Source organism: Mustela erminea, chromosome 1, assembly GCF_009829155.1.
Source record: "Mustela erminea isolate mMusErm1 chromosome 1, mMusErm1.Pri, whole genome shotgun sequence".
Classification (NCBI taxonomy): Eukaryota; Metazoa; Chordata; class Mammalia; order Carnivora; family Mustelidae; genus Mustela; species Mustela erminea.
The window spans coordinates 114495416-114639594 of record NC_045614.1 but is presented as its reverse complement, the minus strand read 5'-3'; the positions used below and the strand labels follow the sequence as shown (position 1 = coordinate 114639594).

Genomic DNA, 144179 nt, shown 5'->3' with positions numbered 1-144179 from the left:
CGTAGCGAAAGACTAACCTCGTTCCGCAGAACTCCACAGCCAAAGCCTAAGCAAACGCGAATCGGGTCAGGTTGTTCCTCAACCCATTCTACAACGGGGGACCCTAAGGATCTCTGGTCGCAAGAATGCCACGACCATCACAACTTCTTTTTTCCCCGCAGATTTAAGGCTTTTTTTTTTTTTATTGTGTTGTATTTAATTTATTTGACAGAGAGAGCACAAGCAGGCAGAGAGGCAGGCAGAGAGAGGAGGAAGCAGGCTCCCCGCTGAGCAGAGAGCCCGATGCGGGGCTCGATCCCAGAGATAATGACCTGAGCCAAAGGCAGAGGCTTTAACCCACTGAGCCACCCAGGCACCCCCATTACAACTTCTAAGCCAATGCCAGGAAGCTCAGCTTTCCTCTTTGACATGTAAAAAGCCAGACCCCAAACACTCCGGATCTAATTTCAAATAGAAATTTGAAATTCCTCGGGGGGGGGGGCGAGGACATTTTTATGTTTTCTGTAACAACTGTGAGCTGTGGTTAAGAGACGTTTCTCCACATATAACTTGAGTTTCACGTGGAAAATTACTCTCTCCTCTGAGGTGCGGTCTCCGCACTCTGCCTGCCCAAGTAGAGAAACCATTTTCATAGCAACCACTTGAAGATTCAGGAAACCGTTAAAGACACAAAAAAGTAAGACAACTCTGGGTTGCATTTCCATGGTGGTTTCTCTGCCTGTTCAAGAGTCACAGGTATTTTTGAGGAACCAAAGAAGTGTTTCTTGACGATCATAGTCAGAACCCCAGTGCCCAGAGTCAATTGTGAGTTTCCATCACTAGAAACAAGCACATTGCTAAGGAGGCAGATGATGTGCGGCATTCTGGCCTTTACGGATCTGGTGACCTCCGGCTTCCTAGACAGGCCCTTATGTGTGAAAATTATGAAAAGGAGGGAGAGTGGGAAGGGGGACAGAAGAGGGGGCAGAGGAAACTGATAAATAGGAATGAGATAGAAAAGAAACTGCACTCCTTTCCCACATCTGCACCTTCACAATCTTCAAAGGTTTCCATGGAGATGAATTGGCTGAATTTATGACAAGATGTAGCAGGCAGTGCCTGTCCTCAGAAACCAGTTCTGTCCCTCAACTCTAACATGTGCTCTTCCAGGGCCCCAACTGCTTTATGTGGGCTATGAGGAGGTGGGTCTGTGGTCTCCAAGTTCCCTTTTCCAGTACTGAAATCCTGACATTGTAACTAAGAAGATATGACTGCTCAGTGTGCAACAACCCATACCTTGACTTTTCCCCAAGAAAACAAATGGTCATGGCCTCCATTGTTCTTGTGAATACGGACATTCCTATTGTCTTCTCTTCTTCCTCTACATCCTCCTCCTTTTTGTGCCTCATTTTCTCCTTCCTAATTATGATCTATTTCCTATGTCCGACAAATCACATTGCTCCAATATCTGGCAAAATCAAGGAACAAGCCAGAATAGTCTGCCTCCTTCTCCAGTAAATCACTAAGCAATCAGTCACATCCGTTGCACATCTATCATATGCCCGGGGTTGTGATAGGTAGTGTCAAGTACAGCAACTGCCACCACCATGTAGTAAGTGACTACTCTGCCTGGTGCAATAGTAGGCATTTCACAGATGTCATTTAAGCCTCACAACCACCCTTTAAGGGCTTTAGTCTCATTTTACGATGTTGCTAGTACAAAGACGAGACTGTGTATTACTAGTCTTATGAATCTAGACCTTTTCTCTGCCTTCAAGTAAAGATTTGCCTAAGCTTGGAAAGAGAAACCACCTCCAAGCACTGCCAAGGTATATTTCATCTCTGTTCGTGAACTTTCAGCACAATGAAGAGAAAGAAAGGACCCACTTTGGGTGACACAGATGAGGGTAAGGGATGCCTAGGCATCACGGGTTCATCCAGTAGAGTCTAGATACATGGTTTTCAAAGTAACAGAATCACCTAAAATACAGCTGGTTTGTTTTTAATACAACTTCCTGGCTCCAACCTCCAGAGATCTGACTCAATAGTATGGAATGGAACCCAAGAATTTGCATTTTGAACAAGTCCCCAGGAAAACTGATACTGCTGGTCCTTGAACTACATTTTGAGCATCACTGGCCTAGAGCAGGGTTCTTTAAATTTCTTAGATTGCAAATCACAGTATGATATAAATTTTACCTCAAGACACAGTAGACATACAAACACATAATCAAAACAAAAGTTGTATGAACAATTTCTTTTCCTTCTTTTTCCTACACATGAAGCCCTGAAATACTTTCTATTCAATTTCAGTTTTAAAAAACAATGGCCCAGGGTGCCTGGGTGGCTCAGTTGGTTAGACATCTGCCTTCAGCTCAGGTCATGATCCTGGGGTCCTGGGATCAAGCCCAGCATTGGGCTCCTGCTCAGCAGGGAATCTACTTCTTCTTCTCCCTCTGCTGTTCCCCCCCACAACTTGTTCTGTGTGTGTGCATATGTGTGTGTGTGAATAAATTTGAATGAATTTTAAAATGAAATGAATGAATAAATTTTTAAAATTGAATGAATAAATTTTATTCATTTATTTCATTTATTTAAATTTATTTATTTATTATTATATTTATTTAAATAAATAAATTTATTATTTCATTTATTATAAATGAAAATTTATTTATTTATTTAAATTCATTGTATTTATTATTTATTTAAATAAATAAATTTATTATTTCATCTATTATAAATGAAAATTTATTTATTTATTTAGATTTATTATATTTATTATTTATATTTATTTAAATAAATAAATTTATTATATTTATTATTTATATTTATTTAAATAAATAAATTTATTATTTCATTTATTTAAAATTTATTCATCAAGTGAATAAATTTTAAAATTTTTTTAAATTAAATTAAAATTTTTTAAATGGCCCCAATTGGGGAAATTTGCATTTAGAAAGTAGGGTATTTAGTTATGTAAGAAAATGTCCTTATTCTTTTAGAGATATATACTGAAGTTTTTAGGGATGAAATATCACTGTCTGTAATTTAAGCTACCTTAGCAGGGAGAATAAATGAGATGAATACTAGGAAATGTTCATAATTATTAAATCAAGGTAGTATATGGGTTGTTTAAATATTCTACTTTTATGCATGTTTAAATCTTTTTCATAATAAGACGTTTTTTAGAATGATTGTTTGGATCTACTCAGTTGCTTGTATGACCTGTTGGGAGCTGCTACCAGCAGTTTGAAAAGCTCTGGGCAAGGGCAGAGCAGAGGAAAACAGAAGAGGGAGAGAAATGGTAGAGATAAGGGAAGGAAGGGAGGGAGAAGGTGACAGGAGATGGAGGATAAGGGAGGTAGAAGTGCACTCTGGGAGGGGGGAGGGGTACCACAAATGCCTCAAGATAATGTCCCTCTAAAGGGCCTCATCCTCCACATCCCACTCTATCTTCACTGTCATTCTGCATTGGACCCTGGGCTACTTGGCAACGAAAATACCTTATTCAGTTCTGTAAACCCCACAGTTCCTGGACCAAGCCCAGAATTAGAGAACATACATCAGTCAAAGCTTCTCATTTCACAGAGGCCTTGGAACTGTTTCAAGGTTGCAATGTTGCCTCTTTCCCCCAGTGCTGCCGAGTAAGATAACCCTCTCTGTGCCGGGAGCCCGGCTGTTCTCATGTGTAAGACCACATTCCTGTCTAAAGAGTCACACCATAGGGCATCTAATACACAGCTGACTGGATAGTCACCTCGACTCACACCATCTTGACAGTCATTCCACTGTCACCTTGCGTCTCCTAAAAACAGCTGCCCCTGGCACAGGAGAGCATGTGAGCATGCAAGTGCATGTCCTAGGAGGGGGACAGGACAGCTGCCTGTACCTCTGTACTTTCACTCTCCTCCCCCATATATGTCCTCTCTCATATTTAATCTATGGTCAAAATAATGTATTTTCTTTGCAGAACACATTAGCAAAGTACAAAAAACTGAAAGGAAGAGGTAGGAAAAAAGAGAATTGATCATAATTCCATCACCTGTAGGCCACTTGGAATTTTATTTTTTTAATTATTTTTATTAACATATAATGTATTATTTGCCCCAGGGGTACAGATCTGTGAATCATCAGGCTTACACATTTCACAGCACTCACCATAGCACATACCCTCCCCAATGTCCATAACCCAACCATCCTATCCCTACCCACCTCCCACCAGCAACCCTCAGTTTGTTTTGTGAGATTAAGAGTCTCTTATGGTTTGTCTCCCTCATGATCCCATCTTGCTTCATTTTTTCCTTCCCTACCTCCCACAACCCCCTGACCTGCCTCTCAAATTCCTCGTATTAGAGAGATCCTATGATAGTTGTCTTTCTCTGAATGACTTATTTTGCTTAGCATAATACCCTCTAGTTCCATCCCTGTCATTGCAAATGGCAAGATTTAATTTCTTTTGATGGCTGCCTAGTATTCCAGTGTGTGTGTGTGTGTGTGTGTGTGTACCACATCTTCTTTATCCATTCATCTGTTCATGGACATCTAGGTTCTTTCCATAGTTTGGCTATTGTGGACATTGCTGCTATGAACATTCAGGTACATGTGCCCTTCAGATCACTACATTTGTATCTTTAGGGTAAATACCTAGTAGTGTAATTGCTGGGTCCTGGGGTAGCTCTATTTTCAACTTTTTGAGAAAGCTCCCTACTGTTTTCCAGAGTGGCTGCACCAGCTTGCATTCCCACCAAAAAGGGTTCCCCTTTTTCCGCATCCTCCACTTGGAATTTTAAAGTATATTTGATGTATTATTTTCATTAATAGACTTTTTATTAGGCCTTTTTTAGGTTTGCAAAAAATTGAGCAGAAAATACTAAAAATACCCATAAACCCAGTCTTTCAAAACAGTTTCTCATATTATTAACATCCTTTATTTGTGTGGCATGTGTATTACAATTGATGAACGAATATGGATACATTATTATAGACTAAATATATAATTATACATAATTACAGACTAAAGTCTATACATTAAGGTTCACTGTTAGTATTGTACTATTCTATGTGTTTTGACTAAAGCGTAATGTCTTGTATGTATCCACCATTACAATTATACAGAATAGTTTCACTGCTTTAAAAATCTTCTATGCTCCACTGAGGGGGGGATCATCCTCCCTTCCCCTCAAATTTGGAGCAACCACTAATATTTTTACTGTCTCCATAGTTTCACCTCTTCCAGAATGTCATATAGCTGGAATCATACAGTATGTAGCCTTCTCAAACTGGCTTCCCAAATCACCAATATGTATTTAAGTTTTTCTGTGTCTTTTTATGGTTTGTTAACTTGTTTCTTTTTATCACAGAATAATATTCCTTATATTCTATTGTATAGCGGTATCTGTTTATACATTCCCCTACTGAAGAACATCTAGGTTGTTTCCAGCTGGGGGCAATTATGAATAAAACTGCTGTAAACACTGTACACAGGTTTTTATGTGGGTTTAAAATTTTTTAAAGATCTTATTTATTTATTTGACAGACATAGATCACAAGTAGGCAGAGAGGCAGGCAGAGAGAGGAGGAAGCAGGCTCCCTGCTGAGCAGAGAACCTGATGTGGGGCTCGATCCCAGGACCCTAGGATCATGACCTGAGCTGAAAGCAGAAGTTTTATGTGGGTTTAAAATTTTTAAATCATTTGGGCAAATACCTATAAATGCAATTGCTTGGTTGTGTGGTAAGACTATGTTTACCTTTGTAAGAAACTACAAACTGTCTTATAAAACCATTAACATACCCACCAACAGTGAGTGAGAGTTCTTGTTGGTTCACATCCAAAGTAGAATTTGGTCTTGTCAGGATTTTGGATTTTGGCTATTCTAATAGGTATTAGTGTTATCTCATAGCAGTTTAAATTTGCAACCACCTGATGATATATGACAGTAAGTAACTTTTTGCATGCCTATCAGTATATCTTCTTTGGTGAGGTATCTGCCCACTTCCCGTTCTTTTTTTATTGTTAGGGGATTTTTTTTGAATATTTTATTTACTTATTTGACAGAGAGAGAGAGAGCACAAGTAGGCAGAGAGGCAGGCAGAGAGGTGGGGGGGGGGGCGGTGAAGCAGGCTCCCTGCTGAGCAGAGAGCCCCATTCAGGGCTTGATCCCAGGACCCTGAGATCATGACCTGAGCTGAAGGCAGAGGCTTAATCCACTGAGTCACCCAGGTGCCCCTTATTGTTGAGTGTTTTGGGTTTTTTTTTTTTTTTTTAGATTTTATTTATTTATTTGACAGACAGAGATCACAAGTAGGCAGAGAGGCAGAGAGAGGAGGAAGCCGACTCCCGGCTGAGCAGAGAGCCCAATGCGGGGCTCAATCCCAGGAGCGTGGGATCATGACCCCAGCAGAAGGCAGAAGCTTTAACCCACTGAGCCGCCCAGGCGCCCCTTATTGTTGGGTTTTAACAGTACTTTGTGTATTTTGGACAGAAGCCCATTATCAGATACATGTTTTGCAGATATTGTCCCCCAGTCTCTGGCCTGTCTTTTCATTCTCTACACATTGTCTTTTGCAGAGCAGAGGTTTTTAATTTTAATGAATAATAATTTATCAATTTTTTTTCTTTCATGGATCATACATTTAGTATTATATCTAAAAGTCATTACCAAACCCAAGGTCACCTGGATTTTCTCTTACATTTTCTTCTAGAAGCTCTATAGTTTTGTGTTTTATATCTAGGTCTAGTCCATTTTTAGACAATATCTGTGAAAAATGTAAGGTTAGTGTTTAAATTCATTTTATTACATTAGATTCCTAGCTTTTCCAGCACTACTTGTTGAAAAGACTATCTTTTTCCATTGAATTTTCATTGTTCTTTGTTAAAAATAAGTTGACTATACCTGTGTGGGAATATATCAAGACATTTTATTCTGTTCAACTGATCTATTTGTCTATTCTTTCACCAACATCCTGCCATCTTGATTACTGGATGAGAATGTCTACAGCTGGGGCAGATGGGTGGCTCAGTCAGTTAAGCATCTCCCTTCAGTTTAGGTCATGATCCTGCAGTCCCGGGATCAAGCCCTATGTTGAGCAGGAAGCCTGCTTTTCCCTCTCTCTCTGCCTTTCCCCACTGTTCATGCTTGCTTGCTCTCTGTCTTGTGAGTTCTCTCTCTCTCAAATAAATAAATAAAATCTTTTAAAAAAGACTGTGGTCACTGTGTATATGTACATATCAGATATATGTGCGTTTTATTAAATTTTGCTATCAGTATTATACTCACTTCATAAATAGAATTTGGAAGGTTTCCTTATTTCTGTGCTCAGGATAGAATCAATAGCAACCAACTCATCTGTTCCTTAATGTTTCTCAGTAGAATTTTCCTATGAAATAATATAGTCCTGGTGATTTTGTGGATGGAGTTGTGGGAAAATAAAGTTTTCTGACAACATCTGTTTATTCTATGGTAACTAGCCTATATAGAATTTCTATCTTTTCTGGGATGTTTTGATAAATCATATTTTCTTGAAATTTCATCTGTTTCATCTAGGTTTTCAAATATATTACATAGAGGTGAGTGATGTGATGCCATATAATTCTATTAATTTTTTGCTTCTGTAATTATTTCTCCTTATTTTTATTTTGATTGTACTTCTTCTGTCTACCCAACTGTCTTTTATATTGTTATTTTTTAATATCTTATATCCATGAGTATTCCCATTTCTATTTTCTAATTTATGAATTTCTTCTTTTATCCTTCCAAACAACAACCCACCGCATGGGTGCTTATAGCAGTTATAGTCATAATTGCCAAAACTGGAAGCAATTGGTATGCCCTTCAGCAGGTGAATGAATAAATAAACTGTGGTACATCAAGACAGTGGAATATTATTCAGCACTAGAAAGAAATGAGTTACTAAGCCATGAAAAAACATGGAGGAAACTTAAATGCATATTGCTATGTGAAAGAAGTGATTACTTACTGAAAACGTAAACAGCTACTGTATAATTCCAACTACATGACTTTCTGGAAAAGGCAAAACTACAGACACATTTTTAAAAGATCAGTGGGAGTGCCTGGGTGGCTTGGCGGGTTAAGTGCCTGCCTTCGGCTCAGGTCATGATCCCAGAGTCCTGGGATTGAGTCCCAAGTCGGGCTTCTTGCTCAGAGGGGAGCCTGCTGCTTCTCTTCCCATGCTCCTCCCCTCTGCTCATGCTCTCTGCCTCTCTCTCTCTCTCTGTCAAATAAATAAATAAAATCTTAAAAAAAAATATCTGTGGTTGCCAGGGTTATGGGGGAGAGAGGAATGAATAGACAGAGCACAGAGGATTTTTAGGGCAGTACAACTACTCTTTACAGTATTACAATTGTGGACATATATCGTTAAAAATTCATCTGAACTCATAAAAGTACACCAAGAATGATTTCAAACAAATACAGTCTTTCAGTGATAATGATGTGTCAGTGTAGGTTCATCTGTTGTAACAAATGTATCACTCTGGTGGGAGATGTTGATAATGGGGAAGGCTGTGCATGGGTGGGGGCGGGGAGTGGGTACATGGGAAATCTCAGTATCTTCTGCTCAATTTTGCTATGAACCTAAAACTGCTGTGAAAACGTCTACAGACTTGCAAGTAGAAAATGAAAAAATTCTGGAGATCTAATGCCCAAGATAGTCACTATAGTTAACAACACTGCTTTATACACCTCAAAGCTGCTAAGAGACTAGATCTTAAATACTCTCACTATGCACAAAAATAATTATGTGACTTGATAGAGGTGTTAGCTAGCGTTATGGGGATAATTCTATTGCAATATATAAATGTGTCAAATCAACCCATTGTACACATTAAACAATGCGATATGTCATTTATATCACAATTTTTTAAAAGCAAGTCTATTTAAAAATTGTGTAATTTCTGTTTTGAGATGATTCAGAGGAATTTCTTAATATGTTTCTCACATTCTTGAAAATATAAAATTTTGTATTCTTCTCAGCCCACATCCCTTTATATTCTGACAGTTGTCTTCCATTCTTCCCCTCAGAGCCTCTAAAAATTAAAGATCATGGAGGGTTCCTCGCCCTAGAGCCCGCGACAGAGAAAGAACCCCACGGATCACAGGTGGACACATCTATCCGACCCCAAGGGCCTACCGAGTCTGAGGACCGATCCCACATCACCCAGCAGGAGATGAAGGCGGAGAAAACCAATTGACCAATCGCCATCACTGAATTGACCAATCGCCATCCCTGAAGCCCTGCTCTGTTCTTTGATTGGCTTTAATGGTGACGCCCCGTTCCGAATTCCTGGCTCGGATTGGTCTACTTCTTGCTTCTGACCTGGATGGTGGCCAGAGGAGGACAAGAGACTTCCAGACAGAATGGAGGGACGATTTGGGTGACATCTGAGACGCAGTCGCACATCAACATGCAGCCAGGCTCCGGGGACGTGGCGGCGGCCTCTGTGGTCTCGGTGCTGCTGATGGCGACTGCGAGGAGCCGGTGGCAGCGCCTCCCGAGCCCGGCGCTGCGGCGGAGGTAACGGTCGCGCTCTGGGGCGGGCGATGTTTGGCCTGCCAGCGCCCAGAGAGGTGAGGAGGGGGCGGAGGACCAGAGGAAAGAATCCGCGAGACCCGGGGTTCTGCTTTCAGTCCCACCCCGAAAGGTAATCGTTCAGATTACTTCTTTCACGTAGCAATATGCATTTGAGTTTCCTCCAGCGTTCCGTCCCCACCCCGCCCCACCCCAGTTCACCCGTCAGCCCGCTGCCTGCCTCAGTTTCTCTACTGGGGCACGGGGGAGATGGAGGACGGTGGAGCTGGGCTTGCCATTCTCCATGCTCCCCTCGCCGTAGAGATACCAGATTTGGCAATAAAAATTCCAGAGGAGGGGGACGTGGGTGGCTCAGTCGTTAAGCGTCTGCCTTTTGCTCAGGTCCCGGTCCCGGTCTGGGGGTGGAGCCCCCGGTGGGGCTCCCTTCTCGGCCGGGAGTCTGCTTCTCCCTCTGCCCTTCCCGCAGCTCATGCTCTCTGTCTCTCTCAAATAAATAAATAAGGTCTTTTTTAAAAAATACAAGATGGTAGTTAAACTTAAAATTTCAGATAAACAATTATTTTTCAGTATAAATATGTCCCCAGCATAAAGAGAAATTTAAATATAAAACATTATTTATTTGTTATTTGTCTGAAATCGAACTGGGTGTGTTGTTTTTTATCTGGCAACCCCAGACTAGAATAACACTTGTACACCTCCTAAGCATTTACAGCCTAGTTCCCCAGCAGAACCTATGTGGGGAGTGTTGTTGTAATCCATGTTCTGATGAAACCCGGAGAGACTTGTCCAAGGTTATGCAACTAGTGGGTGATGAGGCCAGGACACCTTAAAAATTTCAGTTCTGCTGTCCTTCATTAGGAGAAGACTCCTCAGGAGTTCTTATTGTTGGAATAAATCGGGTTAACAAAAGCAAACTTACCTCTCAGAGGGCTGGAGAGTTAGTTCTCCTCTGTAACGCTTACTTTATATTTTAGGGAAGAAGTAACTGTATTACACTGTCGAGGAGTACAGCTCTGTGATGATGAAAGTGTATTTTATAATTAATAAACAGTGTCATATCATTTGGCTCTGATGTCAGCATACAAGGTTATATTCATATGTATTGCAGGGATCCACACATCACTATGAAGGTAGGGATTAAGGCAGTATATCCTACAGAGGCTAAGGGCTCAAATTCTGGAATGAAACATACCTGGGTTCAAAGCCTAGTTCCCCCACTTTGATGGCAGAGGCAAGTTACATAATCTCTTTGGGTCTCAGTTTCCTCTCCTTTAAACATGATAATAATTATATCCACTTCATAGGATTGTCAAGTGCCTGGAACATCAGAAACAATTATTTTAGCTATTATTAGCTATTACATTTGACCTTTAGTAAGTGTGAATCTCTGGCATACCAAATTATTCTACAATTAATTTTTAATTTATAAACTTTTATTTTAAATTTAAAAAGCCAAGCAATTAAAAATATTATGGATATCTGAATTTCAGTGAAAAAAAAAATGTACTGTTCAATAATGGTTAAAACAAGTATTTTTTATTGTAATACAGCAATTTTACCAAATGAAATATCCATAAGCTGGGCTAATAAAATATTTATTTATCAGTCTTGTTCATTTTCCCCATGCATAATTTTTTATATTGTTTTTATTTGCATTGTGTTTTAAACAGAAGAAACTAAAACACCATGAGAAAGAAAATAACTAAAAGGTGACAGGTAAAACTAGAAAATGGGCTTATAGTCAGTGTTTATTTATAGTAAGGTAGACATAATATGCTTTAAAAAACCAGAACTCGGGAGACAAACCATAAGTGACTCTTAATCTCACAAAACAAACTGAGGGTTGCGGGGGGGGCGGGGGTTTGGGAGAAGGGGGTGGTATTATGGACATTGGGGAGGGTATGTGCTTTGGTGAGTGCTGTGAAGTGTGTAAACCTGGTGATTCACAGACCTGTACCCCTGGGGATAAAAACATATGTTTATAAAAAATAAAAAATTTAAAAAAAACAGAACTCAAGCCTTGTAGAATTTTATATTTTTTGCAAATTGTTTTATTTCCTTAGTGTTTACAGTATTAAAATAGGTTACTTTCAGCAGCATCTGGGTAACTCAGTTGGTTAAGATCTGACTCTTGATTTCTGCTCAGGTTGTGATCTCAGGGTTGTGAGATCGAGCCCTGAGTAGGGCTTTGCCTCTGGGCCCTGCCTAAGATTCTCTCTCCTTCTCCCTCTAATCCTCCTCCCTCTCCCTCCATACACCTGCGCTCGCTCTCTCTCTCTCTCTCTGTCAAACAAAACAAAACAGTTTACTTGCAGACTATTTGCTAAAATTCCTCTTGGGAATTTTTTGCAATTTTTCTGCATAAAACAACAAAACTTTTCCACCCCCTATGGAGGAATGTGGAATTATGAGGATTGAAGTTTTACTCTTAGCAACTACTCTTTATTATAACCCAGGTGATTGTAAACAAGTCACTTATCATATCTGATCCTTAATTATTTGTAAAATCATAACAAAAACCTGATTCTGGCTCCCCCAAGGTTTGTAAATGCTGTCAGTTATTACTAGCTATTTGTCTACCAAAGAAAACTGCGACCATGAATGAATCTAACTATTTATCTTCTTTGTGCCTGCATCAAGCTTCTAGAAGAGCTGGAGAAACTTGTCTGCTGAAGGCTTGGTACTAAAAGAAATTTGTGGTAGGCAATTTCACCTGAGCATTGAGCACCCCATTCTTTCAATTTATGCAACTGCTGTATCAGATTCTCTTCAGTCTTTTCAAACATCTGACATTCCTTACCAGCCATTCTCAGGAAGTGATCTCAATGTTACAGAGGAAAGAGAATACCTGAGTTCTGAGGTTCCTCCCAGCAAACATTAGTGTTTCTATCCCCCTATCAAGGTCGTCCATGTCATATCAAGGTTCAGTTTGGAGTCCCATAGTCCCATAGTAGTTTAATAGAGCACAGGCTCTAAAGCATTTTTCCTGAAAATGCTATTCTCCCTTTCATTAGGGACTGTGTTGTGCTTCCTCGCTGCACAACACACTGGGCTAGATTGGGGCCTGCACATCACACTGGCTTCTTACTCCACCTGTTAGACCACACAGAGTTTAAGGCTGGAAATCAGACACACATCATTCAGCAATGCAATGATCAATTTTCCCTCTGACAGCTTCAGCTGGAGAAATTTTCTGCTGGGAAGCTCATCCTCAAAGAGAAAGCTGAGACCACTGCGTTCAGAATTCAGACGTGACATAAGGTATAGAACGCTTTTCTATTTACTTGATTATCATGTTTTTGTGAAACTTCATTTAAACCTGCTTTTCTTTCTTAGACAGCATTTTCTGCAGATATGTTTTATTACCAAGTAGAGCTTTGCACTCATAAAGGCTAAATATACCTTAACCATTCCCCTAATGTTATAGAAATGGGTCTCTCACTGATGACCACACACTAGGTCTTCCTACACCCTGTGCTGGTCCCTGGTGTATTTTGCTCACTCCTCCACATGTGGCTGTGTCTTCCGTATCTGCAGCCACTTCTTTGGACACTGGGGATAGAGATAGAGTCGTGCTCCAGTGGACCCCGGCTGGCTGGCTCATGGTTTCTCCTTCTAAATCACACCCTGGAGGCTCAGATGCCCTTGAGTTCCCATGATTTATTGTTGAGTTGCTTCATCTTCTCTTCACCATCCTATGACAGAAGTGTTGGTTTACCTGGGGACTTAACCACCCCTGTAGAATCATGAATCTGAGCATAGGAAGGACCATGACAAGAACTCCTGGCTGCTGCATACATGAGTTGGCCTCCCGCCCCCCAACAAACACCCCGCTTAGCATCCTCACTAAATTGTGGCCCAAACTCTTTCTAACACTTCAGGAAGCTGGAAATCCATCACCTCTTGAAAGTAGCTTAGTACAGTTTCAGTCAGCCATTAGAACGTTCTTCCCTCTAAATGGAGTCAAAACACGCGCTTTCCCAATTAACCCTCATAATTTTTCCCCAGGTTAATTTTGATCTTCAGAGCATGAGAAAAAAAGAATCTCATCTAGTCATCCATTTTATATTTAAAATTTTTAATTTCCAGATTCATTTAACTAATTCTCATTGAGTGCTTTTTGTGTGATCTTTCGTCTTCTAGTAAATGAAAACACAACTACATATTTCTCACAAGAGATTCTTGGGCTTGAACAAACTTTTCACTTTTCCTTCCTCTTTTTAAAATTAGTAATTGGCACAGATAGAAGTTACAGATTAAATTACTTAAAGTTAGCAGAGCTGGAGCTCCTGGATAAATCAAAGACCTCACACTCAAATGTCTGCAGGGAGCTGGCCCAGCGACATAAGTGAGTAAAAAAGCCAGTTTTTTAAGAAAAACAAGGGCAGGTAGAGATCCAGTGATGTGCAGGGCATATGCCTATCTAAAGAGGGCAGCCACTTGTTAGTTGCCATCAGAGGATAAGGAACAAGATTACAATCTACTGTTTTTTCAGTGAAGGTGGAAATTTGGATTTGCATCTGAAATTTTCTCAGAAAGCATCTAATTCAGATTGAAAACACTGTGCAAAACAAAGAAAACAAAGGAGCTGCCAGATTATAACTTCTGTTGTTTCTCTTCTGTAAATTATAAATGTTAGTAGGGTTGATATTCATATTGTGAATTTTAATTTGATGACTTTTAATTTGAAATGATTTTGGACTTACAGAAAAGCTACAAACGTGGGCAAAGAATTCGTATATTCTTTACCTAGATTTCTCAAGTGTTACTATTTGTAACACATTTATCTTATTCTCTGTATATAAACACAACTGCATACACACACACACACACACACACACACACACACACACATATATGCTTTTTCTGAAGCATTTGGAAGTAAGTTACTGACATTAAGCCTCTTTACCCTTTATTATTTCAGTGTGTGTTACCTAGAAATAAGGGCATTGTCTTACATCATAACACAATTATCAAAATCAAAAAATAACAGATATAATATTGTTTATAGACTTTGTTCAGATTTCATCAATTGTCCAACTTATGAATGTTTTACCAAAAAAAGAGAAGAAAAGTGGTTGTTTACTGGCCCAGAATCTCATATAGCATCACATGTTGAATTTAGTTGTTCTGTCTCTTTGGCCTTCTGCATTCTGAAACAGCTTCTCAGTCTTTGTCTCCATGATTTTGTAGGTTAGGTGATGACGTGATTTTTGGTATTCACAAGTATATCCAGATAGAGATCTCTGCATATACTAAAAATACATGAGTAGTGAATGGTGCCAATCACTGAGAATGGAGGCCAGTTTTTTAAATAGAATATCCCTCCATTGTGGGTTTGTCATTGTTGTCCCCCCCCCCCCCAACACTTCTCACAGATTAAACTCAGGCTATCCAATTGGGAAAGAAATACCACAGAAGTGATGTTGTGTTCATCTCAGTGCACTGTATCAGGAGGCTGGGCAAGCTGAACTCTCAAGCGTGTTGCCCTGAGGTGGCTCAATCCCATAGAACTCTGAGATCAGTGTAGTCAATCCTTGGGCTTGTCCTTCCCAGGGGATCAGTCCTTGTGTGTTAACATCTGTACCCTCCGGCATTGCTTCCTGGCTGCCTGCCAGGGCAACATAAATCCTCAGAGGCTTCAGGTTTCACAAAAGTGAAGAACAGCTTAAGATTTGGTGGTGCGGGCGCCTGGGTGGCTCAGTGGGTTAAAGCCTCTGCTTTTGGCTCAGGTCATGGTCCCAGGGTTCTGGGATCGAGACCCACATTGGGCTCTCTGCTCGGCAGGGAGCCTGCTTCCCCCTCTCTCTGCCTGCCTCTCTGCCTACTTGTGATCTCTCTCTCTCTCTCTCTGTCAAATAAAAAATGAAAAAATTAAAAAAAAAAAGATTTGGTGTGAAGTGGTGGTCCATTCAGAAACTTCTTTTTAATTATTGCCCATCTGCAAGCATAGAGTTTTTGTTTCAAATTAAGCAGGAACTAGTTTGAAGGGCTCTATCTCACCAGACTGAGATTCCAAAACTTTCTTTTCTTCAGGGTAGACAGAATCTTTGACTTTTGTGTTATTGTTAAGTCTAAATGAAATTTTGCAGCATGAAAACTGCAATGATCTGTAATTAGTTGGGAATCTTAGTAGTCTGTGATATATCTGTGGCATGCTGTCTATTTTCAATGTTCACTGCTATTAGCTATGGAATAAAGCTTTTCTTAACAAAGCTGTAGGCTTTATGAAGATCAAGGTTGTATGTCATAGTTTCCTATTGGAAAGATTTCATTTTTGGTTTTTGGTGTTTTTTTAAAAATTAACATATGATATGTTATTTGTTTCAGGGGTACAGGTCTGTGATTCATCAGTCTTATATAATACCCAGTGCTCATTACAACACATACCCTTCCCAGTGTCCATCACCCAGTTACCCCAACCCCCAACCCCTTTAACCTTAAAGTAAGTGATAATCAGTGAATACATAACAGAACAATTTGCCTACTTATAGGCAAAAACAGAACTTGTTTCCCTACTTACATATCCTGCACATAGAAAGAATAATGCAGGAAATGTGTGTTTGGGTTCTCTGGTTCTCTAACTGGTATCTCGAGGAACTGAGGATCCCAAGTTTGTAAAGGCACAAAAGTCTAATTAAAAATGAGATACTGAAAGGGATTTTACCATGAAGCAGTTTGATAATTGTGTGTTTTAAGCTTAGAAGAGACTCTGTGTTCACCTGCTTAAAAGCTGTTTACAAACCAGAATCTGAAACTAAATGTGAGCTGTTCAGCATTTAGCTATGTGCTTCAGAAATTGCTTGCTAGAACTTGTTTTTCTACAACATAATAATTTAAGGTTTGACTTTTAGATCCAAATGGCAATCCTGGCACTTGAGTACTGTGTGGAAACAACTTGTCATGCCTGCATTGTGGAAACGGTGTTCAAAATGAAATGCACAACATACAAGCTGAAATAGCACTTAGAGTTGTTGGTATTTCAGGGAGAACACCCAATACATTAAATAAAAGATATCTTTGTAAGTATCACCGTATTTTTCTGAGGGCATTTTTAAACTAGTGATATTTGCGATATGGGAAGGAAAATAATTAGCCTACCTATTTAAGCCAGTTGCCATGGGTGAATACCTTGACATGAAACTAGGACTTTTCTTTAATAAACTTTATATTTTAGAACAGTTTTAGGCTCACAAAAAAAATTGAGAAGATAGTTTAAAAAGTTTCCATATACCTTGTCACCAGTTTCCCATATTATTAACATCTTATATTAATATGGTACATTTGTTAAAATTAACTAACCAACTGACCTTGATATAGTATTATGAACTGAAGTCCAGAATTTACTCTGATTTCCTTAGTTTATACCTAATGTCCTTTTCCTGTTCCAGGATCCCACCCAGGATACCCCATTACATTTAATTGTCAAGCTCCTCTTGGCTGTGACAGTTTCTTAAATTTTCCCAGTTTTTGATGACCTTGACAGTTTGGGGGAGTCAGATATCGGTCAGATATTTAGTAGGATGTCCTTGTATTGGAATTTGATGTTTTTCTCAAGATTAGACTGGGATTATGGGTTTTTGGGGGGGAAGAACCCAGAGGTAAAATGTCATTTTCATCTCATTATATTAAAGATTACTACTGTTGATGATGAAGCAGATAAAAATTCTGCATCCAGGCATTAAAGGTTAAATCCACAAGACTTACCAGAAAGTAAATACAAGTATTCAGGTGGAGACATGATTTGTCTATTGCTGGCAGGTTGGGTTACTTGTTACAATATAGCTGTAAAGTGCTATATTGTCCTTGCCCCTGCTGAAAGCAACTGTTTCCTACAATCTCTGTCTAGCTCAATTCTATAGTAAGACAGGGACGCTTGGTCTCAAACATTATTCCTTCATTATTATTATGATAACTGTTATATCTGCTTAATTGATATGTCAACATAATTAGCCATCTCTATTTTTTTTAAGGTTGGGTTGCTTTCTGCCTTAATGTCAATCAATATGTTGGAAGTTATCAAGAAGTTCAAATTCTGATGAAGAAGGAAGAATGAACCCATGAAATTGTCAACATTTCATAATATTCTTGAAAAGGGGTAATGTTTTTCTAGTTGATATACATAAAAATTATAGCCAGAATTTTTTTTTACCTTCTTACTTAAGCTCTCTATTAAAATTGCAGAAACTAGTATGATGTCTTTGTATTTGTAATAAAACCAGCAGATTAAGCTCAAGAAGGAAAGTAACTATACCAGATAATAGAAAAACTGAAATGAACCTCTTTCTTAAGTCTGTCATACTTTGTTTTAAGATTTGGGATGAGAATATCTGTATTTAGGCAAAATTAATCAAATGAATTTCTAACTGGTCCCTTCCAATGAAAGGATGAGAGTTAGAAATCAAATGGTTTTTTATTACCATTTTCCTCTCTGAAATACTGGAGGGAAGAAAATTGTGTCCTCCCTGTGTCAAATGACACACGTGCTGTTATTTTTCAGAGCATGTCACAAAGTGTAGACTGGCTTCTGAGAAAATTCATGCTAGGAATTTCAGTATCTGATGTGCTAAGAGTAGTTCCTCCCTAGTATGGGAAGTTAAGACACTGTTAACGTGTAACCATTTCCTTAATGAACTGATGCAGGTCCTAGTTACAATGTAGCTGTAAAGTGCTGCCTTGTCTTTGCCCCCTGCTCAAAATAAAACTGTTACCTTTCTAGCCTTGTCTGCTATGGTACTTAGCAGCCAGGGATGCATGGTCTCAGACATGTTTTGAACATGAACATGTTTGAACATGAACAAGTCAGTTGAACACTGACTTGATGAATGACTCTCAAGAATTAAGGCTTGTTAATATTTTGCGGGTGGTGATAGAAAGAAAGAGACATTATCAAGAAGGAATTCAGATAAGGGACAAGCCACATTTTGATTACTACCAACTTACTGGTATTTCAGTTGTTTATTTAATCGTATTTATCTACCACAGTTGGTTTTGAGGGGAAGATTTTTAACAGTCTTGGTCAGCTCTAGCTGTGTGGGGGAATGAAGACTACACTCCACAGTGAGGTGTATGATTTATATGTGGTTCATTACTATTTTATGGCCTGGAAGATGTGCAGTACTTGCTTTTTAAATCAGAATTTGAATGTCTACTATCATAATCTTGGGCTCTTGATTTTTATGAACAACTAGTATCTTATGGTTATAAACTATGACCTGCCCACTACTTGTGAAAACTATATTCTCAGCTGACTATTTGTCATCTTCATTGAGTATTTGCTTTTATTCCGGTGAAATTAATTTATATATTGTGTGATTTTGTTAGCCAGACAACCTTTAAAATCACGCATGTGAATGAGGAAAATAATCTTATCACCCAGTAACATGATAAGATGTATTTAAATTCTACTTGGGTAGATTTATGGTCGATCAGAACACTGTAGAAAAACAAATGTGAAATGTAGCCTAGACTTTGGGTTTTGTACAATTGATATTCAAAGGAAAAATAAATAATGCTGTTAGATCTGGTTGCCTTCTCTTACACATAAGTCTTTTGTTGTTGTTGTTGTCCTGTTATTCATATCCCATGCTTTCTTGATGATTCTTCTATAATTGGGATTTTGTTAACATTTACAGGTAGAAATTTACATCGACTCTGGCTTAAATACAGTGGTTTTATTACTAAATAAATTGACTATGTCTTGCTACTGAGGTAGGAAGAACTTTGTTTCAAGAAATAATAGGAGGCAGTGTTCCGGAATGGCATTGGTTTGATTTAGGACATGGTTTCATGAGTGAAACAGCATATTGTTTGGATAGAGTGAGTCAGTATTTCCATATTTGTTTTTCTCTTGTCCTGTTTATTGGATCTTTTAAATTGCTCCAGCCAAGACATTTTTGATTGGTCATATTATCTGTTTTAGTAGAGAACTGCAGTGATAAATATATCCCAGCCATTTTTGTTACGTGTGTGAGGTAAACTGAGCAGAAAACTGTGATAAATATAGGTTACCATAACAGATTTTTGGAGCTTCCTTACACACACACACACACATACACACACGTACACACTGTAAAAAGTTTTAAGTCCTACACTATGTCTGTCCAATAGAACTTTCTGCAGTGATAGAAATATTGCACATCTGTGCTGCCCAACAAAGAAGTGACAAACCACAATGTGGCTATTAAAATGTGGTTAATGCAACTGATTAAATGTGTTTTCTGTTTAATTTTAATTTCAATATCCACATGTAGCTAGTGGCTGTTGTTTTGGACAACATAGTCCAAACAATAGCCAACATTCCAGAGTTTATATTTGCAGTTGGTAGTTCCAAAATTGTGTCAAAATGAATTATGTAATTGTTCTTTTTGTTTAGTCCCTCTGCATCCATCCCAGGCCGACAACTGCTCTTGGGTGGCCCTCTTGGGCACTGGCTTTAATTTCACTACCACAAACACAATGCTGCCATCTGCTTTATAAATAACAATACTTAAGATGCCTGATAGAATCTGATTTTGCAGCCAAAGGAATCCTTTTGCACTATCTACAAAAGAAACCTGTTCTTTTTCTCTATCTATTGCAATTAGCATCTAGTTAGAAGCACTTTATGTATAATCCTGGCAGATAAACAGCCACTGATGGTTACAAGTAACTCATACTGTTAGTAGTCCGTATTGTCTTTGATAAGCAATATTCTGATTGATAATTTTTCTTTTGTTCAGAATTGTCAGTGGAAGTTGATTTGGGAGAAAAGCTGTGGCCATAAACATTGAAGAAGATGAGCAGATTCTTTGTGACATTGAGACTTTCTATAGTACCACAGTGGAGGAAATGCCAATGAATGTGGCTCACAGCACTTGCTCTTGTGAACTAAGAGATAACAATGTGCATTGTGTTTTTTTCTTTGGGGATATTTGAAGCTTGTCTCAAAGCTCATAATGGATCAGAAATACAGATTTTGATAGTAATATTACTCTTACTCATGAGCTAATATGGGGAAGGTCATTGGGTTTATCTTCTTTAGAATTAGAATAATGGACTTGGATATTAAAGGTGGGATTATAAAAGTCATTCTTAGAAGTTTATTTCCTAGTTCTGTAAAAATGGTTACCCTGAGCATTCTCTGTCATCTAATACTATATTTGTGGCCTGGACAATATGTGCTGTAGAAAAGAAGCCAATTCTATTAAGCTAGTGTATCTGCTTTTATTGCGTAGTCATTAGACTGAATAGAACAAACTTGAAAACAGACTTGATTTTTTTTAAAGTATTTGAATTCTTTTTGTTTGGTATTGTGTTTTTATTTCATAAAACATTTTATTAGTGGTAAGGGTGCACTGGAGCCCCACCCCCTTTTTAAAAATATTTTATTTATTTGAGAGAGAGAGAACATGAATGGGGGCAGGGGAAGATTCCCCATGGAGTGCAGACCCATGCAGGACCCAATCCCAGAACCCAAGATCATGACATGAACTCAAGTCAGATACTCAACAGACTGAGCCACACAAGCACCCTGCACTGGAGCCTTTTGATAAGCACCAGCAACAGTCATATTCTGGGGATGAACCCCAGAAAATTGCCATATTACATATTGAATACTCAATATACTGTAATAAGAAATATTGTATTGTAATAAGGAATATTGAATTGTAATAAAGAATTTTTTTTAAAGTGGTTTGGTCATTATTCCTTAAAGAATTATACTTTTTGCCACAATTCCACATTTTCCAAGGAAAAAGGTAAAACAGCATTCTGTGATAAAATTTTATTCTAGTTACAAAACTACATTGAATGGATACAACCCATGTGGCTTTTCATAAAAAGTTGTAATAGTTCCAAGTTAGTTGCTGTTTGGCCATGGCCCGAAGACTAGTCAGTCAATTACAAATGTTCGTCAGCAACATCTGCTAAGCATTATCTGCTTCATTGACAAAGAAGAAGTATTAGGCTGTAAGATTTCTCCTTCTGGTGTGGCAAACATGTCCTGGTATATACAAAGTAGCTACTTAACAGCAAGATTTTCTATGTTAATAAACTAATTAATCAGTAAAGTTCTTTTTCCTGGAACAATAACATAGAGTTGCTCTAATAGGTCCTATTGGGGAAGAATTGACACTGAGTATGATCCTTGTTTCTTCTTACTCACAAACTACTTACTGAGCTGTCTTTATGTTGACCACAGTTCATAACTGGTCAAAAGAACCACTGACAGGCAGTGACCATTCCACCAGCTGTTTTGATTGGTATCACACAGAAAGGACTACAGTGGTGAATTTCTAGGTGAAAACAACCCCCACCCTCGCTTGCCACTTTCATAAAACCACTGTTGTGACAAATAAGGCAAATGCTCGAATCCTTGGAGGTATCAGACCAATTAAAAGTCACATCACTGTCTTCAGTAAGTAAATGTACAAAAGGAAATCCTAAATAAGGAGAGGCAAGGGATGACATTTACCCTGATGATCACTCCCTATGAAGACTAGAAGGCAGCGGGAGAGAATGACATAAAGATGAGGCAAAACCAAACAGACATAACTTGCATTTGGAAAAGGTATGACTACAGAATGTACCAGAAGACCTTCCTTTCTCTGTCTCATGATGTGGATTTTATTTAGGATACAGTCACCCATTATCTGCAGCCAAGGACACCTTTGATTACTTCCTTAAACTTAGTACCACAAGGCACCACTTCCTCTTCCACACTCCCTCCATTCCAGGGCCTCACTTCCACTCTTCCTCCTCTGTACCTGGCCCTCTGCTGTCCTCTTCACTGCCTTTTGGCTTATGCTCTTCTAAGCATCAGACCGTCTGCTCCCTGGATGTTTTCAGTCCCACAGCTCTGAAACTTCCATATGTTCAAGACCAAACTTTCCGTCTTGTTCCAGGGTACTTATCCCATTACCTTAAACTTCCTTCTCTTTATCTAGACTTTGTCAGTGATCACCAAACTTGTTTCTCTGCCCTTGGTCTTGCTTTATCCAACCCAGGTGCCACTCAGCCCCCAAGATGATCTCATAAAAATATAAGTTTTTCAGTGGATTTCCTTTCACCTCAGGATAAATTCTAAAGTACAAGGTTCCCCTGCTTTTGGTGTCACATCTAAAACATTATCACCAAGCCTAGGGTCATCTAGATTTTCTCCTATGTTATCTTCTTGGAGTTTTATACTTTTGTGTTTTACATTGTGAGTTAATTTTAATGAAGGGTTTAAGGTCTGTATTTTTTTTTTTTTCCATGTGATGGCCAATTGTTCCAACACATTTGTTGAAAAGACTATAATTTCTCTATTGTATTGCCTTTACTCCTTTGTTAAAGATCAGATGAATACAGTTGACTATGTTTATGAGGGTCTTCTTCTAGACTCTTGTAAGGGAAACTATTTTTTTCTCCTCCACTTTCAAAACTCTACTTTCATAACGTTTCCTTCTGACACTTGCGGTCATCAAATGTTGGGGTTTTTCCCAACTCTGTGACACCAACTGGGTTTCCTAAAATTTAACTCAATCTGGACACTGTCTAACCTAGAGATAAAATCATGTCCCACAGGTTAAGGGTTTGATCCCATAATACTGCCCCTCACCCACACATTTCAGATGCCAAATGTAAATCCAGGTTATTTATGCTTCTGACCTACTGGCTATAAATTAAAGATTCCCGTGACACCCGCGGCCCCTTCTTGGGTTTGATTAATACACTAGAGTGGCTCACAGAACTCATAAAGACATTTTACATACCAGGTTACCAGCTTAAGACAATATAGGTCAGGAACAGCCATATGGAAGCAAGGCATAGAGCAAGGTGTGAGGGAAGGAACACTCTTCCAGCCCATCCATGCATTCACTAACATAGTAGCTCTCTGAACCCTGTCGTTTGGGATTTTCATACAGGCTTTGTTATGTAGGCATGATTGATTAAATCTTTGGTCACTGGTGACTAATTCAACCTCTAGGTCAGAAGGTGGGATTTAAAGTTCTAACCCTGTAATCACAGGGTTTGTTCCCCTGGCAACCAGCTCCCATCTTTAGGGGCTTTCCAAAGATCATCTCATGAATATAAACTCTGGTAGAGTTGAAAGGGCCTATTATGAATAACAAAAGGCATGTTTTCACCTTTATCCTCTGGAGCTATTTCAGAAACTGGGAACAAAATAGTATAACAGAAGATGTCCCTATGACTGTATTGTAGGAAATTATAAGGGTTTGGGGAGCTATGTGCCAGGAAGAGTGGAAGACAAATATATATTTTTTGTTATAAATCACAGTATCACAGGGATGCCCGGGTGGCTCATTCGGTTACAAATCCAACTCTTGATTTCGGCTCAGGTCGCTCTGTGCTGGTTATGGAGCTTGCTTGTGATTCTGTCTCTCCCTCTCCCCGCTCCCGGATCAAGCTCTCTCTCTAAACAAAAAAATAAAATAAAATAAAACACTAAATCGCAATATCACAGTTCTCTATTCTGTTCCGTTGATCGATTCATCTGTTCTTTTACCAATATGACACGATCTTGATTACTGTAGCTTTACAGCATGTCTTTTTTTTTTTAAGATTTTATTTAATTATTTGACAGACAGACAATAGGTAGAGAGGCAAGCAGAGAGAGGGGGAAGCAGGCTTCCTGCCAAGCAGAGAGCCCGATGTGGGGCTCAATTCCAGGACCCTGAGATCACGACCTGAGCCAAAGGCAGAGGCTTTAACCCACTGAGCCACTCAGGTGCCCCTATCTTAAGACTTTTTAAAAGAGCATTTTTAGTTTACAGTAAAATTGAGGGGAAGATGGAGTTTTCCCATATACCCCCTGCTTCCCTCATTATCACCTTTCTTCACTAGAGTATTACAGTTGATGGAACTACCTGGTTGATGGCTTCTCCTGTCCTCAATTTGAGTCTCTTCTCTAAGGGCATTTATTTTATTCATGAGGACTCACCCTCATAACCTAATCACTTCCCAAAAGTCCAGTTTACCGACTGCATTCTACTGGGCATTAGGATTTCAACACACTAATTTGGGGGAGTGGGGAACATAAATATTCAAACCATAGAAATGCCCATCCTGTATTATCTTCTTTCTTTTTTGTTTTTTTGAAGTTTTTATTTAAATTCCAGTTAGTTAACATACAGTGTTACATTAGTTTCAAGTGTACAATATGGTGATTCAACACTTCCAAACAACACCCAGTGCTCATCATGACAAGTGCACCCTTTAATCCCCATCACCCATTCAACCCATCTTCCCACCCACTCCCTTCTGGTAACCATCAGTTAGTTCTCCATAACTAGGGATCTGTTTCTTGATTTGTCTCTCTCTCCTTTTTTCCCTTTGCTCATTTGTTTTATTTCTTAAATTCTACATATGACTGAAATCATATAGTATTTGTCTTTCTTTGGCTTATTTCACTTAGCATTATACTCTCTAGCTCCATCCATGTCATTGCAAATTGCAAGACTGCATTCTTTTTTATGGCTGAATAATATTCCAGTGTGTGTGTGTGTGTGTGTGTGTGTGTGTGTGTGTGTATAATATAATAATATTATATATATATATATATATATATATATATATATATATATATAACCTCTTCTTTATCCATTCATCAGTTTATGGACATTAGGGCTACTTCCATATCTTGACTATTATAAATAATGTTGCTGTAAACATCGGGCTCCATTTATCCCTTTGAATTATGTTCTTGTATTCTTTGGGTAAATAACCAGTAATATGATTGCTGGATAATAAGGTAGTTCTTCTTTTAACTTTTTGAGGAACCTCGTACTGTTTTCCAGAGTGGCTGCCCCAGTTTGCATCCCCACGGACAGTGTTAGAAGGTTGCCCTTTCTCCACATCCTCACCAACACCTGCTGTTTCTTGTGTTGTTGATTTTAGTAATTCTGACAGCTGTGAGGTGATATCTCATTGTAGTTTTGATTTGCATGTCCCTGATGGTAAGTGATGATGAACATCTTTTCACATGTCTGTTGACCATCTGCTTCACTTCCTTGGAGAAATGTGTGTTTATGTGTTCTGCCCATTTTTTAATTGGATTTGATTTTGGGATGTTGAGTTTTATAAGTTCTTTATAGATTTTTAGGTACTAACCCTTTATCAGGTATGTCATTTGCAATTATCTTCTCCCAGTCTGTAGCTTGCCTTTTAGTTTTGTTGATTGTTTCCTATCCAATGCAGAAGCTTTTTATGAAGTCCCAATAGTTTATTTTGCTTTTGTTTCCCTTGCCTTGGGGGACATATCTAGTAAAAAGTTGCTTCGGCTGATGTCAAAGAGGTTATTGCCTGTGTTCTCCTCTAAGATTTTGAGGGATTCCTGTCTCACATTTAGGTCTTTCATCTATTTTGAATTTATCTTTGTGTATGGTATAAGAAAGTGGTCTAGATCCATTCTTCTGCATGTTGCTGTCCAGTTTTCCCAACACCATTTGTTGAAGAGACTGTCTTTTTTTCTCTTGGATATTCTTCCCTGCCTTGTCAGAGATCAGTTGACCATAGAACTAAGGGTCCATTTCTGGGCTCTCTATTCTGTTCCATTGATCTATGTGTCTGTTTTTGTGCCAGTACCATTATACCCTTGTAATATAACGTGAAGTCTGGAATTGTGATGCCTCCAGCTTTGCTTTTCTTTTTCAGAATTACTATTCAGCATTTTTTGTGGTTCCCTACAAATTTTAGGATTGTTTGTTCTAGTTCTGTAAAAAAAAAAAAATGCTATTGATATTTTGATAGAGAGTGCATTAAATGTGTAGGTTGCTTTGGGTAGTATGGGCATTATAACAATATTTGTTGTTCCAATCCATGAGAATGGACTGTCTTTTCATTTCTTTGTGTCATCTTCAATTTCTTTCATCAGAAAGAGAAACTGATCAAATAATCCCATTTAAAACTACACCAAAAATAATAAGATACGTAGGAATAAACCTAACCAAAGTGAAAGGTCTATACTCTGAAAATTATAAAACACTGATGGTTATTAAATTTCTCAATCCAGCTGTAGATATTCTTCCATCTTTCATTAAAATAAAATAGCCAGGGGCACCTGGGTTAAACATTTGCCTTTGGCTCAGGTCATGATCTCAGGGTCCGGGGATGAGCCGTGTGTGTGTGTGTGTGTGTGTGTGTGTGTGTCTGTCTGTCTGTCTGTCTGTCTACTCCCTGCTCAGTGAGGAGCCCTTTTCTCCCTCTCCCTTTGCCCCTCCCCAGTGCTCATGTGTGCTCTCGCGCTCTCTCTCTCTCAAATGAATTTTTTAAAACCTTTAAAAAAATAACATAAAAAAAATGAAACAGTCAGTCACTTAGCCTTGTTTTCAAGTAATGTCTGTGTCATGCTGGCTTTGGTATGGTCATTGTTCTCATTTTCATTATCTGAACTCTTAGCAAATAATGTCACAATATTCACAGCGTTAAAATTAAGCTAGCACCACTACCACGCAAAGCACAGTCAGGCCACGGGCCCAGTCAAAGACAGACACACAGAGGCTGCATACTTCAGTTACTCCACTTAGAGTCCTACACGAATGGATAATGGGGTATTGTGAACTGCAAATCATGACTGCCAACATCAGCAACCCCAGCTCTGGAACACATAATCTAAGCCATATCCATTCGACACTAAAAACAGTGTTACTTCTGGGCCACTCAGGGGCTGCTGTCTGGACTTATTGTCCCCACGCTTTGGCACACCTTGTCTAGAGCTGGGATTTTTTGTGTACGAGAGTAGGAGTTTTCCTAGAATGCAGGACTTTCTATACTGACTCAGCGGTACTGTGCAAATAGGAACAGCTTGTCATAGAAGCAGAAAAAGTTAGGGGTCCCAGAAAAAAAAAGGGGGGGGACACAGCTTTCCTGACACAGGAGAAGTCATTTTAGGCCCCCAGCTATTTTCCATGATCTATGCCCTGCTGGCCCAAGCACACTTCGGGCAGAACTTCCTAGGAGCCATCAGAATTACAGAGAAACACAAAAACCTCAACTGGTAAGGATTTTAAGGGAACCAAGGGAATTCAAAAGCTAACAGGCTACCCTACCAGGAAATAGCCCGACCACATCAGAGACCACAAATCAGTGGTTAAAAACTCCCAGTGATATTTCAAAAGTAAGCAAGGCCCTGGATTCCTTACCCAAAATAAAAAGCTCTCAGAGCCTGGCCTTAACCCCTTTCCCTAGTCTGACAGTTACCTCTGCCGCATTAACATGTTTAGCATTATCATGTTAAAGCCCAAGTTTCATAGCAGACACTTACACACATGTGGAGGCATGTTTTCTAAGGACACTTGTGCAGCCTTGCAGACGATGCGAAAGCTCCCCTTTCTGAATATTCATCCTAAACCCTAAATAATAGGAACCCATTCTCACCGTTGCTCAGGGAGTCATGGTTTTGGAAGTTACTCCCTGTGATCTCCTTATTTGCTGGAAATAAAGTTTCCTTTGTGTGACACTCCTCCCCCGCCCAGCCCAGGTGTAGTCTCCATCTGTAACTTACCAAGGAGCAAACTCACATTAGCTCAGTTGCAGTCACCCTCCTCAGGTCAGTGTAGTCAGGAAGTTTTAAAACTTAAATACACCCCCCTCCGCCATCCTTAGCAGCGTGAATAGTTTAGCCACCATTGACATAAACTAGAACTAAACCCCACTGATAGGACCGACCTAATGAAGAGAATGATGTGGGAAACAAGGGCAGAAGGGAAAATTATTAAATTTCCTTACTACTTGAGCCCACTGACAAGTCCTTGAAACAGGCATAGTGACATTCCTCCAGGGATTCAACTGCCTCAATGTTAATACTTGGCAAAGGGTAAAAGGCAATCCTAGCCTGAGCAGCTCCCTTCCCCCAGGGTCCTGTAAGTCTACTTTAGCATATAAAAATTCCTCTAGAAATTTCCTTTATCTCTAAACCCCCCCAAGATAGGTGTTGGCAATCACCCTCCAAGCATATGACCCACCGATATATATATCTGAAGGGTATCTTGACTAAGGTTTTATTGGACAGTAATAAATGGTCTTTTCGCAACAATAGCTAGCCCTCCCAAGATCCCGGAAACCTTGCTTCCAAAATTCCTTAGAGACTTCTGCTATCTCTAACCCCCTCCTAACCTGAGGGTATATAATGGGCCACTCTTCATGACCCCAGTGCAGCTCTTTCTGCCCACAGGTCCCGTCCCCGTGCTTTAATAAAATCACCTTTTTGCACCAAAGACGTCTCAAGAATTCTTTCTTGGCTGTCGGCTTTGAACCCTAATGTCTTTCCTACATTATGGAAGACTAGGAAAGGTGAACCCTTTCTTGGGATCCAGCTCTGTAACCGAACCAACGTGACTTTGATCTTTGGTGAGCTGAATGGTACCAGGTTGAACTGTGGCACAAAGAAAACTTCATTTGCAGCAAATAAGAAAATCATGAAGAATAGCATCCAAAGCCATGAATCCCTGAACAAGAGTGGATGGGTGCCTTTTATTTAGAGTTAAGATGGATATTTAGGTAGGGATGCCTTGTCACCTTAGGTAGAGGTAGGCCTGAGGTCACGCACAAAACACACCTATGCATACACTGTATGTTATGTAAATAAGCTTGTGCTCCTCCTTGGGTGGAGATTTTAATATTATAATGAAATAAAGGTAGTTATTGGTCAATCTAGAGGTCACTTCACCATCCATCTATGCAGGCACAAGTCAGGGGTTACGCTCAAACTGGTTGGGGTGGTCTGGGCTCACTGGGGGTGTTGTCAGAGCAGTCATTATCCCTGGAGGGCAGTTTCCCTTTCCATTTGCGCTGTTAAGAGATTAGCTAGAAGGAAGAGTTTAAGGATTAACGTGGGACAAAGGTAGGTGAGTGCAAGCAGGCAGGCAGTAAAGGTCAGGTCTTGGGATCTAGCTGGTGACAGCTTCTCTTTTATAACAAAAGAACCCCCAAACTCCTCCAAATCGAACATAGTCCCTAGGCAGCATTGCCCAACCAGAAGCAAAAGGCCCTTCCATGGTCTAAATTCACGAATCAGAACCAAACAGCGATGCCCGCCAGCCCCGGCTTTGCCGGTGGGCACCCCGCACACTCATGGACTCCCCTCTTCCGTTTCACACAGAGCCTTCAGGCTTATAAAGGTGGGGAGGGGACCACAGAGAAACCCACAGGCCTGCCGGAGCTGGAGAGAAAATACTGGGCCTGCCAGGGAACAGAGGAGCCAGATAATGCCTGTGAGCTCAGGAACTAGCCCACCAGAATGCTGTGCCGCAGCTTCCTTTGTGTGCACCAGGCCCCAGGCTTCAAACCCTAGGGCCACCCCTGCTGGGGGTCAAGTTCACTGTGCAACCTTGGTCACCCTCCCTGCACTCTGAGTTCGTGACTGCATCTGCAGACTGGGGGGTGAACGTACTGTTATCTAGGGGATGGAAAAATTACAGATGACTTCAGAGTCTTGCTGGGAAGAGGAAACAGGAAAAGACCATAGGCGAGAACAGGACAAAGAGCAGTTTAGAGGAAATAGGCAGGTATTTGGAATATCACTTGAGTTCATGTTTGCACTAGAGAGAGATTTATGTCCTTTTTTTTTTTTTTTTTTTTAATAGGCAAGAGTAGTCAAAGGGATAAAGAAGAGAAGAGGAGAGTAAAGGGATAGTGGAAAGCAGGGGGCCTCCCCAAGTCTGGGAGCTGTGCTTCCCAACTATTCAAAAAACACTTCTTCTCAAGAGAGGTTTTCAAGAGTTTCTGGACTGAGCTGGTTTACTACAGTCACCTCCCATTCATTCCACCTCATCCCTGCTGGTAACTCATTTCTTTGTTGAGCCTACTTTTTTATCTTAAAATACATGCAAAACCAACCGTATTCACTGAAAGTGTAATGAAAGTAATGAGGCCTGCATTTTGATTGACATTAAACCACCACAGTTTCCAGGATTTCAGTTCCTCCTGTATTCGAGTGCTTTCTATGTACGTGCTCACAATAGTGTCTGGCAATACTGTCTTCCACCTTGGTGCTGTCCCTGGGAGCAGAGATCTGCAGGACTTGGATGAGTCACGGGATTTCAGGAGAGCCGGAGGACCTCAGGAGGAGGTGGAATCATTTTTTCCAGTGTCAAAGATGAAGTGAGACCTTAGTTAAAGCAGTGGAAACAGATTTTATCTAGTAAATATGGTCAGCAGGGGAAAGAGCTGAGCCTATTCTGATCTGTGCAGAGCTGACAGTTTTCATATTCTTTTAATTTTTTTAAATGTATTTGTTTTAGGGCACCTGGGTGGCCCAGTGGGTTAAGCCGCTGCCTTCGGCTCAGGTCATGATCTCAGGGTCCTGGGATCGAGCCCCACATCGGGCTCTCTGCTCAGCGGGGAGCCTGCTTCCTCCTCTCTCTCTGCCTGCCTCTCTGCCTGCTTGTCCTCTCTCTCTGTCAAATAAATAAATAAAATCTTTAAAAAAAAATGTATTTGTTTTAGAAAGAGAGAGTGCAAGTGGGGTTGGGATAGAGGGAGAGAATGAGAATCCTTAAGCAGACTCCTGAGGCTCCGATCCCATGACCCCAGGATCATGACCCGAGCTGAAACCAACAGCCAGCTGCTCAATCCACAGCGCCACCCAGAGCTCCCTGACCAGTGTTTTTAAAGCAAGGGGGAGAGAGCAGGGAGGGGGGGCATGGATGGGGGGGCCCAAGCTGAGGCAGGGAAATGAAAACTTTCATGAAGTGGGTGTACGTGGGTCAGTGTAATGATGATTAGCCCAGCTGCATCTGCTGACTGGCAGTCACGAAGTTAGGATCCTGTCCTCCCACAGGGACCAGCACATAGAGGTCCTGTCCTTCCTGATGACTGCATTTCAGAGGAAAGGCTTTCAGGTCCTTGAGAAAGACACTCCTGGGTTGTAGGAGATAGGTATACATCTCAAAGAAACAGAGGAAAAATTCATAGTTGTAAGCTTATTTTAGTAAAAGCTCTAAGAAAGAGGCCAGTCAGAGATCTATCTTCAGGTCCTGGTTGGAACAAACAATACATTCTTTGAGTTTTTTCGGATGGGAACTCAAAAGGGGGTGGGCTCAACACAAGGATGCAAGTTTGGGCTTCCAGAACCTATGGCAGGGTTAAGTCTTAGTGCGAGGATTTGGACAGGGTCATTATGTGCTGAGCGTTCTCTGCAGTTCTCACAGGAAAAGCAGGAAAAAATTGCAGAATGGCAAATACTTGAGATACAAGCATGTGTTTGAAAGCAGGGAGATCGGGGCCCGCTTATGGGGAACCTTGAAAATGAGGCAGAGGAGTCAGCATGTGCCGAGGGCAGCAAGAAGTCACAGACGTTTCAGTTTTTGTTTGAACGAAAACTGCCTTGTCAGTATGCATGCACTAAGCATCATATGAAGGGACTACTCTGGTGGTGGCACTCGGGATGGATGCGGGGTGCCTGGAGATGGGTCCCCCAGCTCCCTCGGGGCCTCACACTGAAGCAGAGGGAGGTGAGGAGGCCTGGTCTAGGGTGGTGGAAGTGAGGAGGGAAGTCAGGGGGTGAGGAAGACCCTTTGGAGGAAAAAAAAACCCAGCACTCCCTGCTGAGTGGCCTGGGATGGGGGGAGAGGAGGAGGGGGACATCTGGTTTCCAGCATTAGCCACACAGGAGGGCCAGCTGGTTTCCTGAGTTAGGAGTGAGGACAGCGTGTCCGGGTTGTTGGGGTCCGTTATCAAAGGAACGAGACTGAGACGAAGTGAAAGTTATGTAGAGCTTTATTCTATGCCAAGCATTAGAAGTCAGACTGACCGGCCAGGGCCGCCTCCGAAGAGAGCGACCCCCTCCTGATCTCACAGGCTGGTTTTATAGGGCATAACCGCAGACCCAAGGTACGTGGCTTCTATTGTTAAGGCGTTTACTCCTGGAATCGATACCCGGAACCATACCAGGAACTACTGAGGTGTTTATTCCCGGAATGAAGTCTGTGGATGTAAACAACAACATGGCTACCTAGGCAATATGGAGTTGCTCTGGCTAAGCAGGCCCTAACAGTTAAACAGGTTTTAACATTAAATTGGCCCTAACATTCGCCCCTTTTCTTTGGAGATTAGTCAATTCTTTGACTTTTTAGCCAGTTTTATGTTTTCCTGTTGTAAGGTGTTATATCGAGTTTGTAGGACTAACATTTTTATCACCCCAATTTCTTTTTTTGTACAAATGATATTAGGGCATTAATACCCAGAATCAGTATTTCTTTCCTAGGGCTACACAGAGCCCCACCTTTTTTTTTTTTTTTTTTTTTTTTTTTTAGGAATAGTATGTTAAGTCCTCCCTTATTAAAGCTGCGGTTTATTGTTATGGACCTTGTTATCCCTGCCAAAACTAGTGCTGGAATTAGGATGGGAACCGCACACTTCATCCGTTTTATTCCTGCAGTAAGATGTTGGAATCCCTCGGGTCCTCCGTAGGATGACAGTAAACGGTTCCTTCTAACGAGGTTCCAAGTTTTCCACCTGGTGATGGCATATCCAAACCAAGTCTCTGGTTTGGTATGGATATGGTTCCACTTCCGTCTCCGTCTCAGTGTAGGCAGCTTGGATCCCTGCGGGGGCTCTTTTTAAGACAGACTGTAGCGCCTGCAGTGACTGGAGTACAGACTGATCGGTCATTTCTGTTAGGGCAACCTCTTGTAGCCATGGGCAGAGAGGCGGGGGGTCTCCTGGACATTATTTTAAGTGGGGTAATTAAGTAGGGTGTATATCGCGCCCTAAGGAGGGTGAAGGGAAGAAGCTCCACCCCTCCATCGCCAGTCTCCAGAATTAACTTTGTCAAGGTCTCTTCAAGAGTCCGGTTCATTTTTTTATTTGTCCAGAGTTCTGGGGCCGGTAGGCACAGTGTAGTTTCCAGTTAGTGCCCATGGCCTTGGCCAACGCCTGTGAGACTGAACTCACAAATGCAGGACCGTTGTCTGACCCAATCACGAGAGGCAACCCAAACCTAGGAATTATTTCCTCTAGTAGCTTTTTGGCTACCATTCCTGCTGTTTTATGTTTGGCAGAAAAAGCCTCCACCCAAGCGTGAAAAAGTATCCACAAAAACTAACATATACTTGTGTCCATACTTGTTTCATCTCTGTAAAATCTACTTCCCAATAAATTCCTGGTTCCCTTCCTCTTTCTCTCTTTCCTCTTCCCATCCTAGTTCCTCCTGCTTTTTCCGCCTGACATTGAGCACATCTATCAACCACAACCTGAGCCCTACGCCCTAATTTAGAAACCTGGAACTGTTTACCCACGAGCCCCTTAAGCTTACGTGTCCCTAAATGAGTGCCCTGATGTATTTGGCTTACTAATTTTTTTTCCTAGTCTTCGAGGAAGAATTAACTTCCTGCCCTAGTCTTAGCCCGAGCCCCTTTATAGTCTAATTTAGTCCATTTTTCTAAATATTTTAAACCTTCCTCTGAATAATCTGGTTTTTCTGGTAGGGCTGGAGCCGGGAGTGTAACCAGTTCTTGAGCCGTTTCCCTGGCTGTTTCCTTTGCTGTTCGATCTGCTAACTGGTTTCCTTTTGAAACCAGATTAGTCATCCCCTTTTGGTGCCTCAGGCAATGCATAATGGCCACTTCTTTTGGGTCCCAAGTAGCCTGGAGGAGAGCCAATATTTCTTTTCTGATTTTTTTTTAATTTCTTTTCCTTCTCCTATTAATAGGCTCCCCCCCCCTTTTTTTTTTTTTTTATAAATAGCCCCATGTATATGGAGAGTAGCAAAGGCGTACCTGCTGTACCTGCTGTCCGTATAGATGTTGGCGGTCTTACCCTTGGCCATCTGCAGTGCCTTGGTGAGTGCAATCAGCTCCACTTTTTGTGCCAAGGTTCTGTGTGGCAGGGCCGCCTTCCAGAGCTCCTGCTCAGTAGAAACCACCGCAGCCCCCGCATACCTCTTTCCTTCGGCCATGTAGCTACTCCCATCTGTGAACAGAGTCATCTCCACATCCAAGAGGGGAGTGTCTCTGAGGTCAGGCCTTATTTCTGTGATCTGGGTTAGGACCTCCCTGCAGTCGTGTGGGTGGTCAGCTAGCTTTTCTGGCAGCAACGTGGCTGGATTTAGCACTGCCAGGGGCCTGAAAATCACTTTCGATTCGTTGAGGAGGAGGGCTTGATACCCTGTCACTCAGGCGTTTGTCATCCACCAGTCTGGTGGGGTCCGGAGGAGGCCATCGATAGCATGAGTAGTGGTCAAGATGAGATTTTGACCCAAAGTTGATTTACTTGCATCCTTGACCAGGAGGGCCGTGGCAGCAATTATGCGGAGGCAAGGGGGGAACCCAGCAACCTAGTTTTTTTGCTAAGATGGGCTACTGGCCTTTGCTAAGGCCCCAGAGTCTGAGTCAAAACTCCTTTGGCCACCCCTGCCTTTTTATCTACATACAAGTGGAAGGGCTTGGTAACATCTGGGATGGCCAGGTGCTGGGGCACTCAGTAAGGCTGTTTGTAATTTTTGAAATGCTCCTTCTGCCTCAGCTGTCCACTCTACCGTAGTGAGTCCTCCCTTAATCAGTTTGTAGAGGAGTCAGGCAATCTCCGTGAACCATGGTATCCACAGTCTGCAGTAGCCCACTGTCCCAAGAAACTCCCTCACTTGTTGGGGCATGGTGGGGCAGGGGTATCGGGTGATCACCTGTTTCCGTGGAGATCAAAGCCTAAATAAGGGGCGTGGCTCTGACAAAGCTGTGCTTTCTTTGCTGACACCCATACCTTTATTTCCTGCAGAGTCTGTAAGAGAGTTTTCCTCCCCCCTTCCCTACTCATGACTCATAGTCCTCATGACTCATAGTCCTCAGCGGCTATTAGCAAGTCATCAACATATTGTAACAGAGTGACTCCCAGGTTGGCGATTCTGTACTCACGCAAATCCTTATGTAGGGTCTCGTCGAAGATGGTGGGTGAATTTTTGAATCCTTGGGGAAGTCTCGTCCAGGTGAGCTGGCCCTGGAACCCTTCCTGTGTGTCAGACCACTCAAAAGCAAAGAGGGGTTGAGACTCCCTTGCCAAAAGGTATGCAGAAAAATGCCTCCTTGAGATCTAAAACCGTATACACCGTTCTTTTGGGGCCTAGGAGGGAGAGTAGGGTATAGGGGTTGGGCACCGTCGGGTGGATATCTTCAACCCATTTGTTAACTTCCCGCAAGTCCTGAACGGGTCAGTACTCCCCAGTTTCAGCCTTTTTGACCGGCAGGAAAGGTGTGTTCGATGGAGACTTGCAAGGAACTAGGATCCTGTCTCCTCGTGGGCGGTTCATGTGTTTTCTGATCCCTTCCTTTGCTCTACAGGGGAGGGAGTACTGCCCGTCTCGAACGGCCACAGCTGCTTTTAACTGTACCATTACTGGAGGCCGTCCCTTGGCCAGGCCAGAGGGCCTCCCTTCTGCCCAGACTTTGGGAAATTCGAACTGTAGGGTTTGGAGAAGGCTTCCCTCCCTTATCTCCTCTGGTTTTGAGACTGGCTTGTAAAGGAGATGCTCATCTGCTGCTACCACAAGCATCTGCACAGTGAGTTGTCCCAAAGTCACAGTCATGTCTCCTCCCGAGAACTGAATGCCAGCCCGTAGTTTGTGGAGATCTCTTCCCATCAGGTTATACGGGGCATTAGGGAGGACCAAGAATCGATGGTTGACTACTCCTGAGGCCAAATTTAAAGTGCTTTCTGTTGTCCATTTCTGTCTTTCTGTGCCATTTGCCCCTTGTACCCAGACTTCCTCTCCAGATAGTTTTCCCATAAGCTTTAGTAATGATGAAAATTGGGCTCCCGTGTCCACCAAAAATTCAATTGATTTCCCCTCCACTTCAATTTTAACCCGAGGTTCAGGGAGGGGCTCCGAACTATGGCCCCTTCAGTCTTTGGTGGCCAGCATTGCCGTTTTTTTCTTAGGGCACTCTCCTGCCCAGTGTCCTTTTTCCTTGCAGTAAGCACACTGATCTGAATCTAAGCCTTCCCACCTGCTTTCTCTGTGTTTAGGCTTTTCTTTCATTGACCATCTCCTACCTGCCTTTTTCTTTTCCACTGATCTTTTTTTTTTTTTTCCTGTCTCCTTTCTGCCTCATGCAATGCCAAAATTTTAACTATTTTTTTAGTCTGTTTTTCATCTTCTTGTGTATCCCTGTTGTTAAACACCTTTTCTGCTATTCCCACTAACTCAGTCAGATTCTTCCCTTCAAATCCTTCAATTTTCTGAAGTTTCTTCCTTATATCTGGGGCTGACTGACTGGCAAAGGCAAGAATTACTGCCCTCTGATTTTAACATTTACATGAATGGATCACCAATATAGATTGTGCCATGACACAGGGCTTTAGTCTTCCTTCCTTAAATACCATGCCTCATTTGAACAGAAAGATTTTACAGGAAAAGATTTATTAGTCTTTTTTCCCTTCTTGTGAATAAATCAATCAAAACTGATCTAATATGGTCAAATTTTTAACATATTTCATTGTTTCCTTTCAAACCTATAAACCAAGGCAAATAAAAGTCACTTTCCCCAAGCCTTCTACGACTTACTATATACCCTCAAGTTTAGTTTTTATTATCTCCTTTCATGTTCTTGTGCAACCAGATATTTTTACTTTAAGACAAAACTATTTACTCTCTTAGGCCCTCTTTTTTGTGTGTACAGTTTTTTTTAAACTTATTATCAGTCAACTGTCTTTCCTCTGGTTTTTCAGACAACACTAAAACTTTTAATAAAATCTTTATGGCATTTTTCTTTTGGTAGTCTGTCCTGACCATACCTAGATTTTTTTTTTTTTCCTGAAAATTTCCCTTCACAAACCTTTTACAACTTTCTTTTGTATCCAGGTTTTGTCCCAAGCCATTTCTTTTCAAACAACCGTCTCATTTAGGACAAAATTACCTTTTCTTTAACAAAATGTATTCCCATTCCTTATCTTTCAAATGTATCTCCTACTTTTTTACATATAGGGTTATTTCCCTTACTTCCATCGGTCTTAGTTACAGTTAGCAGAATTTTCTATTCTTAGAAACATTTCAGTTTCTAGTGATGGCTAAGTATTAACCAATTGTGAACAGTTGCAACAGAATTGCAGTAAGAAGTCAAAAGCATAAACCTACATCAAGTACTCAATGCTTTAGCATTTTATCCCATTTGGTTAAGACCTAGATGTCCAACAAATTTAATTCCATTTTTCATTCAACCAAAACTTTAAAGTTTCAGGTTACCAAAAACTTTGAAAGTTACTTTAACAATTACCCATTAAAACTTTGAGACAGACAATTAATCATCAGTTCAGTTATTTCTTTGTTAACAGATTTTAACAAATAGTATGAGCTTATTTGACCTTCAGTAAACTTTGATTGAAGTTCCACATTTACTGCTGTAACTTTAAAGACATGTCTATCTTAATCAAACCAACAAACTTAAGTTAGTTTAAATACTGATTTACGGAGGCACCTGGGTGGCTCAGTGGGTTAAAGCCTCTGCCTTCAGCTCAGGTCATGATCCCAGGATCCTGGGATTGAGTCCCGCATCGGGCTCTCTGCTCAGCGGGGAGCCTGCTTCCCCCTCTGTCTCTGCCTGTCTCTCTGCCTACTTGTGATCTCTCTCTCTCTGTCAAATAAGTAAAATGAAGTCTTTAAAAAAAATACTGATTTACATTTCACCTGGACCCGCTCCACTTTTAATGTTTACCTGAGACACAGGTGGGAAGATCTGGAATGAGGGATGTTAGGTCCAGGGGCTGCTCTTCTTGCTCCTTGACTGTGAAGAGGGAAGGAGCCATGGGGCAGGAAGCACCGAGGATGGTCTAGAGGCCAGTTATGCAGCCACACCCAAGTCGGTGCAGAAACAGAGGGGGAGTGCTGCCAGAAGGCAGAGAAAGGATTCCCAGTTTTAGAGAGTTTTCCTGGATAAACCTTGTCACCCAAGTGAGTGGTTTAACTTGAATATCCTTGAAGTGCTGGAGAACAAGACTTAGGGGTGTCATAGGTCCCTTACTCTCCGCTTGCCCCATTTCCTCAAACATAACAAACAACATAACAGACAACAAAAAGACAAGACAAAGACAACTGCAGACCAGACCCAGCAGCCCTTCCTCAACTAGATATCAAGTCTAAGGGTGTGCAAGATATAATCCCAACTCAAAAATACAACCTGCCGCTGGTGGGGATTTTCTTGGTCCCCTGACCACCTAGGGGGATTCGAACCCCTTGGCAATCTTCCCCGCATCCACTCCAGTCCTGGGGAGCAATGCTGCATCCAGCTTCTCCCCGGTAGGCTATACCCTGGAGCTCCGCAACCAGACAGACAAACCAGATCCTGCAGGATAAAATCTCGAGATCTTACCTCCAGAGGCTTTTCACCGAAATTCTGATTTAGTTCTTGTCCTTTAATCCCGGACGAGCCCCCAGAATATTGGGGTCCATTATCAAAGGAACGAGACTGAGACGAAGTGAAAGTTATGTAGAGCTTTATTCTATGCCAAGCATTAGAAGTCAGACTGACCAGTCAGCCTCCAAAGAGAGAGACCACCTCCTGATCTCACAGGCTGGTTTTATAGGGCATAACTGCAGATCCAAGGTACGTGGCTTCTATTGTTAAGGCGTTTACTCCTGGAATCGATACCTGGAACCATACCAGGAACTACTGAGGTGTTTATTCCCAGAATGAAGTCCGTGGATGTAAACAATAATATGGCTACCTAGGCAATATGGAGTTGCTCTAGCTAAGTAGGCCCTAACAGTTAAACAGGTTTTAACATTAAATTGGCCCTAACATGGGTTTGGGCTGGTGTTGAGCAGAGGTGTGAGAGAGACAGCAGGTGGGGCAGTCCAGGGGGTCAGGTGAGACTGGAGGAGCAGCAGGACTGCAGCGGGGGCAGTGCTCTGAGCATAAGGAAGGTGGCTGCTAAGAGGACCAGAGAGGAGCAGAGGGGCCCCGAGGAAGGAAACTCAGGGGAAGAAGGAGCGGGAGGAGGAAGAAAAGGAAGCATACGATTTTACTTTATGAGCACATAAATGCTGTGTGTATTTCACTTTACGCGCCTGTGTGCATGTGTGTGTTTTACTTGATGTGCCCGTGCATGCATGCGTATATTTATGTGGCATCAATTTATCTGCGCAGGTTTGAGTTCAAGGACTAGGTAATATCGTTTGACAAATGAAAGAGAATACTGTACAAATTCCGTAAAACTTCAGGTGGTTATTTCTTCTAAAAAGGAAATATTTACTTTCTTTCTTTCTTTCTTTCTTTCTTTCTTTCTTTCTTTTTTTTTACAGAGAAAGGCAGAGAAAGCACAAGCGGGGGAGGGTCAGAGGGACTCCCCCACTGAGCAGGGAGCCAGATGCAGGGCTCAGGGCTCCATCCCAGGACCTGGAGATCATGACCTAAGCCAAAAGCAGATGCTTAATCATCTGAGCCACTCACATGCCCCTAAAAAGGAACTGTTTTAAAGGGCTAGTTCATAGAAAGTTAAGATGAGGTAAAGAATAGTAGAGGATTACAGTTGGAGGGTAGGAAAAATGAGGCCCCTGATGGTGCTCTGAGCAGAAGGAGAGCCCTGGGGCAAAGAGTAGGGTCTGTGCTGGGAGTCAGGAGGGGAGAGGTGGCTGGAGCAGGGGAGGCAACTTCCAGGAGGAGCAACACTGAATCTGAGATTTGAAGGCTGAGGAACGGGAACTAGAGAAAGCCCATGGGTTTGAATTTAAAATGTATCTGTTTTTGTTTTCAACCGTCTGTTTCTTGACCATTGTTTCTGGCCATTGTTGTCATAGATCACCAACATCTATTCTTAGAGAAACTGTATTTCCAAGTCTTACTTAGTAGACCTGCGACACTCAAGTCTAAGGAGCCCTTATGTTATGAAGGGTATACCATTTTGTTCACATACCCTCCCACACACTCAACTTATTGGCAAGAAAGTCATTTAGGTGGCTTCACCTACAACTGCATTTCCTTTGAAATTTCAGATTCCAGTGCACACTCTGGTCTGATTGCTCTTCAACCACGGCCTCTTAAATAATCCCCCAGAATCCTCTGCCCACCCCTTACCTGCTCCCTAACACTCCCACCCCACCCAGCAATCTCCTGACCTTCCTTCTTCCCCACCTGCCTGTCTCAGATGCAGAATCAGAGTGCATCAGAATCGCACCCTTGCCCTCCTCTCCCTAGTTCATGCCCTTCCACCCCAACAGAGGGCTCAGTGCTCTGTGAGGAGCTTCACTTGTCCCAGACCTCTCTTTCCTGTCCCCTCATCAGCCATGCTCAATCTTCTCCCTCTGTCTGTGCCCCTCACTGTCATCCGTGGCTTCCCCTCCTGCCCATAGAAAAAAGAGAAGACATTACATGCATTGTCCCTTCTCATCCCCACGTGGGCCCCCTCTTCCCAGATCCCCAGGCTGGTCAACCCTCTCCACTCGGTAAAGCACAGTGACTGTCCAGAAGAGGCAAGGGAGGCACTCATTTAGGGCACAAAACTTAAGGGGGCTCCAAAGAGCACAGTAATCAAAATAAATAATATTTAAATGCAATACTTTTTAAAAATAAAAATTAGGGGCTCCTGGGTGGCTCAGTGGGTTAAAGCCTCTGCCTTCAGCTTGGGTCATGATCCCCGGGTCCTGGGATTGAGCCCCATATCAGGATCTCTGCTCCATGGGGAGCCTGCTTCCTCCTCTCTCTCTCTGCCTGCCTCTCTGCCTACTTGTGATCTCTGTCAAATAAATAAATAAAATATTAAAAAATTAAAATTAAAATTAATGCACAAAATCCATGATGAACTAAACTTCAAAACTTTGAGTAGAGATAAGATCCAATCCTGCACTTACTCAGTCCTGCCTTACTCCCCTCACCCTGACCCTGTCCTGGTGGGTGTAGTTCCCTGGGGCTAAATATTGCTAACAGGAAAATCATTTGGATCCTACATCATATATAGATAATGGAAACAAAGTTTCACCAATGAATATTTACAGTTAGTATCTACAGCCAACATTTTCACTTTTTAAAAAACAAATACTTTTTTTAAGATTTTATTTAGTTATTCGACAGAGAGAGACACAGTGAGAGAGGGAACACAAGGCGGGGATGAGAGAGGGAAAAGCAGGCTTCCCGCTGAGCAGGGAGCCTGATGCGGGGCTGGATCCCAGGACCCCAGAATCATGCCCTGAGCCAAAGGCAGGCGCTTAAGGACTGAGCCACCCAGTCGCTCCTAAAAAATAAATTTTTGTGGAACCCACAAAACGAATTCCATGAAGGAGTGGAGGCCTGCAACTTGAAGAATCTACCAGTAGAGGGCACCAAATCTCTCTCCTACTGTAAAAGCTTATTCTCATCCCTTCTGCACATTGCCAAAACAAAAACCAACCCCAAAGTTCTACAAACTTTGTAATGTAATGTAATGTAATCCAAAGGGAAGACTAGAGGAATAGAATTAGGAGGTACTATCAGAAAAAAACAATTGAGGGGCACCTGTGTGGCTCAACATTGGACTCTTGGTCTCATCTCAGGTCTTGATCATGAGTTCAAGCCCCAAGTTAGTCTCTGCATTGGGCATGGAACCTACTTAAAACAAAAACAAAGTCGTTTACTCATTCCATTGTGACTCCAGGTTCCTCTTTGGGGAAATAAAGCATTATAATATAATCTGCCCTCTTAAATGTCCCTATATTCCTTCTATGGAAATGCACTCAAATTTTAGTATGAATAGTTTCATATGAATTAGGAAATGGGACTCATGTTCTTGATGTGGGAAACAAAGGCAGAAGAAAAATTATTACATTTCTTTACTACTTACAACCCACTGACAAGTCCTTGAAACAGGCAGAGTGACCTTCCTCCAGGAGCTCAGCTGTCTGGATGGTAATACTTTGCTAAGGGCAAAGGCAATCTTGGCCAGACCCCCAGGATCCTGTAAGTCTCCTTTAACATATAAAAATTCCTTTGGAAACTTCTTTTATCTCCCCCCCCCCCCCCCCGTACATGTTAGCAAACATCCGCCAAGCATACGACCCACCCATATACATCTGAAGAGTCCCATGACTGAGCTTTCACTCAATGATAATAAATGAGTTTTTCCTAACAATAGCTAGTTCCCTCAGGATCCTGGAAACTTTGTTTCCAAAATACTTAGGAAGCTTGGGCTATCCCTAACCCCCTTGCAATCTGAAAGTATATAATGGGTCACTCCTCATGACCCCAGTGCAGCTCATTCTGCCCACGGGTCCTGTTACCATGCTTTAATAAAACCATCTTTTTGCACCAAAAACATTTCAAGAATTATTTCTTATCTGTGGATCTGTGTTCCCAGCTCTTGAATGTCCTGAGTCCTCTCAAGGGCAGACAGACACCCAATCCCACACACCTCCAGTTCACTTGAAGAACCTCCTGCCATGCCTTGCACAGAGTAAGTGCGGATTAACTGCTGGTCAAGTTGAATTTTTGCTGAACACTTCCCTCATTCATCAGATGTTCAAATTTCCATTCCAAGAAGCTTCGCCCCCAGAACAAAGGTCCCTGTGCACTTCTCCCCTGAAGCCACCAAGGCCCCAAAGCAGGCACTGGAGGCACACCAGCCCCTTTCCCACAGTTCTCACCTCTGCTCCTGTGGTTTGGCACCCTTTGGCACCCTCCCTCAATTCCAGGACCTCAGTGCTTGGGTGAAACCATTGTCAGTCTGCCCAGAACAGGAAACTGAAGGGTACTGAGGGCACTCAGAGGCCCTCACCCGCAGGCCATTCTCAGAAACCACCTTGTTCCTTTCTGTTCTCATCTGCCCTGGGGAGCCCCCCCCCCCACTGGTCAGCTCCTTCCACATCAACATACAAGGCTTCTCTGATGTGTTCATCTTACCCTCATTGGGGGCCCCACAGGAGTGGGGACAGTCTTGGAGACAGGCCTTGTTTGCTGGGATCCTCTTTGGCCCAGCAGAGCTGATGAGGGGAGCCCAACTGGGGAGGCGGTAAGTGGAAGGGAGGCTGGCGTGGGTTTCCCCTCTACGCTGCCAGTGCTCAGACAGCCCCCAACAGTGAACTCAGTACCACTCCCCTCCAAGGGCTTGCTCAGCATTTCTTCTCTCCTTCCCACCTGCAGATCTGGCAAGGCTTCACCGCCCCCACCCCACCCCACCCCTGCCCTGAGCCTGTGGGGTTCTGCGCAAGAGGCCACCTCTCACTCCATCTCCTACTCAGGATGGCACATCTAAACAGAGTGAATGAGTGACATTTGTGTAGGGACAATCTGGAGTGTTGTCTGGTGGTTGCTTATAGTTTAGAAGACAGCCCGCCCCAGTCTTGCAGAGCTCTACAAACTGAGCAGAATGAATGGGTCCTGGGATGGGCTGGGACAGAGGAGAAAACAATACAGAGCATGGGAATGTTCAGAAAATAGTTATTCGCTATGGTGCCGGAGCTACATGCCTGGCCCAGAGGCAGTCATTTGAGTTAGAAACATTGACTTAAGGGCGCCTGGGTGGCTCAGTGAGTAAAGCTTCTGCCTTTGATCAAGTCATGATCACAGGGTCTTGGGATTGAGCCTGCATCAGACTCTCTGCTCAGCAGGGAGCCTGCTTCCCTCTCTCTCTCTCTGCCTGCCTCACTGCCTACTTGTGATCTCTGTCAAATAAATAAATAACAATTGTTTTTAAAAAAAGAAAGAAAGAAAGAAACACTGTACTTAAAATTAAGTTTGGTTGTGCTGATAGAATATGGTTCTCTGTCCCTATTCTTAATAATTACTAAGTGCTCATTGTGGAGTATTTGTGGTTCAAATCCTGCTCAAACCAATTCTGAAATTGAAACTGAAAAGCAGTTTTAAGTCTGTCTGGAACTTACAGTGGATATTTTAGAAAGTGGACTGTTGGTTGAGTATTTTTTCCACATCGAGATATTCTTATACTAACACTTCTTAAAAACCAATAGTTAAAGTCCTTGATACACACAAGTGACCTGAATCTGTATGATTTTTCTAGTCTTGGTTGGTCAAATGGTCTAAATCACAAGGACAACATCTTACTGAGGCTGCAGACTTAGAGCAAAGGAGTGTTAGAAATAGTGGACAGTCTCCCATAGAATTACATCTGCATCACAGTCAATACATTTGTTGGGGAGAAAGGTCCTCCTCGGCCCTATGGTCCTTCTTGCTGGTCTTAGAATTAACTTGACAAGAGACAGATTGACAGGAAGAAACCCAATTTAATCCCATATGTGCGGGGAATCCAGACAGACAAGGGATTCCAAAAACAATGAGGCCACAGGAAGTTTCCTGGAACTACGGAGAGATGGAGGGTCTGAGGACACAGAAGGAAGAAAGCTTATTAGCAAGAAAGCAGAAAGAGATGTTTGGAAAAACCAGGTTGCCCTGTTCTGCAGCTAGGTTCCTTAAGTAGAGAGTCTCCGTTAATAGCTCTCTTCCTGTGGCAGGCTCTGCTTCCAACTTAAATTTAGGCAGTTATGGGGGAGGCAGACAGCTTTTCCTGCATCTGCTGAGTATTTATTACTTTTAACTCAAAATAATCCTTATGCCAAAGTGACCCATCTTGGAGCAGCCTGCCCTCAGCCCCTCCCCATTTTTCCTGGGAATGAAGGGATGGATTAGTAGAATAGAAGACTTCCTTCTGGTTCCATAAAGATGAGAAATGGGTATAGAAAAGGCAGCAGGCCCTTCTGAATATTTCTGGAATATTCACCCATGAGAACGTTTGTACTAACTCCACTTCTGCTTCTGCAAAACCCAGCTGAGAGCACGTTGATCATTTCAGCATGTTTTTCTTCACTGAAGATCAGTGACTTGGATAATCTGCTGGGAATTACTGGCAGCACAAGTCTCTCCCGTGTGTTGAAGCAACGATGGTTTTCCCAGCAGTTCCCATCTGCACAATTCCAGGAAACTCCATGGTGTAAGGGGAACCTCTCTCTCAGTGTCCTGCTGTGTTTGGACGGTAGATGAGTTGCACACTCTGACACTGAGGTTCAAGGTCAGGTTCCTTAAAACCCAGGCTCAAACAGGTGAGGACTTGATGCAGTCTCCTGTCTGGGTCCTTGCCGTGCAGACCTTGTCCCAGAGCTCCGCTGTGGGGCCAGAAACTGGCTCCCCTCTTGTCCTTGACTTGTCCCTTTCCCTAATGTTCTCTCTCATTAGAACATGGAGTTGACCTCTTTTTTTTTTTTTTTTTTCAATTTTAATTCCACTACAGTCAACATACAGTGTTATGTTAGTTTCAGGTGCACAATACTGGCATTGAACTTTCAGCCTTCAGTTTAACCTCAGCTGAGTCATTTTAGGAGCATGAGACGTAATTTCAGAAGTCTGCCAGCAAATGCTTCAAACCTGGCTCTCACGGGTTCGGGGAAGGGCACTGACTTGCGGTATTTTCTGATTTCCTGCCAAGGCCAAGTTCAAGCTATCCACGTGAAGTCATTTGGTGGCCGGGGAGCTGGGAAGAGAAAGGTGCCATTAGCTTTCCTGAGACGGTCCTCCCGCTCCCAGTCCTTTCCTCTCTGGTGACACAAGAGTGAGGATGAGAACATGTTCTTGCTCACACAATGATTTCTGACTTAATTCGATCAGGTTGGAAGAGCTCACTGTGGAGATTGTGACTCAAATAAAATAACGCACATCAAGGAAAATCTCCACTTTTTAAAAAAGATTTTATTTATTTGTCAGAGAAAGAGAGCACAAAGCAGTGGGAGCAGCAACCAGAGAGGAAAAGCAGACTCCACACTGAGTAGGCAGCCCCATGCCGACCTATCCCAGGACCTCAGGATCATGACCCGAGCCAGGGGCAGCCACTCAACCGACTGAGCTGCACTGTTGTCCACTTTTTTGATCCTTAAAATGCTATGCAAATGTAAATTAACTTGAACTAGGTTTAATAACATGGGTTTACCAAGGACTTCTGGTCTTCTGTCCAAAAGGGCTCTATCTGCAAAGATCTATTTTGTAATTATTAATAAAATGAGATACTGAAGAAAATAGATCTAGAGAAACTTTAATAATTTATTTATATCCTACCCACTTCCAAAAAAGCATTTGAAGTAGTTTGGTATGTAAAATAATTAGAAACATAAGACCAAGTCCAACCAACACAGTGACAGGAAGTCAGACACAAAAGGAGAAAGGAAGGAACCAATGAGAGAAGGAGCAAGTGAGCAACACTATCACCTGGGAGCCTCCTAAAACCAGGGAAGAGTTTCTGTTCATCAGACCTTTTCTTAATGCTTGAAATACCATTGGTTTCAAAGGATCATTGTTCGAGTCTGTGCTGTTCACGGTATTACCATTTGCAGTTCTGAGAATTGATTGTGTCATTACAGAACACCTAATCAAAACAGAATAAGGATGTAGAACCAAGAACATCTTAAGTCCGAGCCCGCAGGGCCTGTTTTGTGCTTAAGGAAACTGGCTCCTGGACAGTGGCCTGTCCTTCTGGCCAAAGCGTCTCCTGCCCCTTCCCCTGGGCTCCTGCACTGAGCGGTAGCCTGGCAGGACGAGGATCTCCTCCATCCAGGGTCCCCCCTGCCTCCCTGGCTCCCCATCTAACCCCCTCCCCAGCAGCATGGTTCCTGCCAGGCCCGCATGTGGCCTTCAGAAGTCCCACACCCTGCTCATGTTTGCTTCTTCATGGAACACCCTACTGCCTTCCTGGCCAAGCCCTCACCTCTTCCAGAGGTTGGTTCAGATCGCCCCTGCTCCGGGACATCTCCAGCCCACACTGATTCCCCTCTCCTTGCCATCCAGGTGCCCTCTTCAGTTACACATTAGCTAGTTAGTTCATGGAGGATGTGATGAATACAAAGCCTTAGAAGCTTTGTTGTCATTGCTTGCAGAAGGAAATGAAAAGCCAGGTGTGATTACACCAAAGGCCACATAGTAAGATATTTTAGAAATACATATACAGGGGTGGCTGGGTCGTCAGTTGTTAGGCATCTGCCTTCAGACCAGGTCATGATCCCAGGGTCCTATGATGGAGTCCTGAGTCAGGCTCCCTGATCCCTGGGAGCCTGCTTCTCCCTTGACCTGCTCCCTCTACCTTGTGCTCTTTTTCTTTCTCTGACAAATAAGTAATCTTAAAAAAAGAAAGAAATAGAAATACATTTATAGAATAGTCTTAGAGTGGGAAGGAATACTAGCAACGATCTAGCCCAGCTCGTTTACACATAAAGAACCCGAGACCTGAGACAAGAAGTGACTGGCTGGAGGTTCTGATTCGGTGGTCTACTGAATCTTGGTATTTTATTGCACTAGTTTCATTTTGTGTTTCATTGAATAGCCAGCAAATAGGATTTTACATATTCACCAATACAAGCCCAAAACATCATGATTTAGGGAAAAGAATAATGAAGTCACTGAGAGCCAGGGCATCTCAATTTCCATTCTAAATTTCCAAAGCCTTAGACCTGTAACAAATCGCTTCATGGCTCTGGGCCTTTATTGTTCCATCTGTAGAAGGAGGGGATGAGCTAGATGGCCTTCTATCTGCTTCTGTCTACTTCTATCATTCTATAAACCTACCATAGTTGGCCCAGTTCCACCAGGGAACTCCCACGAGAGCGGACGTCTCCTGCCTCTGCTCCCTCCTCCACTCTGTGCCCTGGACACACCTCCCCCCACCCCATCCCCTCCCTTGCTTTTTTCAAAACTCTGTTCAAACCGTACAGCCTAACCTTGCCAGGGTCTTCCCCCTATCCCTCACTAAGTTAGATGTCCCTCCAGCTAATGTTAAATCTTGTGTAAATATCACTATCACCTTCTTGCTTTATAATATCATAATTTTTTCTCATCTTATCTAGTAGGAAAAGAACTTACCAAAAAGGCTAGGAGTGTGTCTGGTTCGTTGTTCTATCTTAAGTAGCTATGATTATGCGTGGCTTACAGCAGGAGTCAAAAAACATTAGGTCTAAAAGGAAACAAGATCAAGGCTGTGGTACTACTGATTGTGGCTGAATTTGTTAAAGAGGCAGCTTGACTGAAGGCTGGGATGGAAATCAAACATTCAGGGATGGTTAGAATATGAGAGATACGGAAAATGGTGACAGAACACCGGCCTAAGTCAGGGGTCAGCAAACCTTTTCTGTAAAAGGGCTTGTAGTAAATATTTTAAACTTTGCAGGCCATAAAGTGTTATCACAATAGCACAAAACAGCAGAAGATAACAGAAACAAACAGGCATGGCCATCTTCCAGTAAAATGTGACACATAAATAAACTGACTTTGGACATGGACATTTGAATTTCATATAATTTTCATATGTCACAAAATATTCTTCTAGTTTTTTTTCAATTATTTAAAAATATATGGGGTGCCTGGCTGGCTCAACTGGTAAAGCATGTGACTCTTGATCTCAGGGTTGCGAGTTCAAGCCCCACACTGGGTGTAGTGATTACTTATTTTATATATATATTTATATATATATATATATAATTTTATAATATATAATGTAATATATATTATGTAATATAATTATATATAAAAATATAATTTTATATGTATATAATTTTTAGCTCGGGGGCTATACAAACACAGGGAGTAGGTATGCGGGATAAAAGTGTTATATCAATGTAATTTATAAAATCAATACTGCACTGTGATTATTCTAAGGAAATACACACTGAGGTATTTAGGAGCAAAGGGCCCTGAGGAATGTGACTATGCTACAGAACATAATAATTAGAAGCCCAGACTGTTGAGGGTTTTTTCTCATACTTTAGAAAGGGTCATGGGATCCTAGTGTGGGGGATTCTTTCTAGGACTAAACCAGGGAGCAATAATAATACAATACACTATAGAAAATTAAAAGACAAACGAAAAACTGAGGAAAATATTTGCATCATATATGACAAGAGTTTAGTAGCCTCAAAGCCTAATGAGCCCTTGCAGATTAATAAATAAAAGATAAGCAAAGGCAGTTCACAAAGAAGTAGGAATGAATAATAAACATGAAAATATACTTAACCTCTTCAGTTATCAAAGAAATTCAAGTTATAACAATGAGATAGAACGGCTTTGTTTATTCAGTTAACTAAGCTTTATTGTTAAGTGCTAATACCCTACCTAGACCAAGGTGAGAATTTGATCTTGCCCTAAGGACTCTTGGAAATATGCAACAAAACCCTTATTGCATGCAGATAGCTTGAGCAAGCAAGTCCACCTCTATTGAATATTTGGAAATAATGCCCAAAGATGCTTATGCTTATTAAAATAGTAAAAATTTACAAACATCTGAATGTTCACCAGTGGAAGAGGCTAAATCAATTACAGTTTTATTTTGGGGATGAAATATTCCACAACTATTAAAAAACATGTGTTAGAAGAATGACGATACCATGACATGAACGGATCATGATGTGTTGTTGTGTGAGGGGAAAGCAGGCTGCAAAGTAATACTTACAGTGCGATTCTACATATGTGGGGAATCCTCTGCGTTGCATATGCTACGAGCCCTCACCCTTTTACTCAGGAGCAGCAGCCGAATTTACCCACGTTCTCAGTTTAGCCCCGGCTGCAGAGTGTTAGCCCAGGAGACTTACTTGCCATTCTGCCTGTTGATTTTCACTGAGGCTCTGGGGTAAATGCAGGGTCTCTGGATTCTGCTGAAGGTTTGAAGTTAGACCCAGGTGATATAGAAGGAGGTTTGGCTAAGTCACTGGATATCAGATATTAATGTTTATATATAACTATTAATTTGTACTTGACTATCCATGAGATCTATGGCAATTTGAGTTTCCTTGTTTATGCTCTTTGTTGTCTAAATAAGTATATATTCTACAATAACTATATATTCTATAATTTATTATAAAAATTAAACCTTAAAGATAATGTTAAAGTGAAGATTTCTAGTGGAGTGAAAAATACTATTTTCTTCCAGATAAAAATATTGAGTCAGAGGGACATCTGGGTGGCTCAGTCGGTTAAGTGTCTACCTTCAGCTCAGGTCATGATCCCAGGGTCCTGGGATCAAGCCCCACATCAGGCTTCCTGCTCATCAGAGAATCTGCTTCTCCCTCTGCCTGCCACGCCCCCTGCTTGTCCTCTCTCCCTCTCTCTTTCTGACAAATAAATAAATAAAATCTTTTTAAAAATATGTATTTAATGAGAAATCAAATTAAGCTAAGAAAAAATTATGTATGTGTAAGTGTATATATAAAAAAACTGAGGTAAATATGCCAAAAATCTCTAGTGTGGTTACCCCATTAGGATTATTAATGATTCATACTTCCTCTTTGTACTTTATGCTAAATATAATCTTCAGACATAAATGCACACATATTTGTATACATGTATTATTAAATATATAAAACATTTAATATTAGTATTACTTTATTACTATGTATTAGTATTATATTTATTATTATGTACACATTGTATATGTATTATGCATATATATTTATAATATATAACAATGTATTACATTTGATATAATATGTAACCTATTATTATATCAAATATATATTACATAATATACATTATATGTAATATAACTTATTTATTATGATAATATATCCATACATTTTTATTAGAATATATGTATATATATTTTTTAGAATATATATATGTTCTAAGAGACACCACACCAAGTTTCTCTTGGAGAAAATGGTGGTCATTTTAAAATGAGACAGAACCCCAAATTAGATAGAAATGTGTGGTTTAGCAGAAGGGCCTCTTTCTTTCTTTCTCTTTTTCTCTCTTTCTTTCTTTTAAGATTTATTTATTTATTTGACAGAGAGAGACACAGTGAGAGAGAGAACACAAGCAGGTGGAGAGGTGCAGAGGGAGAAGTCAGCTTCCTACGTAGCAGGGAGCCTGATGTGGGGCTTGATCCTAGGGTCCTAGGATCATGACCTGAGCCGAAGGCAGATGCTTAATGACTGAGCCACCCAGGCACCCCTGCTTCTCTCATTGTTCTTATGGAATATACAGGTTTTAGCCAGTGCAAAAACTCAAGACCTATAATAGTATCTTAAAGGGTAGCATCTATGCCCCTCTGTGCTCCAAGTATATGGTGGGGACCTCTTCAAATGGCCTTGGCTGTGTTCAATAACATGTGACACTATCATCTACTGATACCAAAGTCTGAATTTCATATAATTTTATGGTCATAAAATAGCATGCTTCTGATTTTTTTCCAACCATTTACAAATGTTAACACCATTCTTAGCTTGTGAGCCATACAAAAATGGGCTATAGGCTGTATTTGCTAACTCTTGATGTAGAAAACAGAAGGGAGGGATTTCCAAGAGCTGTAAAGAGTAATCTATTCTTAGTTGTAGAACTGATGGGTTCAAAAAGAAAGGAAGAGGGGCACTTGGGTGGCTGTCTGTTAAGCCTCTGTTTTCAGATCAGGTCATAATCTCGGGGTCCTGGGAGGGAGATTCGCCTCGGGAGTCTGCTGCGCTCTCTCTCTCTCTCCTTTCTCTCCCTCCGCCTCTCCCTTGCCCTCATGCTCTCTTTCTCAAATAAATAAATTCTTTAAAAAAAAAAATTAAAAGGCAAGGAAGAAACCAGATGAGGTTAGCAAGAGAAATCTGGAGTAACGAGAGTATGTAGGGCTCTGCAGGCCTTGGGAGAACCTTGGCTCTAGGGAAGTGGGGAGACATTACAGGGTTTTAAGCAGAAAAATGCCATGATCTGACTTTGGTAAAATTATGAAGTCCTAATTTAACCCAGTTTTGTAAAAGAAAGTAGTTGAATTTGGTTTTTTGGTTTTTTGAAGATTTTATTTATTTTTTTGACAGAGAGAGACACAGCTAGAGAGCAAACACAAGCAGGGGGAGTGGGAGAGGGAGAAGTAGACTTCCTCCTGAGCAGGATTCGGTCCCAGGACCCTAGGATCATGACCTGAGCTGAAGGCAGATGCCTGACGATTGAGCCACACAGGCACCCAGGAAGTAGTTGAATTTGAGTAAATAAATTCACAAATAAAACATTTAAAGAAAATTTCCTTTCAAAACTGAATTTCTCTCCCAGTTGTGTGTGCTCAATTTGTTCATGACTTCCATAAATCACGGGGGTTGGGGTAGGGCAGGGAACACTTTCAGACACTGTCATTATGGATCTCAACTGGGATGAATTTGATTTCTCTCCATGTGTCACAAACTTTTCTCTGTTGAATCCAGTGCATGATAGAAATGCATTTGGAGATGCCTGGGTGGCTCAGCTGGTTGAGCCTCCAGCTGTTGGTTCGGCTCAGGTTATGATCTCGGGGTCCTGAGTCCAGCCCCACATTGTCTCTGCACTATGCTGGGAGTCCGCTTGAGATTCTCTCTCTCCTTCTCCCTCTGCCCCTCCCCCTGCTTGTTCTCTCTCTAAATAAAGAAATAAACAAAATCTTTAAAACAAGCAAAAAGAAATGTATGCGGATTCCATTTAGATCCTGGCTGATCACAAACAAGTTCTGAAGTTTGACTACTCATGTTGAAAAAAAGACTTTTCTTTTCAAGGCCTAGTTTGTGTGATCCAACAATGGAAGGATTTTTATTGCAAGTTCTGTAGAGGCAAAGACCTTCATTTTGTAGAGGCTGCTTTTGGGCAACAGGCCTGAGTCATGGAAACCTGAGTAGGGTCAAAGAGCCACAGTGACCATGGAGCTGAATGCACACAAGTTTACTAAGGGACCCACCTCAAAACAGCCATAGGCCCCCACCTCTTGGCAGACAGCCTCACCTTCGCTGCCCAACCAGCTGCTCCCTTGCAACGTATTCAGCAAACCTCTACACCTGAGCCTCTGGCTTCTGCCCAGTGGGGTCCCCCCAAACTTTCCTGATTTCGTTCCTTACTTCCCTAAGCAGAATGTTGGCTGCGGAGGGAAGGTCGAGTAAATAACCTTATTGACTCCATGGTATCGCCTGCGCTTCTTCCCATGCTCCAGACACCTATGTCGAGCAGCTGTGTGGAGTAAATGAGGATTAAGTCATAATAAAAGCACCCAGCACTGTGCCAGGCACCTGGGAAAAGCTGAATAAAGGGCCCCTGGGCTGACTCATTTGGATACATGATCAGATTGGAAAGGAAGGAGCCCTTTTACTTCTAGTGATTATAGTTATAGGTTCCTCTGTCCTACAGCTGCTGCTTTTTGTTTCTGGACTGACCTTGTGCTGATTCACTTGCCCAGATGTTTCCTCCTCCTTTGTGCAAGAAGCATACAGCTCTGCCACACTGCTGTCACCACCAGGAATGAAAACCGGGGCATTCAAATGTGGCCTCTTTCTGGAGGCCAGCTTCCCCAGACATGTTCAGCCAGATCCTTCATTTGGCTGATGTAGTCACGTTTGAAATTCCTGTATTAGAGGCCTTACTTACAAAATATCCATGCAGGGATGCCTGGGTGGCTCAGTGGGTTAAGCACTTCAGTTTAGGTCGTGAGCCCAGGGTCCTGATATCAAACCCTGCATCGAGCTCCCTGGTCTCACTGTATCTCTCTCTGTCAAATAAATAAAATCTTTTTTTAAAAGAATGTCCTTGCAACAAAATGATAATATTTTTTAAACAAAATGGAAGCAACACCTTCTTAGTCTCTCTGTGATGAATAAATGAGATAAAGCTCTTAGCGTAGCATGTGGCTCGGGGTACAGTTTCACTCATTACTAATTGGTACCATCAACTGTTTATTCCTCAGATATAAGAGGAAAACACTGCGCTTAGGGCTTCAGACAGGGAAATGGCATACCTTCCTTTGTGTGTTAGAGAGGGTCCTTAAAAAGTTGTACTTAGGGACGCCTGGGTGGCTCAGTTGGTTGGGCAGCTGCCTTCGGCTCAGGTCATGATCCCAGGGTCCTGGGATCGAGTCCCACGTCGGGCTCCTTGCTCGGCAGGGAGCCTGCTTCTCCCTCTGCTTCTGCCTGCCTCTCTGTCTGCCTGTACTTGCTCGTGCTCTCTCTCCCTCTGTCTCTGACAAATAAATAAAATCTTTAAAAAAAAAAAAAAAGTTGTACTTAAATTGTTTACCTTTCTTTTCTTTCTTAAACATGTTTTCTTTTCTTTTCTTTTCTTTTTTTAAGATTTTATTTATTTGTCAGAGAGAAGGCACACAAGCAGGGGGAGCGACAGGCAGAGGGAGAAGCTGGCTAGAGGCAGGCTTTCCACTGAGCAGGGGGCCCTACATGAGGCTCGACCCCAGGACTCTGGTATCATGACCTGAGCTGAAAGCAGACACTTAACCAACTGAGTCACCCAGGCGTCCCTACCTTTATTTTCTGAAAGGAAAAAAAATCTTAGATGGAACCCAAACAAGAATATGATTCCCTCCCTTTAAACCTGTGCTGGAGAGGCGCCTTTGAGCTTGTGGTATCTAGCCTGGTCCCACCCCGCCATCTAGTGGACAATAAAGGAAAATCCGAATTTAGAGCAAAGTAATTCATCAGTCATGATGTATCCTTCAAAGTCTTTAATTCACTGAAAATGTGTTTTCTAATCAGGATAATTTAAACTCCCTAGTATATTCACTAGTTACAAGATTTTATTCAATTAATTCAAGCAAAACGACAGTGCTAGATTTTAAACACTAAACCCAAACACTAATTTCCTAAGTCCTGCACTGAGGAAGTTCTGCCTAGGAAAGACAGAATGCTCCCCAGGTCTTATGAACATGACTTTTCATGCTCCACCATTCCTGTTCACCTGGTCCTTCTCTATCAACACACCTCGTGCTTCTTCTGCACGTGGACTGGGAGTGTCCCCAGAGACCAGGGTTACATCTTCCCTGCAGATTGCTGGACACTGGCCAGGACCAGAGTCGTTCCGTTCATTTTCCAAGAATGCAACTCTCCTTTGTAACCAGGATGAATGTTTGGCAAGGGCCCATGTTCTTGGTTTGTTTTGGAGTGTGTGTGTCTTTTTTTTCTCCTCTCCTTTTATTATGAAGGCTGTTCATGACAAACAACTAGCTTCCTCCCTTAGGGGTTTATGAGTATTTCTTTTCTGTCTAGGATGAAAACAATAGTAACCCAGCACCCCCCAAAACTCAGTCACAGCAGCACACCTGAAGTATTCAGAGTAGTCCTGAGATGGTCTAGTGAATGTGGTTGTAATTATGATTAACAACGATAATTGCATGTGTTATTTTTGAGGTCCCAGACACCCTGAGTTTTACACATTTTTGCTAATCCTCACACCAGCCCTGCAAAATAAGTAGCGAGAAACTGATGCTCAGAGAGACCAAGTGACTTACCCAGGACCACACAGCTAGTGAATGAGCGATTAAGTCAGAACTGCCCTCAGGTCTCACTGACTCCAAAGTCTCTGCTCCTACCACTGGACAATAGGCCTTTCATTTATTCACTCATGGGATCTGCCAGACCCTGAACCCAAGATTCTGGGGTCTCCTGAGTGCTATGCTCTCTATAGGAACTAAGAACTTAAGACCTTTGAGAGCCCTTGGCCAGTGAACCCAGGAGGAAGGGCTTCAATATGCAAATGACAGAGATGTAGCAAAACTCAGACTGGGAACTACGCTTTCCTCCCCTGAACTTCTGGCTTTGATTGAAGCACCTTCTTCAAGGTGTGCTGGTTCTGAGAATGCCAAGTCTCTCCCAGGAGCTGAGGGGCAGGGTACTGTATGAATAGGATATAGTCTCTGCTGCCAAGAGCCTGGGACCCGGGGGGGGGGGGGGGACACAGGAGGGCTCGCTCAGAGCAGCTGCTCTTTGTGTCAGAAGAAATTCTCTCTTGAAGAGTCTTACGAGTTGATTGTGGGGGAGCCACAATCACCTCTCCTCTCCTCCTCTGTCTCCCAGAATAAAATGGGATAGAATAGAATAGAACACAATGGAGTCAAATACAATAGTAGAATAGAACAGATCAGATCAGATCAGAATATCATACCTGGAAGGGGAATATTGTTCCATAAACTTGTTTTCATTTCAGAGACATGTTATGTGTGTCCCCAAACCAGGCAAAGACCCCACCAAAAAGAAGAATTTCAGGCCAATATCACTGATGAATATGGATGCTAAGATTCTCAACAAGATCCTAGCTAATAGGATCCAATGGTACATTAAAAAGATTATCCACCATAACCAGGTGGGATTTATCCCTGGGTTGCAAGGGTGATTCAACATTCACAAATCAACCGATGTGATAAAACAAATCAATAAGAGAAGAGAGAAGAACCACATGGTCCTCTCAATTGATACAGAAAAAGCATTTGACAAGACACAGCATCTGTTCCTGATTAAAACGCTTCAAAGTATAGGAATAGAGGGAACATTCTTCAACTTCATAAAATCTATCTATGAAAAACCCACAGGGAACATCCTTATCAATGTGGAAAAGCTGACAGCCTTCCCTTTGAGATCAGGAACACAACAAGGATGCCCACTCTCACCACTCTTGTTCAACATAGTGTTAGAAGTCCTAGCAACAGCAATCAGACAACAAAGAGAAATAAAAGGTATTCAAATTGGCAAAGAAGAAGTCAATCTCTCTCCTTCGCAGATGACATAATACTTTATATGGAAAACCCAAAAGACTCCACCCACAAACTAGTAGAACTCTTACAGTAATTCAGTAATGTGGCAGGAAACAAAGTCAATGTACAGAAATTAGTTGCTTTCTTATACACTAACAATGAAAATACAGAAAGGGAAATTAGAGAATCAATTCCATTTACTATTGCACCAAGAACCATAAGATACCTGGGAATAAACCTAACCAAAGAGGTAAAGGATTTGTACTCAAGGAACTAAAGAATGTTCACTCATGAAAGAAACTGAAGAAGACACAAAAAGATGGAAGACCATTCTATGCTCATGGATCGGAAGAATAAACATTGTTAAAATGTCTATACTGCCTAGAGCAATCTATACTTTCAATGCCATTCTGATCAAAATTCCACTGGCATTTTTCAAAGAGCTGCAGCGAACAATTCTACAATTTGTATGGAACCAGTAGAGTTCCTGAGTTGCTAAGGAAATGTTGAAAAAGAAAAACAAAATGGGGGCATCACATTGCCTGATTTCAAGCCTTACAAAAAGCTGTGATCACCAAGACAACATGGTACTGGCACTGAAACAGATACACACACCAGCGGAACAGAGTAGAGAGCCCACATATGGACCCTCAACTTTATGGTCAACTAATCTTCAACAACACAGGAAAAAATATACAGTGGAAAAAAGACAGTCTCTTCAATAAATGGTGCTGGGAAAATTGGACAGCTATGTGTAGAAGAATGAAACCCCACCATTCTTTTACACCGTACACAAAGATAAACACTATGTTGGATGGAAAATGGGCATCTCTCTGGGGCTGCACCCTAAGGAGTATAGACAACTTTGGTCTAGACTAAACTGGGGGACCTGAGGGACTCCAGGCCGCCTCCCGCCCTCACCCGTGGTACCAGGAATGAAGGAGGCCTTGTGTGCTGACAGTCCCCAGCCAGGAGGTGGCATCTGGGTCGTGAAGCACTGGGAAGACCATTTCTCTTTCCAGGCTCAGGCTGAAGGCAGGAAAAGGCCCAGGTGACCTTGAAATGATGCGGTCAACCTGTGGCCAAATGTGTGAGAGATCCCCTGTGGCAGCCCTGTGCCGGGCTGAGGGTCCCTTTCCCCTCTGGCTGGGTCCACAGGAGAGGGGAAACCCGCCATCAGTGCCTAATTGTCATTTTGCCAGGGTGCCACCTACCTGTGGAGTGGCTGGAACTGGCTGTCAGGTGTCTAAGCTGCACCATCTCCCCCTAGTCCTGCCACGCCCAGGCCCTGAGTTCTCCGTGGCCATGGAGACCTCCGGCCAGGCCCCACCCCTGGCCTCCCAGCAGATAGCTCTGGGGTTCCCCCTCCACCCTGCTTTGTCTGGGGTACTGAGGCCACATCCTCTGGAGATGCCATCCTTCTGTTCACACAGGGGGATGGTGGGAGGGTGGTCTGGGTTGGATGACTGCCCTAGAGAGATGTCTCTGGATGTTATTGCAGATGTCCCAAGTCCTGTCTGGGGGAGGGCAGTGGGAGGCAGCTCCCTGAGCCAGCTTCTCCTCTGCCCTCCACATTCCACTCTGTACACTGTAATCCCTTGCAATGACCAAATTCCCCTATATCTTCATAGCTTACAACAACAGACCTTTGTTATCTTATGGTGGGCAGCTCAGCTAGTGATTCTAGTTCAGGGTCTTTCTTGAGAATCCAGTGAAGCGGATGGCTGGGGCTGTGGTCATCTGAAGGCTTGAGAGCTGGAGGACCCACTTCCAAGACAGAGGAGTTCAGCATGGCCATGACAGGAGGCCTCAACTCTCTGCCATGTGGGCTTTCTCCAGGGATGCTTGTGTGTCCTCACAACATGGCCACTGGCTCTACCTAAAGCACCTGATCCAAGAGAAAGAAAGGAAGAGGATCTGAGGCTTTTTATGATCTTGTCTCAGAAGTTACATACTCATTTGGATCACATTCCATTCTTTATACATGAGTCACTAAGGATAGCCCTGCCTAAAGGGAGGGGAATTCACCCCCTGCCCTTAAGGAAGAATATTAAAGAATTCATGGACATGTGTTAGCATCACCATATTAAATAATCTGGGATTTGGAATCATATCCAGAACTAGACAAGCAAGTGTCCCAGGACATAAAACTTTAGGAACTCAAACAAGTATAGAGTAAAATTATATAGATGACATATTACTTTTATCAGATTTCCAGAAGAATACAAGAAGTGATATTGATTTTTATAACAATTTCTGATTATTCACTGTTAGTTTATAGAATTACAATCCATCTATTTGTATATTAATGTTTCCTGCAAGCTTACTAAATTCTCCTATTGGTTCTAAAAGTTTTCATTGTTGGTTTATTTTCTATTTTTTACTGACTCCGTCAGATTATCCACATAGATATTTTTGTCATCTGCAAATAAAAATAATTTTAAATCATCCTTTACAGACTGGATGTCCTTCATTTTTTCTTCTTTATCAAGACAAGTCAGTGGGGGAAAGAATAGACTTTTTTTTTTTTAAGATTTTATTTATTTATTTGAGAGAGCGAGCAAGCGAGCGAGAAAGAACGACCTGTGGGAAGGGGCAAAGGGAGAGGGAAAAGGAGCTCCCCACCAAGCAGGAAGCCCGATGTCAGGCTCCATACCAACAAACTGGGACCGTGACCTGAGCTGAAGGCAGATGCTTAACCAATGAGCCACCCAGGCACTACTGTTGATGGTATTTTGATAGGGATTGTATTGAATGTATAAATTGCTCTGGAAAGCATGGACATTTTAACAATATTTGTTCTTCCTTTTTTTTTTTTTTAAAGATTTCATTTATTTATTTGACACACAGAGAGAGAAATCACAAGCAGTCAGAGAGGCAGGCAGAGAGAGAGGGGGAAGCAGGCTCTCTGATGAGCAGAGAGCCCGATGCGGGGCTCGATCCCAGGACCCCGGGATCATGACCTGAGCTGAAGGCAGATGCTTAACCAATGAGCCACCCAGGCACTACTGTTGATGGTATTTTGATAGGGATTGTATTGAATGTATAAATGGCTCTGGAAAGCATGGACATTTTAACAATATTTGTTCTTCCAATCCATGAGCATGGAACATTTTTCCATTTCTTTGCATCTTCCTCAAGTTCTTTCATGAGTGTTCTACAGTTTTGAGAGTATAGATCCTTTATCTCTTTGGTTAGGTTTATTCCCAGGTATCTTATGGTTTGGGGTGCAATTGTAAATGGGTTCAATTCCTTAATCTCTCTTTCTTCTGTCTCATTGTTAGTGTATAGAAGTGCCACAGATTTCTGTGCATTTATTTTATATCCTGACACTTTGCTGAATTCCTGTATGGGTTCTAGCAATTGATGGTGGAGGGGTAGGAGTCTTTTTGGTTTTCCACATAGAGTATCATGTCATCTGTGAAAAGAGAGAGTTTGACTTCTTTGCCTGTTCGGATGACTTTTATTTCTTTTTGTTTTCTGATTGCTGAGGCTAGGACTCCTAGTACTAGAAGTTGTTGAACAACTGTGGTGACAGTGGACATCCTTGCTGTGTTCCTGACCTTAGGGGAAAAGTTCTCAGTTTTCCCCATTGAGAATGATATTCACTGTGGGTTTTTCATAGATGGCTTTTATGATATTGAGGTATGTTCCCCCTATCCCTACATTGTGGAGAGTTTTAATCAAGAAAGGATGCTGTACTTTGTCAAATGTTTTTTCTGCATCTATTGAGGGGATCATATGATTCTTGCTTTTTCCAAGATAATTGCTGAGTGAAAGAAGCCAGGCAAAAAATAGTACAAGTTGTATGGTTCTTATATAAAGAAACTAGACAATGCAAAAGTTCTAGAAAATGTGCACTGATCTATACTGACAGAAAGCAGATCATTGTTTACCTGTATAGGGGTGATGGAGAGATGGGGATGGATGGGAGGGAGGGATTCCCAAGGAGCAGGAGAACCTTTGATGGTGAATGGTTTTATCATTTTGTTTGTAATGATGGTTTCATAAATGTATACATATGTCAAAACATCAAATGGTAAACTTTTTTTAAAGTTTTTTTTTTAAGTAATCACTATACCCAATGTGGGGTTCGAACCCACAACCCCAAGATCAAGAGTTACATGTTCCACCTACTGAGCCAGCCAGGTGCCCCCAAATAGTATACTTTAAAGATGTACAGTTTAGGGGCTCCTGGGTGGCTCAATCAATTGAGCATCTTACTCTTGATTTCAGCTCAGGTCATGATTCTAGGTTCCTGGGCTCAGCGGGGAGTCTGCCTTTCCCTGGCCCTCTGCTTCGCCAACACCCCCACCCCACCCTGTGCTTACATGCTCTCCTCTGTCAAAAAAATACTTAAAAAAAAATACAGTTTATTGTATGCCAGTTATATCTCAATTAGGCTTTTCTAAGAAATGATTTCAAGATGATAATGCTATGACTTGGCACTGAAACAAAAAGTTACCATGTACAGGAAAGCAAGGCAATAGAGCATTGGGGTATAAGTTTTGTATTAGTGAAATAAATATTCATTAGAAGGGGATTGACCACAATCCTATATTTTCTTGCAAAGCACCAAGCAACTGCTGTAAGACACCTTAGTAAATGATGTTCTATTTATGCTTTATTACTGAGAATAGGTGCTAACGATTGCCTATGTCATGCTAAGGAATTCAAATGAAAGGGGGGAGGTAAAGGGCTAGTTCTCTGAAGAGAGAGAAAACAAATTTCAAAGCAAAGGAATGCGGGTGTGACCAAGCAGTGTGAAATTCAGTCATTAAGGCATTGTACCACCTTTCCTTTGTTAGGGTCACCTAAAATAAAGAGGCATCTTAATCAGTAGTGTGTTAGACTCAATGACTTCAGGATAGAACAGACCACAGTGCACCTGGGTGGCTTGGTCGGTTAAGCCTCTGACTCTCGGTTTTGGCTCAGGTCTCGATCTCGGGGTCCTTGGGATGAGCCCCGAGTTGGGCTCTGCTTAGCAGAGTGTTAACATGTCTCCGTTTCCCTCTACTCCTCCCCCTGCTCGCATGCTCTCTCCCTCTCTCTTTCTAATAAATAAATCTTTAAAAAAGAAGAAAAGAAAAGAACAGGTCATAGCCACTTAGGAGCTCACTCTGAGGAGGGAGCCTGGCACGGAACTAGGAGGACAGGACAGAAACGTAGGTTCCCGCCAGACTTTTCCTTTTAACACAATAAACCCCGAGAGTTCTTGGCTCCGCCCCCGTCGTCGCTTAGTAACTAAGGAACTCACGATCATCTTCTGCCCCCACGTGGACGCCTTTAAAAGTGCAGTCCTGCCTCCTTCAGGAGAGTCCCTCAGGGCCAGAAGTCAACAGAGTCCTCTCCAGCCCTTTTGTTGTTTTGTTCGAGGTCTCTGGCCTTGCGTAGATCACTTAGTGAGTTAGCAATATGTATTTCTAGATTTCTCAGGGTGCTCTGGAACTGCGACACGCATGATCTAAATCCTCATATCAAACGATCATGGAGTCACGTGGGTTCTGTGTCATCACGGCATCCAGTATAGCCCCTCCTCGCAAGCCCAGCGAGCATAGCTCCCATCTCCAGCTTGGGAGACCCACAGACCTGTGTCCAGCCCTGACCCTAAGAAGTTACTCAACATCTCCAAGCCTCAGTTTTCTCATAAAGCATGATTGTACTTCACAGAGTCGGTGTAAGCATTACAGAGATAGTATCTGGCAGACACTGCAAACTCAAATGTTTTGGGGCCAAGCTAGGTCGGCGGAGTCTGGTCAACTGGAGAGCACCACCCCTTTCTAAAGAGAACATTCCCTATTCTGTTCCAGCCAGTTGTTAAGTAGAAATGTGGCCCCCGTGTTGCCAATTTTCGAAAATATTGCACAGTCCGAACCAAAGATATCGGTGGTTTTCACTGTTCAACTTCTAATGGATGTACATGGTCTGGGAGATCAATAATGGTGGTGGCAATGGCTGCGGCGGCCCGTGCTCAGGACCCCGCCCCCGTATGTTCTTCCTGCCAGGTCACAGCTTCTGCACAAGGTGCTATATAGTCCGGAAGGCCACTAAAACCCAGCCCGTATCATCACCCTCCTCGGGAGTTGCGCCTCATCTCCAGGCTGTTCCCACTGAGGATTCCAAATGCCTCCTGGGAAGACACGATCTCTGAAGTCATCCTGAAATAATGTTTTTAGCACCTAATTTCTAGTTTGCATATGAATTGCCACACATTTTAGAGAGATTTTTTTTTTTAATAGCTTCCTGGTTTGTACTTAACCACCAAGGATTTTTATTTGTTTTTTAATGTGCTAACCACAGGCCACATTATTTCCAAATATCATCTAGGTTTCCAAATATCATCTAGGCTTCCTAGGGGAGTCACTGACTTGAAGTTCCCGTTTTCATCCCCCTTGCTCTGCCCCACCACCATCACCAGTAGTGATCTCATGATCTGAGTGATGCCCATGGATCTGAATACTGCCATTTCTATTGATGCAGGGAATGATAGATCTTAGTTATTTGAGAGGCTTTCCCCAACCACCCCATCCCCCACCCCACCCAGCCCTGGCTCATGCAACTAGGCAGCTGGGAGAGGCAGCCCAGTCTACCTTAATGTGAGCACACAGGGCAGGATCAGAAAAACCAAGGATTTGGAAAAAGAGTTTAATGTTTGTTGCTACCACAAAACCCCTGTGGTCAGCAGATCCTAGTTCCTAACTGCCACCGGGAATGCAGCAGCCTTGAATGTGAAAGCCATAGGTTTGGGTACCTAACATTTGTGAATCTTTAGCATTACTAAACTTGTCTTATGCCCTATCATCTTACTCTGATCACACACAAAGTACTTACAACGGCCTTGAGACTCATTATCATCACTCAGAATTTACTCAGCTACACAGACCTTTTGCTGTTTCTTAAAGACACTGAGCCTCCTCCCTAAGGGCCTCTGCACTGGCTATTCCCTCTACCTGGAATATGCTTCCTCCAGGCATTCACAGGCCCTGCACTTTTTCTTCTCTATAATAGTCTCTATCAGAAAGCATATCTGCTCACCCTGTTTAAAAATGCCCTGATTTTCCAGCATGTATCACTACTCGGCATTATTTATATACTTGTTTGGTCGTTGCTGATCTTTCTTTACTAGAATGGTAGCTCATGAGAGCAGTGACATTTATTTGAGGTTGTGGAGCCCTAGAACCTAGAATCCTTCCTGGCATGTAGTAGGTGCTCAATAAACATTTGCTACATTGTTTCACAAGGACTAACCCCATTACTCCCTCTACCTACATCTATTTATTATTTAGTCAGAACAAAGTCTAATGTATTATTTCCTTCAGGTTTGTAGGGTGACCTTTTCTGGTATGCACTTTGATAAGGAAAAAAACAGCATTTCTGTCTAGACTGGTTTTGTCACTGTCCCAATCTCTGACTACTTCTGGCTCTGGGTCATGTTTCTGGAAAATTACACAATAAAGGCTCCCATTACTATACTTATGTTATAAAAGAATAGACTCTTACCGACAAAAATTCTGTTTGTCTAAGGTCAGAACTCATGGGTTTCTTCTTGCAGGTAGATGTTTCCCTCCAGTTTCTGTTTTGTTAAACCAAGCGTTTACAAACCTCCACTCCCCTCATCCTACCCACTCTTTGTCTGGGGCTGTGCCCAGAAGCCTTGTATTTTTCAGGTGTGGGTTATGACTTGTGACCCACTGGTAGGTGATGAAATTAACTTAATAAATTTTGAACAGCATTTTAAGAAGTACTAGAATAGAAAATATTGAAAATGCTTCTATTTTGAAATTGTGGGATATAGTCCAAAAAGTTTGAGAGCACCACTCTGGCCTATATAAATTGAAAGAAGTTTTAGCATTATTATTCTCTTTATCTTTAGAATTTTCTAGAAGGAGAGGTTATAGCACTCCTGGTCTCACAGTGGGCTTATGTTGAGTTGTAGAAAACACGCAGTCCCGTTTTAAAATTCCTCCACCAGCAGTACGAGTGGTAGGCACACTTACCTGCTTTATTGTCTCTGTTCCATAAGGCAAATATACCTGGGGTGCCCAAAATGGCAAAAGATCTTTGCGTGAACACTCCTTTCAAGTTCTTGCACTAACAGATGTGATCAAACCCATAACGGCTACCTAAGAATACATCCCTGGGATGAACCAGCCTTCCTTTTGTGTTTCTGTCTGGAAAAGCTCAAGAGTATCAAAAGAACTTACCATGTGCTGTAGCCAACACCTGAGGATAGGCCCTAGACCTTCCTTTCTTAGAGCATTTACTAAAAATGTCTTACAACAGTAAATCCATCTTCTGTGCCTTTGAGATAGGTATATACCTCCTATAGCCCAAGAGTGTCTTTCTCAAAAACCCGATAAGCCATTCCTTTGAATGTAACTACCAGGAAGTAGAGGGCCTCTGCCTGCCAGTCTCTGTGGGAGGAGGGAACCCTAACTTCAACACTGCCAGCTGGCAGACACAGGAGGGCTAAGCACACTTACTAACCAATGCTTTCTGCCTCTGCCTCAGTCCTACCTGTTCCCTCTCTCCTCCTCTCAGTTTTCCCTTTAGTACCTGTTCAGCTCTGCACAAAGCAGAATGGGGCTCCGTCCTTTCCTCTGTCAGTAATTGCTGGATAAAATCTGTTCTCTCTGATTTAGCTGTGTGCAGCTTTGTTTATTGTTGACAGCATGTACACACACGCACGCGCAGGCACACATCCGTATATCCCCACCTCCCACCTAAGGATAACGCTGTTTCTCAAAGACAGCTGAACCCTGTCATCCTCATCACACAGAGCATTGCTTCTTTTTGTACTTACTTTCCTACAGCATCTCTAAGTCATTAGTAAAGTCTTATTCAGCTGTTCCAGCCTGGTCTGTGATGTCCTTTGGGAAATTAAGAGCCATGTATAGGACTCTTTCCTTACAGGGATAAGAGCTGAGGCTATGAGATCCAACTCTCTGTCCCCACTGGGAGTTTCTCCCTCTACTGCAAACTTGGAGGAACTGGGTTACTTTTACTAAAGGAAAAGGAAATTTTCCTTACACACATACCTATTTAAAGAATTTGTAGCCAGGGGTACCTGGGTGGCTCAGTGAGTTAAAGCCTCTGCCTTCGGCTCGGGTCATGATCCCAGAGTCCTGGGATCGAGCCCCGCATCAGGCTCTCTGCTCAGCAGGGAACCTGCTTCCCCCCCTCTCTCTGCCTGCCTCTCTGCCTACTCTCTCTCTGTCAAATAAATAAAATCTTTAAAAAAAGAAGAAGAAGAAGAAGAAGAAGAATTTGTAGCCAGAGTCAGTCTCCTATCTCCTTTTGATTTTTCTCGAAACTTCAGAAATTAGGGGACCTGAGAGATACTATGGTGCTAGGATAGCTAGAGGTCAACACAGGGAGGGTAATGAGGTTTCTACGTTTGGACACCCCAGGGGAGGCAACAGGTTAGGGACTCAGACAGATGACCAGAGATGAGGGCAGGCATGGGTGTCCGGGCCTGCCATGCAGGAACCAATAACAAAGGAGATATCTGAGCATGCACGAGGAAAAAATCCCTAGGAATTAGAAACAAGCATGGAAGTGAAACCAAAGTGATTAGTAACTAGGCAGGATGATAGAGGGCAGCTTGGGAGTTGGGGAGACCTGACCCAAATTAGTTCCCAGCACCAAGAGTCTGAATTGTGGTAGCATATAAGAACAGAAAATGAGGGGCACCTGGGTGGCTCCGGTGGTTAAGCGTCTAACTCTTGGTTTCAGCTGTGGTCATGATCTGAGGGTTGTGAGACTGTGCCCCACAATGTAGGTCTCTGCATTCAGTAGGGAGTCTGCTTGAGGTTCTCTCGCTCTCCCTTTACCTCTCCTTCTGCTCTCCCCCTCAAATAAATAAATAAAAACTTAAAAAAAAAAAGAGAGAGAAAGAAAAGAAAAACAGAAAATGAGGCGTGAGCCCACAGGAGGTAGAGGAGAACTGATATCCTATATAAAGGCCATATCCCCAGTGAAAAGGGGACTGGTCCAGAGGATGCCACATACTAGCAGAGACCACCGAGAGCGGCGAGAGGGACCAAGGAAAGCCGGGCAGATGCCAGGCCCTGGCCGAGCAGCCCAGGCCTCAGATTACCACTTAGACCCAGCAGGGAAACTGGAGAGCTCAGCAGTGAATTTAAGGTCAAAACCCCATCTTGGCTCACAACGGTGTGCTAGCTGTTGAGCTGTTGTCCAGGATTAACGCCAGAGTACTTCCCACCAATGAGATGAGGCTATCCTTTGAGCTTTTCCATCCAGAGTCCCCAAAGTAGAGGAGCCAGAACCTCCATTTCCAGGGAGGACAGGAGGAATGGTTAAAGTTATTCATGTGACTCCACATTTCTTTAAAACCTCAGGTTTTCCCTTTCAGTGGCACAGAATCTTTGTAATGTTATCCAAAGCAAACTAAACTGATGACAAGTTTTCCAGTGGCCGAAAACTACAGCTCTCCGTCTCAACTGCCAAGTTCCAAGTGCCCTGATTTGAGAAACACAGGTTGGTTAAAGCTTCAGAAAAAACACAGTGATGTTGGTAAGGTGGGGTTAATTTTCTTTTTTTATTTTTACTTTTTAAAAGATTTTATTTATTTATTTGACAGAGACTGAGAGAGAGAGAGAAAAAAAAAACACAAGCAGGGGGAGCAGTGGAGGGAGAGGGAGAAGTAGAATCCCTGCTGAGGAGGGGCCTGATGTGGGGCTCGATCCTAGAATTCTGGGATCACGACCTGAGCTAAAGGCAGATGCTTAACTGACTGAGTCACCCAGGCACAAGATTAAGTGCCAGACCAGAAATCTGAAACCTAGAAGGGGGCCTCCTGTAAGAAGGAGTAAGGCAGGCAGGATGAGAGTCATACAGCTTGCAAGTGGGTTGGTAAAAGCATGCTCATAGAGGCAATGAGACTTTAGGGAGGGAAAAGCTGTCTACTTTTTGCCACTTTCTAGACCACTTCTGATCAATTCTAGCTTATGACTTTATTGAAACCCTGTTGAACCAGCAGAAATGTTTTAAATTCCCACCTCTTAAATTAATTTCTATTCAGATACTACTTACTCATATTAACTAAAACAAGCAAAAAAATTTCACCTAGTAATTGTGTACAACATTCTTATCTATTCCACACATTATTGAATAAATACAAAATTTATTTGTATATTTATGTATAAACAATATCCTTAGTTTGATAGTTTAAAAAAATACAAATTCATGTAGCCAAAATGCTGAAAGGATTTGGTCAAGTTAGCATTGACATTTTTACCTATAAATATGAAATTGGTCAAAATTGGTTTTGCAAGAGCCGCATCTGAGATATTTGTGGATTTCCATGAAGTTTGACTCTTCAGATTCTGAGATCTAATACAACACTCAAATCAGATACTAAGGGAAAAAATGATTTTGCAACCCCATGGACCTTATATAAGAAATTCCAGTGATATCTACTCACTTTGAAAATTCTGAGTACTTTTCTTATTCAAATCAAGTAGGATTCATAAACGACAACAGTACCTCAAGTGCTTTTATAAATAGCAAAGCTATAGTTTCACAGCTATAAGCAAACTATATTTCTATTTCCCTGAGAGCACAGTTTGAGTTCAAGGGCAATGTGTGAGCATGTGTGTTTCCTGAAGCCACTGATGGCAGAATGTGGTGAAGGCTAAGAAGAGGACATTTATCTGTGGATGTTCAGGTGAGCTTAGCTCCCTGTCCATTTCAGATCAGCTTTGGCAACCAGGGTCCTTTAACCTCTCTGACAGTTTCCATCCCATCACAGCCTCTGGGCCTCATTTTCTTTAGGTCCAGTAAAATAGGAGACCCAGCCAGGCAGCTCAGAGCCCCCGCTCCAACAAGTGGGTCTGGCTGCCAGTCCTGTTCAGACTTGTGCCTCTTTTCTCCTGGAACCCACTTGCCTGAACTAGCTGTTCCTTATCTCTTTTGCCTTTGAGAATGGAGTCATGCTCACAAAATCTACAGACTACGGTATCATTTTCTAGAACTGTATCCTTATACTTGACTTCCTCTTTCTCCTCCTAGCTCATCCTCTTCCTCCTGGCCAGTGAGGTCCCTCACACAACCTGCTTGCAGATCCAGTCTGCTGGGCCAAGAGCAGCCCCTTGCCCTGCCTGAGTCCCTGGAGCCCTTTGCCTCTAGCTCATCTGGCACCCACCTGCCTCTTCCCCCTGCTGGTGGGATGGGTTATGACAGCTACACAAACAAAATTTTTTGATTGATTGTTCATCTGCAAATGGAAATTAGATTTTAAGAGCCTCCATCCGGGCTGGCGCCTAGAAGCTTAAATCCCAATACGATTAGAAAGTTTCACCAAATTACTTGAACTCTTTTCTTTCTCTAAAAGCTGCTGACTGGCAGCTTTAAGTACAGAACTCTGCACCGTTTTAACAGGTGTGACTGTCTGCCAAACCATGCCATTGTTGAGAATCTCTATTTCTTAAGGATCAGGCACCTGAGATTTTACAAGTCGCCTGCATATCTGATGACATAAAAATCACATAGAATCCTTCCCTTGCCTTCATTTAAATATTCTGAACTAGTCCTGATACTTGGGTCAATTTGCTGATTGTTCTTATCAAAGGACTGCCATGACAAGGAACACTCTCTTTCTGAAGGGAGCTCTCTGCATACGCCACTGATGTTGTCATTGGATATCCATCTTGGAAGTTCTTCCCTGAAACGGTCTTGGGAAAATGATTTCTCCTGTAGCTCATAAATGGTTTCTGAAGGCGATCTCAAAGAAAGTCAAATATATAAGCAATGGTCACATCACTGGCCCAAGAACACAGCTTTCTAAGATGCCCCTGGGAGGGCAATAAAGACATGGATGTAACCTCATAACTTCATATACATCTCATTTTTCTCTAACTTGATGAAAAGAAAAAATATAATGTTGACTAGTGACCTGTTTACTGGTTTACTGAGTGTTTCTTGGTCGGGGAGAATTTGTCTTATTCATTGGTGTCCCCAAGTCTTGACAAACAGAATGAACTCCTTGAATATTTGCTAAATGGAACTAGATTAAATTGTTTCAGTTGAAATCTTCATTAAGGTTATTAGTGCTTATGAGTAAGTACATCACTTACTGTAATGTGTTTTATACTTCCACAAATATGTATTTTCCCATCCTGCTTTTCAGAGCAGGGAGCTGAACCTAACCTGACCCCAAGGCATAGAATTTTTCACACACCAACAAGCATTTATATTTATCCCCAGTGACATAAGTGTACATAGAAATCTCATTTGTAATGTTCCAAGTCTTTTTTTTTCAGCTTTGAACTTTAGCTTTTAACCACAACTTTTCTATGAAAATTCAACTATCAACTCTAATACCTCTAACTTCCCAAACTATTCAGAAGTACAAGCACAGTCTGCCACATCTGACATGAAATAAAACTCTGTAAAAAGATCTGAAATCGTATGATGAAAATAAAACACATTGGGTAATGCAGTTACTATGTTGTTACCATGGTTGTTGCTTTTTAAGTACAGCACATGAAACAGGATCTCTTGATCTGTTTCCCCAATTTGGAGATTAGAATGAATTTCCAGTGAGCTCATCTGAAAGCTCTATCTCTCAGAGTAGACAGAGTCCATTCTTTGTGACCAAATTGTACCAGACTGATCCAAAACCCAAACAGAAGGGCTTCAAAGGATCCTGAAAACTAAGGTTCCAGGAAGGTGGGGACTCGGGGACATGGACTCAAATCTCAGTCTAAAAGGCAGAAAGTATATGGTTCAAGAAGAGTCAGTCATTCCTGCAGTGGCCAGCAGGGAGGGAATTTTTATATTAAAAAAAAAAATAGTAATCTGAGTCTCTGGAAAACCCTTTCTATACTGCAATATAGGTGTTGGGCATGAAGAGGCGAGCGCACTGGCCTGTGCTGAAGGTACAATTCTGTCTGGCAAGGACAGTTCTGGTCTGAATGTACCTCTGTGATCCTAAGAAATAGAGGTTTTGATGGGGGAGTTTTTATCTCTTTCTAAGCATATAGGTCTTCCCAGAGCCATTTCCCAGTCCTATTAGATAGAACAATATACAAGACACTCTTGACAAGGAGCCGAAGGCTCTCATAGAAGAAAAAAAGAAAAGGGGGGGAAAAAAGAAACAACTTTATTTCCTTGCCTTTCTGAGTGAATCCTTTTAGAAAACTTGTCAGAACAAAAAATGAACCAGTTTTTGGTTGTTTTGTTTCCTACTCAGAGATAGACAACATGACAGAACGCCACTGACCTTGCAATGGAAAGAGCTGGGTTTAGATTCCTGGCTTAGCTACTTATAATAAGTGTCCCCAGGGGCAAAGAACTTAGCCTCTCAGAAACTCAGTTTCCTCAGCTGTAAAACTGAAGTGATCATACCCAGTCACCAGGTCATTATGATGGTTAAATGAACTGATACACACAAGTGCCTGGCACAGAACCTGGCATGGGACAGGTATGTCCTGAATGTTAAGTAGTCTTCTTCTTTCCTCCTGAGGTAGGTCACACAAACATTCCTGGCTGGTCTTGAGTGTCCTAAAGCTGTGACTTCCAAGGAGCCCCCATGGGGAGCCCAGGTGTAGGGCCCATAGCTCAAGGCCAGCTTGCTGTCTTTAGTGGCATGAACCCGGGCAACAGGTGCAGAGGGTGATCTCCCGGCACCTGGTGCCCTTGCGCAGTCACACTGACACAGCTCCTGGCACGATCCTCCGGATGTGGGTGTAAGACTTCCTGATGGTGACGCTGCCATGGTGCGACACCCCCCGGGGCAGGACACACTCTTCTGTCAGTTTCTGGGCCTCAGGGTCCCAACACAGCACGGTGGCAATGACCTCGTTCTTCTCGTCCCTTCCTCCGGTGATGTAGAGCCGGTTGTTGCAGGGCGCGATGCCGCAGCTGGCCCTCTCATGGCTGAGCTGGGTCACCAGGCACCAGCTGTCCTCCAGGGGGCTGTAGGCGTACAATGCTCTCATGGCCCCTCCTGAAGAGGAAGGGAAACATGGTGGGCATCTCACTGTTCTGGTTTTCTTCCCCTTTACCCACAAAAATCCCACTTCTGCTCGGTAAAATCTACCATCTTGCCAATAGAAAGGGTAGATTCATGGCTCTCCAGAAAGGTTGAATGGGTAGAAGGGGCAGTAAGTCTCATGCTGGCAACCCTTCAAAGAGCCCTTTAAACTCTGCGGTCAGGTGCTAATCAGGTGTTAAACGACAATTGGTTTCACACGGTGCCAAAATGTACCCTAAGACCCTAAGACTTCTGTACCCTAGAAGAAATACCATCTTGTTCATTGGGTGCACTCAGCTCGTCATCCCAGCTCTGCCACGTTTTTATTGTAACAATAATCGCTGAGACCAAGGTGATTTTAAGACACCAGAAGGACCATGGGCATAAAGCACCTGCAGAAGGCCTAGTGCATAGAAGCTATCAACACATGACTGTGACTAGAGGAGGTGGCATCTCTCTGTAGACTGAGCATGACCTGGCACACCAGTCCGAGTCACCATCTTAAGATGAGCTTTGAAGTCATGAGACTGACCATACAGATACAGGAAACCTGAAGCAAAGGCGAGAAGAGCTTTTTCCTTAATCTCTTCCTGTATTGTGCCTCCAGGAAACCTTCTCTGATTAGCTCTTATTTGCTGAAGTTACATATTTTTGGCATCTCGTTACATCAGTTACTCTCAGTCGTGGCTGCACAGGAAAAATCACTTGCACATTCAAAACACCTTGCTCTGCTGGCCAGCGTCCTCCCTCTCATTCTGATATCATTGGTCTGGGGTAAGCTCCATCAATGCATATTTCCGTAAAAAGCTCCCCAGGTGATTCTCATGAATAGTCAGGATTGAGATCCATCATCCTTAACAATTACAGGCCTACTGTGGTCTGACGAGCCAGGCTTTCCTCTTGGCTAAATGCAACTTGTCAGAGCTACCAAAGCAAGTAGAAAGGGTAAAATTCCCATAAACACAAAATAAGAAATGATGATAGCTACCATTTATCGGTCACTTATCATATATACTTTGCACATTTCAATATCTGTACATTTGCTAATGTTTACAATACACTTTGTTCCTGTAGCAGCTTCTGGCTCCTCCACTGAATCCCACTGTCAGTCTGCTTTGTATGTCCTCTAAAAGTGAGCTGTTTCTGCATCCAAGACTGGAAGGTAAATTCCACCAAGGCCTGGACCAATCTGGTCTTTTCTTTTTTTTCAACCTCACCCACATCACCCAGGAATCTGAGTTCCCAGGAAGACCTCATCTGATCTCCCTGCGAGGCTGCATGGGTGGGCTCAGATAAATAAGATGCCATTCATTCACTTACCAACAACATAGATGCGGTCCCGGAAACTGACTGCATTGATGCATTTAGCCTCCACTGGCATGGACGACTTTAAACTCCATTTATTAGTTGAGGGGTCATAACACTGAGTCTTGTCTGTGGCCAGTTTCCCATTGGGTCCTCCCCCAATCACATAGAGCTTCTTCTTATGGCTCGTAGCTGCGAAGGAACTGACATGGACAAGAAGGGGCGCAGCCTGCAGAGGCACAGGGCACCAGGAAAAGCTGTCAGTGACACAGCTACAGACTGCTCCCAGATTGCTGCAGTGGCTCACAGGACACAGGCCAGGAGCTAAGGGACACAAGTCTGAGTGTGCATCCTCTGCCTGAGGTCACAAGGCCTTTGGGCTTGACTCCCTCTGAGATGCAGAGAGGTCAAAGCATGCATTTACCACCCTCCCTGAAAGCTCAGGGTGGGCTAGAACAGGCTGAGTTTCTTCCAAACTCCAGCTATCAGGTGAGGAAAGGTGTACATGGGAATAAGTGTTTATACAGATGAAACCAGCCAATGTTGGAGGAAAATGCTTTCTCAAACATGCATATTTATATTCATTCATGTGCTCCTTCATTCAAAAAATATTCACTGAGTGCCTCCTATGTGCCAGGCATTGTCCTTATTGCTTCTATCTAGGACGAAAAGCTGGTATAAGGGTTTCAGGTGGTCATAGGTAAGCAGACTCCCACTCTGGGGCAAAATGAAGATTTGGGGATTAAGCCATACTTGTGCTCCCACCCTGTGAACCCCACAGCACTTAAGGGGACTTCCCAGAGCCTGTTAACCACGGACATGGCCCCCATTAGTCATGGTGCAACTCTGTAACAGGACTTAAACAGCTGAGCAGATCTGGGGCACACCCCCATAAATTAAGGGCTATAGAGCAGTTTTCAGGTTGACAGATCTTGGCTGGATGCCATGATGACCTGGTTACCTTTGCTTGTGCCCCTAATGACCAGATTTTACACTCCCCCAATGTGGAACATATTCTGACATATGATCTAATAAGGAGAAAGAAAATTTGAAATTGGGCATAACCTGAAAATACAGGAAGTGAGAGAGTATTATTATTATTATTGTAAAGACACTTAACTTGAGATCTACTCTCTTGACAAGTTTTTTTTCCACGTGAGATGGGTAAAGTGCCAAGGTCATAAAAATGTTTGAGGGAGGCACATGTCACACAACAGTGTGAACATGCAATCATCACACTTATGAACTACAAAAGGATCGCTCTTAACACATTTTTAAGCATAAACTGCAGTACCATTATCTGTAGCAGACCACCAGAGCTCATTCACCTTGTGTAACTGAAACTCTATGCCCATTAACTAGCAATGATATACACCTGCGATTGAATAGCTAAAGTCCTGTAAGCAGCATGTAAATTGTTCACCAATAGGCAAATAAATAAGGGCTAAGCTCTAAACACTACCAAATCACTCTGACTCAGTAAACAGTGTATTAAAAGGTTCCCTGTATGCCCACTGTGGAGACAACAAGGGCAGATGGCATCTGGGGAGACAGCGACTCTGAGCTAAGACATGCCAACTGAGTTTAGGACCAAGTCTCCCCTCTACATCTGGGGTTCTTGTCCACACAGAGCTTCCCCACCTGGAAGGAAGTTGTTTCTGTGACCTGATCAGCAATGCTGAAGCAAAAGCTCCTTTTAGGAGAGAAGCTCAGAGCCACCAACAATGTTCTCAGTGGGAGCAGAGAGATCAGAAAGCCATATGCCTACATGAGCATATACTTTTTTTTTTTTTAAAGCTTTGAAGTAGTAAGACAAAGTCACTCATAGAAATAAATCTCCTATACCTCTGACCAGCAGTTATGGAAGGGGTCGTAAGTCTCCACATTGTTGATCCTCTGCAAGCCATCAAAACCTCCAATCACATAGACCTTGCCACCTAACACCACCATTTTATGCCTCCAGCGGCCTATATTCAAATACTCAATTTGAATCCATTTGTTGATTGAAGAATTATATTTCCAAACATCATGTTGTGTTTCTTTGCCACCTAGAAGAGAAATAGAGCATTTAAGAAACCACTAGATGTGTCAGAAATACAGCTTCCTCCTTAAGAAAATGATCTGGATCAGGAGACAGAGCCAACACAGGGGAATAGAGAAAGCCAGTATGAGGCTGGGGTGAATTGGGTACCAGACTGTGTCATGTGTCATCTCTGTGCTTTGAGTTCAGAGAAGAAGTGGCTGAATGAGTTGGGTCCAGAGAAGTCTTCAGGGAAGTGGCATCAAGTCCACATAGGTGGGTAAGGGCCAGCAGGTGCCTGGACTCCATGTCTGTGCAGTCAAGGGGCAGGAAGTAAGGCAGGTCAGGTGAGGTTGGACTTTTGCCAGCAGGGACTGTAGGGCCTTGACCAGCTGCTAAATTAGAAGGCACCTTAAGCTTTGTTTGCTTACTTATTTAGACAAATACAAACCTGGAAAAATCACCAAGAAATCTTACAAAATTGTCTCAGTTCAAATTTCTGATCTATACCAAAAAAAAAAAAAAGTGGGATTTGTCCTATTGTGAAATAATTTTTATTATAAAAGAATGAGATGCTCACAATAGGTAATTTGAGAATGAGCTGGTAAATATTTTCTTCAAGACCACTCTCCTTAATAAACTGAAAATACATAATTCAGTTAGGGTGAGAGATCAAGACAAAGGGGAACTGACTCTTTTGGTGACTTTAGTATTCTATCAGCTTTGTGTTTCCATTCCTTGTCAGCACAGAGTACCACCAACTCCTCAAAGCAAAGATGTACTTTTCAGACTTATAAATGTGCACTAGTGGGGCAATACGTATCCCTCATGATGTTCTGTGTCCTGGGTAAGTGTTTCTTCAGGGTAGAGCCCAGAAGTGAGACTTCTAAGTCAAGAGCACACACTCTGAATTTTTATAGGTGTTGCCAAAGAGCCTTGCACAGCTGTCCTGGTTGACCTATCCCTCTCCTATCCACGACATATATTAAGAGCGTTTTGTTTGTTTGTTTTATTGTATATGCTGATGAAGAAAATAATGTCATAGTTTGGTTTTTCCTGGCTGCTCAGGAGACCAAGCTTCTTCCTCTTCCATGAATTTTTTTGTTCATATAGTTTAGCCATTTTTCCTTGGGTTGTATACCTTTTAGAAGTCTCTATTCAAAACACTGTGTATGACATTGATCCCATTAAGGTAGTGTCAAAAGTTATAAAAGAGGGGCGCCTGGGTGGCTTCGTTGGTTAAGAGTCCGACTCTTGACTTTTGACTCAGGTCATGGCCTAAGGATCATAGGGTGGAGCTCTGCATTGGGTTCCACACTCAGCGAGGAATCTGCTTGAGATTCTCTCTCTCTGCCCCTCCCCCCTCACACATGCACACACACACTCTCTCTCTCAAATAAATAAAATCTTTTTTAAAAAAGTTATAAAATAACTATATGCTTTCAAAGAAATGTATGTGCACTATATTGAAAAGAAGAAAAATTTATGATTTTTACTGAAAGATGTAAAGGAAGATCTGATTAAGTGGGAAGCATATCATGTGCATAGATGAGAAGACAGGTTATTGCAAAAATGTCAACCATCCCTGAGTTAATTGATGCATTCAGTGCCTTCGGAACTTTTCAAGAACTTGAAGAGATCATTCTCAATTTCATTTGGAAGAGTAAATTTGGAAAAATTTCTAAGAAACTTTGGAAAAAGAATGAATAAGAAGGCTTTTGTAACAAATACCAAAATATACTAAAAAGCTATGATAATGAAACACTGTGGTATTGGCATAAGATGAGACAAACTGACCAATGAAAAACAAGAGTACAGAAGAGATCGAAAGATATAAGGATCATTAAATAAATGGTAGTAGAACAATTGGCTATTTGGAGAAAAATTAAATTAGATCCTTCTTTCACATTATGGTGAAAATAAAATTCAAAAGTAAATGGTTTTATAAAAATAACTGGAGAGTATATAGAAGATGTTGATGATCTTGGGGTGAGGAGGGGCTTTCTAAGCATGACATGAATGAAACATAGAATCACATAGGAAAGAAAGTTACTACATACAATATAAATCAAAGTTAAAAGAAAATCATAGTCTGAGGGAAACTATTCACAATACAAACAGCAAAGGATATATAGTAAGAGCTCCAAAAAATTAACAAAAAGGCAAGCTACAATAGAAAGACAAAGGGTAGGAATAGATAATTTTTTAAAAAAATAAAGTGTTAGCTAAAAATAATAATAAAGTGTTAGCTAATAAATATATGAAAATGTGATGCCATCATTAATGAATTAATTATTGAATTAATGAATTAAATATTCTAGGCTATTAAAAATGTAAGTCAATAATGAAAAATGTTAGTAAGGATGTAGAAAATGGACACTGTTCAACATTGGTTGAACTGTAAATTGTTACAACCTTCCTGGAGCACAATTTAACAACATCTACAAAAATTCTAAATTGATATATCTTTTTTTTTTCACGCCAGATGGGTAATTTGCCATGGTCGTAAAAAGGTTTAAGGGAGGCACATGTCACACAATAGCATGAACACCCAATCATGATGCTTACGAACTACAAAAGGATCCCTAAATTGACATATCTTATGACCATCTCCAGGAATCTCTCCAAACAGCAGCACAAGTTCTTAAATATATGTGTATTAAAATACCTATTGTGGGGCACCTGTGTGGCTCAGTTGGTTGAGTACCTGACTCTTGATTTTGGTTCAGGTCATGATCTCCAAGTCATAGGTTTGAGCCTTGTGTGGGGCTCTGTGCTCAGTGTGGAGTCTGCTTGTCCCTCTCCCTCTTTCTCTGTTCTTCCCCCCCACCTCTAAAATATATAAATAAAATCCTTGAAATAATAAAATAAAATGCCTATTGCAGTGTTTTTTTCCAGTGGGAAAATAAAAACTAAAAAAATTGTTTCATTCATTCAATAGACTTAATCCATAATTAAGATTCATTATATTGATATGTAATTATGCCCAAAATAAATCATTAATTGAAGTACAAGTTTCTGTGATTTAACTGTGTGTAACAAGCATGCCTTCATGCACTGCTTGTATCATTTTTCAATAGACAACAACAAATCTAAGTGAAGAAAAGGACAAACTGTAGAATATAACGTGTGTAGCAAATGTGACATAGACTATGATTGCCAAACCTGTCTTTTCCTCCTGTGCACGCAGCTAAACTACATTTCCTAGACCCCCTCCATGGGGGCTGGTGGTACAGCAGGGAATGTGGCTAGTTCTTGTCCATAGAATGTAAGCAGATTGATGTCTCCCATCCAGGCTGAGGCTGTTATGAGCAGGTGTGCTTTCTCAACTCGTTCAGTATCCCCTCTTCCTGAATTCCATTAACCTTGAAGGCCACGTATGGAAAACAGTAGCATCATCAGATGGAAAAAGGCTAGGTCTCTGAATGACTGAGTGAAGCAGGTCCACTCTCCCCACATACCATTGCAATAATTCATTGAGATTTAGCATTTGTGACATGCAACTAACATTAGCTTACTCTAAACGAAAATAAAATTATTTTTGTAAAAAAGTTAAAACATGGGGGTGCCTGGGTGGCTCAGTGGGTTAAGCCTCTGCCTTCGGCTCAGGTCATGGTCTCAGCGTCCTGGGATCGAGCCCCTCGTCGGGCTCTCTGCTCAGCAGGGAGCCTGCTTCCCTTCCTCTCTCTCTCTGCCTGCTTCTCTGCCTACTTGTGATCTCTGTCTGTCAAATAAATAAATAAATAAAAATCTTTAATTAAAAAAAAAAAGTTAAAACATGTAAGATGGTAATGGCACAGAGAAACTGGCATATTTTACTTTATACTCTCTATATTATTTGAATCTTCAACAGCAATCAAAAAATATTTCTATAGTGGGGCGGCTAGATGGCTCAGATGGTTAAGCCTCTGCCTTTGGCTCAGGTCATGATCCCAGAGTCCTGAGATGGAGTCCTGCATCTGGCTCCCTGCTCAGCAGGGAGCATGCTTCTCCCTCTCCCTCTGCTGCTCCCTTGCTTGTGTGCGCTCTCTCTCTCTCTCTCTTTCTCTGTGTCAAATAAATAAATAAGACCTTTAAAAAATTATTTCTACAAGATAAACAAAAGTTATCACGTAATCTATGACGTTAACATTCCCAGGGAAGAACTGATGTGACTTTGATTTTGGAGTTTGGACTCTGTATTTGGTTCTGGGAAGAAGCTCTTCCCCAAACAAATACAGATTAGAGAAAGCCACCAAGAGAGGACAAGGGATGCTTGTCTCCTCCCCAGGAGCCCCAAGAAGAGCTGGGGAGAGCATGGGACTCAGAGAACCTGGGTTGAGACCCTGCCTGATGTTTACCAGTGTGTGACCTGTCTTCAGATGCATTCCATAACCCTTCAGAGCCTGCATTTTCTCCATTTGTAAACTGGAGATTAAAATCACCTATCTTAGAGAGTTGATGTGAGAGGAAAATGATGAAATACCACCAAAGTGTAAATTCACCTACTGTGCTGTAAAGATGATAGAGACTTTGTCACTTAATAAATATATATTAAGCATTTACTAGTAGCCAGGCGCAGGGCTAGGTACTGGCAGTACAGTACTGACTCTTCTGGAATTCGAGGACTAATTGGAGTCAGGCGCAGTTTAACAGTAAATAAGCAAGTAACTTAGAAGTGAGAAATGACAAAGTATTGTGTGCTACTGGAGCATCTAAAAGTACAACTTGGGGCACCTGGGTGACTCAGTCAGTTAAGTGTCGCCATTGGCTCAGATCATGATCCCAGGGTCCTGGGATTGAGCCCTGCACTGGGCTCCCTGCTCTGTTGGAAGCCTGTTTCTCCCTCTCCCATTCCCCCTGCTTGAGTTTCTTCTCTCACTGCATGTCTCTCTATCAAATAAACACATTTTTTAAAAATCCTTAGAAGTATAACAATAAATTTGAGGTGAGGTTCAGGTTTGGGGAGAACAGCAGACATTTTTATTCATTACCCAGTGCCCAGCTCAGTGTCATACACCTCTAGCAAATACCAAATAAGCTCTAGTATCACTTTCCTTCTTCCTTTCTATGAAGGACCGGACCTGTCTGCTGCTTCCCCAGATCCTAGTACAACTGCTCACAGGTTAGTCTCCATTAAGTAAGAATGTGCTTTCCAGGATAAGATCACCTAAGCTCCTGGTTTCCATGTGGTGACCCTGTCAGAGCTAGATCATCACCATTCATAGTAATCCTTCTAAGTCTGTTGCCTGGCTCTCACTCAGAAAATACATAGTGTCCCTGGGGACTTGCTTTGGCATCACTTGGCTCCTGCTTACCTGAGATGTAGACCTCATTTTTTAATGTCACGCATGCAAACTCCACCCACTTCTTATTCTCACTGTCCAGCTCATGCTCTGTCATGGGGAGCTTGGCCACCTCCAGGCGGCTGCGCCGCAAGGGATCCAGGCAGGTAACCTCCGCCACAAACCGTTCATCTTTTGTGCAGCCACCAATGATCATGAATACCTCAGACTGAAACTCATGCATCCTGGGCTTGGTGCGCTCCGAAATGATCTGGAAAACCAATGGGAGTACGTAAAGGCAGGATGACACAGAGGTTCGGAGCCCAGGCTATGGAACCAGACCGAGCAGAGCCCAGTTCCCAACTCTGCCACCATGTAACCTCACCTTGAGCCTCAGCTCCATCATCTGTGTAATGGGGACTTGAGCCATAATTACCTCATAGATCTGTGGTGAGGATGAAATGGTATCACATATGCAGTGTGCCTGGCCTGGAAGGGGCCCAGGATATATTAAATACTCAACAAAGTTTACCTATTGTTGCTTTTGCTGCTATCTTAAGAAGTCCAGGTCCATTTACCATCAAATGTACTTCAACCTTCCTGCCCAGTCTGAAGGTCTGAACCCTGGAATTTCATTTCTGGCTACCTTCCCCCACTCCCGGTTTCAATTTCTTAAGGATATCCCAGACTTTGCTCACCACCAGACCTCTTCTGAAAGAGAAGTCCTGATGGTAGGCACACAAGAGCACTTGGAGACTTAGGGGAAAAGTCTCAAACAGGAGCATGGTGTGGCCAGGGATGTTGGAGGACTGGGTCCCAACATCAAAGATATGACCCTTCAGAGCCCTGAACAAGCAAAAAAAAAAAAAAAAAAAAAAAACCCCACACCACAGATATTTGAACCCAGCTGAAAGAACAGAGGTTTGAAAGTCAAATACACCAGAGTTTAGTCCTGGTTTCACCACCTGTGGCTATGTGACCTTGGAGAAGCAACACAATCTCCACAAGTGCCTGAGATCACTTCTGTGTCACCAAGTCATTGTGAGCATTCATGAGGTTGTGATGTAGAGGGATGAGCGGAGCACCTGGCATAGGCACAGCCCTTAACAGTCATGGCAGAAGAAGCAGCTAGAGATGTCATATCGGCATTACTGGGGAAAAGGGAGAGCTGCCCTCTTCCTGGTTCCATCCATCCCCGGGCTCAGTGGGGCAGGTTCTGCAAGTGGGCTAATAGGAGACGGAAAGGTAGCACCCATTTCTCAATGACCAAAGCAGCCTGCAAGGTCAGGCTGACCTCACACAGGCTATGACACTTCAATTTTGACCACAGGTTACAGTAGCAAAAACTAACCCCTCAAGTGGCGAACTTGAGGTTCAATGGTCACAAATAAGCAGACCAAACAAAGAGACTTTGGTTTTCTGTACCAAAGAGTCAGATACAGTAAATTTTTCATACTCAATTCATGGCCATGAAGTGTGTCGCAGGGCTCTCCTTTGGAGGTCAGCAGAAAGAAGTGCGGGAGGGCAATGGGTAGAATCGGAGGGCACTGACAGTGGAGAAGACAGCTGGGATAAGGGTGGGAGGGGTGGTCCTGGGAACTCGGAGTCACTGTGAGAAACCAAGCTGGCAGGACAGGATCTGAGCAATAAGCTGGCACCAAAGACAAATTTTGCCACTTTGCCATTTTCTTTCCCACTATCTGCCCTGCTTCATGTCCCTAAATCTCCCCTCCCCACAGCTGAGATGCAACTCCAGCACCAATCTGGTCCTTTCAAAAGAATTAGGGACTGCAGAGCAATGCTCAGATGATAGCACTAGCTTCCCAGAATTGGTCCCTGTATGACCTTTATTCCAGTTCTGAAAGCCAGACCTCGGCCTTCCCCTGAAGGCCCCGTCTTCTTCACAGTGGCTGCTCTCTTGCCTCAATAGCCTATTGGCCTGTAGGGGACTGGACTAGCTGTGATCTTACTCCTGATTCCTAGCCTGGGACCCTATTCCTGAGTCCTAGGCTGTGGAAGACTGCTCTCATTGACTGAAAACTCTGCATTCCTGCTATCTGGATCCTCCCATAATATTTGTCCTTGATTTCCCATACCACTTCCCCATCCACCTACCCTATAAGTCACAGGCATTTTTTGTAATGTCCCTTGGTCCTTTCTTCCAAGAAGTCATTCTTGACTTTCTACACATGTTCCCACAGTCCTGAATTCTCCTATCACAACACTTTTCCTACTTCCTTGTAATTTACTATAAGGTCCCCTGATGGCAGAAACAGCCCTTATTCTCCAATAGATCCTCAGCATCAAGAATAGTGCTTGGAGGTTAGGGGATTCTATGAACACTCATTGAATGAATGAATGAATGAATGAATGAGTTAGGTAACCCAGGACCCAATACAGATTTTTTTCCAGTCTAGATCACCATTGTAACCAGCTTCCACAGTGGCACCCAGCAATCCCCACCTCAGGGTATTTACATCTTATGTTGTTCCCCCGACATTGTTCCAGGGTTGGCCTCTATGCCAGCAGAATACAGCAGAGGTGATGATTTACCAGTGCTGAAACTAGGTTTTAAAAAGCACTACAGGGGCGCCTGGGTGGCTCAGTGGGTTAAAGCCTCTGCTTTCGGCTCAGGTCATGGTCTCAGGGTCCTGGGATCGAGCCACGCATCGGGCTTTCTGCTCAGCAGGGAGCCTGCTTCCTCCTCTCTCTCTCTCTGCCTGCCTCTCTGCCTACTTGTGATCTGTCTGTCAAAAAAATAAATAAAATCTTTAAAAAAAAAAAAAAAAAAAAAAAGCCCTACAGCGGGGCACCTGGGTGGCTCAGTGGGTTAAAGCCTCTGCCTTCAGCTCAGGTCATGATCTCAGGGTCCTGGGATCAAGCCCCGCATCGGGCTCTCTGCTCCACAGGGAGCCTGCTTCCTCCTCTCTCTCTGCCTGCCTCTCTGTCTACTGGCGATCTCTGTCTGTCAAATAAATAAATAAAATCTTTAAAATAAATAAATAAAAAGCACTACAGCTTTCAGGGTGCCTGGGTGGCTCAGTGGGTTAAAGCCTCTGCCTTTGGCTTGGTTTGTGATCCCAGGGTCCTGGGACTGAGCCCAGCATCGGGTTCTCTGTTCAGCAGGGAGCCTTCTTCCTCCTCTCTCTCTCCCTGCTTCTATGCCTATTGTGATCTCTGTCAAATAAACAAATAAAATCTTTAAAAAATAAAAATAAAAAAGCACTACTGCTTTCATCTTGATGGATCTCACAGTCTTTCTGGGGCCATTTTCTCTGGAAAAGCCAGCTGCTGTGGAGAGGCCCACGTGGTAAGAAACTGAGGCTTCCAGCCAACAGCCAGCAAGGAACTGACACCTGTCAACAATCCTGTGAGTGAGCCTAGAATTTGATCCTCCAACCCTGTTTGAGCTTTGAGATGACTGTAGCCTCTGCCAACAGCTTGACTACAGCTTCATGAGAGACTCTAGGCCAGAACCGCCCAAATAAACCATGCCTAGATTCCTGTAAGCTGTGAGAGAATAAATGTTTATTGCCTTAAAGTTTGGGGACAATTTGTTACACAACAATAGATAACTAATACAACCATCTAGTTGATGGCATTGTTAGGTATTAAGACCCACCTCATCACTAGGCACCACAGAACTCCTAAGTGGTGACACTATTATCAAACTGTAAATTCAGCTACATTTGACAAAATATTAACCCCAAAGGCATCATGACAAGGCCAGTCTTGAAGTCAGAGATGTGCAAGTTTGTTGCAGACACACAGAAGGGTTTGCCAGTGAATCACATGCAACAATTAGGCCTAACTAGTTTCTTTTCAGATTGTTAAAAATAGAACAGTTGCACCTTGCTGACTATTCATTAACAAGGCCTATACTAGAGGACCAGCAGAAGAGACCATGTTGCTTTAACAAAGCTGTCCTCAGGGGTGAGCCTCTGCCTCACTCAGGAGTGAGAGACACCACACATGCCAGAGCAGCTTTGGGTATAAATCAAGGTGGTCACTAGACATTTAGGAGGCAGTGAAATAAAGGGGAAACTATCTCTGCCCCCAAAGACTTTTCTCTATGAAGGTACTAGCTACCACTCCTAAATCGAATGTAGATTGACATCTGCTTTAGGGTTCTAAAAGATCCCACTGTTTTCCACCTCCCTAAACTTAGAGGAGGAAAAAGGTTAAAAGGGAGAGATGAGGGCGCCTGGGTGGCTCAGTGGGTTAAGCTGCTGCCTTCGGCTCAGGTCATGATCTCAGGGTCCTGGGATCGAGGCCCGCATCGGGCTCTCTGCTCAGCAGGGAGCCTGCTTCCCTCTCTCTCTCTCTCTGCCTGCCTCTCCATCTACTTGTGATTTCTCTCTGTCAAATAAATAAATAAATAAATCTTTTAAAAAAAAAAGGTGGGGGGGGAGAGATGATGACAGGACAAGAAGAGCTGAAGTTTGGAAAAGGAAGGTTAAGGGGATAACTGTGTTCAAAGAGCAGCCTCCAGACTTAGACCACCATTATCAGGAGGAAACCCAGGATTATTCAAGTAGTGAACAGACAGGGAGTTTCAAGGAATGAACTGGCAATTGACACCCCAAGTCAAAGATCACCATGGTTGGTTGGTTCAATTACCCAGACTGTAAAACAGGAAAGAGAAAGTGCCCTGAGGTGGATTTGGGAAAAAGCAGTAACCCTTGGACACAATGAAAAGAGAAATCTGGGATGCCTGGATAGAGAAATCTGGGATGCCTGGGTAGCTCAGTCAGTAAAACATCTGCCTTTGGCTCCAGTCATGATCCCAGGATGCTGGTATTCTGCCTACATCAGGCTCCTTGCTAAGCAGGGAGCCTGCTTCTCCCTCTGCCTGCTTTGCCTGCTCTGCCTGCCACTCCCCCTGCTTGTGCTCTCTCTCTCTCTCTCTCTGACAAATAAACAAAAAAAAAAAAAAAAAGAAAGAAAGAAAGAAAAGAAAAGAGAAATCCTAGATTTAGAGAGAGAAAACGCCTGGTTGTGAGAGATAGTGCACCATAAAGGAATTGCAAAAGAATGAGAACAGTCTCATTTGTGGGGCCTTAACCATGCACCAGACACTGTGCTAACCACATCTCATTCATTATCCTATTTAATTCTCACTGTATCAGTTGGTAGGCATTATTGTCTCCATGTTATAGGTCAGGACAGAGCTTTCAAGCAGCTAACTGGCTTACCCAAGGTCACACTGTCAGTAAATTGTGCAGTCAAGATTAAAGCCCAGATCTGCCTAAATTTAAAGCCCAAGTTCCTGCCACTGGAAACTCTTCCAGATATCAGAGTTCTCTCCTCTCCTAAACCCAAAATTCATAATGCCACTCTCCCACACACTGCAAATACCAAAGTCAGAGTACATACTTCCTAGCAGCAACTTAGGTAATTTTTATCAGCAGAAAACCTTTATTACTTATATTTTAGGGACTTAGGATACAGGAAGCAGAAATAAAATAGCTAGGATATTGGAAGTGTAGTTGAGCAAGACTCTATACTTTGAACACTGAACTGAGAGCAGCTGTAGAGACAGACACTGTCTGCAGTTTTATGAGGGCTTTGATGACCCAGTGCTGAGCCATCTGCCAGCGACCCACATACCCAGCATGTGGTAGGACCCATACGGTTGCCTGGACTCCCTCTTTCAGTCTACTCATCACTGTTCATTCACTTAGTGTCTTAGCTTCTCTGATAGACCATAAGGCAGATACTGTTTTTGTAGTGCTGGTGCCATATCTGGCACACAGTCGGTGTTCAGAATTTATTTGCAAAAAATACATACATACATATATAAAAGTATAGCTTATTAAAATATATGGGATGCTGTTAAAATAGTTCACAGGAAATTTATAGCACTACTGATAATACTAGAAAATATAAGAAAGTTCTCAAATCAATTACTTCAGCTTCCAATTTAAAAAAACAAGAGATAATTAAACCCAAAGTAGGCAGAAGAAAGAAAATAATCAAGATTAGATTCAAATAAATAAAATAAACCCTAAAAACTAATGAAACCAGAAGGTGTTTCTTTGAGAAAATTGATAGAACTGAGAAATGTCTAACCAGTCTGATCAGGAAAAAAAGAGAGGAAACATTAACTACTAATATCTGGAGTGAGAGATGTGACATCACTATAGATTCTATAGATATTAAAAGGATAATAAAGGAATGCCATTAGTAACTTTATGCCAGTAAATTCCATAACCTCTATGAAATGGGGAAATTCTTTGAATTTCTAGAGCATTCTAGAAGAAATAAATAACCCTATATATATTAAAGAAATACAATTTGTAGTTTAAAATCTCACAAAGAAAACTCCTGGGGCACCTGAGTGGCTCAGCTTGTTGAGCACCCAGCTCTTGATTTCGGCTGGGTTAACGATTTCAGGGTTGTGAGATTGACATCAGTCTCCGAGCTCAGTGCAGAGTCTGCTTGTCCCTCTCTCTCCCTGACTTACGTTTTTTCTCTCTCTCTCTCAATCTCTCTCTCTAAAATAATTAGATAAAATCTTAAAAAAACAAAAACCCTCCTGACCTCCTGATTCTGATAGTATCACTGGTAAATTGTACTAAACATTTCAGGATAGTTGCAGAGTGAATCAATGACAGCAGATCTGAGGGCAACACACAAATAGGAAAGGACATATAGGAAAAGAAGGAGGCTCCGGTGGCCTCAGACAGATAATTTCTAAATCACTTGTGGTTAGGATTTCTATCAATGGCCTAATGAAGGTTTTGAAGCCTATCCCAGAATTACTGTACGGTGGTATATAGGTGTGTGTGTTCATGCGTATAAACTTAACACGCTGTCCCTATATTATTATTTCCTGATGGTTTTGTTCCTTTCCACTAAGCCTATTTTTGTGTTTATGAAGTTTTAAATAAAACACTTCTTCAGAAGTTGTTAAGGAGAACCAGGTACAGCCAAATGATATGCGTATTCATCATCTTGGTCCCATTTATTCATTCAACAAACATTTACCAATCAGTTACTCTATATCAGGGATTCTCGTAAGGTCTGGAGATGGAAAGTCCAATAAGACATATTTCTGACCATAACAAGCTGCCAGTATAGAGACCTTTACAGATGAGGAAGTCAATGGTTACCATGTGGCGGTTGGTGCTACGACAGAGCAATGCACCAGGTGCTAGGGGAATGAGGGAGGTCTCTGAGGTGGTGCTTTTAACTTTTTGCAGCTGGTACAGAAGTCAACTAGATGGAAAGAGGAAAAAAGCACTTGAGCCTTAGTCTGCATTAAGTGGATGAAAAAGCACATCCACTTTGGGGAACTGCAAGCAGTGCACAGGACCTTAGCAGTGGGGAGAGGCTGGAGATGGCACTAGAGAAATGGGCAGAGGTAAAGTAGGTAAGCGAGACTCTGGGAGCTCAGGCATGAAGGGTGTGGGCTTTACCCTGAGAGTCATGGGGAGCTGTGAAGAGGATAAGCCCAAGAGCACAATAATTAGGTTTGAGTTTTGTTTTGTTTTTTTTAATTTTAAAGATTTTATTTATTTATTTGACCGACAGAGACACGGCTAGAGAGCAAACACAAGCAGCGGGAGTGGGAGAAGGAGAAGCAGGCCTCCCACTGAGCAGGGAGCCTGATGTGGGGCTCGATCCCATGACCCTGGGATCATGACCTGAGCTGAAGGCAGTTGCTTAACGACTGAGCCACCCAGGTGCTCTCAGGCTTGAGTTTTAGATCATCCAGCTGATGAATGAATTGGAGGGAGGCCAGACTGAGGGCAGGAAGGTGAGTTTTGGGGAATTTTCAGAAACTCAGGAAGGAAACAATGACAGTCTGAACCAAGGTAATGTCATAGGATATCCAAGAGACCCATGGTTCTCCAGAGCAGGCAAACTAGGAAAGCAGTACTCCTATGGGATGGCGACCAGACAGGGCACATTCCATCCTGTATGTGTCACCCCTGCCAACCTCCACCCTTATGCCCTGGGATGAGGGAGGATGTGCCCAGCATGGTGCTGAGTGATTTCCCATCTCACTCAGTCCTCTCAGTAGGTGTTTATGTCATGTCAGCCCCATTTTACAGATCAGAAATCCAGGGCCTTTGGAACTGCCTGACTCAAACCACAAACAGAACAGTGCCTTCTCTGTGCTGTAAAGATTGGTAAGCCAGCCTCACCTATATTTCTGTAAGGCCACTGACTCCTCTACTTCGTTGCTTAACTACAGGCTCATTCAATGTCAACTCACCTCATTGCCCGAAAGGTGGTACATCCTGGCTTCCTGAAGCAGGGGGAAGACCTCTGGGCACTGTCTGATAAGAGGATCTGCCTCCACTGTCTCCACAAAGTACCATGGGTCCAGAAGTGGCAGGCGCACATTCTCAAGGACATAGGGGAGCAAGCAGAGTCGTTCTGACTGTTTGTGCCGGACCCAACTCATCACAGTCTCAAACACCTGAGCCTCCTCAGTCACATAGAGGTCATCACTCTTCAAGATGTGGTACAGAGTGTCCACGGGAAGTTCGAGGAACTCCTCAGAGTTCAGAATCTGCACAAAGTTTTGAATGATGTAATTTTGAACCTGCTTCTTCAGACTGTCCAACGAGTGTGTATCTGCCAGCCTCAGTATTCCAACACAGTTTTCGGGGTTCAAGGCTTCTGTTAGGAAGCTGGCACAGGCATCCACCATCCGCAGGAACTAAGAGAACAGAAGGAAGCAAATCAGGCCAGGGAACCATCAGTCCACAGGAAGCCTTATCAGAAAGTTGTGTATGGATGGCAAAAAATGAGAAAAATCCAAAGGACTGACAGTAGAGGACCAGCTAAAGAAATTATATAGATTCTTATTTTTGACAACTCCGTAGTCATTAACACAACAAAAATGCTCATAATGTATTGAGTTTAAATATCTGTTCTCTAAATCTGATCGTCTCTCGATTTAATCAGCAATTTACAGGAAATATAATAGAAAGAGGAACATGTTAAATGGTACTATGGGGATATACAATCAGCAAAATCTGGACTGTGAGAAACTTTACGGAACCAGTTCAGTTTCTTCAACAAATGCATCTCAAGGGTAAATGAGAGAGAGAGGTGGGGAGGAGGAACTTAGAAATGAAGAGAGATGTAAGAGACACATCAACCTTGTGCAAAATCTGGACCTTGTTTGGATTAGTATTCATTTTAAGTGTGATAATGATATTGTGATTATATTTCAAAAAGAATCTTTGTGTTTTAGAGAGAGATATATATACTAAAATTTTGTGAAGAGCACTTCACAAAATCATAGGTATATTATGATCCTATTTTTATTAAAAATATAGAATATAGGTATAGAAAAAAGCATGAAGGATATACACCAAAATATTAACAGTTATTATATTTCACTGTGTCAGGTATTTTAGGACAATTTATGCTGCATTAACCTCCAAATCTCAGGCACTGACAAGAATAAATGATTATTTCTCACTCACATTACATGTCCAACAGAAGTCTTCATTCCAAGATCTAGAATGATAGAAAAGCCAGTCTTGTGACAGGAGAAAAATGATGGCAGAGCCTTACTAGGCTCTTAAAATTTCAGCTCAGAAGTTGCACATGTCATTTCCACTCACACTTAATTGGCCACATTAAATCACAGGGCAAAATTTGTTGCCAAAGCAAAAATAATCCTCCCATAGACACAGTCCCATAGGGATAGAAAGGGCAGATACTGTATATATACTGTAAGATATCACATTGTCTAATAAGACTCTGAGAATTTCCCTTACTTTTCTTTACATATTTTAAAAATCTTCTAAAATGAATAAGTAGCACTTTAGTAAGTTAAAAATTCATTTGTAAAATTGTTGGTTTCCATGTCTTAGATTTAAATTATCATCATCCTTATAAAAATATGAGCCCCTTATGCTTATATAGCACTTAACCACTTACAAAGCATGTCATATCCATTATATTATTTATTATTCATTTTACAGATGAGGTGCCTCAGATGCATCAGCTTCTTTTTTTATTAAGTTGTTTTTTTAAAAAGATTTTATTTATATATCTGACAAAGGCAGTAAGAGAGGGAACACAAGCAGGGGGAGTGGGAGAGGGAGAAGCAGGCTTCCCGCTGAGCAAAGAGCCCAACACTGGGCTCGATCCCAAGACTCTGAGATCATGACCTGAGCCAAACGCAGATGCTTAACGACTAGGTCACCCAGGTGCCCTATTAAGTTTTTTATTTTAATCCCAATATAGTTAACATGCAATGTTATGTTAGTTTCAGGTGTACAATATTCAAATGCATCAGTTCATTCTTATTCACTGCTCTCTGGAGCTTAGCTCTGAACAAGTCCAAATTCCTTTCCCCCCTCCTTGTCCCCTGGGTAAGTAAAAGGTCAAGTTCTCAGTGTTCTTGGGTTGATGAATTAATTAACAGGAGGGAAAGAGGAAGTCTGAGTAGAGAGAACCTGGTCTCTCCGGCAGGGAGGGCTGGTCTGAAGGCAGTGAGATAGCCCAGTGAGAGTTTGGACGGACAGACCTGGATCAGATGGGGTGCAAACTGCAGAGGAGACGAGACGCTCCAGTGATGAACTGAGAGTAGCGGGGCAGTGGAGCAGGACTGGTCTCAGAGTAAGCCATATTGATTTAGGCTCTGGCCTTCACTCCAGAGCATTCTAGGAGACACACATCTCTGATTTTCTAATCAATCCCAATTGCAACATATTATCTTTCCATGTCAGAACACTCATTCAAGCCATCAGTTTAGAAACATTGACTGAGTGTCAGTGAAATGCTGGAGAAGCTTGAATTCTGCTTCAGACCGCCTTGTCTGCTGGCCTTGGCCATTGCCTGCAATCTCTTTCTCGCATGAGCAACTGTAGAAACGGTTGAGACTGAGAATCCTAACACCTGTTTTCTTGTTTGCAGATTTTCAGTTCAAAGAGTAAAAATGCACAGCCGAGACCAAGCCTTGCTAGCCCTCAGAACTTGTCACCAGAGCCCTACATGGCCCTGCCCACAGATGCCTATGAGCATTGAAATGGAACCCACTTTTGTGGCGGCCTCCAGTGCAAAGGGCAGGTACACTATTCCAGTGTTTGCGTGAGAAGATGATTAAATAGATTTTCTAAATATGTAAACTAGCCCTGGGAGGTCACCTAAAAACCTGGTAATAGCGGTTGTCTCTGGGGAACAGGGGAACTGGTAGTTGGGGTCAGGGTAGAGAGAAAGACTTACTTATCTTTCATTTATTTATTTTTCATTATTTTTTAAAGATTTTATTTATTTATTTGACAGAGAGAACACGAGCAGGAGGAACAGCAGAAAGAGGGAAAAGCAGACTCCCCACTGAGCAGGGAGCCTGATGCAGGGCTCCATCACAGGACCCTGGATCATGACCTGAGCTGAAGGCAGATGCTTAACCGACTGAGCCACCCAGGCGCCCCACTGTTCACCTATTTGTACTCCCTTGCTTTGAGTGCCATGTGATAGAATTCTCTATTTAAAATGGTTTCTCATAGAAACAAAGAAATAAAATAAAGTTTCTCATGAATGGAGAAAACACTAGAAAGTAACACATCAAAACGCTATCATGTTTATTTCAAATGCAGTGTTATAGATAAAGCAATTAATTTGTTAAATCCTGCTCTCCCTGCCTAGGCAAGTTTTACTTCAGAGCTCCATTTTTTAAGAAAGGATTCAGGATGGTTCACCCTTTCAACTGAAAAGGCCCCTTTCAAGTTAACTTAAAAAAAAAAAATGGGGGGTAAGAGTACCATGACCATCAACTTATCTACATAGAGGCTATTTTATTCATTCAGAGTGTTAAATCTGGGACTGATGGATGGGCTCCAGAGTCTGTGAACCCCTATGATGGTGTACAAACATCTGTTTGCACATGTGTCAGTTTTCCCGAAATTGAGTTTACAGGAGACACTGAGTTGCTCTCTATTATCCATAACCCTGAGGACAAAGCCAGCACAAGAGGGAGAACCAGGCTGACAGAACCAGAGGGTCTTAACCAGACTGTGCTTTAAACCTTCTCTACCTCTGGATATTTTTAATTCTGGGTCAATACTTGCTTAAGAAGAAAGGAAGAGAATGAATGAGGAGAGAAGAGAAAAGAAACAGAGAAATCCTATCCATTCATGAGGTTCTTTCTCAAGAGCCACTTCCTCCTTCTCGGCTTCTCCAGTTGCCAACATGGAATCAGCTCCTCCCTCCTCACTGTTCCACTGGGCAAGTCACTTGCCGCTCTGTGAAGCACTGATTACATTTCTCCCTTGTACTATGGTCAAGCATCTCAAGGGCAGATTCTAGGTAGGTCATAGTTGTGTTTTATTTCCAAGAGCACCTAGCACAAATTCTGCCAAAAGAAGGAAAAGAAAGAGAGAAGGAAAATAGTTTGGATACCCAGCATGCACCAAGATCTGTTAGATACTTTCCCATTCATTTTTTTTTTTAAAGATTTTATTTATTTATTTGACAGACAGAGATCACAAGCAGGCAGAGAGGCAGGCAGAGAGAGAGAGAGAGAGAGGGAAGCAGGCTTCCCGCGGAGCAGGGAGCCCGATGCGGGGCTCGATCCCAGGACCCTGAGATCATGACCCGAGCCGAAGGCAGCAGCCCAAACCACTGAGCCACCCAGGCGCCCCTCCCATCCATTTTTTAATTTAATGAATGTTTTATTTTTTTAATGACTATTTTTACTTTATAAGTAATAACAAGGCTGGTATTTTATATATATAAAACCTTATATTATATATAGATATATATATACCAGCCTTGTTATTACTTATTTTTATAGTAATATTACTAAAAATATAGATATACACAGGTCCAGACCATTGCACAGAGGAAGAATCAGAGAATTCAAAGAGTTAAATACATTGCCTTAGGTCACACAGCCAGTAGGTGGTACAGATGGCACTCAAGGTCATGGCTAGCTCACTCATCTTACTGGCCTTTGCACTGCCTTTGTAACTGTCACAGTGTTAAGCTAACAAACTTCCAGGAGAGTCTGAAGAGGACTTAGGAGGACAAGAGTAGTGCAGATCTCCAAGTTGCCTACATTTCCCCCAAAATACTTCAAGAAAGTGCTTCAAGAAACACTTTCGAGCACGAGGGGTGTACAGCAGCATCCTAACCGGTGGTTGGGAAACTGATGATGTACAGGGCAGTCATGGGAACAAGAAATTGTTTTCTTTACAATATATATTGTAAATATAATTTATATTTATATAATTTATATTATATTTACTATATATTGTAAATATATATTTATAAATAGATAATATTAATATTAGTGTTTACTAATATTTAATTAAAATAAATAATTAAATAAAATTAATCATGTTTATTAATATTAACTAATATCAGAATATGAATATATAAATATCAAACAATTTGTGTGTTATTTATATTATATTTACAATATATAGTAAATAAATAAATATTGCAAATATATTGTAAATAAATACAAATAAATAAATAATATATTGTAAATAATAATTGTCAAATAAATAAATAAAATCTAAAAAAACAATTTATATGTTATTTATATTATATTTATAATATATATTGTATTTACAATATATATTATAAATATAATATAATATACATATATAATATATTGTAATAATAATATAATATATTGTAAATATAAATAGCATATAAATAACAATTTATATGCTATTTATATTATATTTACAATATATAGTAAAACAATATATATTGTTTTACATATAAATTGAAATTATTTTCAATTTGAAATTGTTTTACATATATATTGTTTACATATAAATTGAAAACAATTTATATGTTATTTATATTATATTTACAATATATATTGTAAATATATATTGTAAATATATATTGTAAATATAATATAAATAACATATATAATTGTTTTCTTTAGTCAAGATTACTTAGGATGTTAGCATAAATTTTCTTTCTCAGCCTGTCCCTATGACACATGGACTTGTTTATTAAAGCTGAGCTATGACAGATAATGGCAACAGATAGCCAACTTCCTGTTTGAGGGGACATGTGAGCAAAAGGTTACAGTCAGGCACCTGACTCTCGAAGAGGGAGACTAAAAATACAATCAAAGAAACCACTTGAGACATGGCTGCTGTTCCCATGAGAAGTCTCTGCCTCAGTGAGATTTTACCCCCTGCTCCCCAACTCCAATGGCCCTCCTCTGCTTCCCTTCATGCTCTCCAGAATATGGGGTCTTAACAGATTTAACCAGTGTAATTCCACACCTCCCAGAGGTGCCTTCAAATCAACTGCAGAAAAACTGAACCCTATTTTGGCCCAAATAAGCAATTTCATTGACCACAGTCCCCAGATGACCTTACAGTTATTGCAAAGGGTACATATAGACATTGGTATTCTTACCTTCAAGTCCCAACAAATCAGTGTTTGTGAAGAGTACATAATGTGTTGATGAGATTAATAAACCAAAATCAGGGGCCCCTGGGTGGTTCAGTGGGTTAAAGCCTCTGCCTTCGGCTCAGCCCCTGATCTCAGAGTCCTGGAATCGAGCCCTGCATGGGGCTCCTCTGCTCAGAGGAGGGAGTCTGCTTCCTCCTCTCTCTCTGCCTGCCTTCTCTGCCTACTTGTGATCTCTGTCAAATAAATAAACAAAATCTTAAAAAAAAAAAAATCACTTGAAATTGTTGTGATTTTTCAGTGAATTGTTTGTGAATTCACAATAAATCTTCCTGTCACCATTTTTCTTCTCAGACAATAGTTATGAAAAATAAAGTTGTTCTCCTATGGGGTGTGTACTGATGTCAAAGAGAGGTCTTCAGGGGCACCTGGCTGGCTCAGTTGGTTAAGTGTCTGACTGGATTTTGGCTTAGGTCATGATCTCAGGGTTATGAGATCAAGCCCCACATCAGGCTTCACACTGGGTATGGAGCTTACTTAAGATTCTCTCTCTGCTCCTCCTGCCCCCCAAAAGAGGAGTCTTCATACTTAAAAACTGTAAATTACCACTGATCCTAATCTCCCATCCTTTCCCCTTTCCCTCTTTCTCAGGTATACATCTATTTTAGACCAATGGAAATATGTGTCCCCTACCCCCAGGATGTCCTCTGCTCCCTCCAAACTTTCAATCCTTGCTCTAGACTTTGCTGAGGGGTCTTCTGGTCCCTGGAAGCTATATGGGGTGGGCAGGAAAGGGAATAAGACTTGCAAAATGTGCTCACTAAGATGGGGCAGTGCTGCGGGACTGACACAACTATAGAGGTAGACTGACCTCAGAAGTGGAATCAGAGGGAAAGGAAGGGGTGTGGGAAGTTTGGTCAAGATTCTGCCAACAGACAGCTCCTAAAGTTTCAGAGGAACCAGTGGGGCCCCCAACAGGCCAGTAGCACACATGGGGGCAGGGGTACTACAATGGGCCATACTAACATTCAATGGGCCAGAGCCACAGCTGGAGAATCGTGACTCAGCCCAGGAACAGAATGAAAGCCAGGGAGGGACTAAATGGAATAACTGTGTCTGGGACATATTTGATCCTCAGGATATGGGTTATGTTGGGGGCTAGAGGGTGAGCGCAGAACTAGTAGCGCATCTAAGCAAAGCCAAATCCTGAGAAGCAGGTCCATGAGCAGATAGCTGTAATAGAGAAGCAGATAGCTATAATAGAGAAGGTAGAGAAGGTGGAAACTTAAGTCTCAGCCTCAAGTTCTCTCTGCCTAGAATACATTTCCTCCAACCCAGCTGCAATGTGTCAAAATCCTACCCATTCTACCCATTCCTTCAGACCCAGAACCTTTTTCTACTCGGGCACTCTGCCCTAAGGTCTGACTGGATTGCTCTGTGGTTTGAAAGCGCAGTGGAAATCCTTGCTTTTGAGGCTTTAGGTGTAGTGGTAGGTAGCAGGAATGGGAGTAAGAAGTTCTGGATTTAGGCCCCAGATCATAGCTTCAATCTTTGATGACCTGCTCTTTGATGAGCTGAACTCTCTGTGAGCCACAGTTTCCTCTTCTGGAAAGTGTTGAGAATAATAAAGCCCATATTGCAGTCTCACTGTGAGGGTACTCCCTGGCCAGCCCACTCACAGAAATGTCAACATCAGATGGGATCATGTAGGGGAAGAATATGATTAATAATTAAATAAATGTGATCTATATTTATAACTTTTATCTTTATTTCCCTCTGATAGTTTCCTGTAAGTACCTTGCACATAGAGAATGGTTAGTAATTTGAGGTAATTAAATAGAAGTAAAAGTCAGAATCTGGTAGCAACATGGGTTTTCATTACAACTAAAACCGATATCTCACTTCCTAAATTTTAACAACCTACAGGCAATAATTAGGGCATTTCAGGCTTTCACATCCAGGGAAGGGGTAACAGGATAGACAAAAGAATACAATTTTGGTTTTTGAGTTTCTAAATACACTTTCAGTACTATAGTAGAAAAATAGTTTCAAAACTTCAATTAGTGGTAATAACTGGGCCCTTTGAATTGGAAAAGCCAGAATGCCAAAGAGTCTAGGCGTAAAGTTTATATCAGAGCAGTAGATACAGGAGAATGGATGACAATGGAGGAGCCATCTTTCCAACAACGATTCCCAGGACAGGAAGAAAGAGGAGAAAGAGCCTAGTAAAAGTGTGAGAAACAGGTGGGTCTCTGAGATGATCTCCCAACCCAGATCAAACTCTAGAGTAAGGGAGATGCAAAAAGCTCCTTAGAGGTTGTGGATCTGAGAGCAAAAGAATGTGTGCCTTGACTGCCGAAATGAAATCAGAAAAGCAGAATCCCAGTAGAGCAGCCACAGAAGAGAAGCTGGAATGCATTGTTTCTAGACAAAGGGGGTCTATGGGAGTCGCTCCAAGTTCCCTATAGTTCCAGATTGGCACGGAGAGCAAATGGAAGTTTCTTGTGTGTCTTTGAGAGGGACACAGAAGTTGAAGAGAGGACTGGCAGACCTGAGGAGGCCTTCTAAATGGGACAAAGAATGCAAAGTGGCCCACAAAGACTGAGGGCCAGAACCTGGTGGGCCTGAGGATTTTCAGCTGATGGCAGAGGGTGAGGGTGTCAATGATCAGAGAGAGACTGATGAAAACACAGATGCTCCAGCAGGTTGCCAGCACGGACCAATGATGCAAATAACCACGGTAAGTCTGGGCCAGATGCCTCTTTCTATGTCCTGGCATTATGTAAACATCCCCTATAACTATATAAGCAACCCAGATTCTAAAGAAAGTGTTCTGGGATGCCAAGGATGTTCTGGAGCTTGATCTGGGTGGTGGTTACATGGTTGCAAACACATGTAAAAAATTAAAAAACCATATACTTAAGATGTGTACATTTTACTAAATGTAAGTTATACCTAAAAATCAAAGTCACCACTGAGATTAAACACAGAGCTGTAAAGACTAAAGAGACACAGCGTGGACAATACAGGCTCACTGTTGAGATGGGGACACCTGGCAGTCCCAAGTGTCCTAGTTACCCCAGAGGGAGATAGGCATGAGGGGTGGCAGCTGTGCCAATCTCACCCCCGACACAGTTATAGGGCCCCACTGGTTCCCAGAATTTTCCACTAGGCAGCCCCCTCTGAGGCTGTTGATGGCCCCAGCTGCCTTTAGGATCATGACTTGTTTTGGGCCTCACATCTAGGGATGGATGCGGTGTGTGCAGTGGAGAACACACAGGCTAGCATAAGCAGACAGGAGTGAAATTCAGGTTCCTCTCACATTAGCCATGAAACCATGAACATTTAACTTTATATCACTGAATTTTATTTCTCCTATCTTTAAATTGGGGGTAAAAATACTGACCTCATTTTAAATGAAACAGTACAGGCAAGAGCTACCACATAGTGAATGCTCTGAAAAGCACAACTATCACTGCCTGTGGACCAGGAAACTAACCCTAATGTCTTAACACTTACAGTGGCCACAAAGTAACACTGGTTGACAAAGAGGGTGTGTGGGGCATCAGTCAACAGATTGATTTTATCTGGATAGCAACAAAGAAATTGTTGGGCTGGTTTCCTTGCTTGGATCAACTGACTACTCTGATGTTGGGTCCATACAACCTGTGGGTCCCTGTCAATGACAACAGAGGTTCATTCGTAACTTGCAATAATGAGACCTGCTTTTTCTAGATGCCTGGCTCTTAGTAGGTACTTAAAAATAAGGCAGTTATTAGTATTAACCCTGGAATACTTCCTCTACTTAAAGTTGGGAATGGGCTTCTTAGGGTCCTCTTAAAGCAAGTCAGGCAATTTTTGATGGGGTCTTGAGCAAATTCTGAGGCAGTCCACATATTCAGCTAATAATGAGCAAGAAGGGACGCCTGGGTGGCTCAGTTGGTTGGTCGACCACCTTCGGCTCAGGTCATGATGCTGGAGTCCCGGGATCGAGTCCCTCATCGGGCTCCCAGCTCCATGGGGAGTCTGCTTCTCTCTCTGACCTTCTCCTCGCTCATGCTCTCTCTCACTGTCTCTCTCTCAAGTAAATAAATAAAATCTTTAAAAAAAAAAAAAAAGAACAATGAATGCCTTCATTGATTCAACAAATATTTATGGACCATGATCCACATACTGAGTAAGCCAAGAACCCAACCCAGGCCACCAGGGTCAGCCTCTGACCACATGGCTACCTCGTCTGTACAGATGTCAGCCCAAAGCGTGTTGTGGCTTGTCTCTCCTCAGGCTCAGGCCAGATGAAGAGGTTCCCACTCTGGCAGTCCCCTTTCCTTCCTCATGTCAGGCCTCAGGACACAACATGATCTCTTTTTGGCTTCTAAGCTCCTTCTTCTAACCAGCTGCTCTGTTATCTTAGGCATCCTCTGTCCCAAAACTAAATGAGGGGTGAGCTGGTCTTCATGGCCTCACAACTTTTGCTGCCTGCTGATAAACTCATAAGCCCTTATTCTTTCATGAGTTTTTAATAATAAAAATGAAAGTAACAAATATGACAAAGTTCTCCAAACGAACACAGCAGTTCTCTAAAACTGAAGACCCTTACCAAGTTCTTAGAGCCATTGTCCCAGTCTACAGTCTCTATAGCTTCTAACTGCCTTGCTCATATAGAACTCAAGAGCCTGAAGTTCCAGCTAAGGCAAGTTCTTGGGGCCCCCAATAGATGACATTCATCTCAAAAACCCTGCCTTCCATGCAAAGGGTCACCCAGGCCTTTCCTCATAGGTGCTTCTCTTACTCTTACCTTTCTAGAAACTACTTGGAGAAAATGTATTTCTCCCATATTCACCAATAAATTATGGTTAGATTACTGCAAATTCCTTTTATGGGCAATTCATTCAGTATCTTCCCCACACTAACCTTCCTCCTGAAAGAAACTATTCCACCCTAGGCACAGCAGCTTGGACCAATGACAACTGACAATGGTAATGGTAACTGACCCCAGGGTTAGCTGTCTTCATGAGGCCAGCAACTCATGAAATTGCCTCACACAGAAAGCCCTTTTCATACAGCAATAGTGGTGACTGGCTGGGTCAACTGAAAGATCTCTTTCTAGACTGGGAAATTCTGCATAGAAGCAATCAATGGATAATAGCAAGAGAGCAGAAAAGAGAAGGAGAAAGTGAGAGAGCAGCTGAGCATCAGCAATGGTGTGACAACTAAAAACCTTTACCACCAGATGGGGTAGAGAACTCCAAGATACTCTGATTCCCATCAATTTCAGTCCCACAAATGTGGTATTGGCCTCTGTGGATGTTCTAAAATAACAAGATAAAATGCCCATTCTGTCACTCTTTTCTCCACCTATAATTCTGTGTTAATTAAATATAGCACCAGACCAATTCATTCTACTAACCAAGTATCATATGAATATGATAAAACAAAACTTTAAACCATGGTCTCTTATAATCCTAATATGGGAAAAAGCAAAGATTTGGGGATGGCATAGGAAAATGTTCTCACAGCTCAATATCAGCCCAGTTTATTCAAGGCACTAACTGTCCAAAATAAAGTTAAAATTAATGTACAAATAATGGGAAGAAAATTCTATCCAGTATCTATAATGCGTCAGGCATTTTACAAATAGCATCTCATTAAATAACTCTCCCTAAAAGGTAGGTAAAAGTATTGTTATCATCCTAATTTTACAAATAAGAAAGCTGAGGCTCAGATGATCTAAGTAACCTGTCCACATCCACACAGCAAATAAATGACTGAACTGGAATTTAAACCCAGGTTCTGCCTGACTCCAGCACCCATGTTCTTTACACTCTACCACTCTGCCTTATAAGAGACCATTAAGATAACTCGACATGTTTCATTTTTCAGGAGACCCCAAAATTTTTTTGCAGCCACCAGAAAGGCTCTATTAAGGAGCACATGGGGGGCGCCTGGGTGGCTCAGTGCGTTAAAGCCTCTACCTTCGGCTCAGGTCATGATCCCAGGGTCCTGGGATCGAGCCCCGAATCAGGCTCTCTGCTCAGCGGGGAGCCTGCTTCCCCCTCTCTCTCTCTCTCTGCCTGCCTCTCTGCCTACTTGTGATTTCTCTCTCTCTCTCTGTCAAATAAATAATTAAATAAAATCTTCAAAAAAAAAAAAAAAAAAGGAAGGAAAACTCTCTATGCATATTGATCTGTAACAATCTTCAAAATATATCACGAAGCCCAAAAAAGCAAAATGCAAGATGGGGTGTATAGTGTGCTAACATTCATGTTTAAAAAACTGGAGACAATGAGTGGGAGTAATACATGCACACACACACTGTGCATAGCATATGAAGGATAGCAAGACATGGTTAAAAGTGAACATGGCAAAATGTTCCACTGTCTCCCCTTCTGTTTTTCTGAATTTGGAACAAGGGTATATTTTATCCATTCAAATGAATACATACTTTTTTTTTTTTTTTTAAAGATTTTATTTATTTATTTATTTATTTTACAGAGAGAAATCACAAGTAGATGGAGAGGCAGGCAGAGAGAGAGAGAGAGAGAGGGAAGCAGGCTCCCTGCTGAGCAGAGAGCCCGATGTGGGACTCGATCCCAGGACCCTGAGATCATGACCTGAGCCGAAGGCAGCGGCTTAACCCACTGAGCCACCCAGGCGCCCAATACATACTTTTTTTAAATCACAAAGTGATTTCAACAACCTATAAACTTCTGTCCCTTGTGGTGTTTTCAAGCATGAAGATATTCCCAGTTTTCTTCGCCTGAGACTTCAAAGCAAGTCATCCAAAAGCAACAGAAATTAGAAAGTGGGTTAAATAGACACCCAGATGCCCAGAGCACTCTTCTCTTGTTTTTATAAGAATTAACACTCATAGGAAAATAAGTAAAACAGCCTCAAGGAGAAACTTAGTTATTTTTTGCCTAGAAAGTGAATGAGATTTGGAAAATTCTGAGATGAGGGAATACCAGAATAGGGGAATCAATAATAAACAGAGCATGCTTTCTCTCTAACCTGTCTCTATTTCCTCTTCCTTCCACCTCTGATTAAAACCAAAATCTCTACTGAAGTTGCTCCCACTTGAGAGAAAATGAGGAGGCGGTGGAGGAGCAAGAGGATGAGGACATGGAGAAACTTTATGCTAAAATTAATTTCCAGATACATTAAAGATTTAAGTATCAAAGGTGTGGACATAACAAGACTAACAGAAATTAAAGTGAATAAGATATAATTAAGCAGTGGGGAAGTTCTTTCTAAAAACATGTAACAAAGGCAAAAAAAACACCAAGGAAATGAACAATAGATATGACAAAACACGAATTTTGAATTTTGTACATAAAAAAAGTCGTAACCAACAATTATGAGTCAAATAACCAAGGAAAATATTTGTAACATTACAAAACTCTTTATTTTCTGAAGAGTTTTTATTAAAATCACCCAAAACTGAAAGGAGAACAAGAAACAGAAAGACAAACTCCCTCCTCCATGAAATTGGGAGTTATCAGTAACCCCAAACCACAGACTATGAAGACTGGCAAATGGCTTTGCTGAGAGAAAGAGGTCAGACCAAGTGCCTACAAAGGAGTTTGTCCCTCGGAACCCTCAAAAGCAGGAATATTAAAATCCCAGAGAAAGAGCAAGGCCAGGGCAGGTGGAGCTAATACCAGGGGTGGTTTTAAGAAGAATTTAAGCTTCCTGAGACTCCTTCTACCTCTTAATGATCGAACAACTCCACTCCCACCGGAAAACATATATCCTCTGGAGAAACCAAACCAGAGAGGTTCTGAACTCCAGAAATTGAGGAAGACACAGGAAGACATCATACTGAAAATAAAGAAGCTAAGTAAAGATTTGCAAATACGCCCACACCCACACACCCTGGTAAAATACACTGTAGTTCCCAGGCAAAAGCTGAACTAGATAGAGGTCCTATTAGGGAAGGTTTTTCCTGCGGTCAGATTGTTGGAGCAGTGGGGGTGGGGGTGGGAGGTGTGATGAAATAGGGCTGCTGAGCATGAGGTTGCTAAGACCCTCCCTCCACAGAAAGGAGAGTATTTTCCTGCCAGTTGAAAGGGTAAGGGGTGAAGCTGAAAGGGGTAAACAGCTGATGGGGTAAGCAAGTCAGGATGAAGAAAGGGGGAAGGCTTTGGGGGCAGGGGTGGGTAACCGACTTGGACATATCACCAGAAGGCGTGACCAGCCCTGTCAGATGTAACTTGCTCTATTATCTTTAAAATGCCCTGAGGAAACTGAGACAATAAAACTGGCAAACAATTATTCGGAACTCATCAGTGCTGTTTCATAGAGTTTCCTCCCTCTTTCTACTCTCCCTTCCTTGCTGGACTCCACAGATCCTGCCTAGACTCCAGCTTCAATAAAGATAATCCCACTGTCCATGGTCTTGACTCATGACCTTTCATTCCCCACCTTCCCAGACTTTGTTTTGTTTTCCTTTAAATGCTGACCTACAGAGGATCCAAGAGGATACCACCTCCCAAAGTCCCAAACCACGCATAAGATCTGATGTTTGTCCCCGTCCCTGCGAATGACCAGGCTTGTCCCTGGACTCTGTCATAAATCTCAGCATCTTCAGAGACAATCCGCTTAACCTGGCAAAACCAAGTCCAAGGTGTACTTTTAGACCTAGGCAAAAACAGTAATGGGGGTGGGGCCCCTGTGGTAACTATGGATGCAACCGATAGAATCTATGTGTCTAATTATCCCATGAAGCTAAATATAATTGTAATTGGATTGAAACCAACATAGTCAAATGGAAACCATAAAACTTAATCCCAAGGGTTCTCTCTTTTATTTTCTGTAATACCCCTCATGAAAAGTGCTCTTCTTCCACACCCACCACAAAGTGTTGACCAGGCAAGGTCCTGCATTCCCTCAAATCTAGACACTGCTCCCAGAGAGACTGCATGGTATACTGCAAAAATGCTGCGCCTGGACTCAGAAAGCCCAGGGTTCAAATAACCCCCTCTCTGTACATTATTACTTTTCCCACCTGCAAAGTAGGGAGAAGTAACCATCTCCCCCTGTTGTGCTAAGGATTAGAAGTTACATATATGAGGGGTGCTGGAGTGGCTCGTCAGTTGAGCATCTGGCTCTTGGTTTCAGTGGGGGCTGTGCTCTCAGGGTTGTGAGGATCGACCCCTGCATCGGGCCCCAGGACCAACACAGTCCGCTGGAGATTCTCCCCCTGCTCTCTGTCTCTCTCAAATAAATTTTTTAAAATCTTAAAAGAGAGAAAGAGAGAGAGATGTGACATTCTGAAGTGATGACCAGAACCCCTGGCTCCAATTAGGCTTCTGCAAATTGTAGTCATTGCAGTCAGGAACCAAGTAGCGATTCCAGGCACCAGGCTGTCCTGGCTTGATGGTATTAAGAAGTGAATGCTGCATCTCACTACCTCTCAGGAAATTTCCAAGGAGCCTCTTCGGACTTCCAAGTAAGCAGAGGCCCAGCTAAGTGTGTGTGTGTGGGTGTGGTGTATGTATGTGTGCCAGGTACGAGCTTGGAAACCAGTCCAGGCAGATCTCTGGGGAGTCGCTGCTTTCCCCTGCTCCGGAGGAGAACACTGAGACTGTTCACACACCTGGAAGAGGTTAGCAGCTTCCAGGACCCGCTGCACATTCTGCTTGGTGATCAAAGCCTTGCTGGTATATGTGTAGTCCAGAAGAGTGTGCATGGTCTCAGCATCGACCCCTTTGATAATGATCCTCTTCTCGTACTTTTCCTTTAAATCATTGCAGAACATGGCCCTGAAAGAGAGATGTATGAATGTGAGTCCTACTGTGATTCTTAGTTCTAGGTTTAAACAGACCCCCCTCACACCCATCTACCCCCATGGAACAGCGAGGTTCCTAAGGTCAAGACCTGGAATGATTGCTTTCTGTTCCTCCAACACCCAGCACACACCAGACATTCAACTGGTACTTAACGAAACTGAACTGCTGTGCCCAACTGTGGTCCCTATAGCAGTCCCAGATCTGAAGGGACAATAAGAGCCCTACTGGCCAAATTGGTGGGATCTAGAACTACTTTACTGGCCCAAAAAACTACTTCAATGGCTCAGAATGCTAGAGATTGTTTTGGGAGCCTTGTGGGTCCCCTCTCCTGCCCAGGCCTTATCTGTACTTTCTCAATGACTAGTATCCCAAAACAAGGTTTCTGACTTCATTCTCAGTCCTCATTCCAGGTTTCCTCTGGCCCGAAGGCTGGCCCTACAGCCAGGCCTGGCCAGTGGGGCCTCAAATGCAGGAAGGGATTTAAATATCAGGCAGTCTCTGGACTTGTGTCCCCCTAAAATTCATATATTGAAGCCCTAACCCACCAGTGTAGATAGCACTTTTTTTAAAAGTTTTTTTAATTTATTTATTTGACAGAGATCACAAGTAGGCAGAGAGGCAGGCAGAGAAAGAGGAGGAAGCAGGCTCCCTGCTGAGCAGAGAGCCCAATGCAGGGCTCCATTTCAGGACCCTGAGATCATTGACCTGAGCCGAAGGCACGGGCTTAACCCACTGAGTCACCCAGGTAGCCCCTGTACATAGCATTTTTAGCAGATAATTAAGGTGAAATGAAGTTGTAAGGGTGTGGGGGGTCCTAATCCAATAGGATTTGTGTCCTTAAAAGAAGAGGGAGAGACACCAAACTCTCCCTCTCTCTCTGCCATGTGAGCACAGTGGCTGTAAGCCAGGAGAGTCCTCACCAGAAGCCAACCATACTGTACTGATCTTGGACTTTCAATCTCTAAAAGTGTGAGAAAATAAATTTGTGTTGTTGAAGCCACCCAGTCTGTGGTATATATATATATATTTTTTATGACAGCCCAGGCTGGCTAATATAAACAGTCTCTCCCCTAACCCCTAGTACTCTAGAATCTAGCAGGACACATATGCACAAATTATAGTCTACAAGGGTCAAAAAAGACTTAGGAAGTGCTGTACTTGCCAGAGATGGCTGCTCATGGAAAAAATGTTGCTATGTGACAGCTGTGGTTAGGACTTTCAGGTAATAAACACGAGAAGTAGATGCAAGAGTGTGGGACATGCAGAGGCTCTAGGAGGCTGGTGGTTTGGCCGGAGCCCACGGGCTATGATAGAGTGTGGGGAGAGATCAGTGCAGCCAGATAACCTAGGTCCTGATTGTGGAAGGTACTGGAGGCAGGCTGAGAAGTTCGGTTTTTTTTTTTTTTAAGATTTTATTTATTTATCAGAGAGAGAGGTGGGGAGAGAGTAAGCACAGGCAGACGGAGTAGCAGGCAGAGGCAGAGGGAGAAGCAGGCTCCCCGCTGAGCAAGGAGCCCGACGTGGGACTCGATCCCAGGACGCTGGGATCACGACCTGAGCCGAAGGCAGCTGCTTAACCAACTGAGCCACCCAGGTGTCCCAGAAGTTCGGTTTTTATTCAGTACGCAATGGGGAGCCATTGAAGGGAGCAGAAGCAGGACTCAAAAAGAACATTTTTAACAGGTGTGTTCTCACTTTAGTTTGTTGGTGACAGGTGCCTTTAGAGTAATGCATTAATTGCACCCATACAGAGCTTGGAGGCTTGTGACAATGCCAAAGCCTCATCCCAGAAACGGTACTAATTGAGGTAGTCGCCACCCTGCTAGGCAACTGGACCTCCTGAACTTCAGGTACGTGAACAAGACCCTTACAAAGCCATTATCTCCTCGCCAAGCCACTGAAATGGGAAGGACCCAGGGTCACAGAATGCACTTTCCCAAACTGGGACTTCTTTGCCAACACAGAGGGATTTACTCCTAAATCCTGCTACTCCTCCCTTCTCCACACCTCCTATTTGTCTCTGGGAATCCCTCATCAATTTTTTTTACCCCATTTCCTAATCTGCAAAACCAAAGTAATTGCTTCTGGTGTCCCAGGAAAATCATAAACAGCAAAAGTCCCCAGAAAGAAAAAGATTGAGAAAAAGAGAGAAAGAAGAGAGAGAGAGAGAGAGAGAGAGAGAGAGAGAGAGAAATCACTTGACTAGCTGACTTTTTGAACCTTCTGTTTTAACCAATGAGATCTTCTCCCTAGGGTCTCCTTGTGTCCTTCCCAGCTCCTTATTGTAATCAACAGTAATCCTCCCACCCTTCTCTCCCTCCTCCTCTTCTCTTCCCTCAACTGGCCTCTTTCTCCTAGGGAATATGACAGCAAGAAAGAAAGTAAAAATGTGAATTCTGCAGAGTTACTAAATCACAACTTGGAAGCAGAGAGGCAGTGATGTCATTTGGGCAGATGGCTGATTTACAAGGCACTTGTCAGCCATAATTCTCTTGACCAGAGATGCACAGCACCATCCGCAGAACGATATGCTTTGTGAGGTGGTATCACACAGGACCCATCTTGCTGCCTCCTGATCCCATAGAGAACCCTGCCATCACAGCAAGCACACAATTTCTTCCCAGCTCAGCCTCTCCAGGATTTGAACAACTTCACTTCCTAAGCCTCCCTTTTTTCTGAGTCCCTAGAGGAGCGCCGCCCAATAGAAATAAAATGCAAGCCATATGTGTAACTTCAGATTTTCTAGTAATGATGTTTTTAAAAGTAAAAGGAGATAAAATTAATTTCATTTAACCCAATACACTTCAAATGTTATTTCAACATGTAACAAATATTTTATAATTATTAATGAGATAATTTACATTCATTTTTCCACACTGACTTCAAAATCCCTCATGTATATTTTGTACTTAAAACACACCTTGCTGAACCCCAAGTTGGGCTCCACACTCAAGGTAGAGTCTGCTAAAGCTTCTCTCTCCCTCGGCCCTTCCCCACCCTTTCTCTCTAAAATAAATAAATAAATATTTTTTAAAAATTAAAAAGAAAAAACCACACACACCTTGATTCAGACCAGTCATGATTCAACTGCTCAACAGCTGTATGCACCTAGTGGCTATTCTATTAGATGGCAAAGCTCTAGAGCATCACCCAGATCTGCCATCATCTCAGGGGTAAAGTGAATGTCACCCACATGAATGTTATGTACATCAATATGGAAAATGGGACTTTTGGCAGGAAAGGGTGGGCAGTGATGATGGGGTCAAATGAGGCTTCACCTAACTGAGGCAAACATATTGACAGAGTCCCACCAAGGTGAAATTTAGAAATGCTATTTCACCTGCAAAGTGATTTTAAGATTAGTAAAATATTAATTTTGTTGAATCTATATGATCTCAAATATTCCAATAAGAACTGCAAAAGCCCAATAGAGAGATGTTTTAATATTAAACAAGATAGGTATATAAATTATTATATATATACTATATATATAAATTATATAAGTTATATAATTCAATGTCTTGCACTTTGAGGGGCTCTTTTGAAGCCTATGTCTTTCCCATGTGACACGGTTATTGGAATCTCTGGGATCATCTGAACTCTTGATCAGGCCTGTCACTGCTAGACACAGCTTCTGAATTTTCTGTTGGAATCAGTCATTGAGTAACATCCTGCTTCAGCTCAGCCCCTACCCAAGTGGGACTCTTGACTGCCCAGAAAGTGACCCTTATCAGCTAGTGATGTGTTAGGGATATAGGAAGAACAGAACAGGGGAAGGCAAGAGGTTAAGCAAGACAAAAGTCATACAGAAACTTCTGCTTGATCCTACATGGGACCATTGGTGAATACACTCCAGAGCTGTCCCCATAAGAGGCAAAGAAGCTGATCTATGATTCTCTAGCACCTGCTGACAGTCTTAGTTATGGGCCATCCCAGAAGTAGGTAAATTCTCAGGCACTTCCAGCTTTCTGTGTGTGTGTGACTGGAGCAAAGGGGCTCCAGGAGCCCAGGAGAAGGCAGGAAGAAGAGTCTGTAGTGCAGGCTATTGGAAGGCAAAGGGGGCTGTGGTCTAGACTAGGCTCTGATGCTACTTCATTACATGATTTTGTACAAGTGAGCAAACCTCATTTCCCCCTATGTAAAATGATATAATAGTCCCTACCCCAGTGACTTGTTGGGAAGAATAAGTAAGATAATATAAACAAAGTGGTTTGCATGATTCCCAGCACTTACTAGGGAAAGGTATTTTAGACCATGTCAGAGGAATCTTGGCAGGCTGTTGGGAGATACTTAGAATAGGCAGACCTATCACACTCTGTCTTGCAACTCTTGACTAGCCAGCATTTGGCCTGGTGCCTATCAGGTAAGTGGGTGTCAGAGTCACTGCACTGTTGTCCACAGCCACTCCAGAACAGAGTAAGGGCTAGGGCTACACACAGTCTTGTCCAGAGACATTAGCATGGTGCCTGTCACAGGGTAGGAGCTCAATAAATGTTCACGGGAGAGAGAAAGGAAGTGCCCTAAAGACAGAGTCCTCTCTCTAGGGCTCTTTTTGCCTGCTTTGGCTCCCAAAGTCCTAATATTTTTCTGCTCTTCTCTGAGATTTTGTCACTGATTTTCTGTCACTTAAATACATTCTCCTGGGCCACAATCATGCTCAATACTGACAAGGTGAACCTAGAATAGATCTACATATTTCTCATAGACCAAACTCCCAGGCCCCCTGCTGCTCTCTTGGGCAATCCATGGAAATACCTAGGCCAAGTTGGGACCTCATAAAAGGTATATAATCTATGTAAAGTGGGCCATCCCTAGATTTCCACTTTAATAACAGTAATCTCTTACATTTATGATTTTAGCACATTGTAGGACAAAGAATAGTACTTTTTGATTATTATACCCATTTTATAGCTGATAGACTATAGAGGTAGAACCTAAGTGAATTGCCCAAGGCCATATGGGCTGTCAGAAATAGAATGGAGATGAGAACCTTGGGCTTTTGGTCTGGAGCTCAACAGTGTGCTGAAACCAAGAAAATCAGCAGGAGTTCAAGGCTACCATTAGGGGTCAACTGAACGAGAGCACCAACAGAACCAGACCAAATTTCATTCTGTGAAACAAAGCCGAGTTCGTTGCTAATAGTTTACTCCTTGGCTTACACGCGAGATAAATAAATTTTTGTATAATAAAAAATACTTTCTAGACAGACACTGACCAATTCTCATGAGATTCTTGTAAAACAGAGGTAGCTATTAAGATCCTCATTTCTAATAGAAATAGTCTCAAGTAGGGAGCCAGTTGCCCAATACTCAGCAGTGAGTCAGTGCCAATCCCAAAATAGAGGCTGGGCAAGTGAGCTCGTCTCCCACAATAGCCATAAAAACCTCTATGGGCCTAAGAGTGTTCTGGAATGAAGTTAGGGTGTGGCCCCAAGCACAGCTTGGGCCACACTCTTTTCCGAGCTCTGCCAGCCTTACTGTTCAAGTCATTTAGGTCTCTGCTCAGAATTCACCTCCTCAGAGAGGCCCTCCCCAATGCTGCCCCCAACTCCCTAACATCTTCACCTCCTTTCTTTTTCTTTACAATCTGTCACAACCTGAAATTAATTAATTTAACAGTGGTCTCCCCACTACAACATAAGCTGAGTGAGGGCATGGGTTGCACCATGCTCACCACTGTATCCCTGGGGCTAGAACAGTGCCTGGAGCCTAGGAGGGACTCAGTAAATATTTGGGGAGAAAATGAATGAGTGAATGAACGAACAAATGAACTTGTCCTTCCTAATCCCTGTGTGTTTTCCTTTGGACAGTATTCTACCCCTCTAAAATTATCAAACACCTTTGGAAGAATCGGATCCATAAGGCATGCCTTATATGCCCTCTACCCTCATACCCATCACACTCCCAAGTCCAGGGCCTGGAGCCTGGAAAGGAAGAACACAGCCACACCGGAACAAACATTCCACTTAGACCTCTGATAAGGTTTAACATGTCCCAGCATTTCCTAAATATAATCAACTCAGAGTCTTTCACCCAGCCCAACATTACTATGGTTCACCCCCTGGACCTGGGCCTCTACACCTGCTTCTGAAACCCCTGCCTCCCATACCTCTAACCCCAATCACAGGCCCACAGACCAACACCCACCCCATCATCCCCACTATCTCATTCCTAGGCTAACTCCACCCATGCTGTACCCTGCTCTGTCCTTCCTCTAATCCCCCTCACCATCCCATTTATACCTGAAACTAACTCTCCATCAGTGACACATAATCTGTATTGGAATAGCTCTAACATCGGTTAACTGAGTTAAATTCTATTTAATTCTATTTAATAATATAAATGTTAGGGCACCTGGGTGGCTCTGTTGGTTAAGTGTCCAGCTCTTGATTTTGGCTCAGGTCATGATCTCAGGGCTGCAAGACTGAGCCCTGCTTTGGGCTCCATGATGAACCTTCTAAGCTCCAGCCTCCTAGAATTCCATGAGGCCTAAGGCCCCATCTCTACTTGGGGCCTGGAGTCAGCTCCCTGAGCCCCCAGCTGCTGGCTGAGTCTTGCCTCCAAACCGACAGAGGAGCTAGAACCCTAGAACTGTCCCCATCTGACTCTAAATAGCAAGCCTTGAAAGAACTGCCTTCTGCCAATCTCCTTGCCCAGTTCAGCACTCCTCAAGGACACTGCACATGGACCCTTTGAAGACCAGAACTCCAGCTATGTTTCTACAGAACCAGTGTCCCTCCCGGCCCCATTAGGACCATTGCTGAGACCTCAGCATGCCATGTAACCCAGCCCATCCAAATGTATAACAGAAAGAAGGGCTTGTTCTGTCCTGCAAGATCAAGCAGGATAGAACATCAATCACAGGAAATGTTTATGGCCAGGATTCCGCAATGATTCAACTATAAAAATATAATGGGCAGTTCTTATTATGGCCGTCCAACATCATTCCTAATCTTTTTAGTAAGCATACCCAGATTTTCCTTTAAGAAACTATCCCTCTGCCAATATCTGAGAGGTTTGAGGGGAGCTAGCCCCACCTCCCAGACTAAGGGTGAACATAGCCCAAGTCACCATATTAAATTTCCCATGCCACAGGGAGCAGTTCACGGATGGGCATGGAAAGAAACAAGTCCAATCAAAGCCAACCGTAGACCTTTTTCTGGAACCACTGGGAAAGAGAAGTTCTGTACTGTAACAACTGAGCTGGGAGAAATAAAGTTTGGAGGTGCTAGATAGTTTCTTTCCTCCATGTGTGAAGACCCTCCCTAAGAGAGAAACCAACACAGAGGAAAGTAGAGACAAGAGACAGAAAGAAACTGATTCCTGATGACATTATGTGAACATAATTGATTTAGAGAGACCTAAAATCAATACCTTGAACTTTTAAATTATGTGAGCAAATAACTTCTTTTCAAAATATGCTTGAACCAGTTTGAACTGAGTATCTGCCATATGCAATGAAGAGTCCTGACTGACATAATTAGACAAACGGATAATGAATAACAATTGGGCCCCAAATGCTAAGGAAGATTGTATTAAAAGTGCCCAGAAAATGAAATGTTAATGTACTGTCAATATTACCATTCCAGGCCCCTTAGATTCTGGTCTATGCACCCCCACCCCATCCTCTGATACAGCTATGCCCAACAACCACAGTTTCAAGCATGTGCCTCTGTTTACCTCAACAGCTTTGGGTTTGAAAGACTTCTCTCTGTACACTCTATACCCTTTTTCTCTGTACCCTTTTTTAAAGCCTATTTTTAAGTAACCTCTAGACTCAACATGGGGCTTGAACTCATGACCCCAAGGTCAAGAGTCGTATGCTCTACCAACCGAATCAGCCAGGTGCCCCTACATGGTCTATTTTTAATTAGTCTTCTCCTCTATTAGATTTATAAGGCTCTGAAAGGCAAAGGCTGGATTTTACTTCTCTCTCAATTATTTGCTGGCCCACAGTAGACATTTAATATTTGTTGTATGGATGGTTGGGTGGATGGATGGATGGATGCATAAGTAGATAGAAGGAGGCTACACATGCAGTGCCATCCTGTACTTGGTCCTGCCAGCCAAGTGGATTTGCCTATTTGACACCACAATCTCCAAACCCACATTGCTCCTCTAAGGGCTGATATCCAAGATCTATAAAGAACTCCTCAAACTCAGCAAACACAAAACAGATAATTATGCCAAAAAATGGCCAAAAGACATGAACAAACACTTTCCAAAGAAGACATACAATTGGCTAACAGACACATGAGAAAATGTTCATCATCATTAGTCATCAGGGAGATTCAAATTAAAACCACATTGAGATACCACCTTACACCAGTTAGAATGGCCAAAATCAACAAGACAGTAAACAACAAGTGTTGAAGAGGATGTGGAGAAAGGGGAACACTCTTACACTGTTGGTGGGAATGTAAGTTGGTGCAGCCACTTTGGAAAACAGTGTGGAGATTCCTTAAGAAATTAAAAATAGAGCTACCCTATGACCCTGCAATTGCACTGCTGGGTATTTTCCCCAAAGATACAGATGTAGTGAAAAGAAGGGCCACCTGTACCCTAACGTTCATAGCAGCAATGGCCACAGTTGCCAAACTGTGGAAAGAATCAAGATGCCCTTCAACAGATAAATGGATAAAGAAGATGTGGTCCATATAGACAATGGACTATTACACCCTCATCACAAAGGATGAATACCCAACTTTTGTATCAACATGAACAGGACTGGAGGAGATTATGCTGAATGAAATAACTCAAGCAGAGAGACTCAATTATCATATGGTTTCACTTATTTGTGGAGCATAAGGAATAACATGGAGGACATTGGGAGCTGGAGAGGAGAAGTGAGTTGGGGGAAATCGGACAGGGAGACAAACCATGAGAGACTGTGGACTCTGAGAAACAAACTGAGGGTTTTGGAGGGGAAGTGGGTGGGGGTGTTGGGTGAGCCTGGTAGTGGGTACTAAGGAGGGCACATATTGCATGGAGAACTGGTGTGGTACAAAAACAATGAATCTTGGAACACTGAAAAATAAAATTAAATTTTTTAAAAAGGAATAAATAACAATGAGCTCCTGGTACAAAGTGTGTTACAAAGAGAACTAGATTATCTAGTGATTCTCCAAATTGGAATCTCAGGCCCATGAACTCTACCCTAAGCCTTCCTGACTTAGATCTTACAATATAAAACATAGTGGTTGTTCTTCACCTTAATTAGCTTTGGCACATATTCCTCTCCTTACCAGAGATGAAACCTGGCTTTTCCTGACAAAAACACCACTTCCCTCTTCAATGAGGTCTGCTCTGATTTTCACTTCCCACTGGGCCATGAGCAGGCTCAGCATTTGTGCTTACTGCCCACTGCCACATTCTGACCCAGCTGTTGTCCTGGAGGCTTCTTATCAACCCCCTTTTCCAAACACATTCCATCCCAACCCCCCAAGGACCCCATGCTGGCTTCCTTATGACCTACCTTGTCATTATCCAGAGGTCATGGATCAGCCTCTTCTTTGAGATTTTTCTGAGCATTTGTTAGTTCTGACCACTTGGAAACATGTAAACTGGCTCTGGCCCTTATCCTCACCACAAGGTATTCCCAAGTCATAAGTTATCCCTATTGTGATAGAGCAAATTTGATCATCTCTGTGTTCCAGACTTCTCCCTCTACCAGCTGCCATGGAGGAATCTGGAATGCCAAGCCTGGTCCTTAGGCTTTTGTGATACAGATCCAGAGAGAGAGGGGAGAGAAAGACAAGAGATGCTCCAGCTGGGAGTGGAGTAGAGTTTTAAAGGCAAAGATGAAGAAGGACTACCATAGTTTGGGCTGTACTGAGGGCTGCTCAGATAGCTGCTAGAGTGGGTCTGAAATCCAGACCATGCTATACCCCCTAAGTCTCATGCCCTCAGGTGGCGACAACCCCAGAGAAGAGGACATCTATTTCTAATCGGTCTTCCCAAAGAGAACTTTTATTTTTATTTATTTTTTAAAAGATTTTATTCATTTATTTGTCTGAGAGAGAAAGAGCACAAGCAGGAGGGAGCAGCAGGCAGAGGGAGAGGCAAGCAGAGGGAGAAGCAGGCTCCCCACTGAGCAAGGAGCCTGATGTAACACTCAATCCCAGGACCCTGGGATCATGACCTGAGCTGAAGGCAGATGTTTAACCAACTGAGCCATCCAGGCGTCCCCAAAGAGAACTTTTAGAAACTCATACAAAGCTGCCCTAAAACCTAGCAGTTGTCCAGGTCATAGATGTAGATAAGAGAGAACGGATTTTAATAACAGCTGTGGTGCATATCTCCTTCAAGGTGTTCAAAAAATTCAAGTTCAAAACTTAAGTTACTTCAAAATGATTTATGTTTCTGGGCTTTCCTCTAAAAGGGGATGGCATGGTAGGTGAAGAAATTATAAAGTTACTTCACCTTTGCTTTCTTTTCCCAGTCCTGAAGCTCGGAGTTGGCTCTCAGCCAAAGTATGGTTTGGCTTCCATTTGAGTTTGTCTCCTAGTCCCACAACCTTGCAGGGCCTCTCCTTCTTGCAGCTTCTTTGTGGTCTAGCTGCCCGGAGGACTCAGAATGCCACTTGAGACTGTCTCCCCATGCCTGCTGGCCGGGCCACTGCCTGCAACCACCTGAGGGTCTTCCTAGATTGACAGGGCCTCTACACCACAGCCCAAAGGGTTATTTTAACAGAAATCTCGAATCACATTTCTGCTTAACGATTCTACCATGGCTTCTTGCTTCCCATAAAATACATATCAAACTCTTCACTGTAGCTCAACAAAACCTTCATGGTCTGACCCTGCCCATCTCTCAGGCTTATTGACCCGTGCATATCTTTACTCTATCCCTACTCAGCTACCTCTGGTTCCCATGCTTACACTGCATGATTCCTTCCCAGATGCATTTCCTTTTGCCTGGAATGCTTCCCACTTTCTCTCGCTCACTGGGCACCTTCTAGCCAATGCCTACTCATCTTTTAAAACTCTGCTGTAATATCAACTCTCCCAGGAAGCTCTCTCTGATTGCTTTTTCCTCCAGTCTGATTTAATGCCCCTTCTGTAAACAGAATTCCATTGTAGCACTTACCACCCTGTACTGAAACACTGATTTGCCTCTCTTTCTTCTGACTATGATTTTGAAATCAATAGGAAATCAGAACTCAACAATCTTTGTAAATTCAATGTCTGGTAGAGAGTGGGTTTAGTGAAATTCCATTCGTCTATCCAATTCATGTATTCATCCAATCAACCCAGAGTGCTGTGATACCTAACCCCACCTTTTAAGAATTATTCACTGGCCATCTGCCCCTGTCCTAATTCCCCTAACACCAAAATGCCCTTGATATTTATCCCATGTAGAGCTTACTCTACATGACACACGATCTCTTGAATGTCAGTGATTTATTTAAGATTTCATTTATTTAATTATTTGACAGAAAGAGAGAGAGAACAAAACCAGGGGGAGCAGCAGGCAGAGGGAGAGGGAGAAGCAGGCTCCCTGCTCAGGGAGCCCAATGAGGGGCTTGATTCAAGGCCCTTGGGATCAGACCTGAGCAGAAGGCAGACACTTAACCAACTGAGCCACCCCGGTGCCCGGTGAAAGTTAGTGTGAGTTCTTACTTGGCCTGGACCTGATATATCATAAACAAACTTCCTGGAGGGTAAATTTGTAGATCCTTGAGTGTCTCCTCAGAAAGGGCTATGAGGCAACTTTTGGTTTGATTATGTTTTAAAGTCATAGTAGTATTAAAACTCCTATAATTACTGTGGCCTTAAAGCTTTCCACAAAAGTTAGATGTAATAAAATAATGTCTACCCTTACAGATTGCAGAGGAGATGTAGGTTGCCTAAATTATATTTTTCATAGCAAAGGAGACTTATCTTTATACAAAAATGGCCTTTCTAGGGGCATCTGGCTGGCCATCAGTAGAACATGCAACTCTTGATCTCGGGCTCGTATTCAAACTCCACATTAGGTCTAGAGCTCACTTAAAAAAAAAAAAAAAAAAAAAAAAAAAAAAAAAACTTCCGCGAAATAACTTAAAGAGGCTCATACTAAACCCTCAGAGGTATTATAAAAGAGACAAACCAGTAACAACAAAAAGTAAGAAGATCTAAGTCGTTAAAGTAGGAGGAGAATATATCACTGAAACCTAGGCTAAGGAAAGCTCATGCAGGGAGCCTCCTGACAGCCAGAGCTAAGACAAAAGTATAATAAGTTAGCTAATAAAAGAAAGTAAACCAGGATTTATTATCCCTCTTTAATGTACATTTATTTTCCTTTAGTCCAGTACCTTCCCATTCTGGGAAATGCTCTCCCAAGTCCCACCCAAATCATGTGGCTCAAATAGAAGCTCTCTACCTTTTTTACCAATCTCCCCTTCTTCACTCCCCTCCACCCACATCCCCTTTGGACAACCTTGGACTCCTAACCTAAACTGGGCTGATCATTGTGCCCCACCTCCCTGACACAGTGACTGGTCTAAGCTTGGGTAATTGAATGAAACTGGGCCAATTAGAGTCTTCCCTGAGGACTTTTCAAACTGAAGCTAGCCCCTCAGTTTCTCTCTGGAATCAACCAAAGAGAAGTGAGTCTCAGAGCTGCCAACAAGCAAACCCCCAACCGTGTGGCAGAAGTCCATCTGGGAAATCCCACCTGAGAAAGAAGCCAAAGGAGGGTGGAAAGAAATACCCAGACTGTGTTCAAGGCCCTGGTTCCTCTTCTTCCCAGGCTCTGCTACATCCCGGCCCTTCCTATGAATTGGCTATGTGGCCAAATACCTTCCTCTTTTGCCCAAGCTGATTTGACCTCAGTTTCTATCTCTGGCAACCAAAAGAATGCTGACTAATATAGGAATATTGAGCAATGTGATGGATGGTGAGCTCTAAGGCACTTTTACCAAAAACACAGATGTTCTGCATATAGGCAGCTCATCTCACGGACTGTTTGGTATTTACCATATTAGAATCTACTCTACAAAGGCATTTTTGTAAATGGACAGCTACATGTCTGTGTACATAACATAGGGGTAATGCTCAGAACTTGAGATGTGGATGATGAAAGTATTTCTCTGTTGTGTTTTATTTGAGAGCTCCATGGAGCATTATTCAAAACAGGAGAAGAATGGATTTTCTGGTCTTGACTATAGGATGACCCACATGCCCTAGGCACCAGGGGTGGAGATGACAGAAATGAATTTTTATTTTTGTTCTTAAGTAGGCTCCACCCTCAGTGCAGAGCCCAATATGAGGCTTGAACTCACCACTGTGAGTTTATCTCACGGTGGTGAGTTCAAGCCCTGAGCTGAGATCAAGAGTCGGATTCTCAACTGACTGAGTCATCCAGGCACTCCCAGAAACGACATTTCATTAAAAATTCAAAGGACCTGGGCACATGGGTGGCTTAGTCAGTTAAGTGTCTGCCTTGGGGTCAGGTCATGATCCCAGGGTCCTGGGATTGAGTCCCGTATCGGCCTCCCTGCTCAGTGGGAAGTCTGCTTCTCCCTCTTCCTCTGCCTGCTGTTTCCCCTGCTTGTGCTCGCTCTCTCTGTCAAATAAATGAATAAAATTTTTTAAAAATTCAAAGGACCCAATTATACTTCTACCTTGGGGCAGCAACTTCTGCCCACTACCTTCCAATTCTAAAAAAAGATCTGCAGGATTCACTATGTAGGCCTAGCACATTTGTGTCCAAATAGTCATGTGAGTAACTTACTGAATCCACAACATTCTGAAGCATTTTGGACTTTTTAACCGCTCCTCATAATTTTTTACTATGGTAACCATGGTTGATTGATCATCCTTCCCTTCTATAAAGCTGTGCAATAGGCTCCCAACTCCGAGAGGACTTCCTGCTCTGACCAGGATGCTACCTAATCAGTGACTTAAGAGGAATAACAAGTCTATATTGACATAAAATACTTACAAGCTGTCTGCTAAATGCCAGCCATTGTAATGTTGTCAAAGACCCTCTCATAGCTCACTTTCAGCCAGTTTCTAGATCATGCATGATGGTTGATGCCTGTACACCACACACTCTCGCAGATATACGGGGGGCTACTCAAGATTTGAAGGGAGAAAATAACTGAAAGTGCAAAAAAATTGTCCTCTTGCCTGTAATATCTCAGTATCCTTATCTCTGATGCATATGAGACAAGAATCATGGAATTCTCTACCACTTTCATATTTTTCATGATGCCTTAACCCTTCTTCTGCACCTAATGCAGGTCTGGCACATAATAGTTGCATGTAATAGACTCTTGCCAGCTTTTGGTCACCCAGCATCTGAAACCCTTCATAGGTATGGCAATTCTCCCTTGGAATGAGATGTAGTGTGTGGCAGAAGCTACTTCCTGATCCAGAAGCTGCAAAGGTCCAAGGCACACTTTCCCAGCCTCTGTCACAGCTAAGGCATTGGCATGTGTAACTCAGCCGGACCAATCAGATTAACTAACTCCAGGCTAGGAACTGGGAGCTGCTAATGCAAAGAAGCAGGGACAGAGGAGAGCCTGTTCAGTGGAGGTAGCAGGAGAAGCAGTAGCCTCCCGTTTCCAGGAACTGCAAGGGCAAAGATGCCCACGGTCAGAACTGCACTAGCCTTGGCATCCAGGATCCTGCAGCAGTGGGGGAGTCCTCCCCACATGGTTCTGGGTGGTTTGGGGCTGTGGTCCTGGCTACTGCCTGGCCTCCTTGGCCCCTATCTGTTTTCTGAGTTTGGCCTTCTGGGGCACTCTGTGAGTTACCTACATAAATCCAGTTGATTTCTCTTCCTTAGAATGAAGAAATCTGAGTCATTATCCTGCATAAAATGTTTAGACAAATAAATTCATAAATGAATCTATTTTATTATGTGTATTTCACAAACTTACTGGGACAAACACAAATCATTAGCTTCATTGTGTTGTATAATGAATGGCACTGAACATCAGAAAGGCCAAGCAATTCCTCCAAGATTTACACAGCCAATAAGTGGAAGGGTATAGACTCAATTGCCAGTGACAAGATTTTAAGATGCTATTCTTTCCATTATACCAAGCAGTTATTTGTTCCTGCTCCAATGATGTCCTATAGGTTCTTGAGACCCTATATTTTCAAAGCATACTGTCTCTTCACCTTGCATCCTGACCTGCTCCCTTATTTCTTATTTAATTATTTGACCCAGACTGGTGTCCTAAGGCATGCTAAGTCTTTGCTGCTATGGGGTCTGTTATCTCAGCCCCCAGACAAAAATTGGCTTGAATGTTCCCCTAGTATCCCGTTTATGTGTGCAAGGTGAGGGGCACATGAACACAGAGGCAATAATTTTTATATTTTCTCCTCATTTTCAGCCTGTATAGATCATACTAGTGCATGGTGGGGAGAGGGAGTTAAGGGTCTTACACAGGAAATGTCTCAACAGCCACATTTCTGCCCAATGGAAAGATCTGTTTTCAGTTTGGATCCCCATGGGGAAGCCCCCTTCCTATCAAAGTGAGTTCCTTGGAGGGTAAAACCGAGACAACCTTATCTACTTGTTGTTACCTAATTGTTGATATTGTGAAGATTAAACCAAATGAATGAGAATCCAGCAAAGTTCCTGGTATGCAGAAAGGACGCAAAAAGTGTTGGCCTTTCCAGATTCCAAACTGCAAAAAATAGTTACTACAAAGATGTTTATTACCACATTATTTACGAAAACAAAATATTGAAGTAACCTACATTCACAATGAGAGAATGATTTTCATATTATGCATCTATTAAAAATTATAGCAAAATAAATAAGAGTTATGAACCTGGGGGAGATTATAATGAAAAAAAAAAGATGCAAAACTATATGTAAACTATGTTTACAAGTATTTTATGTTTACAAATATTCTGATGAAACAAGGTAGAAGAATAACACCAAAAAGAAATAAATTTTATCAGAAAGTCTCATAATACATTATCCCAAAATCTTGCAGTCAAATGAGCTCTGGCATTCAGAATTGTTTGGGTATTGCCGTAGTTTGTATGTTACATAGCACCTCCAGCACTCCTTGATCCAGCACACGAGGACTCCAGCAGCGAATATATGAATAGTGGCCCTAACTGGAATAAACAGACTCTAAGTAGCCTCCCCTCAGTTCAGGATAGATGTCTCCATCAGACAAATGCAGTTTAAGACACAGATCTGTCCACCAAATAAGTTATGAAAAGCTCTTCAATTATCAGCACTTTGGGGATTTTAGAATTGCAGATAAGAAACTACAGACCTAGGGGTGCCTGGGTGGCTCCGTTGTTGGGCATCTGCCTTTGGCTCGGGTCATGATCCCAGGGTGCTGGAATCAAGCCCCACATTAGGTTCTTTGCTTTGCGGGAAGCTTTCTTCTTCCTCTCCCACTACCCCTACTTGTAGTCTCTCTCTTTGTCAAATAAATAAATAAAATCTTAAAAAAATATAAAAATAAAAAAATACTATAGACCTAAAGTACTTAAATATTAACCACCACATTGGTTCTGCCAAATGAACAATATTAAAAGCATAAAATGCAGGAACTCAAGCTAGAAGTACAATCAGTACTTCTTCCAATTTGCTGGAGTTCACCACTGTAGCAAGAGCTATCTTCAATGTTCTCACCATTAGCCAGATTTCTAATCCAGACCTAGAGGACCTTAACTCACTCTTGTTTACTTTTGCACTTACACTATCATCCACGCTTACTGGCTCCTTTGTAGACACCTTACACTACTATGCAGCAAAAGCAAAGACTTATAACTTCTACACGTGGTTTGAGAGTAGCCTCTCACCCCACTTTCTGTCAGACAGTAACTGGTTAATATATAATAATATTATTAACAGATCGTCCCACAATGCCATTCCCATTCCTGACCTGTGCTTGATTTTTGTAGCCAGTGGTCAAAGGCCCCTCATCATGGCCTCCAGGAAACAGATCCAGAGACTGAAGTACAGAAGTACAAGGCAGGAGCCAAGATCCAGGCAGATCTGGGGCATCACCAGCAACAAAGGAGCTTGCTGTTGACTCAGCCTCAGTCTGCAAGCTTTTTTGTTCATGTAGAAAGGCCAGTCATGAGGTAGGACTGTGAGAAACCTGATGATCCCTCTCTTCCTCACCACTCCTTCCCTCATCCATCCCTGGGACCCACAGCTTGATTGCCCTCAGGGGTCAACATCGCTTATGGGATGAACCAAAGTGGCAGTGAGTTGCTCCATGCCCCCCAAAATGGCAAGAACCACTTCCTTAGATGGAGATCCTTGGGGAGCTGGGGTTCAGTACACAGGATGCACAACCAGTTGCAAAGACTTAGATTTAGGGACATGTCCAAAGGCATAAGACAAATGGCGGCTCTCTTAGTCGTCTTATAAAAGACACTAATAATCTTACGACATTAAAAAAAAATTATTATGAATGTTAAATCATGCTTCCCTTTATATTCCTGCCATGAGGCTATTTGGACATTTGACATTTAATGTATGTCATGAGCTACTTTTAAAGCTTTATTCTCCTTTGCCCAAGTCTATATATCTTCCCAACTTCCTCGTTCCACTCAAGACTTTAAAATAGGCCCCCAAAGGGAACTACATTGTCTGAGTTACTAGTAATGTCCCTGTTTACAGCCACCGGGGTTATATACGCAGCTCAATAATAGCTGGGCAACGGGTCCAAAGAACATGTATAAAATGCTGTCAGTGAGGAAGATTCTTGGGGCAGGGGGAGTGGAATCAGTAGATTCTCTGATGTATTGAACCACATGAAAGATCATGGTGAGAGGCTGTGAGTGAAAGATAGCCCCAAAATTAAGCAAATGGAAAAAAGAATGAATTATTAACTTCAGATAAAAGGCTTTACAAGAAACAAAGTAAAACATTATCACACAACTTGGCTCAACAGGAAACAATGTTTTCATGGACATAATGTAAATTCTTAACACAAACTTAACCCAAAAAAGTGATAACATTATGCTGAGAGATTACAGGGAAAGGAAGTGTATGGTAAGGGATTTAGGTATAAGTGCTAAGTCTTTATCAGACATGCTAGGAAGTCAATAAATAATGTCTAACATTGAGAAATCAGAAAAGAATAGTAGTAAGCATATTTTGAAGAAATATAAATATAATACCAGAACAAACAGCTAAATGTCAAAAATGGTGGCTTCTGATGAGAAAAACCGAAGGGTAGAGGAGGTAAAGAGAAACTTTTGTCATTATAAGCCTTTAAACAATATTTGACTCTGGGCACCTGGGTGGCTTAGTTGGTTGAACAGTTGCCTTCGGTTCAGGTCATGATCTGAGAGTCCGTAGGTCAAGTCCTGCATCAGGCTCCCAGCTCCATGGGGAGTCTGCTTCTCCCTCTGACTTTCTCCCTTCTCATGCTCTCTCTCACTGTCTCTCAAATAAATAAAAATCTTTAAAAAAATAATATTTGACTCTTTGTTAACTATCTGCGTGTAGTACTTTGATAAAAATAAATCTGGGGTGCCTGGGTGGCTCAGTGGGTTAAAGCCTCTGCCTTCAGCTCAGGTCATGGTCCCAGGGTCCTGGGATCAAGCCCCGCATCGGGTTCTCTGCTCAGCAGGGAGCCTGCTTCCTCCTCTCTCTCTGCCTGCCTCTCTGCCTGCTTGTGATCTCTGTCTGTCAAAGAAATAAATAAAATCTTTAAAAATAAATAAATAAGGGGGTGGGATTATGGACATTGGGGAGGGTATGTGCTTTGGTGAGTGCTGTGAAGTGTGTAAACCTGGTGATTCACAGACCTGTACCCCTGGGGATAAAAATATATGTTTATAAAAAATAAAAAATTATATTAAAAAATTAAATAAATAAATAAATAAATAAATCTTAATTTTAAAAAATATATATGACAATTGAAAACGTATGAGAGAGCTTACAGAAAAAGAACTACAGCCAATCCTTAAACATATGGGAAGATGTTTGAGCTTATTAAGAATAAGAGAAATACAGGGCACCTGGGTGGTTCAGTTGGTTAAGCGTCTGACTCTCGGTTTCAGCTCAGGTCGTGATCTCAGAGTCATGATTTCAGGGTTGTAGGATTGAGCCCCATGTGCTCCGTGATCAGAAGGAAGTCTGCTTAAGATTCTATCTGTCCCTCTCCTTCTGCCCCTCCCCCCAAATAAATAAATATATCTTTTTTAAAAAATTAAGAGAAATGCAAATTAAAACAAAACAGATACTGTTTCTCATCTGTCAGATTGGGGAAAATCCAAAAGTTGGAAGCCATCCTCTTTTGGCAAGCCTATGAGGAGTGAACAACAATTGAACCTCTACCAGGGAGAATCTGGCATATCCACTTCAACTGCAGATGCATTTCTCCCTGACTCAGCAAACCCTCTTCTAGAAATACAGCCCCAGATAGTCCTGCATGCATATAAAATGACATGTATAAGGTCATTCATTACAGCATTGTTATACAGGAAAAGATAAGAAACAATCCAAATGTCTGTCAACAGGGGACTAGTTAAATATACTATGGTTCCATCACTCCATGGAAAATATTTATGTTTTCAACAAATAAAAGAGGGAAAATTACATAATTTAACAGCAAGCTTCCAGGCCCTCCCAAGCACAAAGGACTGTGTCGGAAGCCTCTCAGACAGAGCAGACTCTCTGCCCTTCTGAAGTGTGAGCATAAAAGGAACTTGGCTCCCAACCCCTTTCAAAACCTTAGAAGCAAAGCAAGAGAGGCAGTGAGGCAATGTCTGACTTAATATCAGTCCTAGGGCCAAATCCCACTTGGTCACTTTATTAGCAGAGACCCTCAGGGCTTTAGTTCCTTATCTATAAACTGGGATAAAATGCCCTTCCTCCCAGGGTTGCTGTGGGAGAGCATGTGTGACACTGGTGGCCCAGAGCTCTTCTCACAGTACTAGAAGAAAGAATCCTGTCTCCAGGCCTGTGTTCATTATAGCAGAAAAGTCATCTTGGAAATACCAAGATAAGAATCAAAAGTCACTGCTCTGAAGAAAAGAATAGAAGGAATTTCCCTCTACCACAAGGCAGTTTTGGAAGCAACTCTTCATCCCCAGGCTGACATGCACACCATGTGGGAGTCTCCAGCAACTCACTGTACCGCCTCCTCTGAGGGCTGGTAGACACTTTCCCTAAGGATCCCACATCATCGAGGTGTGAAGGACCTGGGCCCAAACACCTTCAAAAGGACCAGAGTAATCAGCGACGCACTGGAGAGCATACAGCCAGCAATCCTATGCCAAGCCACTAACAAAACTGCTAATCGGGTATACCTTTGTGTGACAACCATTTTCCAGTGATTCAAAACAGAATGAATACACCTAAAAATGGGTACTCAGGATATTGAGCCAAGTTGACTTTCCTTTACTTCTGAAAGTGGTTGTGATCAATGCGAAAGCCATGCTCGAAACTGGTGAGTAAGAAATGTGTCTATCTTTCTCAACCCATCTTTATGTTGTGCCTACCCGTTACCTTTTATATATTTCCTGTGGAATGAAGCCCTAAATTTAGGGGCAATTGGTATTACAGCAAAAAACAAGGATTTCTACAATGTGTCCAATCCCTGCTCTAGCAATGATTACATATGTAAAGCTGGGTTTCCATTTCCTCATCTGTAAAAGGGAACATCAACCACCTTCACCACACTACTGCAAAAATAAAATCAGATAACTGTGAATGTCTGGCACATAGCAGGCACTACTTCCTGCCAACCCAGGTGTAACCCTTGCCTTGTCTACATATGGGACCTAATCAATTCCACAACAGCCCATTGACACTGTTCTTTGAAGTCCAAGGAAAAATTTCCCTCTAAACATCTCAGAAAAATGAAAAAACAATACTTTTCAAGATATTTCATAGGTAAATACTTCTTAATTTCCTCAGCCAGAACCAAGAGTTAAGAAGAATATAATTTAAAAGAATTATAAAGGCATTTCTTTTTCAAGTTCCGCAAATACCTTCTTCATCCTCATTTCCCTTGGGGACTGGTTCTCACCACGTCTGCAGTGATCTGGAGAACTCTGGATCCAGCCCTATTCACTGCATTCCTGATTCTCCCACATTCTTGTCCCAGGCATTTGCTCATGGTAAATACTCACTAAACGGTTCTAAGCTGAACCAAACAGAATGAGGTTAAGAATTTCACAAAGACATACTGAGCATCTACTATACCCTAGGCACTGTGTAAGAGCATTTTCCCTCTCCCATTTAGTTATCACAACAATCCAGAAAGGTAATCACTGTCCCCAGCTAACAGATGACAAAACAGAAACTCAAGAGCACGTAGTGACTTGCCTTAAGTCCCAATGTCAGGAAGGACAGGACAGGATGGAGCCCAGGTCTCGGAGTGTGTTATAACTGGGAGCCCCTCACTGCAAAAGCACCTTTGTTATGCTTTCTTTTCTAATCCAACCCCTGTGCACAATAGAAGCCCTTAATTTTCAGCAAGTCATTTGATAACTCCAAATGAGGGGCCATAAACTTTTCTCTACCTCTATTGGTGAACAAAGACAACATCATGTTTCCAACACACTAATCAAACCAAGGGGGAAAAAAATCCCCATGACTTCAGTAATTTTCCATCCTCTGGAACAAAGACACATACAGAGAAGATTCACCGTAATACATAAACATTGCTTTTAAATGATACCAATATCTCCTTTAATATGCCTCCAACCCTAAAACCTAAGGTTTAATAACTTCCTTTCTTGTATCTTCAATAGACACACAAATCTAAATAGTTATACAAACCGTACATGCAACAATGGCCACCTAGTTAGATTGGGCTCTCACATCGTTACTGATTTTCCTTACAACCTGCACCCAGTTTGACTGTAATCCTAGGCGTGCTGACCTGAAATAGTTGCTGGCCGCAGCGAGCACCACGCGGTGGCAGGAGAATTCCTGAATGTCCACACACAAGATGACATCGGTCAGAGCATTTTCCACTCGGAGGGTGTCCAGGCCATTCTGCAGAATTAAGGAGAGTCCTGTGTCATCGAATTTTACCTTATCCCCATTTAAGATTTCTACCAGGTCTCCCCTTTTCTGGGAGGGCTCATCTGTAGAAGGTGCCAGAGGCCCTTCCAAACTCTTCTCTACCATATCGCCCATAGTCCAGGCGTCCCTTTGTCCTGCCATCAACATCCAGACTGAAGGAGCACCCAAGCTTCAGGCAGGTCACATTGCAGAAGCTGAGCGGATTTCCTGTGTAGAGCCCTCCACTTATCACCAGCTGTCACACACACACAACAGGAAGTCTCGTACTTTCTCATCCTGTTACTACAAACGCCAGTAACTTCTATTCCTCTTCTTTCTGTGAGTCACCAAAAGGTTAGAAATTACTTAGAAGGGGTGTGTGGATAGGGGCTCCAGGAGAGAAGGGGTGGCTTCTCAGAGTCTGCTATGAGTGCTGTAAGGTTATTTTGGTCCATCTCCCCCTCATATCCGTGAGCAGGAAGCCTCTGATTCTGGCTATTACATTTGTACCTCTGGTGTTTTATAACCAAGGTTGTCAATGATAGGATGGGCAGGGGACATTCTATGATCTTCCCCCTCCCTCTTCTCAGGAGTTTGAGACCCCATGATAAGCCCCCACCCAGTCCCTTGGGAACTTTGTAAAACTTTGTGGCATTCCCACTTATATCAGCACTACACATCTTCTGCCTTTGTCTTCCTCCACTGCTCAGGGGAAAACAACGTCGTAGCAAATATTAATGTTCTTCCCACACACAAGAAAGTCTATTGTTTCAGATATGTCTCTGGGGGACAGAGGAGAAATGGTCTCCAGAAACTCCACCCCCAGGGGCTTCTCTCTTAGCAGACTAATCAGGGCAGGTCAACACCAGTTTACTCTTGCAAGTCACAACTCAAATTGGCCTGATCTCACTCAGCATCTAGTGGTCAGGTTTCTACTGAAGTATCTTCACCATGAAGTATCTTCATTACCTTTGGAGGTGTCTGTTAAATAATAATAACTACCTTTTCATAAACTTCTACTATATTACAGATTAGAGAAGTTAACTTATTTTAATGTATTTTAATCCTTATAAGAATCCAGTGGGGCAGATGACTTTCTTCATTTTACAGAGAAGGAAACTGAAGCTCTGCTCAAGCAAGTAACAGGACCCACATCTGTTTGGCTCCAAAGCCCATTTCCTCCACCACCAACAGGCTACAAGAGCTATAAAATATCATGTTGGTCCTGACTCCTGCATCTCCCACAAAGAGAACCGCAGGGCTTGCCTGTCACTGCTGCTCCAGTGCATGGCACCTCACCAAAGTGGCCTCTGCGGTCTCACTCCTGCTCTCATGCACTGTCAAGCAGTGGGGAGCACCAGCTATCCTCCTGATCAGCAAGGAGCCCCCATCCTTTCTCTGTCCTGGTCTGTGGTTACTGAGCCCTCTCCAGGGGTCCCAGTTGTGCCTCAGTTCTTCTTCTCTTCCACGGATGCTTACTCCTAATGTCAGCGTCTTTGTTATCTCCCCCGCACCAGACTTGTGCTGTATCCAGACATGTTGGCCTCAAGAACAGAACAGCCCATTGAAGTCATTTAAACAAGAGAAGTCACACATTATAAGAAGCCAGCAGTATGGAGTCCCAGACTAATCCAGACGCTCATACTTCTGTGTTACCAAGAACACGTAATTTTTCCATTTTCCCATTCTGTCATACTCTCTGTGTGATGGAGATGCCCCTCACGATCACATAATAGCTGCCACAATACCAACAAGTCCAAAATCAGGAAGAAGGGCAGGTCTTTTCTCCTTCATCTCTTTTTACCAGGAAAAAGATACTTCTTAAAATCCCCATCAGACTTCTCCTAAGTCACTTGACCACCTCAGACCAAACTCCAGGAAATAAAAATGGAATAACATGATTGCCTTGCACAAAACATGATTCATCTACTGGCTTGAGTCCACTTTCCCCCAAAAGAAGGATCTGATAGTCAAATGTTAGCACAGAGAAGGGGCAAGGGCTGGTGTGTGGCTAGCCTCCTGAGCCCACCACACAGAACATGTACAACACTGACACTTCGCACACACCTCAACTGGGAGGAGCTCAGCACTTCCACCTCTATGGCTCTTATCACCACCTCTGGTAGGACTGAGGATAACACATAATGCAATCCCTCTCATGGCATCTTGTCACCCAGAACCTCTCAAAGTATGAACAACACTGACCATATTCAGCTCCACTCTACCCTCCTATTAAAACAAAAAGAGAATAAAACTCAATTCTCCATTCACAATAGATCCTGGTCACCAAGTTCCCTTATTATTTTTCATATACCTCCAAGCCCACCTGCCCCATTCTCTTGACATAAGCAGATAGCTGTTACCTTCCCCCCACCCCTACATCTTCCTAGTAGGGATGCATGCACAGACATGTACTGTAGGTGTGATAATGCCTACAATTAGATTTAGTACAAAAGAAAAAAACACAACCAGTTTGGCAACCATGTCAACCTGGATATGCTCTGAGATTTAGCATGAATTGATAAATATTCTTTATAGCTACAAGCAAAATAACTCCGTTCTGTGTAAGTTTTATTTTCCCTACCAAGCAACAAAATGTACAAGCCATTGGCAAAAGCTTTAATACTGAGAAAACAATCTAATTATATCTCACTAGACTAGTTGGCTTTATAATGCTTGAAAGGAATAGATTCTGCCCCCGTGCAAATGGGTAGCTTCACTTAAGGGAAATCTCTATTCCTAAAACTACAGTTTGCCCCTTCTGACCCCAGTCAACTGTTTACTCTAACACAACCTATAGCGATAGAAACAAGTCTTAAGTCAGCTACAAGAGAAGAGCCACTGCTCCCTCATGTTAACTTATGACTATTAAAGCTATCATTTATTGAGTATCGACTATTTTTCAAGAAATGTGAGAGGCACTTTATGAATTCTGATGCATTTAATCTTCCCACCAATCCAGTGCAGTTACACATTATGATCTTCATTTTAGAAATATGAAGACAGGTAAGATCACATAATTGGTATCATGTCCGTATCCCCTCTGTCCGTCCTGGAAGTCACCCACAGACAGTTCGTATAAGCACACCAAAAGCATCACTCTGCCTGAGAGCATTCTCCAGTTATAAGGGCAGGTGGTCTCATCAGAAGTGCCCAAGAGTGACCTGCAGCTGAGAGCCAGGAGTTGGTACACAAAAATGCTAGCTTCCTGTCTCTCAGTGGCAGTGCTTAAGTGTGTTCTACCCTAGCAGAAGACTCTCAGAGGACTGAGCTCTAGTTGCCCAAGTAGTAACCCATTCACCCTCTAAGGGAAGGAAGCCTCTGAAGCTATTTCCTTATATTCCAGGGTAGGAAGGGAAAAGTAAAGACTGTCATCCCTCCCCAGAGAGGATCTGTTTATATTCCAAAATAAAGGTTTCTCTCTCAGGAGGAGGAAAATGGAGGAAACAGACCCATGTGCCAGCTGCCCTATGTAAGTTCTGAGTCTCATAATTTCAGCATTCATCTCCTCTGGTGCAACCCCATTGTAAACTCACAGTAACATCAGGCTTTCATCACATTATCTATTGAGACAGGGATGCAGAGAACTGGTAAGATGGTCTGTGCACAATATAAATTATCTTTTTTTCTGATTCAGAGAATTTGTGTTTCCTGTCAGACAAAAATTGAAATACATACATAACATATGCATTTAACATGCAGTTTATTTTTATCTATCTATCTATCTATTTATTTAGGAGTGGGAAGAGGACGGGCTGAGGGAGAAGAAGAGAGAGAATCTTAAACAGCCTCCACACTCAGAGCCCAGAGCCTGACACAGGGCTCCATCTTACAATCCTAAGATCATGATCTGAGCCAACATCAAAAGTTAGATGCTTAGGAGTACCTGGATGGCTCAGTTGGTTGAATGTCTGGCTCTTGGTTTTGGATCAGGTCATGATCTCACCATGGTCAGCTCAAGCCCCAAGTGGGGTTCTGCACTCAGTGCAGAATTTGCTTCAGATTCTCTCTCTCTCTCTCTCTTTCTCCTTCTCAAATAAATAAATAAATAAAATCTTAAAAAAAAAAAAGTTGGAAGCTTAACTGAGTAAGTCATACAGGTGCCCCAACATGCAGCTCATTTTAACTTGATTTCTCCAGAATGAGTGGTAACAGGTGTGGGAGGGTAGAACCAGCAGAATAAACAAAATGCTTCAGGGTCTAAATTCTACCAAAGGAGACCCAGACTTCATACTTTCCTGATGCCTGCAAAACTTCTCCTTCAGGATAAATGTCCTTCCTGCCTTCATAAAGCTTCTCCAATATACCTACATGTATTGCAAGCCTTGCCTGTGTACACACTGCTCTCTACTTTTGCTCCTATGGGTGCACTGAAGCACTGTATTGTCATTTCCCGGCTACTTGTCTGTCTCCCTCAGTAAGCTGTGAGCTCCAGTCAAGTCATCTTATATCCCAGAATACGGCACAAGCCCAGTTACATATGCTTCAGTCAAGAAATAAGGGGTGGATAGATGGATTTCATGGTGGAATGAAAGAATCATCAAAAACTGGAAGAAGGGGCGCCTGGGTGGCTCAGCGGGTTAAAGCCTCTGCCTTTGGCTCGGGTCATGATCCCAGGGTCCTGGGATCGAGCCCTGAGTCGGGCTCTCCGCTCAGCGGGGAGCCTGCTTCCTCCTCTCTCTGCCTGCCTCTCTGCCTCCTTGTGATTTCTGTCTGTCAAATAAACAAATAAATCTTAAAAAAAAAAAAAAAAAAAAAAACTGGAAGAAGACGTCTGCCTTTGTAGCCAGTGGCTCTCTTAGGAGGACATCCTGTATGGCTGAGGTAATACGTGAGCTCACCTGGGAGGATAAGAATTTATGAGAGAAAAGGGAGAGGGTAAAGGCTTTCCAGAGAAAACGAGGAATGAACACACCAAAGGTATAAAAGAATAAGGAGTACAAACCATTAGACACCACTGGAAGACAAGGTGTGTGAGTGGGGTAGGGCTGGAAAATGGGGTACAATAATAAGACACGGGGGGCTGAGGGCAGGTGCTACTGGCCTGATGTTTCATGAAGCCTCTGCTCAGCTCTCTGTGCATTAACTCCCAGACAAACATAAATGGATAGCAACATAAAATGGTATTGAGACAGTGGAAATCAGCAATTTTGTACAGAAAGGTTTGGGAAATGTTGTTTACTGTAGTCTACCTGCAGTTGGGACAAAAGTGGAAAACAAGATGAGTTTGGTGCTTTGGAAAGTGAGAAAGCTGATAGTGAATTCTATTCTCCTCTATCAGGAGAATAACTGAAATAATGAAGCTCTTATATAAAATCTGGGACTTGTCAACAAATCTTGTTATGAAGATGGTTGGCTGATCAAGATACACTGAGTAACCCTTCAGAACTGGATGAATTAATGAGTGAAGAAGCATATGAGAAATACATAAAATATATTGAGGAATGAAAATGGAACCCTTAAGTAAACAACTTAATCTAGCAATGCGGTCTTAAATTAGTGGTGCCTAGAGGATTTAAAATTTGCAACTTCCAAAAAGAGAGCCAAAGTTGGTGGCATCACAATCCCAGTCCTGGGATCAAGCCCTGCATCAGGCTCTCTGCTCAGCGGGGAGCCTGCTTCCTCCTCTCTCTCTGCCTGCCTCTCTGCCTACTTGTAATCTCTGTCTGTCAAATAAATAAATAAAATATTCTTTAAAAAAAAAAGTAAAGAAAAGAAAATAGAGCTACCCTACAACCCAGCCATCACACTACTGGGTATTTACCCTAAAGATACAAATGTAGTGAGTGATTGGAAGGGGCAAATGCACCTGAATATTCATAGCAGTAATGTCCACAATAGCCAAACTATGGAAAGAACCTAGATGCCCATCAACAGATGAATGGATAAAGAAGATGTGGTATTTATACACAATGGAATACTATGCAGCCATCAAAAGAAATGAAATCTTGCCATTTGCCATGATGTGGATGGAACTAGAGGGTATTATGTTGAGGGAAATAAGTCAATCATAGAAAGACAATTATCATATGATCTCCCTGATATGAGGAATTTGAGAGGCAGGTTGGGGAGGGGTTGGGGGACAAGGAAGGAAAAAATGAACAAGATGGGATCGGGAGCGAGACAAACCATAAGAGACTCTTAATCTCACAAAACAAACTGAGGGTTTCTGGGGAGCAGGGTATTGAGAGGGTAGTTGGGTTATGGACATTGGGGAGGGTGTGTGCTATGGTAAATGCTGTGAAATGTGTAAGCCTGATGATTCACAGACCTGTACCCCTGGGGCAAATAATACATTATATGTTAATAAAAAATTTTTTTAATTTAAATTTTAAAAAATTAAAAAAAAATAAGTTAGTAAAAAAAAAAAAATTGCAACTTCCAGCAATGCCAATGGAAAAAGAAACTACTTGCAACAATGTTCATGGAAGAAAACATCCCTTGATTTTCTAATGATTGCAGATAAACACAATATACATCCTTTTTGCAACACCCTATGATTTTTAGGGAAGGCTCCAGTTGTAATATTCAAAATCCTGAAATGACATGTGGTTAAAAACCAGTTATAAAAATTATGTAATTCAAGGGGCCCCTGGGTGGCTCAGTGGGTTAAGGCCTCTGCCTTCGGCTCAGGTCATGATCCCAGGACCCTGGGATGGAGCCCCAAATCAGGCTTTCTGCTCAGTGGGGAGCCTGCTTCCCTTCCTCTCTCTGCCTGCCTCTCTGCCTACTAATGATCTCTGTCAAATAAATGAACAAAATCTTTAAAAAAAAAATAAGTAATTCAAGAATAATATTGTAATCTTAAATCTTAGGGAATATTGTAACTTGCTTACATCTGTCCCTGGGCTGGGGTCAAAATACTTAAATGATCTTTCCTTTGGAAATAACTGATAGTGGAGAAAGGTTAGTTAGTTGCATAGCATCAGATAAAGAGAAATACTGTCTTAATTTTGCAATATACTGTGCTTGCTGGTGCTATTTTTATACAATGAAGCAACAGCCTTGCAAGAAGATAAATAGTTTAATAATAAAACATTCAACTTCTTCCTTAAGAAAAAAAGAAAAAGAAAAGACCAGGCCAGTGAGGGGATTTAGACCCATGGCCTCTGGCAATTACGCTGAAACTGCAGCAGGCATCAGCATAACCTGGGCCGCAACCCCAGACTTTCTAATTTGGTGCGTCTAGAGTGATGTCTGAGAATTTGCATTTCTTTTTTGTTTTTTTAATTTTATTTATTTATTTGATACAGAAAGAGATCACAAGTAGGCAGAGAGGCAGGCAGAGAGAGAGGAAGGGAAGCAGGCTCCCTGCTGAGCAAAGAGCCCGATGCGGGGCTCGATCCCAGGACCCCGGGATCATGACCTGAGCCGAAGGCAGAGGCTCAACCCACCGAGCCACCCACGCACCCCAAGAATTTGCATTTCTAACAGGCCTCAGGTGATGCAGATGTTACTGGTCCTGGTCCCATGTCCATCCTTTGAGAACCATTATCATAGGTGAATCTGTCAGAGGCTCTGCTAGTGTTTAACAAAGGGGAAAACCAGGACTCTGATAACGGGATTTGGAAGGCCGTCAGGTGGAAGAAACTAGAGAATGACTCCAGTGAATCAAATAAAAGCCAACAAAAAACAGTTACAGGCAGGCCACTTGGAGCCCGATATAAGCAATTCTCAAATCCTTAAGAGTTTTCCCAGGCTGGTTTACAACTACTTCAAACAAGTAGTTTGTAGATCATGAAATAAACCCAGACAATTAAGTGACTTCCCCAAAGTCAAACAGCTAGTTAGTTGCTGAAATGAGGCAAGAATTCAGGACTTAAAGCTCCTGAGCCAATGCTTTATTCATCCCAGGCTCAAGTAGGATGATCAAGACTTTGTATATATCTTTTTTTTTAATTTATTTTTTATTTATTTTCAGCATAACAGTATTCATTATTTTTGCACCACACCCAGTGCTCCATGCAATCCGTGCCCTCTATATATCCACCACCTGGTACCCCAACCTCCCACCTCTGCCCCTTCAAAACCCTCAGATTGTTTTTCAGAGTCCATAGTCTCTCATGTTTCACCTCCCCTTCCAATTTCCCCGAACTCCTTCTCCCTAACTCCCCATGTCCTCCATGCTATTTGTTATGCTCCACAAATAAGTGAAACCATATGATAACTGACTCTCTCTGCTTGACTTGGAAAACTGGACAGCTATATGTAGAAGAATGAAACTCGACCATTCTCTTACACCGTACACAAAGATAAACTCAAAATGGATAAAAAATCTCAACGTGAGACAGGAATCCATCAGAATCCTAGAGGAGAACATAGGCAATAATCTCTTCAATATCAGCCACAGCAAACTTCTTTCAAGATATGTCTCCAAAGGCAAAGGAAACAAAAGCCAAAATAAACTTTTGGGACTTCATCAAAATCAAAAGCTTCTGCACAGCAAAGGAAACAGTCAAAAAAACAAAGAGGCAACCCACGGAATGGGAGAAGATATTTGCAAATGACAGTACAGACAAAAGGTTGATATCCAGGATCTATAAAGAACTCCTCAAAATCAACACACACAAAACAGACAATCATATCAAAAAGTGGGCAGAAGATATGAACAGACACTTCTCCAATGAAGACATACAAATGGCTATCAAACACATGAAAAAATGTTCATCATCACTAGCCCTCAGGGAGATTCAAATTAAAACCACATTGAGATATCACCTTACACCAGTTAGAATGGCCAAAATTAGCAAGACAAGAAACAACATGTGTTGGAGGGGATATGGAGAAAGGGGAACCCTCTTCCACTGTTGGTGGGAATGCAAGTTGGTGCAGCCTCTTTGGAAAACAGTGTGGAGATTCCTCAAGAAATTAAAAATAGAACTTCTCTATGACCCTGCAATTGCACTACTGGGTATTTTCCCCAAAGATACAGATGTAGTGAAAAGAAGGGCCACCTGTACCCCAATGTTTATAGCAGCAATGGCCACGGTCGCCAAACTGTAGAAAGAACCAAGATACCCTTCAACGGATGAATGGATAAGGAAGATGTGGTCCATATACACTATGGAGTATTATGCCTCCATCAGAAAGGACGAATACCCAACTTTTGTAGCAACACGGACGGGACTGGAAGAGATTATGCTGAGTGAAATAAGAGTTTGTATATATCTTACTTGTAAGTGGGAGGTAAAGGGAATATCCACCCATGTGTAAAACAAGAGTAGCCTTACCTTCTGTCCTGTGATCATCTTCTGGTTCCAGTTAATAGCTGAGGGTCCAGAGGACAGAGAACCTGCAGCTTCTACCTCAGATCAGGTTCACCTGTGTGTCCCCAGCTCATGGGTGGAGCACACCAGCCTCTCACACTCCCATCCTGCAGATACTTTGGCCTGGTTTCTCTTCCTCACCTGATTCGAAGCTGCCCAAGTGTCCTAGACTCCTGCCCATCACACGTTAGCCCGAGGCCTCTGAGGCCAAGTCCTCCTGACAACCTCGTCCCAGCTTAATAACAAAAAAAAATAAATGCTTTCACAAAGAACAATGGGCTGGGGGCCTGCCTGAGTCAGAAACAGGAAGTTGGGAAGTTGTATGAGAAGGAGCATAAGGCTGATCAAAGTGGGGAGCCCAGAAACCAAAATCTGAGTACAGGGCCAAGTCTAAAGCCAACTGTTTCATCATTTAAATCTGGAGATGATTATCTTTAAAAGATATGTCAAGGTTTTATTTTCTCTTACAAATGTCACATAGAGAAAACACTTTCCATAGCATAACTTTTCAATTTTTAGTCAACATAATGAAAGAAGTGTCATATACTGGTTATAGTTTTCCCAAACTCTACTCAGAGCCACCTAGCCAGGTCCCTGAGGATCACTCTGGAATTTCCTCTGCAGATCTGAACTTAAGGAATTCCAGGTGGTTCCCAAAACCCCTACCAGGCGGTTCTGAGCAACCTCTCGCTGAAAAAATGTCCACAAAATAGGGAGTCAAAATTTGGAAGGGAGCTCAACCAAACCTGTTGCAAGCCCTGAGGTGGACCCGGGGGCCAAAGGCAAAAGTTAAGACTGGCCTTCAACAAATGGCAAAACCAGAGAAATTTATCCATAATACACCAGCCCATATCCCATGGGGGCTTTCTGCTCAGCGGGGGGCCTGCTTCTCTCTCTCTCTCTCTCTCTCTCTCTCTCTCTCTCATTGCCTGCTTCTTTGTCTACTTGTGATCTCTGTCTGTCAAATAAATAAATTTTTAAAAAATGCAGGATTTGAGGGGTGCCTGAGTGGCTCAGTGGGTTAAAGCCTCTGCCTTCAGCTCAGGTCATGATCCCAGGGTCCTGGGATCGAGCCCATCAGGCTGTCTGCTCAGCAGGAAGCCTGTTTCCCTTCCTTTCTCTCTACCTGCCTCTCTGCCTACTTGTGATCTCTGTCTGTCAAATAAATAAATAAAATCTTAAAAATAAAAATAAATTTTGTTACTTTTTTCTTACTATAAAACAATAATAAACCACATTCTTGAAAACTTGGAAAGTTCAGGAAAAAATCAAAATTGACATTTAATGTGTTAGCATAGACTTAAACTGACTAGAGAAATAGAGTTGCATGTATTTCTTCCCAACTTCAAGTTCAGTGATATATGTTGGTTGAAATTGGCCATAATAGGAGTGTTTACACCACAGAAATTGGTAAATGCTATAAATCAGCACCTTTTCATTTGTCTATCTGTCTGTTTGTTTGAAATCCAGTTACTAAGCATCTACCAGTAAGCACATGACTGATATATCACCTTCCCCCTTGGACTGCAGAGGTCCTGAGATTACTTTGAATCTGGACCACCCTCCAGCTCCAGTTAAGGGTCTACTACCAGATTTTAGAGAAATTCTGCCTCAATCCCCTTTTTCTCAAGGTAGCTTGATTGATCCTCTGCTCCTTACATCTAAACGGGCTTCCCTGGAACAGAAAGAGCAGTACCAGGATGTTCCTCTCTCTGTCCCTCACATTTATCACCACATTACCCTTCCTCCAGACTCTAATGTTGACCCACCTCCAAGCACTCACTACAGAATCACATCTGCAGCCCCTTCAAGCTTCTACACCTGCCCTAATGGCAATTCCAGTTCTCTCATAAAGGGAATTTCCCAAAAGACACTTATTTTTGAGCAATTTATCTTCATGTAGCCTCTCATTCATTGTCCCATTATGGTTTTCTGTCCCAATTCACCTCTTATCCAGGGTTGCTGAAGATATTAAGAGGTTTTTTTCTTTTTCTTTTTCTTTTTTAACTAGAACTGCCATATTCCAATAGTTCACCAAAATGACTAACACAAAAGGAAAGAAGAGAGGAACCCACTATATGTTCTCTAGGCCTTTTAGAAAACATGGACTTGTTCCTTTATGAGCCATGCTATTTCCTTATGTCTACAATATCACCCTTCTTCTAGACTTGTATGTATGTGGCTCAAGCAATGGCATTGCTCAAAAAGGGGCATGTTCCATGGCAAAACTGGAAGGGTCTAAAATATTACCCAGCATGCTGTTGGCAATGCTATAAACAAATAAGTTAAGGGCAAGATTATTGCCAAGAGAATTAATGTATATATCAAGTATATTAAGCACTTTAAAAACAATCTGAGGGGTTTGAAGCAGCGAGGGGTGGGAGGTTGGGGGAACCAGGTGGTGGGTATTAGAGAGGGCACAGATAACATGGAGCACTGGGTGTGGTACAAAAACAATGAATACTGTTATGCTGAAAATAAATTAATTAATTAACTTTTTTTTTTAAAAAGCACTTTAAGAGACAAGATAAGATCCTAAAATATGTGAAGGGAAATGATCAGAAAAAGAAGGAAACCAAAGAGAAAAGTACATGGGTTCAATGTGTTGGGAGGAGGAAAATTTTATCCCTAGGCTGCTTGGTTCTTTCAGCTTGTGTAATAATTAAATTGACATAAGACCAATAAACAGGAGAAAAAAAACAAATTTAATTCATATGAATGGAGACTCATAGACATGGGACCTAAGAAGTAACCAAGGCAGGCAGCTTTTATATTTTCTAGACAAGAAACAATAAAATTCTGGAAAATTGATAAGATAAACTTAGGTTTGGGTATTAATTAGAGGAGAATCTATGCAGAGTTTATTTACATAGTCTACTTGGCCCTCAATTTCGAATCTCTGACTATAAGGATGTCTCTATACTTCATGGTGAAGGGAAGCTATCTTTCACATGAAAGAATTACTTCCTGCTTTCTGGAGACAAAGGAAGATCAGAGTGTTCCTCTAGCACTGGTTGTTTCTTAAGTAACTTCAGTTCAGAATAATCAATATGGCACTGTGGCACATCTTGCTGCACAGCCTGCCCTGAGCCCCAACAAACTGAAATGCCAGCCTCCTCCACCAGAGAAGCACACTTTGTGCCTGGAAAGGAATCTGAATTTCTAGAATCCATTCCTTATGGCATAATAGGTATTAAAGGCATAATAGGTAATTTTTTGAAAAAAAAAAAAAAAGATCTCTGGACTGTTAAAAAAAATAAAATAAAATAAAGGTATTAAGGGTTTTGGTGGAAGCCCTAAGGTTTGAGGTTTATGAAAGAATGTTAACCCTGGGAATAAGCTGGAGGAGAGAGGCAAAACTCCAGTCTTGAAAGAATAGCAATACCAAATGTGGTACCCAGAGGACTAAGGACTAGAGATAGGCATAAGTTTAAAGCAAGGTCAGTGGATTATGGTTTATTGAAAGGATTTTAAAAATAGGTCAGTGTCTCAGTATCTTTATCCATAAATTGGTGATAGTAATAGTCTCTACCTCCATGTGTTTGTGAAGAAGGGGAAATGAATACATATATGTGAAGCCTTATCAATGATGTCTGGCAGGGGCACCTAGGTGGCTCAGTAGGTTAAATGTCTGACTCTTGATTTTGACTCAGGTCATGACCTCAGAGTCGTGACGTCAAGCCCCATTTGGGGCTCTAGGACTGGGCATTCTGGGCATGGAGACTGCTTGGGATTCTCTCTCATAATCTTAAAAAATTATGTCTGGCATATATGGAGCCCTATGTAAGCATTAGCTATTATTATTCAAACTGTTCTATACAAAAGAGAGTGTGTATGTCAGCCTAAATCTGGTTTCTTGCTTCAGACCAACAACTTCTTCAGCACAATGGCCTTTGTTAGTACTTACAGGCTGTCTATTGTCCCCATGTTATCTTGGATAACTTCCATATAATCAGTGTAAAGGGGCCCATAGACCACCATCTTCCCAGAGAAATAAACATTCCTATCACTCTTCCTATACTCTGTGCATTAGAAATATTATTCCACCCAGAGGCATAACAATTCACAGAAGAATTTATCCATTGGGAAATTCTCCCCAGAAGTAACCCAGTCTAATCAGAAGCAATTTAAAAATCTATTACTTCAATTATATTAATGTATATAATATACATGTTAATTATAAATACAGTTGACCCTCAAATAACACAGGGGTGAGGAACACCAAATCCTGTGCAGTTGAAAATCTGCATATAACTTTTGACTAGTTAGTTACAAATTTAACTAATAGCCTACTGTTGACTAAAAGTCTTACCAATAATATAGTTGATAACATGTAATTTGCACACCATATGTATTATATACTATATTCTTACAATTAAGACAAGCTAGAAAAAAGAATATTTTATTAAGAAAATCATAAAAGAGAGGGGCACCTGGGTGGCTCAGTGGTTTAAGCCTCTGCCTTCGGCTCAGGTCATGATCTCAGGGTCCTGGGATTGAGCCTCACATCGGGCTCTCTGCTCAGCGGGGAGCCTGCTTCCCCCTCTCTCTCTGCCTGCCTCTCTGCCTACTTGTGATCTCTCTCTATCAAATAAATAAATAAAAATCTTTAAATAAATAAATAAATAAATAAAGAGGCACCTGGGTGGCTCAGTCATTAAGCGGCTGCCTTTGGTTTATGTCATGATCCCAGAGTTCTGGGATCAAGCCCTGCACTGGGCTCCTTGCTCAGTGGAAAGCCTGCTTCTCCCTCTCCCACTCCCCCTGCTGTGTTCCCTCTCTTGCTGTGTCTCTCTCTGTCAAATAAATAAATAAAATATTTTTTTAAATCAGAAAAAAAAAAGGAAAATCATAAAAAAGAACACTGTACTAAAAAAAATCTGCAGGTAAGTACATCCACGTCATTTAAACCCACACTATTCAAGGGTCAACTGTATATTAATATGCTATAGATAACACTGTTACTAAAAGAGTATCATTTGCTGATATGTTATCAGGCTAAGTGTTCTGTATGTTTTGTGTCATCCTATTTCCTTTTATCCTGACTCCTTGATAAAATGGATTATTTTCCTCTTTTTACAACTGAGGAAACAGAGGCTTCAAAATGAAGTTGAGTATTTTGTTCCGTTAGACAGGCTGTTAGTAAGTCCTTTATAGCATCTGATTTGCCCAGGTCCTACTCTAATGAAAAATTCCCAGCCCACACCTTCTGCTGCCTAGGAAGCCATTTGTGGTACTACATGACTGCTGCTCCCCTTTGTTAACTGAAGTAGAGTGGGTGCACCCATCCAAAGACAGCCAAATATATATAGAGATTAGTTCAGAGACACACAGAGCTGGCTCAAAAAGATCTTATGGGACAATTAGAGAATCTCTAAATTGAAATAAGAAATACAGAGTTTACCATTTGAGAACAACAACAAAAAAAGAAGGTAAAAGGAAGCATCAAGAGATGCCAGATGTGGAGACAGAACCAAACTAAAGCCATGTGCAAGCCAGCCTCTGAAGAGTAGAAGAGACCTGGAAGGTAAGTAAGCAGGGAGAGCTGGAAGGTAACAAGAGAAGACTGAAGCCAACATGAAGAGAGTAGCTAAGAAAGGTCACCCTGAGACTGGGTAGAAAACCATAGGCTCCTGTCACTGAAGTCCTGAGGCTACTCTGATCCTGAACCTACTCTCTAGCTAGGGCTCTGCTCTTGGATTTCAGAGAGATTTTTGCTTAGATTCCACTTTCCTGAAGTAGCTTGATTGAGACTGTTCTTATATCCAGACAGACCTCTTTGGAAAAGAAGCAGAACAGTTCTATAAAGCTCATCTGTCTGATTTCCACATACTCACTACCATGCTACACTTTCTCCACAGACCAGGGTTGTTGCCAGGTGCAGAGATGGGCCCTGAAAAAGGATCAGATGTCATAGCTGTAGCCAGTGCTAATTCAGGTCTGCTATCCATATCCAACTCTAAAGTAGACTTTCCAAATGAAGACTCAAGGAGTAAATTGGAAACAGTGAAATTTATAGGGAATGGGTTTTGTCAGTAAGAATTCAGCATTCAAATACTCACTTATTGCTAAATGGGGAGAAAAATTATATAACAGGAGATATGCTATGCTCCAATTTTTGCAAATCTGAGTATGAGTATAATAAAATACCAGAAGGACAGGTACTTCCCTAGTCATCAAATATTTAATAAGTATGTTCTAGGTGCTCAGGATACAATATGGAGCAAATAGTGACAGAGTTTCCCTGCCTCAAGGAGCTCACAGTCTAGTGAGGGAGGACCAACATTAAGAAACAAACAGACCTGTATGGAGTATAGAATTACTATATTGTACACTTGACACTAATATTACACTGTGTGTTAACTAACTGGAATTTAAATAAAAGCTTTAAAAACAAACAAACAAAAACCACACATGCTTTGCAATCATTCTAAGGGCTGTGATGGCGATGCACTTGGCAGAGAGCCCTTGTCAGGGGCAGTCTGACCTGATCAGAGAGGTTGGTGAAGGCTTCTCTGCTGACTGAGCTGTGATGGACAGCTGTAAAATACCTACACAAAAAGTTGTCTAAGTAGAGACTACAGAGTGGGTAGAGCCAGTGGTACGAGGGACTGCAGCAAAGAGAAGGAACTGAAAAAAAGGCCATGTGGTTGGAGTAGACAGTTGGGCAGAGAATGGTGTAGGATGAGGCTGGAGGCATAAGCAGGGCCAGGTCATACAGGGCCTCAGAGGCCAATTAAGGAGTCATTACCTCTGAGGGACGAGGGGAAGCAAGTGAGGGTGGGGTGTAGAAGATACCATTGGATTTGCACTTTGAAAATATTTGTCTCTGTATGGAGAACAAATTACTAGGGGCCAGCAAGTGTGAGCTAGAAGAAAAAGGGAACAGTGTGGACTCGATCATAATCCAGATGGCCTATGATGGCAGCATGGACAGGGGAGTAGTGTTGGGGAGAGAAATAAGTAATAATCTGACGCACATAGAAAAGTTAAAATCAGGGCAACCCTCTCAGGTCCCCTCCCTCTTCGGGAGCTTTGTACTATTACTTTACTACCGCTCAACAAAGCAATTTGTTTTGCTGCCCACTTTAAAAAAAAAAAGAAAGAAAGAAAGAAAAGTTAAAATCAATAGAATTTGCTGAAGGATTGGACATGGAATGTAAAGGAAAAAGAATTTTCAAGCTTGGCCTAGGTTTCTAGTGTGAACAGCTGGATGAGTGGAGATACCAACACTCTGATACAGAGAACACTGTTAAAGGAACAGGTGTAGGGGAGAGGAGTAGCAGTTTATTCTTGGTCATGCTCAGTGTAGTCTGAGACATTCAAGATGCGCTATCAAGTGGAATGTTTAATACATGTTCTGGAGCTCAAAGGAGAAGTGTTTGTTGGAGATGAAACTGATGTACTAAAACATGAAAAGTGGTTATTTCTGGGAGATAAGCTCTTGTATCTTTTGTTTTATTCTCTGTACTTTTCTGCTTTTCTCCAGTTTTCAGCAATGAAAAAATTTTTTTTTCTAAATGAAGTTTTTTTTAAAAGAGTAAAATTTTCCCTCTCATAACTGGCATTAGTAAAACTTAACAGGAATGTCCCTAGAGCGGAGAAAGCCAAATTAGTTTTATGCTAATATCTTTTTGGCAATACTGGATTTCTTTTACTGGGTCTACAGAGAACCTGCCATCTTCCAAATTATAACTTGTTATCCTGAGTAGACTTACATAACAGGAGGGGATCCACTGTGCAGGTAGATGGTCAAGTTGGGTATTCAGGTGTCTCCCTGATAATTGAGGTTTTTAAGAAGTTCAATAAAAATCAGTATTTTCCCCCTCCTCCTGGAAGAACCAACTGATAAATAAAACAAAGAGTTAGGAGATGAGGGCCAAATATTTGTGTACTAGCTGAGCTGGGGAATCAAACTATATAATCAACAGATTATTCACCCTGTTGTGGTAACACTGAAACAGAGCCAGCCTCTACTCCCACCTTAACCCCAGAATTGCAAAACAGAAGGCACATGAGAGTAGCCAGCAACCAAAGGAAGAGGAGAGGAAGACTCTGGGTCATGCACACAGTTTCTATCTCCTTACTCAACATTTTCCCTGAGGCAGAATGAGGGATGGATATAAGGATGAAGAAAAGCCAGGAGTGTAAGGCTAATCCCAGAAGTGAGGTGCAGTCATACTTACCAACATCCACTATGAGTTTCGTATTTAGCATAAGGTTTATAAATCAAGGTCAATCATGTACAAGATGCTATTCATAAGCATTTGGATAGAGTCTGGTCCTTGATGACTAGCACTAAGTTAACACCAGCTTATTTTTAGCAGAAACTGAATTTATTAGCACAATATTGGGTATATAATTCTTGTTTGGATCCTGGATTCA

The 144179-nt window shown here is 42.2% G+C and overlaps 1 protein-coding gene, 1 long non-coding RNA gene and 5 other non-coding genes across 8 annotated transcripts; 4 read left to right on the top strand and 3 right to left on the bottom strand.

Moving 5' to 3' along the window:
• Window positions 1–9321: 9321 nt before the first annotated feature.
• Window positions 9322–20850, top strand: LOC116588465. The gene is made up of 5 exons (XR_004284957.1): window positions 9322–9641; window positions 12704–12790; window positions 16384–16551; window positions 17503–17627; window positions 20251–20850. It is a non-coding gene; the product is annotated as an uncharacterized LOC116588465 (long non-coding RNA).
• On the top strand, window positions 17289–17419 carry LOC116581724. The gene has a single exon (XR_004282192.1). It is a non-coding gene; the product is annotated as a small nucleolar RNA SNORA63 (small nucleolar RNA).
• LOC116581890 lies at window positions 17680–17858 on the top strand. The gene has a single exon (XR_004282290.1). It is a non-coding gene; the product is annotated as a small nucleolar RNA SNORA81 (small nucleolar RNA).
• LOC116581719 lies at window positions 18167–18297 on the top strand. The gene has a single exon (XR_004282189.1). It is a non-coding gene; the product is annotated as a small nucleolar RNA SNORA63 (small nucleolar RNA).
• A 37449-nt stretch (window positions 20851–58299) lies between the features above and the next one.
• KLHL6 (kelch like family member 6) lies at window positions 58300–126764 on the bottom strand. Of its 2 annotated transcripts, none has more exons than XM_032339543.1 (7): window positions 126404–126764; window positions 104395–104560; window positions 88663–89112; window positions 80472–80709; window positions 75000–75202; window positions 73170–73383; window positions 58300–58730 (listed from the first exon to the last, which is right to left on the bottom strand). In XM_032339543.1, exons 1-7 carry the CDS (start codon window positions 126694–126696, stop codon window positions 58588–58590), a joined length of 1707 nt encoding a protein of 568 aa, XP_032195434.1. In that variant the 5' UTR covers window positions 126697–126764; the 3' UTR covers window positions 58300–58587. The 2 variants fall into 2 exon arrangements, with proteins under 2 accessions (XP_032195434.1, XP_032195424.1); XM_032339533.1 differs by lacking the exon at window positions 58300–58730 and adding an exon at window positions 70111–71822 and having other exon boundaries at window positions 126404–126763.
• Window positions 74309–74412, bottom strand: LOC116581857. The gene has a single exon (XR_004282272.1). It is a non-coding gene; the product is annotated as a small nucleolar RNA U13 (small nucleolar RNA).
• On the bottom strand, window positions 77654–77757 carry LOC116581853. Its single transcript, XR_004282270.1, has one exon. It is a non-coding gene; the product is annotated as a small nucleolar RNA U13 (small nucleolar RNA).
• Window positions 126765–144179: the final 17415 nt, after the last annotated feature.

Excerpts from the sequence above, each read along its gene's own strand:
- KLHL6 (XM_032339533.1), bottom strand. The coding sequence starts at position 126,696 with ATGTTGATGGCAGGACAAAGGGACGCCTGGACTATGGGCGATATGGTA. Across the intron at positions 80,710-88,662 it reads ACCACCTTTCGGGCAATGAG|ATCATTTCGGAGCGCACCAA; the intron begins GTGAGTTGACAT and ends TTGGTTTTCCAG. Across the intron at positions 75,203-80,471 it reads AAATGAGGTCTACATCTCAG|GTGGCAAAGAAACACAACAT; the intron begins GTAAGCAGGAGC and ends TTTCTCTTCTAG.